Source organism: Melospiza melodia, chromosome 7 (assembly GCF_035770615.1).
Source record: "Melospiza melodia melodia isolate bMelMel2 chromosome 7, bMelMel2.pri, whole genome shotgun sequence".
In the NCBI taxonomy this organism is placed as follows: domain Eukaryota; kingdom Metazoa; phylum Chordata; class Aves; order Passeriformes; family Passerellidae; genus Melospiza; species Melospiza melodia.
In genome coordinates, this window is record NC_086200.1 from 8144287 (window position 1) to 8287989 (window position 143703).

Below are 143703 nucleotides of genomic sequence, written 5' to 3' on the forward strand. Positions count from 1 at the left end.
TGGAATCATACTGGGAAGGACTGGAACCATACTGGGAGTGTCTGGAACTATAGTAGGGCTGAATGGGAACACCTGGGATCATACTGGGAGTGACTGGGATGATACTGGGATCACACTGAGTGTAACTGGAAGTGACTGGGACCATCCTGGGGGTGACTGGGAGCCACAGGGCCCATGCTGGGAGTGACCTGGGGGGAACTGGGGGAACTGGCCCGGCTGGGGCTCAGGGTTGTTCTCCCCCAGGGCTGCCCTGGCTCCTGCTGCCACCCTGGCCCCACAGAGCCGAGGGACAGGGGACAGCTGAGGGACAGGAGACAGGGGCAGGGACGTGGAGAGGTAGAAGGGAGTTCCAGGGGGTCCTTGAGCCCAGGAAAGGGGAGTCCAGGGTTTCCCAAAAAGGGGGGACAAGGGTGGGGACACCAGGGATGTTCGAGAAGGAGGAGTTCAGGGGGTCTCTGGTTTTGCACACAGCTGGGGCTGGGGACAGGGAAAGGCAGGAATGGGGGACCAAGGCATTCCAGGGCATCCCAGGGTCAAGCCAATGGCCAGTCTGGAGGCTGGGAGCCATGGGATGGCCGGGAAAAGGGGAGCAGAGAGCCCTGATGTCCAGGAATGGGGTGTGAAAAATGCATGTATTTTATGATTGGCTTTTCACAAATATTAAAATGAATATTATATGTGTTGTATTAGAAAGCAATGCTGTATTAATTTTCTTAAGTACTGTGTTAAATATAGTTTTAGGTTATAAAAATTGTTAAAATAGAACTATGCTATGTAAGATGCTTTGTTTAAAAGAAAGGACTTGCAGCGAGATAACTTGCAGCCACAGGACACCTAGATCTTTCAGAGAAAAAGAATTTATGGCCTTCTTATCAGAAGAAACAAACTTCTTCCCACCTTGGAGGTGCTATTAGGATTAGAGGGAAGAAGTTGACACTGGTCAGACAGAATCCTGTGTTTGAATGGAATTTATGCATCATGTATGAAGTGTATGAATATGCAACGGGCTGTTGTTTTTAAGGGTTAATCCTTTGTTACCAGGGGTCCTTTTTTGGGCCCGTGATGCCCAGAAAAAGGTACCTGGACGTCCATAACTCTTTGTTTTTATTGTCTCATATTGTCTTAATTCAATTTGTCCAAATTGTTATTACTCTAATTGTGTTACTATATAACCATCTTATTACTATTAAACTTTAAAAATTTTAAAAACAAGTGATTGGCGTTTTTCACAATTTGGTAGCAGAGGATGGTTACTAACTCCTCGCTGCCGGTGCTTTGGGAGAGTCAGAGTGGGGAAGGCGCGCCCTGCCCTCTTTGGCAGCCTCGCTCTGCTTCCCCTGAAGTGACCGACAGACGCAGGTTACGATCTGTGGACAAAAGGAGACAATAAAACAAAGAGAACGGGAAAAGGGTCCCTACAACTGCTGTAATTTGCCCCCTAAGAGTAGTAGTGCGCACGAAGAACCCGGGAAGGAAAAAGGATTGGTAAGTATTTCTCGGGGGGCAGGTACGGGGGGATGAATGTGTGTGAATGAGAGGCGGGCTGGTTGTCCCAGACCTGCCAAGTGAGTGCGGAGTCTCCCACGCTGCGTTTCCGACTTTTCGCTGGAAAAGCGGCCAGTAAAGAGACAAAGCGACTCATAAGAGAGTGAAAGAATCCCCGGGGGTGACTGGGACTGGGTCTCAGGGAGGGGTTGGACCCCTCGGTGGTGGGGAGCAAGGTTTCCTAGCCCAATCCACTAGGAAACAGGACAGGAGGGGCTCCTAAAACCTGCTGGGCTGAGGGATTTATATTCCAAGAGCATCCAAGAGCAGGGTTGAGCAGAATTCTGTCCGAGTGAGGATATGCCCGGGAACACTCAGGGTGTGACAACACAGCTAGATTGGGGGATAAAAAAATGCCCAAGAACATCCAGGGTTGGACAACACAGCAGAACAAATGAAATGACAAAGAGCATCTGTAGTTGTACCACACCGCTGGGTTGAGGGACAGAAAATGCCCAAGAGCATCTGAGGTTGAACAACACAGCTGGATTGAAGGAAAATTACCCGAGAGCATCTGGGGTTGGACAACACGACAGGATTGAGGGAAAAATTGCCCAAGAGCATTTGGGGTTGGATAACGCAGCTGGGTTGAGGGATATCCAATAGCACCGGGACTGGCCAGTAACACCTAAACTTGTAATAGGCGATGTGAAAGTAAAAGGTACCTTATTGTTGTTTTGTGGTGTGTGAGAGTGACACACACACAGAGCCAGCCTCAACTTCCTGGGCAGGTGGGAAGGGGGAGGTGTGGAAAGAGCGAGTGACCTGCACACCAGGCTGCAGCTCCCGGCTGGGTGGGGGCTTCTGGGCCCAAGAGGAGCGAGTGACCTGCGAACCAAGCTAGCGTTCCCTGGGCGTGTGAGGGGCCGTAGCTGAAGAGTGTGAAAGACACGCAGACAGCCTCACAGGTGAACGGGCACCAGAGGCAGCCAGAGTCAGGGCCCTTCTAGGGGGCCTGGTGACACTGAGACCTGGAGGTAAACCCCAAAGCGAAAGAGGGGGCCACAAGGACCTGTGATTTTCTAGCAATAAGGATCCCCTTTGTGTCTTGAGAGTGTGAAGGAATGTGTGAAAGTGAATGAGAAATAAAAGTGAGTGAATGTAGACGAATGAAAGTATAGGTAATGTCGATTGTGCATTTTAAGCCTTACCATATCTCCTTGGAGGGAGTTGGATTGTATTGAAAAGCAGTGTGAGAAAAAGGGGTTTTTTTGGGTGTAAGTAGTTGAAAGAAAAGTGGTATTTAAGTTGTTAGTAAAAAGTGAAAAACAGAAGCAGGGGACGAATAGATAGAAAACTGAAAAATGAGACAGAAATTTAGTAAGGTGGATACAGGAAAAGAAAAGCAGAAAAAAAATACCAACAGAAATACCCCAAGACAGCACTTTGGGAGTTATGTTAACAAACAGAAATACAACTCCTTGCAAAATACAGGGTATGCAGAAGTTGATGAGAAAAAACATGCAAACTTGTGAATTATATACTTAAAAACAGCATTAGAAAATTTAACACAAAAGAGTTATATATTGATTCAAGGTATGCCTTTAGAGTAGCACATACCTTAAGAAAAATTTTAAAAGGGAGATAGCTTAATTAAAGAAGAAAAAGATTAGTACATGAGAAACTTATTTTCGAGGTTTTAGAGGCATTACAATTACCTAAGAGAGATAGCAATAGTACGTATTAAAGGACACCAAAAGGTAAAGACCTAGAAATAAGAAGAAATAAAATAAATAACTGGCAGATCAAGAAGCTAAAGATGCAGCAGAAAATAGAGCTGAAAGAGTTAATATTAACTCCAAATGAAGAAAAAAAAAGGGGGGGGAATTAAAACAAGATTGTGGCGAACAAGATAAATCGGGGAAATAGAAACATCTTGATATGGAAGACAATTAGATAATAAAACGCTTACGAGGGAATAGCAGAGGACGTGTATCAAAAAGCCCGGTGGGATACACAGGCTAGGTGTGATCATTTTTTTAAAAGAACTATGGGTGCATTGAGACTTTTAGAGTAAAAAAACAAGTACCTGAAACATGTATAATTTGCCAAAAGATAAATAAAAGGGTGATGAGAAAAACAATATGAGAAGGTCGTCAGTTAGCTCGTCGACCATTTCAAAGCATCCAAAAAGCAAAACGGGGAAAGTACAGAGCTGAGAACAAATTACCTCATCCATTCCCGTTCGTTCCCCCACTCGTTCGCACCAGCCCTCCCAGCCCCTGTGCCGGCTCCGGCACAGTCCGTCTGTCCCGGTCCGTCTGTCCCGGTCCTTCTGTCCCGGTCCGGCCGCCTGGCCCGCGTTCTTGCCGGGGGTGGGGGTCTGTCCTGCCCTGTTCACCGTGGTTACCGCGCTGATCGCACCGAGGGGGTCCCGTCTGTCCCATCCCCGGCTGCCCTGACTCTGTCGGCTCCCGCCGCTGCAGCCGGGGTCAGTCCCGGCTTTGTCTCTGCCGGATCAGCCACCGTGAGCCGAGTGAGGGCGATCCCCGCTCCAGCTCGGTCTGCACAGGAACAGCCCCTCGGGCGATCCCAGCCACAGACCCCGCCTCTGGAGCCCCCAGACCCTGAGCTGTGCCGATCCCCTCGGGCCATCCCGGCTGCAGACCCCGCCTCTGGAGCCCCCAGACCCTGAGCTGGGCCGATCCCCTCGGGCGATCCCAGCCACAGACCCCGCCTCTGGAGCCCCCAGACCCTGAGCTGTGCCGATCCCCTCGGGCCATCTCAACCACAGACCCCGCCTTTGGAGCCCCCAGACCCTGAGCTGGGCCGATCCCCTCGGGCCATCCCGGCTGCAGACCCCGCCTCTGGAGCCCCCAGACCCTGAGCTGTGCCGATCCCCTCGGGCCATCCCAGCCACAGACCCCGCCTCTGGAGCCCCCAGACCCTGAGCTGTGCCGAGCCTCCCCGTCCTGCCCTGAGCTCCATTCCCTTGGTAACCACAGCTCCGGCTGCTTAAGGAAACTCTCTAAAGGAATCACTTTATTGAAACACTAAAAAATCAGTTAGAAGAAAGCCCTCTCCTGATTCTTCCTAAAAATACGTGAGAAAGGCTGTAGAAGATAAAAATCCAAAAAGAATGGGATAAAGAGATTGGTCTATTTCCATTAAGAGAGGTTCTCAAAGGGGGGTGATGGATCAGAGTTTGTAAATGCTTCTTTGACTTTGTCTGAGGTCTGAAATTTTAAGAAATAAATAAAAGAGATATTTGGAGAATCCCATAGGCATAGCTGAACAATTAGACCAACTTTTAGGTCCAAACATGTATACTTGAGAACAGATGTGGTTGGTAATGAAAATAATATTTTTCTCAGGAAGAAAAGCAATTAATCAGAGCAACTGAAATAAAAGCTTAAGAAAAAGATAATCTGCAGGGACCCCCAGAGAAGACAAAATGCCAACTGTACCTCCTGAATGGGGTTAAAATAATGAGGAGGGGAGTAAACACATGAACAGTTATTGTAATTACATAACCAAGAGAATAAATGAGACAGCATATCAAAGGCGAAATGTGAAAACAAAAGATTTTTGAGAGACAGCTTTTAGAGGGGAAAGAAAAAACTCCAACTAAATAGATAAACAAACTTTAGAGAAAAAGGAAAATGGTCCTAAGTAAGCAGAAGATCTGAAAATCTTTAAAGAAATGGGCCCATTAAAAAAAAAAAAAAGTCATAGGCTTTAATTTTTTTGGGGGGGAACAAATACCATCAGGAGCCTGTGATAACTTTAAAAGTGGGTCCCCAAGAAGAAGAATTGGAATTTGTTATAGACACAGGGGCAGAGAAAACCTGCCTGTTAAACGTTCCAAAAGGTTATAGTGTGAGCAAACATATAGTGAAAGTAACAGGGGCAAAAAGAGGAAGTTTTACATTTCTGGTCATTAAAGATGTGGTAGTTGAGGGAAGAAACTAAAATTTAGATGGGAGATGTGTTATTGGTCCCAGGGGCAGGTAGCAATTTATTGGGAAGAGTCTTACAAGTGCAATTAAGAGTAAGAGTTATATCAGAAAATAAGAAAATGACAGCTAGAGTTTTGAAATTAAGCCAAGAGGATGAAGAAAAAAAAATCAACAAAGAAGTTTGGGCTGGAGAAAGAAATAGGGGAAGAATAAATATCGACCCCATAAGGGTTACAACTGAGAGAGGAGAAAGAGAGAAGTTGAAGTAGAGAAGTAGTTAGGAAACTCTGAGATGTTAGAATGTGAAGTGATGACATCTTGGTGCTAGAAGAGAGCAGAAGTGTGAATGCAAGTTTTTTGCATGAAAGGCAGAGAAGTATCTTAACACATGGTTGTTAAGAGGTTATTCAATGCCACACTGGGGTCCAGAAAAGCCTTAGCAGAACGGGCCCTCCTTGAAGAGAAAAGAGGCTAAGTTGACGAGAGAAAGAGAAAGAATGTCAGGAGCACCTGGGCACGCCAGGTTTGGGGTTGTCAAGGTTGGGAGGTGTCTGAACGCTCCCTGCGATCGGCGGGGTCTCGGGGGCTGCGGCACGGACCGATCCATGGAGGTGCCCCGGGCGGGGCTGGCAGCAGAGGACACAGGTTTGCGGCCAGGAGCGGGCTGGCTCCGGGGCAGAGCTGCCGGGGGGCTCCCAGACTGTCGGGGTGCCGAGCCCAGGATGGCAGCGTCAGCCTGGAAGTAGGCCGAGAGAGAGAAGGGGAGAGAGAGAGAGAGAGAGAGAGAGGGAGAGGGCAAAAGAGACCCAGGGAAGCCCCCAGGGTCCCCATGCCCGGGGCTGCTCTCCCCTGCTCCGGCCCTGCAGCCAAGGGGCAGCACCGGGGGAAGGGCCAAGAACAGCATTGACAGCAGGGCTGTGAAAAGAGGGGCAGGGGGGACTAGCACTAAAGATAAAATCAAAGCAGAGATTGCTGACTCTCCAAACCTCACAAAGCGGTTTGTTTTTCTTAAGTAAGAAGTTTTTTGGTTTTTTTTTCTTTTGTGTGTTTTGTTTGCCGTTAAGGAGAAGGCTTTTTTCCTGAAGAAGAGGCTGCTGTAGAGAGAGCTTTTAGCTAAACCCAGAAAGTTTAGAAGGAAAGCGAATCGTAAAAGTTAATGCAGTATTATCTTTCTTTTATTATCTATGCTATTAAGAAGTCCTTTCCAGGTACTACTGAAGCAACAATCAAAATCACGGAAAGAGAGTGAATTCATGCCAGCAGAATCAAAGGACTTGTGAAGAAACTTGAGGAACGGACTATCATATTTAAACCGGGTGATACTGAACTGACTTTCCAATGGGGACTGAGTGGTAATGGTTTGAGAAAACCCAAATGATCCAAGAAATGTACAAAGAATAACACTGAATTAAGAAATAAGATAATGCTTATATCACTGGATTTGAGCACTGCCTGAATAAAACATCTCCTTGGGGGAGGAATACCTCAGATAGAAAGATCAAGAACGTTTTTGTATTCTGACCTTAGCCCTAGAATTGTACAAGGGAGAAGGGGAATTACTATTTCCATTAGTAAACTTTACTTGATTCATTCCAATACTGGACATGCTAGGTGGGTTATAAGTAAATGCTTAAATTGTAAGAGTAATTAGTGTTGTGATTCGCAAAATTTATGCTCTTATTGCAAAAAGTGTTAAAGTACTGACTTGGTTTTGTGGATGGGAATTATTAGTGCCTGTTAAATGAGAGCTACCTGAGGAACAGTAAGAGACCACAGTTAAAGAGTGTCAAAAACAATTTGCCTAGCAATTAGTTAAGAGAAAGTGACAAGAAAATAGAGGGCAAGACCAGATTGGCCTCTGTATTTCACCACCAAGAAGATCAAATAAACCTGCTGTGGGTTGCAACCTCACAGGCATGGGAGGTGGGAGTATAAGCCATACTGGACCTCTGTTATTCCTGTTTCTGGCACTCACTTGTTGTCTTTTCCCTTTCGGGATACCAGCAGGATTGTGTCACAAATGCTACAGAAAGCATCACATAGAAAGAAACCAAAGTTCCTCCTTTATTACACACACCTATGTCAACAGCCACTGTTATAACCCAGCCAAATTAAGAACTTGTAGGCAAAACAGAGTAAATTATTAGATTACAAGAAACTTAAGAAAAAGTGGCAATAGATTTAGAACTGAATGTCCAAAAGGAGAGAGATGGATTTGTTTTAAATTTAATCTTGAAGATGCGGTTCAAGATTTGGAAAAAAAACCCCAAATAATAAAGGAAAAGGTAAAACCAGCACAGCAATCTAACTCTGTATTGACTCCAAATTATCTGTTGAATTGTATTACAAGACTCCAAGCAGTTATAGAAATGATAGCAAATAAGGCTGCCCAGGCATTAGAGTTAACATTAAGTCAGCTAAGCCAAACAAAAACTGTAGGGTATCAGAAAGGTTCGCTTTAGACTATTTATTGGCCAAAGAAGGGGGTGTTTGTGGAAAGTTCAATATATCAGATCGTTGAAAATTGATGACCACAGAAAAGTCATTCTAGCAAAAGCAAAAGAAATCAAAAAGAAAAATATATACGCATATAACAACCCAGGTACCAGTCCAAAAATTAGAAAACAATGTTAAAATCTAGCTGGTGGGGTAATGTATTAGAAGAAATTAAGATCTTTCATTTGTGTTACAACTGTTTTTATATTTCTTTCTTGTGTAATCCCGTGTTTTATTTTACCAGCATAGTCCAGAAGATATAAGTAGAAAAAAATATTGCTCAAGCCAAATGATTTACAAAGAATAAGAGTGGGGATTGTGAAAAATGCATGTATTTTATGATTGGCTTTTCGCAAATATTAAAATGAATATTATATGTGTTGTGTGAGAAAGCAATGCTGTATTAATTTTCTTAAGCACTGTGTTAAATATAGTTTTAGGTTATAAAAATAGAAACTATGCTATGTAAGATGCTTTGTTTAACAGAAAGGGCTTGCAGCGAGATAGCAGCCACAGGACATCTAAATCTTTCAGAGAAAGGGAATTTCTTGCCTTCTTATCAGAAAAAATGAACTTCTTCTCACCTTGGAGGCACTGTTAGGATTAGAAGGAAAGAAGTTGACAATGACCAGACACAATCCTGTATTTGAATGGAATTTATGCATCATGTATGACGTATATGAATATGCAACAGGCTATTGTTCTTAAGGGTTAATCCTTTGTTAATGGGTGTCCTTTTTCAGGCTCCTGATGCCCAGAAAAAGGTACCCGGACATCCGTAACTCTTTGTTTTTATTGTCTCATATTGTCTTAATTCAATTTATCCAAATTGTTATTACTCTAATTGTGTTACTATTTTTATAACTATTTTATTACTATGAAACTTTTTAACATTTTAAAAACAAGCGATTGGCGTTTTTCACACTGACTGTTCACCGCTGCCAATGCTCACAGTATTCTCCTAACACACTTGAGCTTCCTGTCTTTCAGTGAGAGAAAGATTCAGCTAAAGTCAAGGAAAGAGGGCAGGGGAGATGGAAACCTTCCCTTGAGATGCTTTTAGGAAGGCCTGAAGGGACCCTGCCTTTCCTTGGAACAGAGGTGGTCACCATGCATGGTGTTGCCTGACCTGCCCTAGGTGCTCCTCTATTCCAGAAGGACTTTTGCCCACTTCATCACTTGTCTGTCCCTCCAATTCCAGGGCCTCAAACCTGCTCTGTGAGATACTAAACCTGTAAGTCAGCTGTAAGTTTTCAGAATATGGCACTGACCATGGCTCTAAGTAAGTTTTTTTAATCAGGCTTACAATATATTTTGAGAAGAAGAAGGAACAGAAGGGGTAGATACCACACAAGAATCCAGCAGAGTCTTCCCAGCTTTTTTGTCTGGGTTCTATGAAGCACAATGCCCAGTGCTTGCATTATGCTGTCTTTTCATGTGTTCTGGTGACCAGAACCATCCCATGGCCAGGCCCAGGATAATTTGGGTGCCAAAGTCCCATTGCCTGCAAACATCACACTCTTTTTTACCCAGCTGGTGCTCAGCTCAGCATATTTGCTGAGACAACTTTAGGACTGTTTTCCTTAACTTGGCAGTTCTAGCAGATGTCCTTATGGCCCCTAAATTCTGCATCCTTTGTGTCCACTATCAATGGGCATCCTTCTTCCCAAGCTTTGTCAACCTCCCTCTGGGTCTGAGATCAGTGAAACGGGCCCAGCCCTGAGTCTTAAAGACAATTCTAGCAACAACTACTTTGCTTTTCTAATACCTGGCCATCACTTTGAGCTTGTAGGCTGCTATGTGTGTCACAGGTTAAATGTCTCTTCCTGTTGATCAGGCTTGGAAGTGTGGACAGCCCAGGCATGACAGGATATGTTTTCTTCAGGAAATGGGACGTAGGGCCCAGCTTGCAACAGGTCCAGGCCCGCGCCTTCCAGAGCGCCAGAAGGTTCGCGGCGCCATTGCAGGGCTCAGGGCGCCTCCTTGTGGGCAAGAGTCGCCTCGACAGCGCGGGCGCCGCGCGGCGGGGCCAGAGGGCGGGAAGGGGCAGGCGGGTGTGAGGGGCGGGGCGGTTCGTGCCGAGAGCCGAGCCCGCGCTGGGCCTCGGTGCCTTCCCGGCTCGGTGTTGGGAGCGAGCCGCCGCTGCTCGGGCTCTGGGAGAAGCGTGCGGCCGCTGCGGAGTCCCAGCCCGCAGATCTGGCTGCTGGCCGAGGCTGCAGTGCAGAGCTGCCATGCCAGAGCTGCCGTGCGCCGTGGCACTGCCAGAGCCCCTGGCAGAGCCGGGCTGGAAGTGCCGACAGCTGAGGGAAGCCCTGCCATGGCAGCACCCCAAGCACTTGTTTATCCCACAGAAAGAGAGGATCAGCACCTGGAGGTGACTGCGTCATTCCTGGAAAGGGACTATCTGCTTACAGTTGCGATGTCTGGCAGCAAGCAGGACGGCGCTGGTGCCAGGGAGCCAAGTGAGGGCAAAGCAGCCCTGTGACAGCCTGGCCCAGGGGCTCTTGTGGCAGCAGGCAGCGTGGGGATCAGAACAGAGGCAGGGGGAGGCAGGAGCTGCTTGGCCATGCCAGGGCTGGGAGCCTCCTTCCTGCCCAAGTGGGCCCCAGCTGGGCCAGGGGGCAGCTCCTGGGACAGCCGTGCCCGCAATGGCCCCTGCTCTGCAAGGCCTCCAGTGCTGCCCATCAGCCAGGCAGGGACAGAGCAGCCTTGGGGCCGATGCTGCTGCAGGCTCAGAGCCCCGCACAGCTGCTCATGCCCGGTGCCATTGGCTCTGTCCCCTGCAGCCTGCATGCTGTGTCGCCGTGCAGAGGCTGAGCCCTGTGCCTCCCCTGGCCCTGGCAACTGCTCCTGTGCTGCTCCTGCACTGCCCAGGGCACCCACGGGCCCTGCTTGGGCCGCACGCAGACCAGAACCAGCTGGGGCTGTGACAGCTCTGCTGCTCTGGGCCCAGCCCTTGGGCAAAGCACCCGCCTGTCCCTGGGCTGGGAGCAGTGCCCAGGCTGGGCTTGGCAGAGCCCGTCCGCTCCTGGAGGGCTGGGGGCACTGCTCTGGCCTGGCCTGGCCCGGCCCTGGGGTCCCTTGGCATTCCTGCTTGCCCTTGCATCCACCAGGGATGGGCTGCAGCTCAATGGCCCCGGCCTGGCTGCACACTCAGGCCTGGAGCCTTCCCATGGCTCCCCAGGGCACGAGAGCCTCAGCCCCAGCTCCCAAACACGACCTAACAGGGTTTGCTGATATTGATCCCTGTTAGACCTTTGAAAGCATGTTGAAAGTAACCTTGTTTGGCAACTCCTTCAAGGAACAAACGTGATTCGCTTCTAATCAGTAAAAACTTTATTGGTTTGCTTGCACTTCCTATAGGGTATCCTAATGCTTCCTTTGGCGTTCCAGAAAATAATGAAAATCTAACAAATTCTAAAGAGAAGTTCTTGAATCCACTATGAGGAGAAGTCTCTACATTCACTATCCTTACATACACTTAAGTAGCTGCTCCTGTAACACACAAAGATGTAGTGGTTTACCTGACTGGACCACACAACAGGATGTTATACACACCGCTACACTAAAAAACTTCTCTTCCCTGTTCATCACAAATTTAAAGCTCTTCTCGAGGTCCTGACTTAATTTTACATGCACATTCATACCTGCAATCCCTCCCCATGCTCAGTTTTCACCTAGACTTACCAGGGAACAGATGTTCCATACTCACCTCAAGCAATAATCTACGTCTGTCTTCCTAACCCTCTTTTTCTTCACTGACTTCTACTAATCTACAAAATAACTTGGACCCTCTGCACAAAAGAAACATCCAATTAATAGCCTTAAACACTTGTGAATGTGCTGCTACTTCTAACAATCTTGACCACCACAGCACTAAAATCAGAAATCAATTCTTCACATCCTTCCTGTTCTCCTGCCCCCACCACGCCTTGGCTCCAGCAGAAATGTTCCCTACTGCAGCCTGGTGTGCTAAGAACAATCAAAGGCAGCAGCACTTTTCCTCAACATGCTGCAATCTGAATTGCAGTGAAATTGCAGCTGTTGCATTAGAAGCTCAGCACCAGCACCCCACATCTTCCCCCAGAACTGAGGCCTGCTGAGGCCTGAGCTCTCCATTTCAACACACCCTGTAAAACAGGCTGCCTGGAAGATTGCAGGCTGGTAACTGTGTGAACACAGCAGTGCATTTCAGCAGAGTTATGGAATCAGTCTCATGGAAGGCACATCCTTTAAGCTTAAGACTCTATTCTACAAAATCTAGCCAGCAATTGTTTTGGTGGCCTGTGCAGGTTTTGGGGACTGTGCATGTTTCCTTTGGATGTTGTTTTCTTTGTTTCTAAATACAAAATTCAATGGATTCAGAAGCAAAACCCCAGATTCATTAGAATAAAGAACCACAGGACATATGTGGCTGACAAGAACACTCCTCATTTCTAATAGTAACACCAGAAAGAGAGGAAAAAGATAAAGATGATTTAAATACCCGAAAGGATCCGAAATGTCTACATAAGCTGTCAAGTGACTAAGTTTTTGGTAAACTCTAAAAGTCCAGATTCCTATTCGGTAATTGTCTGAAAGAAAAGAAAGCCAGAAAATCTGGTTGACCTTTATATTGCCAGGACTTTCTCACGGGATTCTACCACAACTTGGATCACAAGTGAGGGTGGCAAATTTTGACTAGAAAACTTTGATAACTAGGCAGCATTTTTTCCTCCTCACTGAATTACAGGAAGGGTTTAAAAGGAAAAAAAAATATAAAAGAGCGTAAAGAAATTCTATCATACCTCTTAGGCGTTCATCATCTTTGGAGAACAAAAAAAAAAAACTCTAGCACTTCCTGTGCATGGTAAAGAAAGAAACCTAGAAAAGGACAAAGGGATTTGAGCATCCTAAATTGTACTATCAAATTTCATGAACACGAGTTAATCCAGTAGTGCTTCAGAGAAATGCCATACATTGAAAAGCTTTATTCCCTAGGAACCAAATAAATCTTTTTATTTTCCAAATCCTCTTTTAAAGAGAAAACTGACTGTGTCTTTGGCTTTTGGCCAAACTCAGTTTGGAGTTGGTCAAACCAAAATGACCCAGTTAATTTCCTGTGCTCTTCTCTTTCTTTCCATATTCCCATTCACATCCAATGGGTTGCTGGGAGTTTTGACTCTGTGCAGCACAAACGGTTTTCTAAGATGACTTTCATTGCTCAGAGGTGTGCAATGTCAGTTTCCCATTCCCTGAGTGCTGCTATTAATATTCCCACAGCATCCAACTACTACAGCCAAGTAGACAACAAAGAGAAATGGAACTTGCATTTCTTGGTCCTGTTCAATTTCTGACATCTCAGGCTCATCGTCACCCTCAGAACTGCTGTCCTGGAAACGTGGATCCTCTTGCCATGTGGCTTTTACTGGCTTTATTGTCCCAAGCGCGTGAGGCTCTGCAATGACAGCACCAATAGAGAAAAAAAGCCAAAACCAGATTATTCCTCTAATCATCAGGAAGAATTCCTCCTTTCACGTGAAATACTTACAGTGGAGAAGAGAGATTTAGGAAGGACAGAATCTGACCCTGCCAGATTTTCTAAGCTACATTTCTGCTCCACTTTGTATTTTCCACTTTGTTCCAGGGATCCCTTATGTATTCTTAAACATTTCTCATTGCATTCAGAAGACACTGAATACCTTTTCAGTTCAGCACAAGTCTGGGGGGCTCGTTGCTTTGTGCTGTTGCGTTGGGTTTTTTAATATTTTGGGTAACTTCACGGGGTTTCTTTTCTCTCCTACATGACTGGGACTTGAGTTAATGTTGTTTCATCTTCATTTCAGACGGCCTCATTTTATCTAAGGTTAGGACACCCCAATGATCATGTGTCATTCCATTTCCTTTTTCTAAAGGTCCAAGAGTAGAATTCAGTAACAAACAGAATGTTCATGGATCTTGGAGCCAGCTCTCGGACTTTGCTCCTCCCTCTACATTAACGCACATTTCCTTAAAAGCCTTGTGAGTTCCTATGAAACTTGATATGACTGGTGTGTCACCTTTTTCCCTGTTTGAGGAATTCAGGGCATGAGAACAAGCTTTTTCACCACTCAGCCAAAACCCCAATGCCTTCTCAAAGCATGCCTTTCAGAATTCCTGAGATGCAAGCATGAGGCACCTCTCAATAATCTACCACAACCCTAGCAAGCAGAAATGAAGATCAAAATGCTTCTGCCTAATTACTGACTTCTGTTGCTGAAAATCCCCTGCATCCTGACCCTTTTTACACCATATTGCCCTACAGTGCCTGCCAGAAGCTCTTCCTTAGCAATGGCACTGTTAGAAGGGTTCTGCTGTTACCTTCTTTGATGTCCAACTCCTCTGTGCCTCCAAAGAAAGAAAACTTGAAGTAACTCGTCTCCTGAGCTGCATCATCCTCAGGCAAAGGTCCCAAATGGTCATCTGGGGCAGAGTCCTGTGCATCCTCTTTGTCCCAGGGTATTTCCTCAGTCTGGTTTGCTCTTTGAAGGTCTTTCAAAGAATAAACCAGAATAGACGGAGGAAATACCGTCTATTCTGGTTTGTTCTTTGAAAGGCCTCTTTCAAATCCGCAGCAATGGTGTAGGAGTTGTCTTCAGACAGTGAGGCAGTGTCTCATCTCTTTCTTCTTTTTTTGGCTTTACTGAAATGAGATTGTTCAAGGATAGCAACACAGCACACGTCCTTTTCGGACACAGCTTCCCTAAGAGCCACCTTGCTCTGAATGTCTCCCTAAGCATATCCAAGCCCATTAAGGAGTGGTTCATTATCAAGGGTAAGCAGTGGGGAAACATCTGAGGTTGAAGTCTAAAGGCCGGAACAAGAGTCCTTTTTAATTAGCCACATCCTTAAGTGACTTTTCACTGAATACACAGTTACACAGAAATCAAGGTATTTAGCCCAGACTTCTTCCTGCCAGTAGAAACATCAAGAGCTAATAGGGTTTGCCCACAGAGCTGCACATCTCAGGGTCCCTGCACTGACCGTTCTCACCTTCACTTCTGGCAAGGAACACACGGCCTAGAAAGAAAAGATGACGGCGCTACGTGCTGCTGTTGGAGGTCCCAGTTGAGGTCCGACGTCGCTGGTGGGAGCGGCTGCTCCTGCGGGATGTCCCCGACCATGTCCCCCTACGCCTGGGCCTCTCAGCACTCGCTGCTGTCCTCCGGCTCCTGTCCTGGCGACTCCTGGACCGCACAGTTTGAGTCGAGGCCCGGCTCTGCTGGCGGGAGCGGCTGCGTGTGGGGAATGGCCCGGACCATGTCTCCCTTCGCCTGGGCCTCTGAGCCCTTGTCCCTGTCCCACTGCTCCTGTCACAGCAGCTCCTGGAGCGGACAGGTGGACTCTGGGCCCAGCCTTGCTGGCGGGAGCGGCTGCGTCTGGGGGATGGCCCGGACCATGTCTCCCTTCGCCTGGGCCTCTCAGCCCTTGTCCCTGTCCCACTGCTCCTGTCACAGCAGCTCCTGGAGCGGACAGGTGGACTCCGGGCCCAGCCTTGCTGGCGGGAGTGGCTGCGTCTGGGGGATGGCCCTGACCATGTCTCCCTTCGCCTGGGCCTCTCAGTCCTTGGCCCTGTCCCTCTGTTCCTGTCATGGCAACTCCTGGAGCGGACAGGTGGACTCTGGGCACGACCTTGCTGGCGGGAGCGCCTGCGTCTGGGGGATGGCCCTGACCATGTCTCCCTTCGCCTGGGCCTCTCAGCCCTTGTCCCTGTCCCTCTGTTCCTGTCATGGCAACTCCTGGAGCGGACAGGTGGACTCTGGGCACGACCTTGCTGGCGGGAGCACCTGCGTCTGGGGGATGTCCGTGATGGTGTCTCCCTTTGCTTGGGCCTCTCAGCCCTTGGCCCTGTCCTACTGTTCCTGTCACGGTGACTCCTGGACCGGACAGGTGGACTCTGGGCGCGACTTTGCCGGCGAGAGGAGCTTCGCCTGCGGCTGGGCCCAGCACGTCTGGAATGGACCCTGTCCTCAGGGTCAGGGGACGTGCTGCGTGTTGCCCTTGATCTGCTGATGCTGCTGGTGTCCAGTGAGGAAGATGGCAGCGCCTGCTGCCATGCTCCGTGTTGGGGCCTGCTGTGGCTGCCCGTCTCTGGAGATGGAGGTGGGGAAACCAGCACCAATGGCACAGGGCTGTGGGAGCTGGGGCTGATGGCCTCAGATTCTGACCAGCCACGAGCAGATTGTAGTCCTGACTGTCTGGCCGGCCTGGGGCCATTGAGCTCTGTCTCATCCCTGGAGGCTGTAAGGGCAAGCAGGAATGTCAAAGATCACCCAGGCCCCGGCCAGGCCAGGCCAGAGCAGTGCCCCCAGCCCTCCAGCAGTGGATGCTGCGCTCTGCCAAGCCCGGCCTGGGCACTGCCCCCAGCCCAGGGACACCGGGGACTTTGACTCATACATGTTCCGAGCCCAGCACAGCTGTCACACTCCCATCTCTGTGTGCTGTTCCTCAGGCCAGAGCAGCGCCTGTGGGTGCCCTCAGCAGCACAGGAGGAGCACAGGAGCAATTGCCAGGGCCTGGGGAGGCAAACAAGCTCATAGCACTGAGAACAAAAAGTGTACCAGCACGTGGTTGTCTAGCCAAGCGCTTCTGCTTCTTCCTGCTTTGAGCCCTTGTCGAGACACAGGTTCCCTGCAGAGCCCCAGGTGCAGCTTCCCAACTTACCCCTGTTCCTCTGCCTCCTCCCTGCCCCCAGGGTAAAGGCAATCCCTGGCATTGCATTGGCCGTGCCTCACTCCTAGATCTGCGAAGGCATCGTTGTCCTCCCACGTTGGCTGTCTGATGGAGAAAGGAAGAGATTATGAATTTCTGCTGTTCTCCCTCACGGAGGTCCAGGGTGTCCCAGCTCTTTCTCCAGCGCTTTTCCAAGTTGGGGGTGAAGCTGAAGCCCAGACTCACAGGACAGGGCAGGGCCAGGGCTCCTGGGGCAGGGCCTGGCACAGCACAGCACTTGCACCCTCCTGGCTGGTGGGCCAGGCAGAAGGACACCAACCTGAAGGGGACTCGGATCCCCAAGATGAACATTTCAACAGGGAATTCCCCACTGTCTCTGCACAGGGGGCACTGGAAATAGAAAGCACCAGCGCGCAAGGCCTGTCCCTGCAGGGCAAACACAGGCAGGGTGAGCGAGGCCCTGCTGCTGCTGCTGCTGCTGCTGCTGCTGAGCACCTGCTGTGCCCCAGGGCTCAGGGGAGGGCTCCTACCTGGATGCAGTCCCTGTGGAACCAGGCCTTTTTGCACGCTGGGCACACCAATGTTGTGAAGGTCTTTCTGTCCTCCACAGGTTCCATGCAGATGGGGCAAACGGTGTCCGGCTCAGGAGTCGCATCCACCTCCTGCTCTGGACGGTGCTCAGGGCAGAAAGAGCTGGGGGCAAAGGGATGGGGAAAGTGAGAAATGCTGGATCATTCCCCAGGGGTGGCCATAAAGAGAGATGAGGTACCTGAACGGAGTAACGTATAGATTGACACAGCCGCCCTCCTTGGTACAGGGCAAGTGGAACCATCTGTCACAGTTCTCCCTGCAGCACATGATGGTTGCCCCGCTCTGGCCGCAGACGCAGCAGCGCTGGAAAGAGCCAAGCAGCTGCATCAGCAGCAGCAGCAGCAGCAGCAGCCTCGAGGCCTCCCCAGGCAGCCCCAGGGCTAAGGGCAGGGCGCAGGACGTGGCCGCTGCCGGCTCCCAGCCCACAGAGCCGCCTGCTGGAGGAGGGAGGCTGCTGTGCCAGGGCCTCTGTGCCAGAGCTGCTGGGAGCCAGACTTTGTCCCGACTGCTGGGCCGGCCTTTCTTTCCTGCTGTCTGGGCTAAGCTCTGGCAAACCTCGCCAGGCACAAATCTCCCTGCTCTTGTCAGGCTCTCACCTTCTGTGCCGCCCGCCGCACTGCAATTAGGAGATCTCGAGGGAGAAAGTCCATGAGTCCCCCGCGGTCCGTCTCTTGCCGAAATAGTAGAGTGGCGAAGAACTGCAGCCAAGGGGAGAAGCTGATGAGGAGGGGGCGGGAGGAGCTGCCCATTGCAAAGGTGGAGGGAGCGCCCGGAGCCACTCACCATGCAGAACACGTGGGCACAGAGCCCACCCTTCTGCAGTTTGTCACCGCACATGTCCGGGTCAGCCTCGGCACGGCGACACAGCATGCAGGCTGCAGGGGACAGAGCCAATGGCACCGGGCATGAGCAGCTGTGCGGGGCTCTGAGCCTGCAGCAGCATCGGCCCCAAGGCTGCTCTGTCCCTGCCTGGCTGATGGGCAGCGCTGGAGGCCTTGCAGAGCAGGGGCCATTGCGGGCACGGCTGTCCCAGGAGCTGCCCCCTGGCCCAGCTGGGCCCCACTTGGGCAGGAAGGAGGCTCCCAGCCCTGGCATGGCCGAGCAGCTCCTGCCTCCCCCTGCCTCTGTTCTGATCCCCACGCTGCCTGCTACCACAAGAGCCCCTGGGCCAAGCTATCAGAGAGCTGCTTTGCCTTCACCTGGCTCCCTGGCACCAGGACCCTCCTGCTTTCTGTCAGACATGGCGGCTGTCTACGCTGAGTCTATCTCCTCGAGGGACGTGGTCACTTCGAGGTGCTGTTCCTCTCTGTCTATGGGAGAAAGAAGGGGGGGGGGGGAGTTTGCAGAACAGGCCCAGAACCACGAGGCTCTACTCCCTGCTCAGCCCTGCGTGAGCCCTGCTCCTGTCTGTTTCTCCTCCCGTCGTCGCCTTGAGTAACACTGCAGTGTCCTCTGGCTGTTCCTCTGCTGATTCTGTGATTTTGGGAAGGGAGAGGCAGGTGAGCCTGCAGCACAGGCCCAGAGCCCCGAGGTGTGGGGCCCCTCTGGTCCCTGGGCAGCCACATCCCCGCCCTACCTTCTCCTCCCGTTGTCAGGTCGCACTGACACTCGGCTTGAGCCCCGCGTTCCCTTTTGTGGCCTTGGTGGCACAGGTCACAATGGCCACTCTGACATCAGCACCGTGTACCCAAAATCGGGGCAGCCATGGCCCCAGGTCCCTGGCAACCACTTGTGGCGGCCCCCTTGGGCACCGAGCTTCTAAAATGGTCTGAGCGTTTGCTCAGGGTGGAAGCAGGGCCAGGACTCCTGCAGCAAGTGCAGGGTCAAATGCCAGGCCCTGGGGCAGCCATCCAGGGTGGCACTGTAGGCAGGGAGGTGCTGTTCAGGCACTGCCACACTAGGGCTCCGGCCCCGGCCAAGGGAAATTTCTGCTCCTGCCCCTGGCAGGCGGTGGCCCAGAGAGCCCGTGCGGAGTCAGCTGCACTACAGGGATTCAAACCCTGCTCTAGGTGAACTGATGTTTTCATCAAGACCTGTCTGCAGAAAACTAAGATGAACCTGATTTGATGCTGCTGCTGATCACCATTGGGTACAGGAGATAAACCTGGACACCACCACAGCTGCCTCCGTTATCCTGCCATCATATGAACTAACAACTTTGACTTTCCATATAAATGGAAAAATTAGTATTAAGCTTCTGAGAAGCGTCATCTTTTATACTGACTCAGCAGAAAGACAGAAAATTCACTGAGAATTTTCTGTGTACATTTGGCAGGAGAGCTTGCAACTGTCCTCAACTCAAGTCAAATACAGGAGGATGCTTTTCCTACATTATAGGAACTTTGCCAGTTTGGTCCATGCTTTCCTACTAGAAAATACATTGGAAAAAATTAGGAAGAGAAGCACAAACAATTCTTGTCAATTTTTCTCTTTCGTGTCTTTGCAAACATGCTCCTGGAAATGCAGATCCATGACTTGTGGAACAATCAGTGGCATCTCTGGGAAGCAGGGCAGGGACTGACAGGCAAGGACACACTGCACCTGCCTGATGCTGGGGCAGCAGGAGTTTGCCCATTTTCCTGTCTCCATGGGAGAGCCACCTTGGCTGGGAAACGATCCCTTCACTGCTCTAGGAGGGAGGCACAGCCAGTGCAATGCCAGGGAGCGCCTTTACCCTGGAGGCAGGGAGGAGGCAGAGGAAGAGGGGGGAAGTTAGGAAGCTGCACCCGGGGCTCTGCAGGGCTCCCGGCTAGGTCTCGAAGCACAAGGAGCCAGAAGAGCTTGGCCGGACAATCCCGAGCTCTGGACACCTTGTCCTCAGCACCGGGAACCCGTTTGCTTCTCCAGGCCCTGGGCACTGCTCCCGTGCTGCTCATGCAATTACACACAGACACAGAGCTACCTGCTCTGTCTCAACCCTCTTCAGCACTGAACAGCACAACACAGTAACATGTTCTCTTCAGTACACGGTCTAATTATTAATAGTCCTGCAAAGACTCACATTCAAAGCACACACAAAAACCCCAAACCCTGGTACAAACCTTGCATCAACACAAAATGCATGTTGCTGTTCAGAAACACAGGGCAGCACTTTTGGCCAATGCTTTTTCCTATAAGATCTTTCAAAGGATTGCAAAAGTGACATTGTTTGGCAACTTCTTCAAGGAACAGACAGGAGAGGCTTCTGAGTTTTTAAAGATTTATTGGTTTGCTTTCGCTTTCCTTTTGGCATCCTTACACTTCACCCAGCATTCCAGAAAATCGTGAAAATCCAAAATAATATCAGGGGAAGTTTCTGAATTCATTCATGTTTCTCCCAAAGACTTTCTTGACATACATACAAGTGACTGGTCCTATGACATACAGAGACGCAGTGGTTTCCCTGACTGGACATTACAAGACAACGTTATAGACTCCACTATACTAAAACACTTCTGTTGCCTGGTAATTACAAAGCCTGAAGCTCTTCTAGAGGCTTTTCCCAGTGCAACTTCATTAGGTTCCTCTCTGCCCAACTCTCGAGCCTCTCCAGGTCTCACTGAAGGGCAGCAGAGCCTTGTGGTGCCTCAGGCCCTGCTCCCAATTCTGTCCCATCAGCAAACACTGAGGGAACACTCTGTCCCTTCTGCCAGGTCACTGGGGAATAAGGCAAACAAGGCTGGGCCCAGCACGGCGCCCTGAGCTCACAGCTACCTGAGTTTGGAGCTCCCCTGTCCACTTCTCTGCCCCACTGTCCCTGAGCTGCCTCAGGGGCCTGTTATGGGAGGCAGGGACAAAGCCTTGCTGAAGTCCCAGCTGGCAACAACCACTGCTCTCCCCTCACAAGCCCAGCCAGTCACTGCAGCACAGGTGGCTATGGGATTGGTCAAGCATGGTTTCCATTCCTGTTATTCCACAGGCTTAGAGATGGCATCCAAGAGGAGCTGTTCTGTCACCTTTCTGGGGATGGAGCTGAGGCTGATGGCCCTGCAGTTTCCTGGCTCTTTCTTGGTGCCCTTTTGCAAGACTGCAGTGATGTTGGCTTTCCTCCACTGCTCATGCCTCTCTCCAGGGCTGTCTCCTTCCCTGACCTGCTGGCAGAGCACCCTGTGCCAGAGGCAGGAGCAGAGATTTCCCTTGGCCCCAAAAGGGAACACTGGGCTCAGGCCGAGTGTCAGTGCGACCTGACAACGGGAGGAGAAGGCATGAAGGAGCAGAGCTCACACAGGGCTGAGCAGGCAGTAGAGCCCTCGTGGCTCTGGGCTTGCTCTGCAAGCTCCTTGGCCTCTACTTTCTCCACAGAGAGAGAGGAACAGCACCTCAAAGCGACCAGGAAACCCGGCCATGGAGCGAGGCTGGGGCTGTGACACCTCAGGGAAACCGGACACGGAGCGGGACTGGGGCTGTCAGCCCTCAGGGAAACTGGCAATGGAGCGGGGCTGGGGCTGAGACACCTCAGGGAAACTGGCCATGGAGTGGGGCTGGGGCTGTGACACCTCAGAGAAAGCGGCCATGGACTGGGACTGGGACTGTGACACCTCAGGAAACCGGCCATGGAGCGAGGCTGGGGCTGAGACACCTCAGGGAAACTGGCCATGGAGCGGGACTGGGGCTGTGACACCTCAGGGAAACTGGCCATGGAGCGGGACTGGGGCTGTGACACCTCAGGGAAAGCGGCCATGGAGTGAGGCTGGGGCTGTGACACCTCAGGGAAACTGGCCATGGAGTGGGACTGGGGCTGTCAGCCCTCAGGGAAACTGGCCATGGAGCGGGACTGGGACTGTGACACCTCAGGGAAACTGGCCATGGAGTGGGACTGGGGCTGTCAGCCCTCAGGGAAACTGGCCATGGAGTGGGACTGGGACTGCCAGCCCTCAGGAAACCCGGCCATGGGGCTGGGGCTGCAGCTGTGACACCTCAGGGAAAGCAGCCATGGGTGTGGCTTGGCCTTTGACACCTCAGGGAACTCACCATGGCAGCCACCTCCAGGGGTTTTGAAGTACTTGTTTCTTGGTTTAATGCCCTTCCAAGATCAATTTTCCTGATCCTTATCCATGTTTTGGACAAGTATTGCCTCCTGAACAGGCCACCTCCTGGATGTGCAATGATTCCATCTGATCCAGCTGTGCCTCTTCCTTTCTCAAGGGATGGACAGAGGGGCTCTATTGAAGGTGGCATTTCCTGCAGGAAGGGAGGCGATGCCAGACACAGCCACAGGAGGTAGTTGCTCTGCTTCTGGGCCTGAGCCCTGCTGAGGCTTGAGCTGCCCTCTCTGCTGCTTGGCACTGCGGGCACAGCCCGGATAAGATGGGCACAGCCCAGAGGAATTGTCCCGAGCAGGCTCAGGGCACTCGGGTACTGAGCTGTCCTGCTGGGCTCCCTCCGTGGGAGACATGTCCCGAAACCTGGGAGCGGCTGCACAGGGTGCCCGTGGTGGGGAAAGGGCAGAGGGGGAGAGCAAGGCTCCAGTGTGTCCTGAGAGGGCCTGGCTATGTGCCCATGTGATGTGGGAGCTGTTCCATGGGCAGGTGGGCAAGCAGGAGGGAGGGACGGAGGTTGGGAGCGACAGCTGTGGCACTGCAGATTTCCCCAAGCATTTAGTGAGGGTTTCCTGTGTGGCAGGGAGAGAGCCCCAGGGCCCTGGGCTGCTCCAGCTGCCCCTCCAGGCATGTTGCACAGGACCTGCAAAGAGCGTATAGAGTGACCAGGAGCCACAGGCTCCCACAGCCTTACCCCACCCCCTTGCAGTCCCCAATTCCCCAAGGGAGAAGGGGATCCCAACACACCATGGAAATGGTTCTGTAGCATCTGTGATCCCTCCTCGACTGGAATCATGACTTGGATTACTTGGAAATGCTGGTGAATGGTGCTTTGAAGACCTTGTCAGATGTTGGAGGCATGTTCTGAATGTACCTTTCCTGACAGAATAATCTGTGTCAGTATGCCAAGAGCTTACCATGAGCCAGTTCCCTTAAATTTCACTGAAGGTAGATCAGTTCTGGAAACCTTACCCTGCTCCCTTCTGGAGCCCTGAGGGATCCCACAGGATCACTGTCAGTGGGAGGAAGGGGCATTTAGCTGTCCATCCTCCTCCCGTGTGCAATGCCACTGTGTCCTTCTGTGTGCTCTGTGCAGCCACAGAGAAGAGCAGAGAGGGAAGGCGCTGGGCCCAGGGCTGTGCCTGGGGGCTGAGCCTTTCTCAGCTCCTTTGCAGCCCCCAGGGAGCCCGAGCGGCTTCTGCTGCCACTGCTAAGTCCTGGCCCTGACTGGGGCTGGGTTTCAAGCTGCTGGCTGCTCCAGGGAGTCCTTTCTGCCCTGACTGCCCCGCAAGGGGCTCCTTCCATCCCAGTGTGGGGCCACTGCAGGCACGAGGTCCCCCTGGCCCTGCTCCTGAGTGGAAGGCAGAGCCAAGGGAGTGCCTTGGAGGGCACCAATCACCCAGATGCCCTCACTGCCACTCGGGCCTGAAGGAGAATCTTCAGCAGTGCCATTGGAGCTGTTGTGTCCTGCCTTTCTTTGCAGCTGAGCCTGTTGCTAAAGGTGATCTGGCTTCCCAGCCCACATTCAGGATTGAGCCTCTGGGAGATGGTGAGGGTATGCCAAGGCCTTTCCCCTGTGAGACCTGCCAGCTCAGAGCCCAAAGCTCGGCCAGGGGGGCATTGCTGCAGGTGCCAGGACAGAGCCATGCATGTGTGTGCCCTCACCCTGCACGATCCACTCACAACTTCTGCTCAGCACTGGCAGGTGTTTGAAGGACGGTGGGCCATGGCCCAGCTGAAAAAGCCCAGATGATTTGTTGATTTTATCCGATTTTGCATAAGCATGACGTTCTGAACATGCCATTAAAGAAATGGAGAATTTCTCCATCTTTTAAGGTGTACTTTTTGTTTCTCAAGTGATGGGCCAAAAGTTAGGACAGAAGGAGGTGTTTCCCCAACAAAGCAGAGGCCGATCGGCAGCCCCTGCTGCAGGAAGGAAGTCCAAGCCAAACACAGGCATGGGCACAGGCACAGAAGGTAATTGCTGTGCCAGGCTCAGCAGGGCTCAGCCATTGGCAGAGCTGTGTGGCTGCAGCTCTTCTTCTTCTACCAGGGCCTCCCTTGCACAGCCCGGCAAAGCTGGAGGTGACTTTGGAGCTCGTTCAGAGCCCTGGGAAAAGGGGACTCGTGCACCAACGTCCCTCCCACTGCAGCTGCTCTGGAGCTGGCCCTGAGTGCCCAGAGGCCCAAGGCACAGGAGCAGCCCCGAGCGGGAGCCCTGCCGCGAGCCCAGGGCCAGACCCAGCCTTGGCTCCCGACTGGGCAGGGGCTGCACTGGGTCCTGACAGGGCCTGACTCTGTGCCCTGGGGCGGGGGGAGCTGTCACGGGGCAGGGAGGGCCAGGGCTGGCAGGGGCTGCTCAGGGATGGCTGTGGCCCGTGTCCCTCCAAGCAGTGACTGCCCAAAAAGCTGCGCTGCCCCCGGGCTCTCCTCTCGGCCTGCTGGGCTTTGTTGGGGGGCACAGCCTGTGCCAAGGGGCAGCAAGGTCCCTGCAGGCCCCAGCTCTGGGGGAAACGGAGAATGTCCTGCCCGCATCCACCGTGCTGCCAGCTCAGCAGTGCAGCACAGCACGGGCTGACGCTCCCCATTGCTCCCACAGGTGCAGCTGGAACCACAGCACATGTTCCTGATTCCCAGAAGGGCCTTGGAAGGGGTTTCTGTCAGGGAACAGGCTTCTGGCTAGGGTTACTGGCAGGCCTGCTTGTCTTGGAGCTGATCTTCATCTTATGCTCTGTCCGAAGTTGGACTTGCTGGAAGAGAAAAGGGTGAGTGTTTAGTTCACCTTTCCCTCAAACAGCTTCTTTTGAAAGTCTACGTCAGACAGAAAACATTCCCAGTGAGGTTGCAGTGTAGGGGTGGCCAGTCCTTGATTGTCCAAAGAACTCTGCTGAGGGTTCTGCTGCTGCCCAGAGCTTTCATTGGCCTCCTAATTGCTGGGCCCTGTCCTGGAGGGGCCCACTGGGGCTGCAGCCAGTGCTGGCTCCCACTGAGGCTGCCTGGCCAAGAGCAGCCCCAGGGGCACTGGGCAGAGGCAAAGCACGGTGGGGAGGAGAAAGAGCAGGGACGAGATTGCCCTTGAAAGGCAGGGGAAGGGAGAATGTTGCTTATCGGAAGAAGCCCCAAAGAGCGGCTGGAAGGGGTGCTGCCTGATCAAGGACCCCCGAGAAGCGGAGGGAGGGCGTATCGGCTGATGGGGTGTCCCGAGGAGCGGCTGGGGAGAGTGGGGGTGTCCCTTAGTGGGTAGGAGCAGCCGGAGCGCTTGCACGGTCCGGTGGTGGGGAGGCCGGCGGGGCAGTCGGAGTAGGCTCAGCCCGGCCGGTGGGCACGGCTAACCCCGCCCGCCCGCAGGACCACGGTGCAGTTCCTGTTCGAGGCGGACCTGCACGGGCTGCTGAAGCTGGACACGCTGATCCCAAACGCGCTGCCCGCGCCATGGCAGCGCAAGGCCAAGGAGAGCGGCCCCGGGCCCAACCCTGTCGGCGTGTCCCCCATAAAGCCGGCATGTCGCTCCCACAGCCCCAGCAAGACGCCATCCAAGACACCCGGTGAGCGCCGGCCACCGGCGGCAGAGGTTGAGTGCGGGACCTCGCCCAGGCTGCTTATCCGTAGCCATGGGGCCCTGGGCTCCCTGCCACGCTGCCCTACCGGCTGCTGCTCAGGCAGGAGGAGGTGGGCTGTGCTCCTGACAGCCACCCACCTCCTTGCCAGCATGAGGGGCAGAGCTCTGAGCACTGGGGCTGGCGAGCTGCTGTTCGCCCAGCTGAGCCTTGCTGGCACAGCTGTATGCTAGGACGAGTGTGGGCAGGACTGTCAGCTGACAGCTTTACATCCTGTGAGCGTTTTTGTATCTTCCCCTTATCTCTGGACTCTGGAATTGTTGCACTAGACCCAAGGAGTTGCACCACACAGTCCCTAACCAACTTGGTGGCAGGGAGGAAAATATAAGTTAGTTGGGACTGGGTGGCATGAGACCTCAGAGTCCTACTTGTCTGGTGGGTGTGATGTGGAAGAGTGTTGGGTTTGCTCCCGTGAAAGCTCTAATACAGGCTGTTAAATAGCTGTAAGACAATATTTTCATATGTGAATGCAGGTAAATCTGGATCCAAAATTCAAAGCACCCCCACAAAGGCTGGGGGGGATCGCTACATTCCCAAACGCAGCACTATGCAGATGGAGATGGCAAATTTCCTCCTAACCAAAGAGAATGACCCTGCTGAGGATTCCCCTACCAAGAAGGTGAGCATGTTGCTAAGTTACAATTACTTCAATAACCGCTACGCCTTCCTGCCCCTTTACAGAGCAGTGAACAATAAGTTCTATCAAGGGGGCAGACGGCACTGACAAGTCCCAGCCATCACTACTTGCAGCTCTGGGCTTCAGGAGCCTAGGATGAGACTGAAGCTGTAGAGACTGCCATGCACTCGAAGCCTATGCTGCTTCTGGTAGCAAAATTTAGCTTTTGACTAACGAGGCTTTAAAATGTAGCAGGCAACAAAAACACAAAGCTGTAAGCCTATGCAAAGTGAAACTGCTGGTGGTAGCTATTCTAGGACAAGGTCTCCACCGGGAACACTTCTGGAATGTTTTACACTGTGTTCTGAAATCTGTTTGTGAAGCATCTGGTCGCTTTGTGGCTGTGGCTTTTCCCACTGGCAATGACACTGAATTTGCCATTGTGTGAAAATGTGAGCAGGACGATGTATGACAGTCTGAGGAAAACTGCTTTGACCTGCCTCTGTGTGACTGACCCTTGCAGCACAGTCAAACATCTTCAGATTCTAAGAGAAGGGTACTTAGGTGTCTGTTTAAATTGCAGTGTGGGAATTGTTTTAAATGCATTGCACTGAGGGTGATTTGTCTCTGTAGGAGCAACAGAAAGCCTGGGCAGTGAATCTGAATGGTTTTGATGTGGAAGAGGCAAAGATCCTCCACCTCAGAGGAAAACCACAGAATGCTCCAGAAGGTATGATACAGGCTCCGTGTGAGCTGAATCAGCAGGAGGGATCAGGTCAGGGGAACAGCAACACAGAGGCTCTGTGTGTGGTCACAGGAGAAATCAACTGGTTTCTGAGAGCTGTACAGGCTGGAGTCTCCTTTCTTAAGGTTCCTGAGGTCGAGGGAGGGCATAACAGTTAAAGTGAATTTATTTAGGAGAGTTGCTATGACTGCCAGTTGGTCACCTGTCACAGGGCTTGCAAGGGTCTTCAGGGTGGAGAGAGAGATGAGAATCTTGACCTCATGTTCAGAAGGCTTGATTTAATATTTTATGATATATATTACATTATTACTATACTAAAAGAAATAGAAGGAAAGTTCTCAGAAGCTAGCTAAGCTAAGAATAGGAAAAGAATGAATAAACAAAGGGCTGTTTCTCAGCAGAGGGTGAGACCCAGCTCCGCTGTGAGTGGTCAGTAAATCCAAACATTCACCCAAGACTGATCACGCATCCACCTGTTGCATTCCCCAGCAGCAGATAACCATTGTTTACCTTTTGTTGCTGAGGCCACAGCTTCTCAGAAGGGGGAAAAATCCTAAAGAAAGGATTTTTATGGAAAGATGTCGGTGACAGTTACCGGTACTGCAGGTTCCAAACGTTCATGAAGTCTGTAAGAGCATCAAAGCCTCTGCTGTGCACTTTCTAGCTTAAACTGCAACTAAATATAATGGGATTCAAAAACCCAAGTGTTTGTTAAATTTGTTTCCATGAATGAGGAAATTGTAGCTCACCCCTGCTCAGCAGTTCATTCTGCCAGTGATTTTAGTGCACTGCAGGCTTGTGAGTGTTTCTCTTAGGACTTTATTTTCACTCCAAGGGATTCCTAGTTGGGTGAGCAGCACTCAGCTGGGAGGAAACTAACTCAGGTTAACAAACCTGTTCCCCTGCACACAGACTATCAGAATAACCTGAAAGTGCTCTACAGTCAGAAAATGGCAGCTGGATTGAGCAGGAAGAATAGCAGATATATTCCCTCAAAGCCAGAACGGGTCTTGGATGCACCAGAGATATTCAACGACTACTGTAAGTAGGCTACAGGTGTGGAGAGGATTATTAATAATTTGTTAGCTGAGAAAGGCCACACTGATATAATGCCACTGGTTAAGCTGAAGGAGAAAAGTCAGCAGTCAGCAAGCTGAAAGGAAGAGTCAGCAGCGACCTTGCTGCAACATGAGGATAGGGAGTAGAGATTAGTCCTGAATATATCCTAAGAATATGTAGAAAGTATCAAAAGTAGAACCATAGGAATGTAGAAGTAGGCATAGGTGCTGATATGTAAGCTGACCAATCCTGAGCTCAACTTTTGCAATATGTATGAAGCTCATTATTAACTGTATTTAACCCGCTGTACTGATCAATAAAATCGAGCCTGTGATGATCAAATTGATGTCCTGGTTCCCTTCCGCCGACAAGCAAGATATTAGGAAGGTTAAAGCTTAAGAATGGAGCTCTTTGTGTTGTGTTTTAAGGCTTACAAGCAGGTATTGTATTCGAAATAAGCAAGCATTGTTTTAAGCAAAGGTACGTGTGCTTATGGTGTGTGAAAAATTGTAAAAGTTTAGTAGTAATAAAATGGTTCTAAAAATAGTAATACAATTAGAGTAATAATAATTTGGACAATTTGAATTAGGACAATACGAGACAACAAATACAAAGAGTTACGGACCTTTGGGTACCTTTTTCTGGGCAGCATGAGCCCGAAAAAGGACCCCCGCTAACAAAGATTAACCCTTAAAAACAATAGCCCATTGCATATTCATGCACTTCATACATGATGCATAAATTCCATTCAAACACAGGATTCTGTCTGGTCAGTGTCAGCTTCTTCCTCTGAATCCTAACAGCACCTTCGAGGCAGGAAGAAGTTTGTTTCTTCTGGTAAGAGAGCAATAAATTATTTTTCTCTGAAAGATTCAGGTGTCCTGTGGCTGCTATCTCGCTGGAAGTCCTTTCTTTAAAAAAGTATCCTACGTGGCATCGTTTCTATTTTAACAATTTTTATAACCTAAAACTATATTTAACATGGTACTTAAGAGAATTAATACAGCATTACTTTCTAACACAACACATATAATATTCATTTAATATTTGCGAAAAACCAATCATAAAATACAGGCATTTTCACATTTACCATATGTATTTTGGTGTATTGATTAGTAGTGCTGTATTAACAGTTTAATAATAAATGTAGTCTTGTAATTAAAAGGTAACTTTTGTAGTTAAAAGAAGAACTATGTCAGTGAGGTTTTTTTAAAGAAAGGAATGAGGCACTCGCATCAGATAGCAGCCACAGGACACCTGAATCTTTCAGAAAAAAGAATTTTTTGCTCTCTTACCAGAAGAAACGAACTTCTTCCCGCCTCAAAGGGGCTGTTAGGATTAGAAGGAAGAAGTTGATGATGGCCAGACAGAATCCTGTGTTTGAATGGAATTTATGCATCATGTATGAGGTGTATGAATATGCAACGGGTTATTGTTTTTAAGGGTTAATCTTTGTTAACCGGTGCCCTTTTTCCGGCTCGTGCTGCCCAGAAAAAGGTACCCGGACATCCATAATTCTTTGTATTTGTTGTCTCGTATTGTCCTAATTCAAATTGTCCAAATTATTATTACTCTCATTGTATTACTGTTTTTAGAACCATTTTATTACTATTAAACTTTTAAAATTTTAAAAACAAGTGATTGGCGTTTTTCACAGGAGTTGAGTCCCAAATATATTTTGGTGTCGCTGAGAGAGGTATTTTTAATTTATTTGATGAAGGGGGTACTTTTGGATCTCTCAGGAGTGCAAAGGGGAGCAGGGGAAGCGCTGAGTGCCTAGAGTGGGGGGATGCTGGAGAAAGGGGACCCTGGAACACCTGATGTAAAATTTCAATAGCGAATGTGAATTTTACTTCTATACCTTTTATTTAAAAGCAGGCACGCAGCGCTGGGTGGTTGGGGAGTCACTGCTCCACTCATAGCACACACAGTTCAGCAAATTATATATACCGTTTTTAAGCCTACAAAGCATTTTCCAATATGCTTGGTTAGTCCAAATTAGCAAATATCAATAAGCTGGGAGCAGTAATTTCACAATATTTCTAGGTGGTCATTGATTGCTATCCTTCTTGTGATTGTCTGGAGGGAGGCCTTGCACTGGTGTCTGCTACATGATTTGTCAAGTGCATCAAGATTTTTATTATACATAAGCTTTTAATTGCTTTGTTACAATATCTCTTAGCTTTACCCCAACTTCCTCTATTTTATTCTAAGCATCAGTCGTCTTGCTGCCTCATCTCTTTTGCTCTACTATACTTCTTTGATTTTGATGCTTTATTTGTCTATTTGGTCAGAAAGTTTCAAAACCTTTCTTTGTGTCTTGTTTTGGACACAGCAGATAGAAGCATTTGCTGATTCCATTCCCAATTGGCACGTGTCACAAAAACAATTTCCACAGAATCAGGGGAGGGTGAGCCCTGGGACCCCCAAAACCCCCTCAGCATGCCTGAGCAGGACCCGGGAGAGGGGGAATGCCCAGGACCCACAGGCCCCCCATCAGCTGTGAGAAGAGGGACCCCCATAAGCCCAAAATAAGGACACTGGAAACAAGGCACTCCTGGGAGAGGTTTTTGGAATTCCTGATTTTTGGAGGTATTTCTGGCCACCAGACACTCAGTGACTTCTAGAGATGGACTTGGCCAGTGGGACCTTCAAAGCCAATGTCCTGGTTTAGGGCAATTTTGGGAGGAAAAACTCTAAAGGTGTTTCCTGTAGAAGAGCAAAGTCAAGTGGCCCCTCCTCCAGCTGGTTCTGGAAAAGTATTTTCTTTGAGAGAAGTGGAAAAAACTGTTTATTGAACAGGCAAAGCACTCACCAGCCCCAAAAATGAACAGTATTAAACAATAAAATCTCTTGCTGCTCCAAAAGAGATGACAAACTCACAAAGTCCCTCCGTGAGCTGTAGCATGGCTTGCTCAGTCTCTTATCAGTCTCTTATCAGTCTCTCTGGGGCTGGAAATGCCGTGGCCCAGCCCCGGTGGGGCACAGGTGTGAGCACCTGGTGCTCTTCTGGGTGTTCAATCCAGAGCAGGTTTAGACAGGTCCAAAGAAAAGGATAAACCAAAAACCACAGTCCAGGGAGCTTCTCTTCCTCTGCTAGCTCAAACTGACTAACAGCAAAGGAGGGCTCTGTCCCGCTGTCTGTCCATCTGCAGACAAGAGAGGAGCAGGAATGTGGAGGAGTGAGAGAGGTTCTGAAAACAAACTCCGTGCTTCTTCTTCCTCCCTCTCTGCTCTCAGAACCAGTGTTAAAGGTGCAAAGCTTATTTCAGACAAATGGGGATACGAGCATCATAATTTCACCCCTGGGACCCCCAAAAGACCCTCAGCCTGTGTAAGCAGGACCCGGGAGAGGGGGAATGCTCAGGCCCCACAGCCCCCCCAGCAGCTCTGAGAAGAGGGACCCCCATAAGCCCAAAGTGAGGACACTGGAAACAGGGAACTCCTGGGAGAGGTTTTTGGACTCCTTGATTTTTGGAGGTATTTCTGGCCACCAGACGTCCGGTGACTTCTAGAGATGGACTTGGCCAGTGGGACCTCCGAAGGCAATGCACTCACATCTTGTTTTTCCCCCAAATCAGGATTTCCCATTCCCAAACCTCATCTGGATGGAGAAGGCTGTGAGGAAGAGGAAGATGCCCCAGGGCACTGAGGCAGGTGAGAAGGAAGTCAGTGCCCCTTTTCCCCTCTGTCCTGCTCCGTCTCCCAGCCCAGCACGGCCCCAGCTGCAGCACAGCCCCACTGCTGATGCTGTCCAGCCAGGGATGCACTGGGGGGATCTCCTTCCCCTTCCCTGTGGCACGGAGGCAAATCCCAGCCTCTCCTTGTCCTTCCTCCCCCAGGGAAGGAGCTGAGGATGGAGACCAGGGAGGACAAATCCTCACAGCAGAACCTGGTGGAAGAGGCCATTTTGAGCGGCTCCAGGGCACAGGAATCCACCGGGGAGGAAAAGCCCCGGAGATCCCTCAAGAGGAGGGGCTGCAAACCCAGCCCAGGGTGCTCCGAGGAGGAGAGACTCAGCCTGTGCCTGGAAGGCAGCCAGAGATCTGGCCAGAGCACTGAAGTGGTGGTCCATCAGCAGCTTGATGATGGCAAGAAGCCCCACCAGTGCTTGGAATGTGGGAAGAGTTTCGGCGCTCATCCACCAGAGGACCCACACCGGGGAACGGCCCTATGAGTGTAGGGAATGTGGGAAGAGCTTCAGGATCAGCTCCCACCTGATTGTCCACCAGAGGATCCACACCAATGAACGGCCCCACAAGTGTGGGGAATGTGGGAAGAGCTTCCGGATCAACTCCAACCTGATCGCCCACCAGAGGATCCACACCAATGAACGGCCCTATAAATGTGGAGAATGTGGGAAGGGCTTCAGGAGGAGCTCCAGCTTGAAACTCCACCAGATGATCCACACTGGGATACGACCCTTTGTGTGTGGGGAGTGTGGGAAGGGCTTCCGTGACAGCTCCCGCCTGATCATCCACCAGACAATGCACACTGGGGAGTGCCCCTACACGTGCTCAGAGTGTGGGAAGAGCTTCATTGAGAACTCCAGCCTGATTCTGCACCAGAGGATCCACACTGGGGAGAGGCCCTACAAGTGCAGGGAATGTGGGAAAAGCTTTAGGCAGAGCTGCCATCTGAATGCCCACCAGAGGATCCACACTGGGGAGAGGCCCTATAAGTGCAGGGAATGTGGGAAAAGCTTCATCGACCCCTCCGGCCTGAGTGTCCACCAGAGGATCCACACTGCGGAGAGGCCTTACAGGTGTGGGGAATGTGGGAAAAGCTTCAGTCAGAGCACTAGGCTGATTCTGCACCAGACGATCCACACCAGGGAGAGGCCTTACAGGTGTGGGGAATGTGGGAAATGCTTCAGGCAGAACTCTAGGCTGATTGCCCACCAGAGAATCCACACTGGGGAGAGATCCTATGAGTGTTCTGAGTGTGGGGAGAGGTTTCAGAGCCGATACCGTCTCCTCAAGCATCAGCAGATTCACACAGAATAGAGGCCCTTCTGCTGCCCTGACTGCAGGAAGGGCTTTTAGAAAAACTGCACTCTCGTCACCCACCAGCGGATCCACACTGGGGAGAGGCCCTGACAGTGTCCCAAGTGTGGGAAGAACTTCTCCCAGAACTCTGCTGTGACCCAACACCAAGGGAGGCAGCAGTAAGGGATGCCCAACAAGTGCCCTGTGTGCAGGAAGAGTGTTGCCTTGATTTTTAAAGATTTTCTGAGCCTTCTAATGTTTACATTCTTGTAGCAAACTTTCTCAAACACTTTCTGTAAATAACTTCTTGTTTGGCATTCTTTTATAGAAGAAGAAAAATATGATGGACTGTTAGTTTGTCCAGTGTCATTGGAGAGGTGGCACTTTCACCCTCCAATCCATGGTTGCTTTTAGAAAACTGTAAATGTTGGAGTCAGGAAATAAACTTCCCTTTTCTTCCCCTTGAGAGCAGCAGTGTGTGTGCTCGTGTTGTTTTGTGTCCTACAGTGACAGGAAGAGCTTTGAGTGCTGCTTCAACTCCATCCCCCATTGGGGACCCGCACTGGATGGTCCACAGTGACCCTCGCTGGGCGGAGACTTGGTCATCCATGATCCTGGTGATCCATGTTGGGAAGACGCCTGGCTGGTGGTCCCCATATCTTCCTGGCTCTCCTTGGGCACTTGGACACGGCCAGAGAAAAATCCATTGGGATGCAAACAGACATCAGAATTTCATAGTGGACAGCACAGTTTTTTACTTTCGACCCAAAACAGTCTCACCTTTTGCATCCAGTCATTGCTTCGAGTGGCATCCAGAATTCCAAATGGTGTTGGAGGTCTTTTCCAACCTGAATCATTCCACGAGTCTAATTCTCTCTGGCCCACCAGCATCTTCCACAGCCAAATGGTGATTGACTGGGGCAAAACCCAGGATTTTGGAGACAATGGAGTGGAAATCTTTCTAGAAAAGGTCCTTTCTACCCGCCCAGGCACACGGATACTCAGCCAGCATGGACACATAAATGCTTTTATTTTGGCCTTTATTTTCTTTCATTTTTCATTATCCTTCACCCAACATTGGGGTAAATATAAAGACATTCAACTAAGACATGGATGGTGACATTGTGGGACTTGGATGGGGACATGGTAGGGATGGGGACAAGGACGTGGGTGGGGATATGGTGGGGATGGGGACAAGGACCTGGGTGGGGATGTGGTGGGGATGTGGACAAGGACCTGGGTGGGGATGTGGTGGGGATGGGGACAAGGACATGGCTGTGGATGGCGATATTGGGCATGGGGGGTGTCACAGATAGAGATGGTGACATGGGGCTCTATGGCCATGGATGAGGAAATGGGGGACATGGCCATGGATGGTGACACAAGTGGCCTAGAGACAAGTCCATGGGTTGACATGTCCATGCCATGGGGTGTCCCATGGCCAAGGACAACACATCCCCACCACCACCATGATACTGTCCCTTTCATGCTGCCATTTATTCCCTGCTCCTCCCCATTGTCACCCCACTGTGAACCCAGCCAGCGACAGGGGTGACATTTGGGGACACTCCTGTCCCCACTCCAGCACATACCTGGGGCCAGCAGAGAAGGGGATGAAGGACGACGGGGACCGTTCCTTGCTGTTTTCCAGACTGAACCTCAGAGGACTGAACACCTGGGGTGACACCAACACAGTCACACCGAGGGCACACAGCTGTCACCACCATGGTGACAGGGACACCTCATAGGGTGGCCCTACCTCACGCTTGGGCCAGAGGTCTGGGTTGTGGTGGGTCCCATAGATGCTCATCAGGCAGATGACCCCTGGTGGGATGGGAATGGCCACTTTAGGGACAGCAGATGAGGGTGGGTGGTGACACTGGGGACACCCTGGCCATGCCATACCCTTGGGGATGACACAGCCATCACACAGGGGGATGTCCTCGGTTGCAGCGCCAGGACACAGCAGTGACAGGAGGGTGCAGCTGCAGGCTCTCCTTGATGCACATGGTGGTGAAGGGCAGCTGGGACAGGTCGTCCCTGGGGACAAGCGGGGGTGGCATCGTGTCCCCAAGCCACATGACCGGGGTGGCCCTGGGGACATCTCACCACTCAATGTCTGCAGTGTCCCGGCCAGCCAGGAGCTCCTGTACCTGCTGGCGGCATCGCTCCTGGTGCTCAGGATGGCCGGCCAGGTTGTAGAAGAGCCATGCCAGGCCACTGGCCGTGGTGTCATGGCCTGTGGGGACACTGGGTGAGTGAGGGGACACTGGAGTGGCTCCTCCCCAGTGGCACCTGGGAGCTCGTGCTCACCCTCAAACATGAAGGTGTCAGCCTCAGCCGCGATGTCCTCGTCCGACAGGGTGCGGCCATTCTCGTCCTGCAGAGGCAAGATGAGCCACGGGCCACTGGGGCCACCAGTCTGTGGGCCACCTGGGGCCAAATCCCATCCATGGCCACCACCCTATGGCACCACCATCCCACTGGCCACCAGCTCTATGGTCAATGCTGCCCATGGCCACCACTGTTCCCCTGTAGCCACCAGTCTATGTCCAAGCCTCCCATGGCCACCAGCATCCTACTGGCCTCTATGGTCAATCCTTCCATGGCCACCACCACTCTCTTGACCACTTTCATGCCCCATGGCCACCACCCCAGCCCCACCTTGGTGAGCAGCAGGATGTACTCGCTGGGCTGCCTGTACCAGGGATGATGTGGGGACACTGTGGCCACCAGCATGGATGATAGCAGGACCATTGGGGCCACCAGAATGGCCAGCAGGGACAGTGATTGGACAGGATGGCCAGTGGGGACCATGGCAGAGCCAGCACAGCCACCAGGATGGCCAGCAGGGACAATGGTAGGGCCACCAGGATGGTGTCATGATCCGCTCGTACAAGCGAGGGTCATGATGGTTTGTTAACTGATCTGAGTGCAAAAGCAACACGGAAGGGGATTTTGGTATTAATCAAAACAAATGCACCTCTTGTTGAGTGCCCACAGCAGATGTGATGGAAGGATTAGAAAGGAGAATAAAGGAGAGAGAGAGAGAGAGAGAGAGAAAGAGGGGAGGAATAGCTGCCAGTGGAGAGATGAAACCCTCGTGGTCCAGCCAATAGATCCATCTTGTCACGTCAGGGAGAATCTCAAAGTCTTGGTTCTGTTATAGTCCTCCACCAAGGGGGGAGCAGGTAAGTCTATTGAAAGCACCGAGAGGGAACAGGTGAGTTTACAGACAGTCCATGTTCTCAGCAGTGAGTGAGACCAATTGTTTTCTTGGTCCAGGGAACACACCTGCAGGCAACACTTGGCAAACATCTGGCTTCAGTTCGGCCAGCCCCTGTGTTAGAGTTATAGGGGTCTCAGTCTCAGCCCTTGGGAGGGGGCTTCAGTCTCCATCACAGTGGTCGTGAGGCAGCTGAGGGAAACCTCAGAGTGTCTCTTACAGATGATCAGTGGGGACAGGTGTCAATCACTCCTGGCCGTGGGTCTCATAGCTGAAGATGCACTTCTGGAGAGTGTCCAGGGTGAGGAGGCTCAGGGGCTGCAGCACCTCCAACTCCACCGGCCCCCACCAGCTGCCACTGCTGCTGCCGCCCACTTGGCCTGCGGGGAAGGGCTGGGTTGGGGAGCGAACAGGGAGGGGATCAGGGACATGGGATAAATTTGGGGGTGGGACAAGGGTGGGAGAGGGGGAGGAGTTGAAGAGAAGGTGTGGAACAGGAATGTGGTGATAAATGAGGGGTGGGGTTGGGGTTTGGGGGCAGCTTTGAGTTTGGGGTATGGGACAGTACAGAATTTGGGTACAGGACGGGGCTCGGGGTGCAGGACAGGACTCAGGATGCAGCAGTGGGTGCAGGACAGAATTTTGGGTGCAGGACTGTCCTATGGTGACATTATGATGCCTGTATCCCCATCCATGTGTTCTGTTTATGCTGGATATTATGTTCTGTGCCTTCAAGACTGGCTCTGAAGAGCGAAGTTTTGTTTTGGTTTTGTTATCAGCCGCTCCCCCACGGCTGGCGGGACACAGAGACAGGGCAGTACATGGTGCTGCTTTTGCTTCTTGCTTGGCTTTTTGCTTTGCTCTTGCTTTTGTTTCTGCTCATTAATTAGTTTAGCTAAGCACTCCGAATTTTTCCCTGGACTGTTTTTCCTTTCTCTTTTTTGGAACCACTCAAACCTGCTCCGGACTGGGACCTGGGAAACACTGAGAGTTTGCACCTTGTGGCTGCAGCAGCTGCCCCAGCACCGGAGGGACTGATAACAGAGCGACCACTCCCAAGAGAGACTTTCTGAATTTGTCATCTTTTTCAGAGTGGTGAAAGAGTGTTGTCACCTGGTATTGTTCATTTTGTGTGCTGGGGGTGTTTTGCCTGTTAAATAAACAGGTTCTTTCCACTTCTCTCCAGGGAATCCTTCCTGACCCAGTTGTGGGGAGGGGCAATGTGCGTTTGCTTTCTGGAGGAGCCCCTTTGGAGGTTTTCTCCCAAATTTGCCCTAAACCAGGACAAAATTTGGTGCCCAACGTGTGGGGCTTGAGAGAGAGTGGAAAAAACCCTGTTCTGACTGCATTTTGGTTGCCATTACTCTGTGTTGGTATAAAGCAGTTAATGGCCATGTTTTTTGAATTCATAATGTCTCTTGGGGTGGAGGCTTGCATGCATTTCTGGTCCCTAGGTGCAGAGGATCATTAATGGGACATCACACCATGATTAATATGATAAGGGAAACCAATTTATTACAAAAAGCAAGCCATATTTATACTGTTCTCTATTGTTCACACCTCAAGCTGATACATGATTGGTTAAATCCTTTTTACGCACGCATTTTGATATTTCAGTTAATTTTAGTTAGTCTTTCTTCTTCATGCATCTCGCTGTGGTTTTCTTGTCTGCCTTTGCATCCTGAACCGTCTGCTGCTGAGCGTGTTCTCCTTCTTTTGTGTCCTTCAAGGGCATGGTGACCTCACTCAGGTTCTATGAAGGCTGGATTGTGAACATGTTACATATGTCCATTGTCCTGCAAAAAACCCTCAGCACTCCTCCCGGTGCTTTCTGGTCATTCAAGTGCCCTTCAGCTGACTGGTTTCATGCTTTGAGCTTCAGGGAATTGCCCAATCTTTCTGAAGCTGAAATAAATATCATATTAGTCAACATCTTAATTGTGTTTATATCTCACAGAATTGCCTTTTCTTTTGCCTTTGTCTAAAACTGTTCCTGTGCGGAAATCTCTGGGGGATGGTGGACATGTCAGATGCTGCTGGGACATCCCAGAGCACTTGGACCTTGGCTCTGCACAGGAGAGCTCTTCATCCCCTTTCTCTCTTTTCCTCCCTCTGGCCATGGAGGGAGCTCCTGACTTCAGTGTGTGACTCGTGTGTGCAAAGAGCAAATCTGGGCAGAATTGGGGCAGGGAGGGTTTGGGGGGACCTTGGGATCTGTGCTGGGCACAGAAGGTGCTTTCCATTTCTCTGAGGCTGTCTGCTGTGGAAAGTGGATTTAATATCCAGCAGAGGAATGACTTTTGCATTTGATGGAACTGTGCCTTCCCTTGGCTTTGTTGGCTGAAAAGATACAGAGGAGCACACACAGAGTTACCAACTCCTGGATTCCAGCAGTGTTCAGATAGAAATTACAACAGGAGGTAGGGTCAAGATGTGTGCTTGCCTTGTGGTCAGCCTTCAATACCCCTTGGTCTCTCTGGGCCCTTCCCCCAGGTGGGGCTTGGGCTCATTTGGTCCCTCAGGAGCTGGGCTGGGGCTGCAGAGGTGGCTGTGGAGCATTGCCTGTGCTGTGCCAGGGACTGGCAGACACTGCTGGGCTGGGATAGAGGCTCTGGGGGGATTGGGGCTCCAGGGCAGGGCAAGGCTGGACCTGCCCCTTCCTCCCTCCCACACAAAATGTTTAGAGCCAACAATCTCCTCCAGTCTGTCACAACAGGGAATGCTGGAAGTGAAATCCCAGTTGTGGCCATGGGCACCTGGCTGAGAAGGACAGTTTTGTTCCATAGGAAGGAAAGCACAGAGCCTCAGTGTTTGGAAGGCAGGTGAGAGTCTCACTAGGCCAAGGCCAGCCAGACTTGTCAGGAATGGCAGATTTTTTTTTGGGAGCAGTCTTTGGATTTAGGGAATTCTGGAGGTGGAAGACCAATCTCAGCCATGCATGCCTGGAGAAGTAGGACAGTTCTTTCTCATAGGGAGGAAAGCACGGAGCCTTCTCCAGTGTTTTGGGGACAGATGGGAGGTGACTCTCCTGAAACCATTGCCTGCCACACTTGTCCTGGCAATATTCCTATGGGAAAAATTTGGAGTTGAAATCCCAGTTCTGGCCATGAGTAATTAGAAGAGATTGACAGTTGTTTTCACAGCAAGGAAAGCACAGAGCCGCAGTGCTCCAGGAGCTGATGAAAGGCAGCCTTTGACATTCCAACATCAGCCAGAGCTGTCCGGTGGCCCCTGGGAGGCCAAGCCAGCCAGGCCTGTTCCATGTTCCCTCAGTTCCATGAGACCCAATGGTCCCTTGCTTCCATGTGTCCCTGAGGTGCCATAATGCCCCCTTGGTGACACGAGGCCCTGAAGGGTCCCAATGGTCTCCATGGTTCCATCAGGCCCCACAGAACCATAATGGTCTCTGGGTTCCATGAAGCCCCGCTGTGTCACCAAGGCCCCTTGGTTCCATGGGCTCCAGGGGTGCCACAATGATCCCCTTGGTTCCATGAGGTTCCATAGTGCCACCATGGTGTCCTTGGACCTGCTGGGACTCTCAGTGTGTTCCCAGACACCCCCAGCATGGTTACAGACACTCCCAGTATATCCCAGTTGCCTTCAGCACACTCACAGTCATTCCCAGTCACATCCACTTGGCCCAGTAAGATTCCACTTTCCACCAGTATGATCCCAGTCACTCCCAGTGAAGGGAACGGACCGGGATGGACTGGGACAGGCTGGGATGGACTGGGACACCGGGATACACCAGGCAGGACACACTGGGATACACCTGGACATACCAAGACACACCAGGATACTCCAGGATACACCAGGACACCCTGGGATTCACCGTGCCCAGCACTGGGACCCACTGGGAGCAGGATCAGAGCACACTGGGACTCAGCAGGGCCAGAACTGGGGCAAAAGGGATCATAGTGGGACCCACTGGGATATACTGGGAGTGACTGCAACCATACTGGGGATGACTGGGAACACACTGAGAGTGACTGGAGTCACTGAGTCTACATTGGGGGCAACTGGGAAGACTGGGATCACAGTGGATTCCTACCGGGGTCATACTGGGAGTGACTGGGTCTGTGCTAGGGTGTCGTGGTTTTGGTTTGCTAATATAAGATCTCTTTAATTTTGAGATTTTTTTTTGGCTAATGCACTAAAGAATGTGGTGGGTTTGATGTTGGTTAATTACTAATACACTTATTTTTGGTTGTGAGATAGGATTAGGAGAAAGGTAAAGCAGGCTCAAAACTTTAAAAGGGTAGAAAGAAAAATTTTAATAATAGTAAGTAAAAAGAAAAAAAAAGGTAGTAAGAATCAAAGCAAACTTTTTAGAATACTTCTCCCCACAACTTTTTCTTTCTCACTGACAATGTAAAGAAACTAAACTTAAGATTTCTAGTCAGTTTACTACCTCTCAAAGAGTCTTTTTTTAGTTCACTTAGGGAGAGAAGTCCCTCTTGATAAAGTTATGGAGACTTTTCTACAAAAGGAAAAAACCAGTTTTCTCGTGGTTCTCAATTTTGTCATGAATAACAACTGCCAGGGGAACCTTGCTATCGTAAAATCTTTCTTATTTCTACAAACCTTCCCACAGCTTGGAGATGGGCTATGTTGATTGATGGGGTATTGTTTTAAAGATGAACTGTTCAAAGGCAAAAGTTCTCATTATCTATCTCTAAAATCATCTTCATCTCTGGGAGCACAGATCTTCATTTTTAGAAGCACAAGACTGTGCTCTTTCTTTGTGCAAACTTCTCATGAGATTACAGCTATTTCAACATCTGCTTACTTTAACATAGAAGCCTTTACCTAATATCAATTCAAACACTTTCATTTCCTTATAGTTTTATGTGTTATAAGGGAAAAGAGTCTTTTCTTTATAGCTTACAAGAGGATTTCAGCTCTAAAAACAAAGCATCTTCTCCCCCTCCCATCTGGGCCTTACTTACCTTCTTCTTTATTACCTTTAATATCTTCATCTTGTTTTTAATATACGTGCATGTTGTTCTTTTCTCTCACTCAGAAGAAGACTGAAGCACTGAAAAAGTTAACATCACGCCTGAAGCCTACCTATCCCACCAATAACTACTAACAGAAAGCTGTGGCTCAGTTGTGTTCAGATCAGCTTTGTAGTTAGTGTTTCGTTTTCTACACCAGCCACAGAAGTCTCTGGTCTCAGCCAGGCTAAGAAGAAGAAGAAGCAGCAGCCTGACAGCGAGATCTTCGCAGCCACAGCCAGCCCTGCTCTGGCTAAAGCTCCGCAGCCTCCCCTGTCTCCTTGCCCGGCAGCTGCTGAAGCCCAGCCCGGCCAAACCAGAGCCCATGGAGAGAGAAGCCAGCAAGCAGCCCAGGAAATAGAAAAGAAGCCCAGCCTGCAGCAAGACGGCCCAGCCCAGCCCAGACACAGAGCTGAAGCCCAAACCGAAACCCAGCAGCTCCCGGCCGACCAACAAAGAAAAGAAAAGTTTCTGAATTTTTTGGTCTTTACCATGTGTGTTTCACAAAAGCGTGTCTAGCTTTTCAGCAGCTCAACAGACTGTCAGATACACAAAAAACTTTGCATCACTTCCCTACATTTCCTCCCATTCCCAAACATAACACAGGGGCCACTGGGAACAACTGGGATCAGACTGGGAGCAACTGGGAGCAGCTAGGACCAAGCTGGGAGCAACTGGGATCATCATGGCATCAGAGTAGGATCATACTGGGAGGGACTGGGTCTGTGCTAGAGGCAACTGGGATCACACTGGGAGGAAATGGGGACATGCTGGGGACCAATGGGATCATACTGGGAGCAACTGGCACCACACTGAGGGTGACTGGGATCCTTCTGGAATCATACTGGAAGTGACTAGGGGCAGGCTGAGGGCAATTGGGACCATGTTGGGGCAACTGGGATATACAGGAAATGACAGGAATCATGCTGGAGGTGACTGGGAGTGGCTGTGAGCAAATGGAATCATACCGGAAGCTACTGGGAGCAACTGGGAGTGAGTGGAAACACATTAGGGAAAACTGGGATGTACTGGGAGAGACCAGGAGTGACTGGAATCACAAAAGAACCATAAAGGAAGTCACTGGAATAATACTGGGAGTATCTGGGATTGACTGGAATCCTACTGGGCGTGGCTGGAATCCTACTGGGTGACTTGGAGTGACTGGGACCATACTGGGGGCAAATGGCACTGTACTGAGAGTGACTGGGTTCATCCTGGAATCATACTGGGAAGGACTGGAACCATACTGGGAGTGTCTGGAACTATAGTAGGGCTGAATGGGAACACCTGGGATCATACTGGGAGTGACTGGGATGATACTGGGATCACACTGAGTGTAACTGGAAGTGACTGGGACCATCCTGGGGGTGACTGGGAGCCACAGGGCCCATGCTGGGAGTGACCTGGGGGGAACTGGGGGAACTGGCCCGGCTGGGGCTCAGGGTTGTTCTCCCCCAGGGCTGCCCTGGCTCCTGCTGCCACCCTGGGCCCCACAGAGCCGAGGGACAGGGGACAGCTGAGGGACAGGAGACAGGGGCAGGGACGTGGAGAGGTAGAAGGGAGTTCCAGGGGGTCCTTGAGCCCAGGAAAGGGGAGTCCAGGGTTTCCCAAAAAGGGGGGACAAGCGTGGGGACAGCAGGGATGTTTGAGAACGAGGAGTTCAGGGGGTCTCTGGTTTTGCACACAGCTGGGGCTGGGGACTGGGAAAGGCAGGAATGGGGGACCAAGGCATTCCAGGGCATCCCAGGGTCAAGCCAATGGCCAGTCTGGAGGCTGGGAGCCATGGGATGGCTGGGAAAAGGGGAGCAGAGAGCCCTGATGTCCAGGAATGGGGTGTGAAAAATGCATGTATTTTATGATTGGCTTTTCACAAATATTAAAATGAATATTATATGTGTTGTATTAGAAAGCAATGCTGTATTAATTTTCTTAAGTACTGTGTTAAATATAGTTTTAGGTTATAAAAATTGTTAAAATAGAACTATGCTATGTAAGATGCTTTGTTTAAAAGAAAGGACTTGCAGCGAGATAACTTGCAGCCACAGGACACCTAGATTTTTCAGAGAAATAGAATTTATGGCCTTCTTATCAGAAGAAACAAACTTCTTCCCACCTTGGAGGTGCTATTAGGATTAGAGGGAAGAAGTTGACACTGGTCAGACAGAATCCTGTGTTTGAATGGAATTTATGCATCATGTATGAAGTGTATGAATATGCAACGGGCTGTTGTTTTTAAGGGTTAATCCTTTGTTACCAGGGGTCCTTTTTTGGGCCCGTGATGCCCAGAAAAAGGTACCTGGACGTCCATAACTCTTTGTTTTTATTGTCTCATATTGTCTTAATTCAATTTGTCCAAATTGTTATTACTCTAATTGTGTTACTATATAACCATCTTATTACTATTAAACTTTAAAAATTTTAAAAACAAGTGATTGGCGTTTTTCACAATTTGGTAGCAGAGGATGGTTACTAACTCCTCGCTGCCGGTGCTTTGGGAGACTCAGAGTGGGGAAGGCGCGCCCTGCCCTCTTTGGCAGCCTCGCTCTGCTTCCCCTGAAGTGACCGACAGACGCAGGTTACGATCTGTGGACAAAGGGAGACAATAAAACAAAGAGAACCGGAAAAGGGTCCCTACAACTGCTGTAATTTGCCCCCTAAGAGTAGTAGTGCGCACGAAGAACCCGGGAAGGAAAAAGGATTGGTAAGTATTTCTCGGGGGGCAGGTACGGGGGGATGAATGTGTGTGAATGAGAGGCGGGCTGGTTGTCCCAGACCTGCCAAGTGAGTGCGGAGTCTCCCACGCTGCGTTTCCGACTTTGCGCTGGAAAAGCGGCCAGTAAAGAGACAAAGCGACTCATAAGAGAGTGAAAGAATCCCCGGGGGTGACTGGGACTGGGTCTCAGGGAGGGGTTGGACCCCTCGGTGGTGGGGAGCAAGGTTTCCTAGCCCAATCCACTAGGAAACAGGACAGGAGGGGCTCCTAAAACCTGCTGGGTTGAGGGATTTATATTCCAAGAGCATCCAAGAGCAGGGTTGAGCAGAATTCTGTCCGAGTGAGGATATGCCCGAGAACACTCAGGGTGGGACAACACAGCTAGATTGGGGGATAAAAAAATGCCCAAGAACATCCAGGGTTGGACAACACAGCAGAACAAATGAAATGCCAAAGAGCATCTGTAGTTGTACCACACCGCTGGGTTGAGGGACAGAAAATGCCCAAGAGCATCTGAGGTTGAACAACACAGCTGGATTGAAGGAAAATTACCCGAGAGCATCTGGGGTTGGACAACACGACAGGATTGAGGGAAAAATTGCCCAAGAGCATTTGGGGTTGGATAACACAGCTGGGTTGAGGGATATCCAATAGCACCGGGACTGGCCAGTAACACCTAAACTTGTAATAGGCGATGTGAAAGTAAAAGGTACCTTATTGTTGTTTTGTGGTGTGTGAGAGTGACACACACACAGAGCCAGCCTCAACTTCCCAGGCAGGTGGGAAGGGGGAGGTGTGGAAAGAGCGAGTGACCTGCACACCAGGCTGCAGCTCCCGGCTGGGTGGGGGCTTCTGGGCCCAAGAGGAGTGAGTGACCTGCGAACCAAGCTAGCGTTCCCTGGGCGTGTGAGGGGCCGTAGCTGAAGAGTGTGAAAGACACGCAGACAGCCTCACAGGGGAACGGACACCAGAGGCAGCCAGAGTCAGGGCCCTTCTAGGGGGCCTGGTGACACTGAGACCTGGAGTTTGTAAACCCCAAAGCGAAAGAGGGGGCCACAAGGACCTGTGATTTCCTAGCAATAAGGATCCCCTTTGTGTCTTGAGAGTGTGAAGGAATGTGTGAAAGTGAATGAGAAATAAAAGTGAGTGAATGTAGATGAATGAAAGTATAGGTAATGTCGATTGTGCATTTTAAGCCTTACCATATCTCCTTGGAGGGAGTTGGATTGTATTGAAAAGCAGTGTGAGAAAAAGGGGTTTTTTTGGGTGTAAGTAGTTGAAAGAAAAGTGGTATTTAAGTTGTTAGTAAAAAGTGAAAAACAGAAGCAGGGGACGAATAGATAGAAAACTGAAAAATGAGACAGAAATTCAGTAAGGTGGATACAGGAAAAGAAAAGCAGAAAAAAAATACCAACAGAAATACCCCAAGACAGCACTTTGGGAGTTATGTTAACAAACAGAAATACAACTCCTTGCAAAATACAGGGTATGCAGAAGTTGATGAGAAAAAACATGCAAACTTGTGAATTATATACTTAAAAACAGCATTAGAAAATTTAACACAAAAGAGTTATATATTGATTCAAGGTATGCCTTTAGAGTAGCACATACCTTAAGAAAAATTTTAAAAGGGAGATTGCTTAATTAAAGAAGAAAAAGATTAGTACATGAGAAACTTATTTTCGAGGTTTTAGAGGCATTACAATTACCTAAGAGAGATAGCAATAGTACATATTAAAGGACACCAAAAGGTAAAGACCTAGAAATAAGAAGAAATAAAATAAATAACTGGCAGATCAAGAAGCTAAAGATGCAGCAGAAAATAGAGCTGAAAGAGTTAATATTAACTCCAAATGAAGAAAAAAAAAGGGGGGGGGAATTAAAACAAGATTGTGGCGAACAAGATAAATCGGGGAAATAGAAACATCTTGATATGGAAGACAATTAGATAATAAAACGCTTAAGAGGGAATAGCAGAGGACGTGTATCAAAAAGCCCGGTGGGATACACAGGCTAGGTGTGATCATTTTTTTAAAAGAACTATGGGTGCATTGAGACTTTTAGAGTAAAAAAACAAGTACCTGAAACATGTATAATTTGCCAAAAGATAAATAAAAGGGTGATGAGAAAAACAATATGAGAAGGTCGTCAGTTAGCTCGTCGACCATTTCAAAGCATCCAAAAAGCAAAACGGGGAAAGTATAGAGCTGAGAACAAATTACCTCATCCATTCCCGTTCGTTCCCCCACTCGTTCGCACCAGCCCTCCCAGCCCCTGTGCCGGCTCCGGCACAGTCCGTCTGTCCCGGTCCGTCTGTCCCGGTCCGTCTGTCCCGGTCCGGCCGCCTGGCCCGCGTTCTTGCCGGGGGTGGGGGTCTGTCCTGCCGTGTGCACCGTGGTTACCGCGCTGATCGCACCGAGGGGAGTCCCGTCTGTCCCATCCCCGGCTGCCCTGACTCTGTCGGCTCCCGCCGCTGCAGCCGGGGTCAGTCCCGGCTTTGTCTCTGCCGGATCAGCCACCGTGAGCCGAGTGAGGGCGATCCCCGCTCCAGCTCGGTCTGCACAGGAACAGCCCCTCGGGCGATCCCAGCCACAGACCCCGCCTTTGGAGCCCCCAGACCCTGAGCTGTGCCGATCCCCTCGGGCCATCCCGGCTGCAGACCCCGCCTCTGGAGCCCCCAGACCCTGAGCTGTGCCGATCCCCTCGGGCCATCCCGGCTGCAGACCCCGCCTCTGGAGCCCCCAGACCCTGAGCTGTGCCGATCCCCTCGGGCGATCCCAGCCACAGACCCCGCCTCTGGAGCCCCCAGACCCTGAGCTGTGCCGATCCCCTCGGGCCATCCCAACCACAGACCCCGCCTCTGGAGCCCCCAGACCCTGAGCTGTGCCGAGCCTCCCCGTCCTGCCCTGAGCTCCATTCCCTTGGTAACCACAGCTCCGGCTGCTTAAGCAAACTCTCTAAAGGAATCACTTTATTGAAACACTATAAAATCAGTTAGAACAAAGCCCTCTCCTGATTCTTCCTAAAAATACGTGAGAAAGGCTGTAGAAGATAAAAATCCAAAAAGAATGGGATAAAGAGATTGGTCTATTTCCATTAAGAGAGGTTCTCAAAGGGGGGTGATGGATCAGAGTTTGTAAATGCTTCTTTGACTTTGTCTGAGGTCTGAAATTTTAAGAAATAAATAAAAGAGATATTTGGAGAATCCCATAGGCATAGCTGAACAATTAGACCAACTTTTAGGTCCAAACATGTATACTTGAGAACAGATGTGGTTGGTAATGAAAATAATATTTTTCTCAGGAAGAAAAGCAATTAATCAGAGCAACTGAAATAAAAGCTTAAGAAAAAGATAATCTGCAGGGACCCCCAGAGAAGACAAAATGCCAACTGTACCTCCTGAATGGGGTTAAAATAATGAGGAGGGGAGTAAACACATGAACAGTTATTGTAATTACATAACCAAGAGAATAAATGAGACAGCATATCAAAGGCGAAATGTGAAAACAAAAGATTTTTGAGAGACAGCTTTTAGAGGGGAAAGAAAAAACTCCAACTAAATAGATAAACAAACTTTAGAGAAAAAGGAAAATGGTCCTAAGTAAGCAGAAGATCTGAAAATCTTTAAAGAAATGGGCCCATTAAAAAAAAAAAAAAAGTCATAGGCTTTAATTTTTTTGGGGGGGAACAAATACCATCAGGAGCCTGTGATAACTTTAAAAGTGGGTCCCCAAGAAGAAGAATTGGAATTTGTTATAGACACAGGGGCAGAGAAAACCTGCCTGTTAAACGTTCCAAAAGGTTATAGTGTGAGCAAACATATAGTGAAAGTAACAGGGGCAAAAAGAGGAAGTTTTACATTTCTGGTCATTAAAGATGTGGTAATTGAGGGAAGAAACTAAAATTTAGATGGGAGATGTGTTATTGGTCCCAGGGGCAGGTAGCAATTTATTGGGAAGAGTCTTACAAGTGCAATTAAGAGTAAGAGTTATATCAGAAAATAAGAAAATGACAGCTAGAGTTTTGAAATTAAGCCAAGAGGATGAAGAAAAAAAAATCAACAAAGAAGTTTGGGCTGGAGAAAGATATAGGGGAAGAATAAATATCGACCCCATAAGGGTTACAACTGAGAGAGGAGAAAGAGAGAAGTTGAAGTAGAGAAGTAGTTAGGAAACTCTGAGATGTTAGAATGTGAAGTGATGACATCTTGGTGCTAGAAGAGAGCAGAAGTGTGAATGCAAGTTTTTTGCATGAAAGGCAGAGAAGTATCTTAACACATGGTTGTTAAGAGGTTATTCAATGCCACACTGGGGTCCAGAAAAGCCTTAGCAGAACGGGCCCTCCTTGAAGAGAAAAGAGGATAAGTTGACGAGAGAAAGAGAAAGAATGTCAGGAGCACCTGGGCACGCCAGGTTTGGGGTTGTCAAGGTTGGGAGGTGTCTGAGCGCTCCCTGCGATCGGCGGGGTCTCGGGGGCTGCGGCAGGGACCGATCCATGGAGGTGCCCCGGGCGGGGCTGGCAGCAGAGGACACAGGTTTGCGGCCAGGAGCGGGCTGGCTCCGGGGCAGAGCTGCCGGGGGGCTCCCAGACTGTCGGGGTGCCGAGCCCAGGATGGCAGCGTCAGCCTGGAAGTAGGCCGAGAGAGAGAAGGGGGGAGAGAGAGAGAGAGAGAGAGAGAGAGGGAGAGGGCAAAAGAGACCCAGGGCAGCCCCCAGGGTCCCCATGCCCGGGGCTGCTCTCCCCTGCCCCGGCCCTGCAGCCAAGGGGCCGCGCCGGGGGAAGGGCCAAGAACAGCACTGACAGCAGGGCTGTGAAAAGAGGGGCAGGGGGGACTAGCACTAAAAGATAAAATCAAAGCAGAGATTGCTGACTCTCCAAACCTCACAAAGCGGTTTGTTTTTCTTAAGTAAGAAGTTTATTGGTTTTTTTTTCTTTTGTGTGTTTTGTTTGCCGTTAACGAGAAGGCTTTTTTCCTGAAGAAGAGGCTGCTGTAGAGAGAGCTTTTAGCTAAACCCAGAAAGTTTAGAAGGAAAGCGAATCGTAAAAGTTAATGCAGTATTATCTTTCTTTTATTATCTATGCTATTAAGAAGTCCTTTCCAGGTACTACTGAAGCAACAATCAAAATCACGGAAAGAGAGTGAATTCATGCCAGCAGAATCAAAGGACTTGTGAAGAAACTTGAGGAACGGACTATCATATTTAAACCGGGTGATACTGAACTGACTTTCCAATGGGGACTGAGTGGTAATGGTTTGAGAAAACCCAAATGATCCAAGAAATGTACAAAGAATAACACTGAATTAAGAAATAAGATAATGCTTATATCACTGGATTTGAGCACTGCCTGAATAAAACATCTCCTTGGGGGAGGAATACCTCAGATAGAAAGATCAAGAACGTTTTTGTATTCTGACCTTAGCGCTAGAATTGTACAAGGGAGAAGGGGAATTACTATTTCCATTAGTAAACTTTACTTGATTCATTCCAATACTGGACATGCTAGGTGGGTTATAAGTAAATGCTTAAATTGTAAGAGTAATTAGTGTTGTGATTCGCAAAATTTATGCTCTTATTGCAAAAAGTGTTAAAGTACTGACTTGGTTTTGTGGATGGGAATTATTAGTGCCTGTTAAATGAGAGCTACCTGAGGAACAGTAAGAGACCACAGTTAAAGAGTGTCAAAAACAATTTGCCTAGCAATTAGTTAAGAGAAAGTGACAAGAAAATAGAGGGCAAGACCAGATTGGCCTCTTTATTTCACCACCAAGAAGATCAAATAAACCTGCTGTGGGTTGCAACCTCACAGGCATGGGAGGTGGGAGTATAAGCCATACTGGACCTCTGTTATTCCTGTTTCTGGCACTCACTTGTTGTTTTTCCCTTTCGGGATACCAGCAGGATTGTGTCACAAATGCTACAGAAAGCATCACATAGAAAGAAACCAAAGTTCCTCCTTTATTACACACACCTATGTCAACAGCCACTGTTATAACCCATCCAAATTAAGAACTTGTAGGCAAAACAGAGTAAATTATTAGATTACAAGAAACTTAAGAAAAAGTGGCAATAGATTTAGAACTGAATGTCCAAAAGGAGAGAGAGGGATTTGTTTTAAATTTAATCTTGAAGATGCGGTTCAAGATTTGGAAAAAAAACCCCAAATAATAAAGGAAAAGGTAAAACCAGCACAGCAATCTAACTCTGTATTGACTCCAAATTATCTGTTGAATTGTATTACAAGACTCCAAGCAGTTATAGAAATGATAGCAAATAAGGCTGCCCAGGCATTAGAGTTAACATTAAGTCAGCTAAGCCAAACAAAAACTGTAGGGTATCAGAAAGGTTCGCTTTAGACTATTTATTGGCCAAAGAAGGGGGTGTTTGTGGAAAGTTCAATATATCAGATCGTTGAAAATTGATGACCACAGAAAAGTCATTCTAGCAAAAGCAAAAGAAATCAAAAAGAAAAATATATACGCATATAACAACCCAGGTACCAGTCCAAAAATTAGAAAACAATGTTAAAATCTAGCTGGTGGGGTAATGTATTAGAAGAAATTAAGATCTTTCATTTGTGTTACAACTGTTTTTATATTTCTTTCTTGTGTAATCCCCTGTTTTATTTTACCAGCATAGTCCAGAAGATATAAGTAGAAAAAAAATATTGCTCAAGCCAAATGATTTACAAAGAATAAGAGTGGGGATTGTGAAAAATGCATGTATTTTATGATTGGCTTTTCGCAAATATTAAAATGAATATTATATGTGTTGTGTTAGAAAGCAATGCTGTATTAATTTTCTTAAGCACTGTGTTAAATATAGTTTTAGGTTATAAAAATAGAAACTATGCTATGTAAGATGCTTTGTTTAACAGAAAGGGCTTGCAGCGAGATAGCAGCCACAGGACATCTAAATCTTTCAGAGAAAGGGAATTTCTTGCCTTCTTATCAGAAAAAATGAACTTCTTCTCACCTTGGAGGCACTGTTAGGATTAGAAGGAAAGAAGTTGACAATGACCAGACACAATCCTGTATTTGAATGGAATTTATGCATCATGTATGAAGTATATGAATATGCAACAGGCTATTGTTCTTAAGGGTTAATCCTTTGTTAATGGGTGTCCTTTTTCAGGCTCCTGATGCCCAGAAAAAGGTACCCGGACATCCGTAACTCTTTGTTTTTATTGTCTCATATTGTCTTAACTCAATTTATCCAAATTGTTATTACTCTAATTGTGTTACTATTTTTATAACTATTTTATTACTATGAAACTTTTTAAAATTTTAAAAACAAGTGATTGGCGTTTTTCACACTGACTGTTCACCGCTGCCAATGCTCACAGTATTCTCCTAACACACTTGAGCTTCCTATCTTTCAGTGAGAGAAAGATTCAGCTAAAGTCAAGGAAAGAGGGCAGGGGAGATGGAAACCTTCCCTTGGGATGCTTTTAGGAAGGCCTGAAGGGACCCTGCCTTTCCTTGGAACAGAGGTGGTCACCATGCATGGTGTTGCCTGACCTGCCCTAGGTGCTCCTCTGTTCCAGAAGGACTTTTGCCCACTTCATCACTTGTCTGTCCCTCCAATTCCAGGGCCTCAAACCTGCTCTGTGAGATACTAAACCTGTAAGTCAGCTGTAAGTTTTCAGAATATGGCACTGACCGTGGCTCTAAGTAAGTTTTTTTAATCAGGCTTACAATATATTTTGAGAAGAAGAAGGAACAGAAGGGGTAGATACCACACAAGAATCCAGCAGAGTCTTCCCAGCTTTTTTGTCTGGGTTCTATGAAGCACAATGCCCAGTGCTTGCATTATGCTGTCTTTTCATGTGTTCTGGTGACCAGAACCATCCCATGGCCAGGCCCAGGATAATTTGGGTGCCAAAGTCCCATTGCCTGCAAACATCACACTCTTTTTTACCCATCTGGTGCTCAGCTCAGCATATTTGCTGAGACAACTTTAGGACTGTTTTCCTTAACTTGGCAGTTCTAGCAGATGTCCTTATGGCCCCTAAATTCTGCATCCTTTGTGTCCACTATCAATGGGCATCCTTCTTCCCAAGCTTTGTCAACCTCCCTCTGGGTCTGAGATCAGTGAAACGGGCCCAGCCCTGAGTCTTAAAGACAATTCTAGCAACAACTACTTTGCTTTTCTAATACCTGGCCATCACTTCGAGCTTGTAGGCTGCTATGTGTGTCACAGGTTAAATGTCTCTTCCTGTTGATCAGGCTTGGAAGTGCGGACAGCCCAGGCATGACAGGATATGTTTTCTTCAGGAAATGGGACGTAGGGCCCAGCTTGCAACAGGTCCAGGCCCGCGCCTTCCAGAGCGCCAGAAGGTTCGCGGCGCCATTGCAGGGCTCAGGGCGCCTCCTTGTGGGCAAGAGTCGCCTCGACAGCGCGGGCGCCGCGCGGCGGGGCCAGAGGGCGGGAAAGGGCGGGCGGGTGTGAGGGGCGGGGCGGTTCGTGCCTAGAGCCGAGCCCGCGCTGGGCCTCGGCGCCTTCCCGGCTCGGTGTTGGGAGCGAGCTGCCGCTGCTCGGGCTCTGGGAGAAGCGTGCGGCCGCTGCGGAGTCCCAGCCCGCAGATTTGGCTGCTGGCCGAGGCTGCAGTGCAGAGCTGCCATGCCAGAGCTGCCGTGCGCCGTGGCACTGCCAGAGCCCCTGGCAGAGCCGGGCTGGAAGTGCCGACAGCTGAGGGAAGCCCTGCCATGGCAGCGCCCCAAGCTCTTGTTTATCCCACAGAAAGAGAGGATCAGCACCTGGAGGTGACTGCGTCATTCCTGGAAAGGGACTATCTGCTTACAGTTGCGATGTCTGGCAGCAAGCAGGACGGCGCTGGTGCCAGGGAGCCAAGTGAGGGCAAAGCAGCCCTGTGACAGCCTGGCCCAGGGGCTCTTGTGGCAGCAGGCAGCGTGGGGATCAGAACAGAGGCAGGGGGAGGCAGGAGCTGCTCGGCCATGCCAGGGCTGGGAGCCTCCTTCCTGCCCAAGTGGGGCCCAGCTGGGCCAGGGGGCAGCTCCTGGGACAGCCGTGCCCGCAATGGCCCCTGCTCTGCAAGGCCTCCAGCGCTGCCCATCAGCCAGGCAGGGACAGAGCAGCCTTGGGGCCGATGCTGCTGCAGGCTCAGAGCCCCGCACAGCTGCTCATGCCCGGTGCCATTGGCTCTGTCCCCTGCAGCCTGCATGCTGTGTCACCGTGCAGAGGCTGAGCCCTGTGCCTCCCCTGGCCCTGGCAACTGTTCCTGTGCTGCTCCTGCACTGCCCAGGGCACCCACGGGCCCTGCTTGGGCCGTACGCAGACCAGAACCAGCTGGGGCTGTGACAGCTCTGCTGCTCTGGGCCCAGCCCTTGGGCAAAGCACCCACCTGTCCCTGGGCTGGGGGCAGTGCCCAGGCTGGGCTTGGCAGAGCCCGTCCGCTCCTGGAGGGCTGGGGGCACTGCTCTGGCCTGGCCTGGCCCGGCCCTGGGGTCCCTTGGCATTCCTGCTTGCACTTGCATCCACCAGGGATGGGCTGCAGCTCAATGGCCCCGGCCTGGCCGCACACTCAGGCCTGGAGCCTTCCCATGGCTCCCCAGGGCACGAGAGCCTCAGCCCCAGCTCCCAAACACGACCTAACAGGGTTTGCTGATATTGATCCCTGTTAGACCTTTGAAAGCATGTTGAAAGTAACCTTGTTTGGCAACTCCTTCAAGGAACAAACGTGATTCGCTTCTAATCAGTAAAAACTTTATTGGTTTGCTTGCACTTCCTATAGGGTATCCTAATGCTTCCTTTGGCGTTCCAGAAAATAATGAAAATCTAACAAATTCTAAAGAGAAGTTCTTGAATCCACTATGAGGAGAAGTCTCTACATTCACTATCCTTACATACACTTAAGTAGCTGCTCCTGTAACACACAAAGATGTAGTGGTTTACCTGACTGGACCACACAACAGGATGTTATACACACCGCTACACTAAAAAACTCCTCTTCCCTGTTCATCACAAATTTAAAGCTCTTCTCGAGGTCCTGACTTAATTTTACATGCACATTCATACCTGCAATCCCTCCCCATGCTCAGTTTTCACCTAGACTTACCAGGGAACAGATGTTCCATACTTACCTCAAGCAATAATCTACGTCTGTCTTCCTAACCCTCTTTTTCTTCACTGACTTCTACTAATCTACAAAATAACTTGGACCCTCTGCACAAAAGAAACATCCAATTAATAGCCTTAAACACTTGTGATTGTGCTGCTACTTCTAACAATCTTGACCACCACAGCACTAAAATCAGAAATCAATTCTTCACATCCTTCCTGTTCTCCTGCCCCCACCACGCCTTGGCTCCAGCAGAAATGTTCCCTACTGCAGCCTGGTGTGCTAAGAACAATCAAAGGCAGCAGCACTTTTCCTCAACATGCTGCAATCTGAATTGCAGTGAAATTGCAGCTGTTGCATTAGAAGCTCAGCACCAGCACCCCACATCTTCCCCCAGAACTGAGGCCTGCTGAGGCCTGAGCTCTCCATTTCAACACACCCTGTAAATCAGGCTGCCTGGAAGATTGCAGGCTGGTAACTGTGTGAACACAGCAGTGCATTTCAGCAGAGTTATGGAATCAGTCTCATGGAAGGCACATCCTTTAAGCTTAAGACTCTATTCTACAAAATCTAGCCAGCAATTGTTTTGGTGGCCTGTGCAGGTTTTGGGGACTGTGCATGTTTCCTTTGGATGTTGTTTTCTTTGTTTCTAAATACAAAATTCACTGGATTCAGAAGCAAAACCCCAGCTTCATTAGAACAAAGAACCACAGGGACATATGTGGCTGACAAGAACACTCCTCATTTCTAATAGTAACACCAGAAAGAGAGGAAAAAGATAAAGATGATTTAAATACCCGAAAGGATCCGAAATGTCTACATAAGCTGTCAAGTGACTAAGTTTTTGGTAAACTCTAAAAGTCCAGATTCCTATTCGGTAATTGTCTGAAAGAAAAGAAAGCCAGAAAATCTGGTTGACCTTTATTTTGCCAGGACTTTCTCACGGGATTCTACCACAACTTGGATCACAAGTGAGGGTGGCAAATTTTGACTAGAAAACTTTGATAACTAGGCAGCATTTTTTCCTCCTCACTGAATTACAGGAAGGGTTTAAAAGGAAAAAAAAATATAAAAGAGCGTAAAGAAATTCTATCATACCTCTTAGGCGTTCATCATCTTTGGAGAACAAAAAAAAAAACTCTAGCACTTCCTGTGCATGGTAAAGAAAGAAACCTAGAAAAGGACAAAGGGATTTGAGCATCCTAAATTGTACTATCAAATTTCATGAACACAAGTTAATCCTGTAGTGCTTCAGAGAAATGCCATACATTGAAAAGCTTTATTCCCTAGAAACCAAATAAATCTTTTTATTTTCCAAATCCTCTTTTAAAGAGAAAACTGACTGTGTCTTTGGCTTTTGGCCAAACTCAGTTTGGAGTTGGTCAAACCAAAATGACCCAGTTAATTTCCTGTGCTCTGCTCTTTCTTTCCATATTCACATTCACATCCAATGGGTTGCTGGGAGTTTTGACTCTGTGCAGCACAAACGGTTTTCTAAGATGACTTTCATTGCTCAGAGGTGTGCAATGTCAGTTTCCCATTCCCTGAGTGCTGCTATTAATATTCCCACAGCATCCAACTACTACAGCCAAGTAGACAACAAAGAGAAATGGAACTTGCATTTCTTGGTCCTGTTCAATTTCTGACATCTCAGGCTCATCGTCACCCTCAGAACTGCTGTCCTGGAAACGTGGATCCTCTTGCCATGTGGCTTTTACTGGCTTTATTGTCCCAAGCGCGTGAGGCTCTGCAATGACAGCACCAATAGAGAAAAAAAGCCAAAACCAGATTATTCCTCTAATCATCAGGAAAAATTCATCCTTTCACGTGAAACACTTACAGTGGAGAAGAGAGATTTAGGAAGGACAGAATCTGACCCTGCCAGATTTTCTAAGCTACATTTCTGCTCCACTTTGTATTTTCCACTTTGTTCCAGGGATCCCTTATGTATTCTTAAACATTTCTCATTGCATTCAGAAGACACTGAATACCTTTTCAGTTCAGCACAAGTCTGGGGGGCTCGTTGCTTTGTGCTGTTGCGTTGGGTTTTTTAATATTTTGGGTAACTTCACGGGGTTTCTTTTCTCTCCTACATGACTGGGACTTGAGTTAATGTTGTTTCATCTTCATTTCAGACGGCCTCATTTTATCTAAGGTTAGGACACCCCAATGATCATGTGTCATTCCATTTCCTTTTTCTAAAGGTCCAAGAGTAGAATTCAGTAACAAACAGAATGTTCATGGATCTTGGGGCCAGCTCTCGGACTTTGCTCCTCCCTCTACATTAACGCACATTTCCTTAAAAGCCTTGTGAGTTCCTATGAAACTTGATATGACTGGTGTGTCACCTTTTTCCCTGTTTGAGGAATTCAGGGCATGAGAACAAGCTTTTTCACCACTCAGCAAAAACCCCCAATGCCTTCTCAAAGCATGCCTTTCAGAATTCCTGAGATGCAAGCATGAGGCACCTCTCAATAATCTACCACAACCCTAGCAAGCAGAAATGAAGATCAAAATGCTTCTGCCTAATTACTGACTTCTGTTGCTGAAAATCCCCTGCATCCTGACCTTTTTTACACCATATTGCCCTACAGTGCCTGCCAGAAGCTCTTCCTTAGCAATGGCACTGTTAGAAGGGTTCTGCTGTTACCTTCTTTGATGTCCAACTCCTCTGTGCCTCCAAAGAAAGAAAACTTGAAGTAACTCGTCTCCTGAGCTGCATCATCCTCAGGCAAAGGTCCCAAATGGTCATCTGGGGCAGAGTCCTGTGCATCCTCTTTGTCCCAGGGTATTTCCTCAGTCTGGTTTGCTCTTTGAAGGTCTTTCAAAGAATAAACCAGAATAGACGGAGGAAATACCGTCTATTCTGGTTTGTTCTTTGAAAGGCCTCTTTCAAATCCGCAGCAATGGTGTAGGAGTTGTCTTCAGACAGTGAGGAAGTGTCTCATCTCTTTCTTCTTTTTTTGGCTTTACTGAAATGAGATTGTTCAAGGATAGCAACACAGCACACGTCCTTTTCGGACACAGCTTCCCTAAGAGCCACCTTGCTCTGAATGTCTCCCTAAGCATATCCAAGCCCACTAAGGAGTGCTTCATTATCAAGGGTAAGCAGTGGGGAAACATCTGAGGTTGAAGTCTAAAGGCAGGAACAAGAGTCCTTTTTAATTAGCCACATCCTTAAGTGACTTTTCACTGAATACACAGTTACACAGAAATCAAGGTATTTAGCCCAGACTTCTTCCTGCCAGTAGAAACATCAAGAGCTAATAGGGTTTGCCCACAGAGCTGCACATCTCAGGGTCCCTGCACTGACCGTTCTCACCTTCACTTCTGGCAAGGAACACACGGCCTAGAAAGAAAAGATGACGGCGCTACGTGCTGCTGTTGGAGGTCCCAGTTGAGGTCCGACGTCGCTGGTGGGAGCGGCTGCTCCTGCGGGATGTCCCCGACCATGTCCCCCTACGCCTGGGCCTCTCAGCACTCGCTGCTCTCGTCCTGCTCCTGTCCTGGCGACTCCTGGACCGCACAGTTTGAGTCGAGGCCCGGCGCTGCTGGCGGGAGCGGCTGCGTCTGGGGAATGGCCCTGACCATGTCTCCCTTCGCCTGGGCCTCTCAGCCCTTGTCCTTGTTCCACTGCTGCTGCCGCGGCGACTCCTGGAGCGGACAGGTGGACTCTGGGCCCAGCCTTGCTGGCGGGAGCGCCTGCGTCTGGGGGATGGCCCTGACCATGTCTCCCTTCGCCTGGGCCTCTCAGCCCTTGTCCCTGTCCCACTGCTCCTGTCACAGCAGCTCCTGGAGCGGACAGGTGGACTCCGGGCCCAGCCTTGCTGGCGGGAGCGCCTGCGTCTGGGGGATGGCCCTGACCATGTCTCCCTTCGCCTGGGCCTCTCAGCCCTTGTCCCTGTCCCACTGCTCCTGTCACAGCAGCTCCTGGAGCGGACAGGTGGACTCCGGGCCCAGCCTTGCTGGCGGGAGCGCCTGCGTCTGGGGGATGGCCCTGACCATGTCTCCCTTCGCCTGGGCCTCTCAGTCCTTGGCCCTGTCCCTCTGTTCCTGTCATGGCAACTCCTGGAGCGGACAGGTGGACTCTGGGCACGACCTTGCTGGCGGGAGCGCCTGCGTCTGGGGGATGTCCGTGATGGTGTCTCCCTTTTCTTGGGCCTCTCAGCCCTTGGCCCTGTCCTACTGTTCCTGTCACGGTGACTCCTGGACCGGACAGGTGGACTCTGGGCGCGACTTTGCCGGCGAGAGGAGCTTCGCCTGCGGCTGGGCCCAGCACGTCTGGAATGGACCCTGTCCTCAGGGTCAGGGGACGTGCTGCGTGTTGCCCTTGATCTGCTGATGCTGCTGGTGTCCAGTGAGGAAGATGGCAGCGCCTGCTGCCATGCTCCGTGTTGGGGCCTGCTGTGGCTGCCCGTCTCTGGAGATGGAGGTGGGGAAACCAGCACCAATGGCACAGGGCTGTGGGAGCTGGGGCTGATGGCCTCAGATTCTGACCAGCCACGAGCAGATTGTAGTCCTGACTGTCTGGCCGGCCTGGGGCCATTGAGCTCTGTCTCATCCCTGGAGGCTGTAAGGGCAAGCAGGAATGTCAAAGATCACCCAGGCCCCGGCCAGGCCAGGCCAGAGCAGTGCCTCCAGCCCTCCAGCAGTGGATGCTGCGCTCTGCCAAGCCCGGCCTGGGCACTGCCCTAGCCCAGGGACACCGGGGACTTTGACTCATACATGTTCCGAGCCCAGCACAGCTGTCACACTCCCATCTCTGTGTGCTGTTCCTCAGGCCAGAGCAGCGCCTGTGGGTGCCCTCAGCAGCACAGGAGGAGCACAGGAGCAATTGCCAGGGCCTGGGGAGGCAAACAAGCTCATAGCACTGAGAACAAAAAGTGTACCAGCACGTGGTTGTCTAGCCAAGCGCTTCTGCTTCTTCCTGCTTTGAGCCCTTGTCGAGACACAGGTTCCCTGCAGAGCCCCAGGTGCAGCTTCCCAACTTACCCCTGTTCCTCTGCCTCCTCCCTGCCCCCAGGGTAAAGGCAATCCCTGGCATTGCATTGGCCGTGCCTCACTCCTAGATCTGCGAAGGCATCGTTGTCCTCCCACGTTGGCTGTCTGATGGAGAAAGGAAGAGATGATGAATTTCTGCTGCTCTCCCTCACGGAGGTCCAGGGTGTCCCAGCTCTTTCTCCAGCACTTTTCCAAGTTGGGGGTGAAGCTGAAGCCCAGACTCACAGGACAGGGCAGGGCCAGGGCTCCTGGGGCAGGGCCTGGCACAGCACAGCACTTGCACCCTCCTGGCTGGTGGGCCAGGCAGAAGGACACCAACCTGAAGGGGACTCGGATCCCCAAGATGAACATTTCAACAGGGAATTCCCCACTGTCTCTGCACAGGGGGCACTGGAAATAGAAAGCACCAGCGCGCAAGGCCTGTCCCTGCAGGGCAAACACAGGCAGGGTGAGCGAGGCCCTGCTGCTGCTGCTGCTGAGCACCTGCTGTGCCCCAGGGCTCAGGGGAGGGCTCCTACCTGGATGCAGTCCCTGTGGAACCAGGCCTTTTTGCACGCTGGGCACACCAATGTTGTGAAGGTCTTTCTGTCCTCCACAGGTTCCATGCAGATGGGGCAAACGGTGTCCGGCTCAGGAGTCGCATCCACCTCCTGCTCTGGACGGTGCTCAGGGCAGAAAGAGCTGGGGGCAAAGGGATGGGGAAAGTGAGAAATGCTGGATCATTCCCCAGGGGTGGCCATAAAGAGAGATGAGGTACCTGAACGGAGTAACGTATAGATTGACACAGCCGCCCTCCTTGGTACAGGGCAAGTGGAACCATCTGTCACAGTTCTCCCTGCAGCACATGATGGTTGCCCCGCTCTGGCCGCAGACGCAGCAGCGCTGGAAAGAGCCAAGCAGCTGCATCAGCAGCAGCAGCAGCAGCAGCAGCAGCCTCGAGGCCTCCCCAGGCAGCCCCAGGGCTAAGGGCAGGGCGCAGGACGTGGCCGCTGCCGGCTCCCAGCCCACAGAGCCGCCAGCTGGAGGAGGGAGGCTGCTGTGCCAGGGCCTCTGTGCCACAGCTGCTGGGAGCCAGACTTTGTCCCGACTGTTGGGCCGGCCTTTCTTTCCTGCAGTCTGGGCTAAGCTCTGGCAAACCTCGCCAGGCACAAAGCTCCCTGCTCTTGTCAGGCTCTCACCTTCTGTGCCGCCCGCCGCACTGCAATTAGGAGATCTCGAGGGAGAAAGTCCATGAGTCCCCCGCGGTCCGTCTCTTGCCGAAATAGTAGAGTGGCGAAGAACTGCAGCCAAAGGGAGAAGCTGATGAGGAGGGGGCGGGAGGAGCTGCCCATTGCAAAGGTGGAGGGAGCGCCCGGAGCCACTCACCATGCAGAACACATGGGCACAGAGCCCACCCTTCTGCAGTTTGTCACCGCATATGTCCGGGTCAGCCTCGGCACGGCGACACAGCATGCAGGCTGCAGGGGACAGAGCCAATGGCACCGGGCATGAGCAGCTGTGCGGGGCTCTGAGCCTGCAGCAGCATCGGCCCCAAGGCTGCTCTGTCCCTGCCTGGCTGATGGGCAGCGCTGGAGGCCTTGCAGAGCAGGGGCCATTGTGGGCACGGCTGTCCCAGGAGCTGCACCCTGGCCCAGCTGGGCCCCACTTGGGCAGGAAGGAGGCTCCCAGCCCTGGCATGGCCGAGCAGCTCCTGCCTCCCCCTGCCTCTGTTCTGATCCCCACGCTGCCTGCTACCACAAGAGCCCCTGGGCCAAGCTATCAGAGAGCTGCTTTGCCTTCACCTGGCTCCCTGGCACCAGGACCCTCCTGCTTTCTGTCAGACATGGCGGCTGTCTACGCTGAGTCTATCTCCTCGAGGGACGTGGTCACTTCGAGGTGCTGTTCCTCTCTGTCTATGGGAGAAAGAAGGGGGGGGGGGAGTTTGCAGAACAGGCCCAGAACCACGAGGCTCTACTCCCTGCTCAGCCCTGCGTGAGCCCTGCTCCTGTCTGTTTCTCCTCCCGTCGTCGCCTTGAGTAACACTGCAGTGTCCTCTGGCTGTTCCTCTGCTGATTCTGTGATTTTGGGAAGGGAGAGGCAGGTGAGCCTGCAGCACAGGCCCAGAGCCCCGAGGTGTGGGGCCCCTCTGGTCCCTGGGCAGCCACATCCCCGCCCTACCTTCTCCTCCCGTTGTCAGGTCGCACTGACACTCGGCTTGAGCCCCGCGTTCCCTTTTGTGGCCTTGGTGGCACAGGTCACAATGGCCACTCTGACATCAGCACCGTGTACCCAAAATCGGGGCAGCCATGGCCCCAGGTTCCTGGCAACCACTTGTGGCGGCCCCCTTGGGCACCGAGCTTCTAAAATGGTCCGAGCGTTTGCTCAGGGTGGAAGCAGGGCCAGGACTCCTGCAGCAAGTGCAGGGTCAAATGCCAGGCCCTGGGGCAGCCATCCAGGGTGGTACTGTAGGCACGGAGGTGCTGTTCAGGCACTGCCACACTAGGGCTCCGGCCCCGGCCAAGGGAAATTTCTGCCCCTGGCAGGCGGTGGCCCAGAGAGCCCGTGCGGAGTCAGCTGCACTACAGGGATTCAAACCCTGCTCTAGGTGAACTGATGTTTTCATCAAGACCTGTCTGCAGAAAACTAAGATGAACCTGATTTGATGCTGCTGCTGATCACCATTGGGTACAGGAGATAAACCTGGACACCACCACAGCTGCCTCCGTTATCCTGCCATCATATGAACTAACAACTTTGACTTTCCATATAAATGGAAAAATTAGTATTAAGCTTCTGAGAAGCGTCATCTTTTATACTGACTCAGCAGAAAGACAGAAAATTCACTGAGAATTTTCTGTGTACATTTGACAGGAGAGCTTGCAACTGTCCTCCACTCAAGTCAAATACAGGAGGATGCTTTTCCTACATTATAGGAACTTTGCCAGTTTGGTCCATGCTTTCCTACTAGAAAATACATTGGAAAAAATTAGGAAGAGAAGCACAAACAATTCTTGTCAATTTTTCTCTTTCGTGTCTTTGCAAACATGCTCCTGGAAATGCAGATCCATGACTTCTGGAACAATCAGTGGCATCTCTGGGAAGCAGGGCAGGGACTGACAGGCAAGGACACACTGCACCTGCCTGATGCTGGGGCAGCAGGAGTTTGCCCATTTTCCTGTCTCCATGGGAGAGCCACCTTGGCTGGGAAACGATCCCTTCACTGCTCTAGGAGGGAGGCACAGCCAGTGCAATGCCAGGGAGCGCCTTTACCCTGGAGGCAGGGAGGAGGCAGAGGAAGAGGGGGGAAGTTAGGAAGCTGCACCCGGGGCTCTGCAGGGCTCCCGGCTAGGTCTCGAAGCACAAGGAGCCAGAAGAGCTTGGCCGGACAATCCCGAGCTCTGGACACCTTGTCCTCAGCACCGGGAACCCGTTTGCTTCTCCAGGCCCTGGGCACTGCTCCCGTGCTGCTCATGCAATTACACACAGACACAGAGCTACCTGCTCTGTCTCAACCCTCTTCAGCACTGAACAGCACAACACAGTAACATGTTCTCTTCAGTACATGGTCTAATTATTAATAGTCCTGCAAAGACTCACATTCAAAGCACACACAAAAACCCCAAACCCTGGTACAAACCTTGCATCAACACAAAATGCATGTTGCTGTTCAGAAACACAGGGCAGCACTTTTGGCCAATGCTTTTTCCTATAAGATCTTTCAAAGGATTGCAAAAGTGACATTGTTTGGCAACTTCTTCAAGGAACAGACAGGAGAGGCTTCTGAGTTTTTAAAGATTTATTGGTTTGCTTTCACTTTCCTTTTGGCATCCTTACACTTCACCCAGCATTCCAGAAAATCGTGAAAATCCAAAATAATATCAGGGGAAGTTTCTGAATTCATTCATGTTTCTCCCAAAGACTTTCTTGACATACATACAAGTGACTGGTCCTATGACATACAGAGACGCAGTGGTTTCCCTGACTGGACATTACAAGACAACGTTATAGACTCCACTATACTAAAACACTTCTGTTGCCTGGTAATTACAAAGCCTGAAGCTCTTCTAGAGGCTTTTCCCAGTGCAACTTCATTAGGTTCCTCTCTGCCCAACTCTCGAGCCTCTCCAGGTCTCACTGAAGGGCAGCAGAGCCTTGTGGTGCCTCAGGCCCTGCTCCCAATTCTGTCCCATCAGCAAACACTGAGGGAACACTCTGTCCCTTCTGCCAGGTCACTGGGGAATAAGGCAAACAAGGCTGGGCCCAGCACGGCGCCCTGAGCTCACAGCTACCTGAGTTTGGAGCTCCCCTGTCCACTTCTCTGCCCCACTGTCCCTGAGCTGCCTCAGGGGCCTGTTATGGGAGGCAGGGACAAAGCCTTGCTGAAGTCCCAGCTGGCAACAACCACTGCTCTCCCCTCACAAGCCCAGCCAGTCACTGCAGCACAGGTGGCTATGGGATTGGTCAAGCATGGTTTCCATTCCTGTTATTTCACAGGCTTAGAGATGGCATCCAAGAGGAGCTGTTCTGTCACCTTTCTGGGGATGGAGCTGAGGCTGATGGCCCTGCAGTTTCCTGGCTCTTTCTTGGTGCCCTTTTGCAAGACTGCAGTGATGTTGGCTTTCCTCCACTGCTCATGCCTCTCTCCAGGGCTGTCTCCTTCCCTGACCTGCTGGCAGAGCACCCTGTGCCAGAGGCAGGAGCAGAGATTTCCCTTGGCCCCAAAAGGGAACACTGGGCTCAGGCCGAGTGTCAGTGTGACCTGACAACGGGAGGAGAAGGCATGAAGGAGCAGAGCTCACTCAGGGCTGAGCAGGCAGTAGAGCCCTCGTGGCTCTGGGCTTGCTCTGCAAGCTCCTTGGCCTCTACTTTCTCCACAGAGAGAGAGGAACAGCACCTCAAAGCGACCAGGAAACCCGGCCATGGAGCGAGGCTGGGGCTCTGACACCTCAGGGAAACCGGACACGGAGCGGGACTGGGGCTGTCAGCCCTCAGGGAAACTGGCAATGGAGCGGGGCTGGGGCTGAGACACCTCAGGGAAACTGGCAATGGAGCGGGGCTGGGGCTGTGACACCTCAGGGAAAGCGGCCATTGAGTGGGGCTGGGGCTGTGACACCACAGGGAAAGCGGCCATGGAGCGGGGCTGGGGCTGTGACACCTCAGGAAACCGGCCATGGAGCGGGACTGGGGCTGTGACACCTCAGGGAAACTGGCCATGGAGCGGGACTGGGACTGTGACACCTCAGGGAAACTGGCCATGGAGTGGGACTGGGGCTGTGACACCTCAGGAAACCGGCCATGGAGCGGGACTGGGACTGTGACACCTCAGGGAAACTGGCCATGGAGTGGGGCTGGGGCTGTCAGCCCTCAGGGAAACCAGCCATGGAGTGGGACTGGGGCTGTGACACCTCAGGAAACCGGCCATGGAGCGAGACTGGGACTGCCAGCCCTCAGGAAACCCGGCCATGGGGCTGGGGCTGCAGCTGTGACACCTCAGGGAAAGCAGCCATGGGTGTGGCTTGGCCTTTGACACCTCAGGGAACTCACCATGGCAGCCACCTCCAGGGGTTTTGAAGTACTTGTTTCTTGGTTTAATGCCCTTCCAAGATCAATTTTCCTGATCCTTATCCATGTTTTGGACAAGTATTGCCTCCTGAACAGGCCACCTCCTGGATGTGCAATGATTCCATCTGATCCAGCTGTGCCTCTTCCTTTCTCAAGGGATGGACAGAGGGGCTCTATTGAAGGTGGCATTTCCTGCAGGAAGGGAGGCGATGCCAGACACAGCCACAGGAGGTAGTTGCTCTGCTTCTGGGCCTGAGCCCTGCTGAGGCTTGAGCTGCCCTCTCTGCTGCTTGGCACTGCGGGCACAGCCCGGATAAGATGGGCACAGCCCAGAGGAATTGTCCCGAGCAGGCTCAGGGCACTCGGGTACTGAGCTGTCCTGCTGGGCTCCCTCCGTGGGAGACATGTCCCGAAACCTGGGAGCGGCTGCACAGGGTGCCCGTGGTGGGGAAAGGGCAGAGGGGGAGAGCAAGGCTCCAGTGTGTCCTGAGAGGGCCTGGCTATGTGCCCGTGGGCTGTGGGAGCTGTTCCATGGGCAGGTGGGCAAGCAGGAGGGAGGGACGGAGGTTGGGAGCGACAGCTGTGGCACTGCAGATTTCCCCAAGCATTTAGTGAGGGTTTCCTGTGTGGCAGGGAGAGAGCCCCAGGGCCCTGGGCTGCTCCAGCTGCCCCTCCAGGCATGTTGGACAGCACCTGCAAAGAGCGTACAGAGTGACCAGGAGCCACACGCTTCCACAGCCTTACCCCACCCCCTTGCAGTCCCCAATTCCCCAAGGGAGAAGGAGATCCCAACACACCATGGAAATGGTTCTGTAGCATCTGTGATCCCTCCTCGACTGGGATCATGACTTGGATTACTTGGAAATGCTGGTGAATGGTGCTTTGAAGACCTTGTCAGATGTTGGAGGCATGTTCTGAATGTACCTTTCCTGACAGAATAATCTGTGTCAGTATGCCAAGAGCTTACCATGAGCCAGTTCCCTTAAATTTCACTGAAGGTAGATCAGTTCTGGAAACCTTACCCTGCTCCCTTCTGGAGCCCTGAGGGATCCCACAGGATCACTGTCAGTGGGAGGAAGGGGCATTTAGCTGTCCATCCTCCTCCCGTGTGCAATGCCACTGTGTCCTTCTGTGTGCTCTGTGCAGCCACAGAGAAGAGCAGAGAGGGAAGGCGCTGGGCCCAGGGCTGTGCCTGGGGGCTGAGCCTTTCTCATCTCCTTTGCAGCCCCCAGGGAGCCCGAGCTGCTTCTGCTGCCACTGCTAAGCCCTGGCCCTGCCTGGGGCTGGGTTTCAAGCTGCTGGCTGCTCCAGGGAGTCCTTTCTGCCCCGACTGCCCCACAAGGGGCTCCTTCCATCCCAGTGTGGGGCCACTGCAGGCACGAGGTCCCCCTGGCCCTGCTCCTGAGTGGAAGGCAGAGCCAAGGGAGTGCCTTGGAGGGCACCAATCACCCAGATGCCCTCACTGCCACTCGGGCCTGAAGGAGAATCTTCAGCAGTGCCATTGGAGCTGTTGTGTCCTGCCTTTCTTTGCAGCTGAGCCTGTTGCTAAAGGTGATCTGGCTTCCCAGCCCATGTTCAGGATTGAGCCTCTGGGAGAGGGTGAGGGTACGCCAAGGCCTTTCCCCTGTGAGACCTGCCAGCTCAGAGCCCAAAGCTCGGCCAGGGGGGCATCGCTGCAGGTGCCAGGACAGAGCCATGCATGTGTGTGCCCTCACCCTGCACGATCCACTCACAACTTCTGCTCAGCACTGGCAGGTGTTTGAAGGACGGTGGGCCATGGCCCAGCTGAAAAAGCCCAGATGATTTGTTGATTTTATCCGATTTTGCATAAGCATGACGTTCTGAACATGCCATTAAAGAAATGGAGAATTTCTCCATCTTTTAAGGTGTACTTTTTGTTTCTCAAGTGATGGGCCAAAAGTTAGGACAGAAGGAGGTGTTTCCCCAACAAAGCAGAGGCCGATTGGCAGCCTCTGCTGCAGGAAGGAAGTCCGAGCCAAACACAGGCATGGGCACAGGCACAGAAGGTAATTGCTGTGCCAGGCTCAGCAGGGCTCAGCCATTGGCAGAGCTGTGTGGCTGCAGCTCTTCTTCTTCTACCAGGGCCTCCCTTGCACAGCCCGGCAAAGCTGGAGGTGCCTTTGGAGCTCGTTCACAGCCCTGGGGAAAGGGGACTCCTGCACCAACGTCCCTCCCTCTGCAGCTGCTCTGGAGCTGGCCCTGAGTGCCCAGAGGCCCAAGGCACAGGAGCAGCCCCGAGCGGGAGCCCTGCCGCGAGCCGAGGGCCAGAGCCAGCCTTGGCTCCTGACTGGACAGGGGCTGCACTGGGTCCTGACAGGGCCTGACTCTGTGCCCTGGGGCGGGGGGAGCTGTCACGGGGCAGGGAGGGCCAGGGCTGGCAGGGGCTGCTCAGGGATGGGTGTGGCCCGTGTCCCTCCAAGCAGCGACTGCCCAAAAAGCTGCGCTGCCCCCGGGCTCTCCTCCCGGCCTGCTGGGCTTTGTTGGGTGGCACAGCCTGTGCCAAGGGGCAGCAAGGTCCCTGCAGGCCCCAGCTCTGGGGGAAACGGAGAATGTCCTGCCCGCATCCACCGTGCTGCCAGCTCAGCAGTGCAGCACAGCAGGGGCTGACGATCCCCATCACTCCCACAGGTGCAGCTGGAACCACAGCACATGTTCCTGATTCCCAGAAGGGCCTTGGAAGGGGTTTCTGTCAGGGAACAGGCTTCTGGCTAGGGTTACTGGCAGGCCTGCTTGTCTTGGAGCTGATCTTCATCTTATGCTCTGTCCGAAGTTGGACTTGCTGGAAGAGAAAAGAGTGAGTGTTTAGTTCACCTTTCCCTCAAACAGCTTCTTTTGAAAGTCTACGTCAGACAGAAAACATTCCCAGTGAGGTTGCAGTGTAGGGGTGGCCAGTCCTTGATTGTCCAAAGAACTCTGCTGAGGGTTCTGCTGCTGCCCAGAGCTTTCATTGGCCTCCTAATTGCTGGGCCCTGTCCTGGGGGGGCCCGCTGGGGCTGCAGCCAGTGCTGGCTCCCACTGAGGCTGCCTGGCCAAGAGCAGCCCCAGGGGCACAGGGCAGAGGCAAAGCACGGTGGGGAGGAGAAAGAGCAGGGACGAGATTGCCCTTGAAAGGCAGAGGCGCTCTGGGGCCCGCTCCTGGCCAGGGAGCCTGCCCAGAGCCGTGCCCTGCAGGCCGGGGCCTTGAGGGACAGCTGTGCAGCTGGGCCAAGCTGTGCCAGCAGCTCCAGCCGTGCTGGGGAGCCTTGCCAGCTCTGGGCCCGGCTGTGCAGGAGGCTCCCTGTGTGCCACTGGCAGCTGGGGCCCCAGCCACCTCTTCTTTCCACAGTTCCACCTCTGGACAGGAGTTTTAAGATGGTGGCTGCATGTCACACCCAAACAGCAGGAGCACCTCCTCCAGCAGTTAGAAGGGCCTGGGCAGCCCTGTCATGAGTTCTGAGAAGAAGACTGCAGAACAGCCATCGACAAGGAAATCTCCTATTCTCCTGGATATCCCACTGCCACCTCCTCTCCCCATGTATATCCCCAAGCTACTTCCATCTCTTTTTTAATCCTCCTCTGTCCTGTCCCGACTTCTTCTATAGACCCCAGGAGCAGCCCAGCACCCTCCTGCCCCTCCTGAGTCCAACATGTCCCTTCCTCTGCCCCTGAGACCCCTGGGCCTGCCCTCTTAACAACACTGAAGTTATCCCCGCTCTCTGCCAGGCTAGGTGATGGCCCTTTCTTTAGTTGCACTAAAGGGAAGGTGCCGTCACCCCAGTGTTTGGGTGGCAGCAGCAGCAAAGCCCGGCCGGCAGCACCACTGGCTGAGCTCCATGGCCAGGAGCAGCTGTGGATGCCCACGATGTCAGCAGGCAGGAGCCAGGCAGGGGCTGCTGTGACCAGCGGCGGGGTCCCGAGGGCTGGGGGAGCCCAGTGGGCAGGCAGCAGCATGGGGCTCCCGAGAAAAAGCAACCCCATTTTCTTAATTTTTCACTTTTAGATATTAGAAATTTGTAGAAATATTTCAAAATATTTTTTCTGTAGACAGACACCCCCAAATATTTCTTCCCAATTCCTATAGTACTTAAAGATTTTTTAAAGTAGTTTTAGAATCCAAAAAAATGACCTCATTTTGTCTTCAGTTTTCATTTTTAAAAATATTTAGATATATCTCTTGTGTAGAGAAATCCTCATATGTTTCATTCCTTTTTCCACAACACATCTGTATTTTTGAAACTGGTTTTAGAGGTCTGGAAAATATTTTCCCCTTATACAATAAAAAATAAAATTGCATTTCACTGGTAATCTTTATTCTAGGAAGAAGTAAGACCCCTTCAGCCAGCCAGCCTGCTGCAGAGGCTCTTTTCCCACAGGAGCTTTGTACCTAGTCACAACCAACATACATAAAACCTTTTCCCAGATATTTCCTGGGATTTATGACAAGCTCACGTCTTAATTTTCTCAGACAAATTTTGAGCACAGTGGGAATGTCTTCAAATTACCATCTTTGTTTGCTTCTGGTGGAACTCCCTCCGTTCTAGAGCAGGGCCTTCTCTCAGCTTCCTGCTGCGCCCGGGCTCTCCTCCCGGCCTGCTGGGCTTTGTTGGGTGGCACAGCCTGTGCCAAGGGGCAGCAAGGTCCCTGCAGGCCCCAGCTCTGGGGAAATGGAGAACGTCCTGCCCGCATCCACCGTGCTGCCAGCTCAGCAGTGCAGCACAGCACGGGCTGACGATCCCCATCGCTCCCACAGGTGCAGCTGGAACCACAGCACATGTTCCTGATTCCCAGAAGGGCCTTGGAAGGGGTTTCTGTCAGGGAACAGGCTTCTGGCTAGGGTTACTGGCAGGCCTGCTTGTTTTGCAGCTTATCTTCATCTTATACTCTGTCCGAAGTTGGACTTGCTGGAAGAGAAAAGCGTGAGTGTTTAGTTCACCTTTCCCTCAAACAGCTTCTTTTGAAAGTCTACGTCAGACAGAAAACATTCCCAGTGAGGTTGCAGTGTAGGGGTGGCCAGTCCTTGATTGTCCAAAGAACTCTGCTGAGGGTTCTGCTGCTGCCCAGAGCTTTCATTGGCCTCCTAAATGCTGGGCCCTGTCCTGGGGGGGCCCGCTGGGGCTGCAGCCAGTGCTGGCTCCCACTGAGGCTGCCTGGCCAAGAGCAGCCCCAGGGGCACTGGGCAGAGGCAAAGCACGGTGGGGAGGAGAAAGAGCAGGGACGAGATTGCCCTTGAAAGGCAGGGGAAGGGAGAATGTTGCTTATCGGAAGAAGCCCCAAAGAGCGGCTGGAAGGGGTGCTGCCTGATCAAGGACCCCCGAGAAGCGGAGGGAGGGCGTATCGGCTGATGGGGTGTCTTGAGGAGCGGCTGGGGAGAGTGGGGGTGTCCCTTAGTGGGGAGGAGCAGCCGGAGCGCTTGCACGGTCCGGTGGTGGGGAGGCCGGCGGGGCAGTCGGAGTAGGCTCAGCCCGGCCGGTGGGCACGGCTCACCCCGCCCGCCCGCAGGACCACGGCGCAGTTCCTGTTGGAGGCGGACCTGCACGGGCTGCTGAAGCTGGACACGCTGATCCCGAATGCGCCGCCAGCGCCATGGCAGCGCAAGGCCAAGGAGAGCGGCCTCGGGCCCAGCCCTGTTGGCGTGTCCCCCATAAAGCCGGCATGTCGCTCCCACAGCCCCAGGAAGACGCCATCCAAGACACCCGGTGAGCGCCGGCCACCGGCGGCAGAGGTTGAGTGCGGGAGCCTGGCCCAGGCTGCTTGTCCGTAGCCATGGGGCTCTGGGCTCCCTGCCACGCTGCCCTACCGGCTGCTGCTCAGGCAGGAGGAGGTGGGCTGTGCTCCTGACAGCCACCCACCTCCTTGCCAGCATGAGGGGCAGAGCTCTGAGCACTGGGGCTGGCGAGCTGCTGTTCGCCCAGCTGAGCCTTGCTGGCACAGCTGTATGCTAGGACGAGTGTGGGCAGGACTGTCAGCTGACAGCTTTACATCCTGTGACCGTTTTTGTATCTTCCCCTTATCTCTGGACTCTGGAATTGTTGCACTAGACCCAAGGAGTTGCACCACACAGTCCCTAACCAACTTGGTGGCAGGGAGGAAAATATAAGTTAGTTGGGACTGGGTGGCATGAGACCTCAGAGTCCTACTTGTCTGGTGGGTGTGATGTGGAAGAGTGTTGGGTTTGCTCCCGTGAAAGCTCTAATACAGGCTGTTAAATAGCTGTAAGACAATATTTTCATATGTGAATGCAGGTAAATCTGGATCCAAAATTCAAAGCACCCCCACAAAGGCTGGGGGGGATCGCTACATTCCCAAACGCAGCACTATGCAGATGGAGATGGCAAATTTCCTCCTAACCAAAAAGAATGACCCTGCTGAGGATTCCCCTACCAAGAAGGTGAGCATGTTGCTAAGTTACAATTACTTCAATAACTGCTACGCCTTCCTGCCCCTTTACAGAGCAGTGAACAATAGGTTCTATCAAGGGGGCACACGGCACTGACAAGTCCCAGCCATCACTACTTGCAGCTCTGGGCTTCAGGAGCCTAGGATGAGACTGAAGCTGTAGAGACTGCCATGCACTCGAAGCCTATGCTGCTTCTGGTAGCAAAATTTAGCTTTTGACTAACAAGGCTTTAAAATGTAGCAGGCAACAAAAACACAAAGCTGTAAGCCTATGCAAAGTGAAACTGCTGGTGGTAGCTATTCTAGGACAAGGTCTCCACAGGGAACACTTCTGGAATGTTTTACACTGTGTTCTGAAATCTGTTTATGAAGCATTTGGTCGCTTTGTGGCTGTGGCTTTTCCCTCTGGCAATGACACTGAATTTGCCATTGTTTGAAAATGTGAGCAGGACAATGTATGAAAGTCTGAGGAAAACTGCTTTGACCTGCCTCTGTGTGACTGACCCTTGCAGCACAGTCAAACATCTTCAGATTCTAAGAGAAGGGGACTTAGGTGTCTGTTTAAATTGTAGTGTGGGAATTGTTTTAAATGCATTGCACTGAGGGTGATTTGTCTCTGTAGGAGCAACAGAAAGCCTGGGCAGTGAATCTGAATGGTTTTGATGTGGAAGAGGCAAAGATCCTCCACCTCAGAGGAAAACCACAGAATGCTCCAGAAGGTATGATACAGGCTCCGTGTGAGCTGAATCAGCAGGAGGGATCAGGTCAGGGGAACAGCAACACAGAGGCTCTGTGTGTGGTCACAGGAGAAATCAACTGGTTTCTGAGAGCTGTACAGGCTGGAGTCTCCTTTCTTAAGGTTCCTGAGGTCGAGGGAGGGCATAACAGTTAAAGTGAATTTATTTAGGAGAGTTGCTATGACTGCCAGTTGGTCACCTGTTACAGGGCTTGCAAGGGTCTTCAGGGTGGAGAGAGAGATGAGAATCTTGACCTCATGTTCAGAAGGCTTGATTTAATATTTTATGATTTATATTACATTATTACTATACTAAAAGAAATAGAAGGAAAGTTCTCAGAAGCTAGCTAAGCTAAGAATAGGAAAAGAATGAATAAACAAAGGGCTGTGTCTCAGCAGAGGGTGAGACCCAGCTCCGCTGTGAGTGGTCAGTAAATCCAAACATTCACCCAAGACTGATCATGCATCCACCTGTTGCATTCCCCAGCAGCAGATAACCATTGTTTACCTTTTGTTGCTGAGGCCACAGCTTCTCAGAAGGGGGAAAAATCCTAAAGAAAGGATTTTTATGGAAAGATGTCGGTGACAGCTACCGGTACTGCAGGTTCCAAACGTTCATGAAGTCTGTAAGAGCATCAAAGCCTCTGCTGTGCACTTTCTAGCTTAAACTGCAACTAAATATAATGGGATTCAAAAACCCAAGTGTTTGTTAAATTTGTTTCCATGAATGAGGAAATTGTAGCTCACCCCTGCTCAGCAGTTCATTCTGCCAGTGATTTTAGTGCACTGCAGGCTTGTGAGTGTTTCTCTTAGGACTTTATTTTCACTCCAAGGGATTCCTAGTTGGGTGAGCAGCACTCAGCTGGGAGGAAACTAACTCAGGTTAACAAACCTGTTCCCCTGCACACAGACTATCAGAATAACCTGAAAGTGCTCTACAGTCAGAAAATGGCACCTGGATTGAGCAGGAAGAAGAGCAGATATATTCCCTCAAAGCCAGAACGGGTCTTGGATGCACCAGAGATATTCAACGACTACTGTAAGTAGGCTACAGGTGTGGAGAGTATTATTAATAATTGGTTAGCTGAGAAAGGCCACACTGATATAATGCCACTGGTTAAGCTGAAGGAGAAAAGTCAGCAGTCAGCAAGCTGAAGGGAAGAGTCAGCAGCGACCTTGCTGCAACATGAGGATAGGGAGTTGAGATTAGTCCTGAATATATCCTAAGAATATGTAGAAAGTATCAAAAGTAGAACCATAGGAATGTAGAAGTAGGCGTAGGTGCTGATATGTAAGCTGACCAATCCTGAGCTCAACTTTTGCAATATGTATGAAGCTCATTATGAACTGTATTTAACCCGCCGTACTGATCAATAAAATTGAGCCTGTGATGATCAAACTGATGTCCTGGTTCCCTTCCGCCGACAAATGGTGGAGAATGCGGGCATAACCGAATCTCTGCCCTTTTTCTCGGATTAAAAGAAAAAGGGATTACGCCACGGTCGAGGAAGTTGGATTTGGGTCCTTGCAGCTGGGACGGTGCCGGAATTTGAAGCACCCTTAAGGTTCACAACTGTGACTTAAGCCAATACGTGTCCGCCGGAGCCTGGAGAGCTGCAACAGCGCGCGCTGATTAATAGGTATGGATAGGCAAGCGGCATATGATTTATTTACTGCCTATTTAGAGAGGCGTGGGATAAAAGGGATAGATTTAAAAAAGGAGTTACCAGAGTTATTAGCTTATGGCCATGGTAAGGGTATCTTTTCTAATCCTCATACAGTTCATGAGCTAGCAGAGTGGAAGATGTTTGGGGAAATATTGTGGGATACAATACTAGACGATGATAAGTCAGCAAAGAAATTCGGGAAGTTATGGCGGGTGGTGTATAACACGTTACTTCAGCAGGTCTCTGAGAGAAAGGCAGCAGAAACGGCAACAGAAGCTCATAAGAGGAATATAGGGTATGGTCATGAAGATGATCCCCTGGCACCTTCTGTAACTAAGGTACTTATGCCTAAGAGTCCCCAGCAAAGTGGTGTGGAGGATTTCTCTATAGGCGCAGTGGAACCGTCTGCACCTTTCCTGTCAGAGGGGGAGGGCGAGTCGGATGGTGGAGGTAGGAGCAAGCCAGCTTTGCCTCCGCCACCAGCTTCAGGCGGGTCAGATGGTGGGGGTGGGAGCAAGCCAGCTTCGCCTCCGCGGCCAGCCTTGCCTCCGCTGCTTCCCCCGAGTGAGCCGGCTCCAGCGGGGGGGCTGATTGCACCCGCAGGCCGGCTCCGCTTGAGTCGGCTCTGGTTCCACTGTCAGCTCCAGCGGGGAAGCCGCTTCCCCCGCGCGAGCCAGCCCCTGCTTCACTGCCTTCCCCGTGCGAAACCTCGGTGTCTGCACCGAAGCGCCAGCAGCATAGCACCCTTAAAGAGCCAGATCCCATCCCAGGGGCGCACCGTGATCCATGGGGGGAGATGGCTAAACAGAGGAGGGAAGCTTGGGCTGCTTTGGCGAAAGAAGTAATGCAAATGGGGGATGGTGAGGCGGTGGAAATAGCTTCTAGTCTTGCATGTCCAGTCACATACACACCACAGTATGATGCACAGAGAAACCTTACGCATAATATAGCAGAATATACTCCCTTAGATTGGAAGCTGTTAACTCAGCTACGTTCTACGGTTAGTCAGTTTGGAGTAAAAAGTGAACCTGTTAGGCAAATGTTAGATTATCTTTTTAATACTCAGGTTTTATGTCCTAATGATTTAAGAGGAATAGTTCGGTTGATATTCACTCAGCATCAGCAGTTATTGTTTAACGCCCATTGGCAAGCGTTGGTAAATGAATCGGTTGCTGTACAACGAGCCCAGGGAGACCCATTACATGGAGTAACAGTAGAGGAGCTGATGGGCTTAGGGGCATATTTGCGTACAGAGGCACAGATGATATCGGGAGCAGATAAACTTAGAGAGTCTATGTGGTTAGTGCGTGCTGCAATAGATATGGTTAAAGAGCCAGGAGGGTTACCGGCTTATATGGGCATTAAACAAGGTAGAGAAGAATTATTTGGAAATTTTATCGATAGAACAACTTCACAGGCATTTATAGCAGAAGCCTTAAAGGAATTAGGATTAGGGTTACAAAAGCAACCAGAGTCCACTCAAAATCAGGTGTTAGCTGCTCTTGCTTCTCTCCGAAATGGCTCACTGGCATTCACGCAAGGAGGCTCGAGACCATTCATCACACAAGTTGCCGCCGTGACATCGGAGACACCAGCAGCTGCCGTGACATTGCTGCTACCTTCTGTCTGCAACCCGCAACAACCAGGAGCCTCGGCTTGGACTTACCAGCAGCAGTAGACGTCGCACTAAGGACGAACCGGCCTGAGAGGATACCCACTGGAGTAAAGGGTCCTCTTATATTAAATGGACGAACATGTGGAGCATTATTGCTGGGACGTTCCTCTATAACTATGTTGGGATTATTTGTTTTGCCTGGTGTTATCGATGCGGACTTTACAGGGGAAATACAAATTATGGCTTACACCCTTTATCCTCCGATTAAAATTACAAAAGGACAACGCATTGCTCAATTGGTACCACTGTCACAAATGACATCAGGAATGCAATCATTTACTGGGCAAGCACGGGATGAAAAATGTTTTGGCTCTACTGGTGTTACACTTTTAACTGTGGATTTACAAAATAGACCAAAACAAAAGGTTGAAATTACCTATGGGCATCAAAGCATAACCCTTTATGGATTATTGGATACAGGAGCAGATACTAGCATCATTTCTCCAGAAGCATGGCCACAACATTGGCCTCTATTTCCTTCATCAAACATGCTCACAGGAGTGGGAGGATTTACATTGGCAAGCAGGTCGCCATCTTTGTCTGTGTGCATTGAGAATCAACAAATATCTGCTGTGTTTTCAATTGTTCAACTGCCTCCTACAGTTTCCTGCTTAATTGGAAGGGACATTTTAACACAATTGGGAGTGGTGTTAACTAATCAGCACCCTTTGGGGTAATTGCCATTGCTTGGACTTTCCCCATTCCACTCACCTGGAAAACGGATACACCGGTGATGGTTAAGCAATGGCCATTAAAAGGGGAGAGTCTTATGCATGCCCATGAATTGGTACAGGAACAATATACAAAGGGACACCTACGACTGTCCACAAGCCCTTGGAATACACCTATTTTTGTAATCAAAAAGAAATCAGGGAAATATCGTTTGATACATGATTTGAGGGCTGTAAATGACCAAATGGAACCAATGGGGGCCTTACAGCCTGGTCTTCCAAATCCAGCTATGATTCCAGAACACTGGCCACTTTTAATTATTGACCTAAAGGATTGTTTTTTCACTATTGGCCTGCATCCTGATGACATGAAGAGATTTGCTTTTACTTTACCAGCAATAAATCGTGGGGAACCAGATAAAAGATTTGAATGGACATCTCTTCCGCAGGGCATGCGCAACTCTCCCACTTTATGTCAGCTTTATGTTGATGCTGCATTACAGCCACTACGTCGTAAATGGCCAGCAACTATAATATATCATTGCATGGACGATATTTTGTTTGCACAGCAACAGCCATTCTCCTCTTTACAGATTAACACCATTAAAAATACTCTTGCTGCATATTCACTTGTTATTGCTGCAGAGAAAATTCAGACTACAAAGCCCTGGAAATATTTGGGATGGACTTTGATGGATCAAATAGTGATACCACAAAAATTGGAATTACAATTGGACATTAAAACTCTACATGATGCACAGAAGTTGCTGGGAGACTTACAGTGGCTGAAGCCTATTGTGGGAATACCAAATCACTTATTAGAAGCCCTACGGCCTTTGTTAAAAGGTGTGGACCCTACTACTCCTGTACACCTGACAAAGGAGCATCGTCTTGCCTTGCAGCAAATTAGTAACTGTGTACAGCAAGGGTATGTGTCTCGTCGACAACTCGACCACCCCATTGACCTTACTATCTGGAATAGCCCTTGCCACTTGCTTGGTGCTCTCTCTGAGTTGCAAAAGAAAACGGGGGAGATACGGGTATTGGAATGGTTATCACCACCACTACAGCATAAGAAAACAATATCTTCAAAAATTGAACAATTGGCTGCATTAATCAAAAAGGGGCGTCTCAGAATTTTTGAAGTGGATGGTAGAGGACCTGCTACTATTAGATTACCTATGGAAAAAGAAACCTTGGACTGGTACTTGATTGATTCAAAGAATTTACAAGAAGCATTATTGATGTCACCTTCTAAAGTGGAGACTAGTAAATTAGTGCCTAGAGTTTTGCAATGGATGACAGAATGGAACTGGATCACTCGACCTTTGAGAGAAGAAAACCCCATAGAAGGAGCTATTACAGCTTTTACAGATGCAGGAAAGAAATCAAGGCGTGCTGCTGTTACCTGGCAAGAAAAAGGACAATGGAAGCATCAACTCCTCACAGCAGACCCTGCAGATAGCTTACAAACTTTGGAATTGTTAGCAGTAGTATGGGCGGTGTCCAACTTACAGGAGCCTTTAAATGTGGTCACAGACTCTATGTATGTTGCAGGAGTAGTCAAACGAATAGAGGAAGCAGCAATTAAGGAAGTGAATAATAAAGGATTGTATGAGTTACTGATACAGTTAAGGAAGGCTTTACGGGTAAGAGCAAACGGTACCCTTAAGCAGTATATTGACAAACATCAAGATTTGACAGATCCACAAGCATGTTTGGCTAAGGTTTTTTATGTGATTAATCATTTATGCATTTTTGGGGAAGATGATACCCCCCCTGCAATGAAACATCATCCGAGGTCAGGTCAGGAAAATACTAAGGAAACAGAGGTCTTGGTTAAGTATAAGAACCCGAGTACAGGATTATGGGAAAAACCTGCAAAAGTATTATATTGGGGTCGGGGGTATCTTTGTGTTTCCTCACCTACAGGGCCTTTGTGGGTGCCTGCTAAGTGGACTAAACCTGTTTTTGATGCAGCCTCTGGTGGATCGCCTTACGGAGGAGGACAGGGAGCGACTGGGGAAGAAACTGCTTCTAGTCCTACAACCACTACTGTTACAATTGAAGGGGTACTCGGAAGCGGTGGACAGAGCACTGACACGTCACTACCAGACAGCCCAGGAGTTGATTGGTTTCATTGACTCATTATCAACTTTTCACTTAACAGATCCAGCGAAACTACATTGCCTTGACTGTCACAATCCACATTGTGCTGCCTGGATAGCTCTACGTTGTGGGGGTTGTAAAAGAACTTTTTGGATAGAACAATCATTATTACGAGATTTGTGGTGTCATACTTGTGAACACGAGCATACGTGGGGAAAAAGCTGGCAAGATGAATTAAGGAGACAAACGGGGCAAAACGCATATATAGCTTTAAATCTTTATGAGTCTCCTGAACAGAAGGTTCTTGCTTATTATCGATGGGAAATACAATGTATTGTAAATAGAATTAAGGTTCAAAGTAAATCACGTATAGTTTCTATAAGGTGTAGGAAATTAGTGCCTTTAACACAGCATTCAGTTGTAGGACCCTTCCAAGGGGATCCTGATAGAGCATTAGATTGCTGCATTGACAAGTTGCAAAAATTAAGTTTGAAAGTGGCAGGACCAGTGAAATTAGGAGCAGCAAGATTGAAGACAGATAAGAAAAAGAAGGCAAAAAAGGGAACGGTCTCATTTGAATAGGGGTATCAGTGATTGCTAATTAATTTTCTATGTTTAGAACACTTTTACTGTTGTGGGACCCTCAGGAAGATATAGTTGTTGAGGAGGATAACGAACAAAAACTACGATTACGAAATAAGATACGCCTTGTGTTAAAGAAAGACCTTGAGCTGTTAGCCTCATATAGTAAAAAAGCTGAAGAGGCTTTGAGACCACCACCATTGAATTGGTTGCTTTGGATTGAAGAACCACAATTTTATACTGTTCCTTTCTTATACTCACTTCCTTGTTATGTTTGCAAAAGGGATAATGATAAATGCAATGCATGGGTAGCTTTGCATTGTGCAGATTGTAATCAGGTTTATTGGTATCCACAGAGGTCATTGGGATATTTATGGTGTACATCTTGTTTTGGAAAGTGGATTCGAAATCATATCTGGGTTAGAGCTCTTGAACAAAGTACTGGCCTGCCAGGACGGACAGGATTACAGCTCTTTGAGAGGGCAGAACAAGTGGTTATAGCATATCTTAGGTGGAAGTTACAGGAAAACCTTAGAATATTTGAAATTACTAAAGCCTCACGCATCATAGCAGCTCGCTGCAAAGCTGATTTGCCTTCAAACTTACCTCATGCTATACCTGTGAGCAAGGATGCTGATTTAGAATTAGATCAGTATATTCAAGAATTGACTCAGCCTTACAATAGACAATCTAGCAAACCAGGGAAAAGACAGCGAAGAAAGAAAAAACAACGTAAGCAGAAGGAAGAAAAGGAGAAGCAAAGCAAGCAGAAAGAAAAATGATGTTTGTTTTTGTAATACTGCTCAATGCTGTAGCAAGTGAAGCAGTAGGAGTAACACACTTTAGTCAACCAAGGGAAAATTTACGGGTAACACTTGCTAATCAAACTAACCAATCATCACTTTGTCTTAGTCTTGGAGGAGTCACTAACCCATTTCGAACATGCCTGGTGGGACTTCCGGTGTGGTCTCCGGGAGAATTTTGCAGTTTGATAAACAATCAAACCTTATGTATGTCTAACATGTCAAACATCACATTGCCGGTGCAACAAGGGTATACTGCAGGTCAGAGTGATGGCTATCGTCAATGCTTACTAATCCAATCACTTAACACCTCTTTGCATTCTCCTCCTGAGGAATTGGATCTTTTTGGAAGTACAAATGCCAGCATATCTAACACTACAGCTGGTGGATGGTTTAGCTTCAAACTTTTGGGTGCTCAGAATTTAAACCAACCTAAAGAAACATGGGCCACCCTAGATTCATCCCTGAATGTGAGTGAATTCTCTCCACAGCATTACAGTCAATGTAACGGCACAAATATCACAGCACCAATGAAATTAGCCACAGGAATATTTTTGATTTGTGGAGACAGGGCATGGAATGGTATACCAGCTAAACCACAGGGTGGACCCTGTTTTTTGGGAAAATTGTCACTGTTTCATCCTAATGTGTCCTTGCTAATGCAGCTGAGTCAAAATTCAAACAGGAAAAAACGTAGCATACATGACTTAGACTGCAGCAAGATAGGAGATCCACGGTTTTGGGGCACATTCAAACAGGTGGTTGTTTCAACTATCTTACCAGGAGGATCTGCCAATAAAGCCATGAATTTAGCAAAACAATTAGGATGCTGGGCAAGGGATGAGCTGAACAAGACATCACAAATTCTAGACATGTTAACTGCAGATGTGCAAAGTGTTAACCATGCTGTTTTGCAAAATAGAGCTGCTGTAGATTTTTTGCTCTTAACACAAGGACATGGATGTGAAGAGTTCGAGGGAATGTGTTGCATGAATCTGTCTGATCATTCAGTGTCCATTCACACTAAGATAAAAGAATTACAACAGGGACTTCACAAACCTAAGGAAGAAGATGGCTTAGGAATTGACGAATGGCTTAAAGGCCTGGGACTCGGACCGTGGCTGAGGAACCTTGTGATCTATGCTATAGGACTGCTGAGTGTAATTTTACTGTTTTTGCTTATTTTGCCTTGTATCTTTAACTGTATTCAAAACATGGTCAGCCGTACAATAGCAAAAACATGGCAAACTAATCTCCTTGCTCAAGAAGAAAACGGGGGAAATGTGGAGAGTATTATTAATAATTGGTTAGCTGAGAAAGGCCATACTGACATAATGCCGCTGGTTAAGCTGAAGGAGAAAAGTCAGCAGTCAGCAAGCTGAAAGGAAGAGTCAGCAGTGACCTTGCTGCAACATGAGGATAGGGAGTTGAGATTAGTCCTGAATATATCCTAAGAATATGTAGAAAGTATCAAAAGTAGAACCATAGGAATGTAGAAGTAGGCGTAGGTGCTGATATGCAAGTTGACCAATCCTGAGCTCAACTTTTGCAATATGTATGAAGCTCATTATTAACTGTATTTAACCCGCCGTACTGATCAATAAAATCGAGCCTGTGATGATCAAATTGATGTCCTGGTTCCCTTCCGCCAACAAGCAAGATATTAGGAAGGTTAAAGCTTAAGAATGGAGCTCTGTGTGTTGTGTTTTAAGGCTTACAAGCAGGTATTGTATTCGAAATAAGCAAGCATTGTTTTAAGCAAAGGTACGTGTGTGCTTATGGTGTGTGAAAAATTGTAAAAGTTTAGTAGTAATAAAATGGTTCTAAAAATAGTAATACAATTAGAGTAATAATAATTTGGACAATTTGAATTAGGACAATACGAGACAACAAATACAAAGAGTTACGGACCTCTGGGTACCTTTTTCTGGGCAGCATGAGCCCGAAAAAGGACCCCCGCTAACAAAGATTAACCCTTAAAAACAATAGCCCATTGCATATTCATGCACTTCATACATGATGCATAAATTCCATTCAAACACAGGATTCTGTCTGGTCAGTGTCAGCTTCTTCCTCTGAATCCTAACAGCACCTTCGAGGCAGGAAGAAGTTCGTTTCTTCTGGTAAGAGAGCAATAAATTATTTTTCTCTGAAAGATTCAGGTGTCCTGTGGCTGCTATCTCGCTGGAAGTCCTTTCTTTAAAAAAGTATCCTACGTGGCATCGTTTCTATTTTAACAATTTTTATAACCTAAAACTATATTTAACATGGTACTTAAGAGAATTAATACAGCATTACTTTCTAACACAACACATATAATATTCATTTAATATTTGCGAGAAGCCAATCATAAAATACAGGCATTTTCACATTTACCATATGTATTTTGGTGTATTGATTAGTAGTGCTGTATTAACAGTTTAATAATAAATGTAGTCTTGTAATTAAAAGGTAACTTTTGTAGTTAAAAGAAGAACTATGTCAGTGAGGTTTTTTTAAAGAAAGGAATGAGGCACTCGCATCAGATAGCAGCCACAGGACACCTGAATCTTTCAGAAAAAAGAATTTTTTGCTCTCTTACCAGAAGAAACGAACTTCTTCCCGCCTCAAAGGGGCTGTTAGGATTAGAAGGAAGAAGTTGATGATGGCCAGACAGAATCCTGTGTTTGAATGGAATTTATGCATCATGTATGAGGTGTATGAATATGCAACGGGTTATTGTTTTTAAGGGTTAATCTTTGTTAACCGGTGCCCTTTTTCCGGCTCGTGCTGCCCAGAAAAAGGTACCCGGACATCCATAATTCTTTGTATTTGTTGTCTCGTATTGTCCTAATTCAAATTGTCCAAATTATTATTACTCTAATTGTATTACTGTTTTTAGAACCATTTTATTACTATTAAACTTTTAAAATTTTAAAAACAAGTGATTGGCGTTTTTCACAGAAGTTGAGTCCCAAATATATTTTGGTGTCGCTGAGAGAGGTATTTTTAATTTATTTGATGAAGGGGGTACTTTTGGATCTCTCAGGAGTGCAAAGGGGAGCAGGGGAAGCGCTGAGTGCCTAGAGTGGGGGGATGCTGGAGAAAGGGGACCCTGGAACACCTGATGTAAAATTTCAATAGCGAATGTGAATTTTACTTCTATACCTTTTATTTTAAAGCAAGCACGCAGCGCTGGGTGGCTGGGGAGTCACTGCTCCACTCATAGCACACACAGTTCAGTAAATTATATATACCGTTTTTAAGCCTACAAAGCATTTTCCAATATGCTTGGTTAGTCCAAATTAGCAAATATCAATAAGCTGGGAGCAGTAATTTCACAATATTTCTAGGTGGTCATTGATTGCTATCCTTCTTGTGATTGTCTGGAGGGAGGCCTTGCACTGGTGTCTGCTACATGATTTGTCAAGTGCATCAAGCTTTTTATTATACATAAGCTTTTAATTGCTTTGTTACAATATCTCTTAGCTTTACCCCAACTTCCTCTATTTTATTCTAAGCATCAGTCGTCTTGCTGCCTCATCTCTTTTGCTCTACTATACTTCTTTGATTTTGATGCTTTATTTGTCTATTTGGTCAGAAAGTTTCAAAACCTTTCTTTGTGTCTTGTTTTGGACACAGCAGATAGAAGCATTTGCTGATTCCATTCCCAATTGGCACGTGTCACAAAAACAATTTCCACAGAATCAGGGGAGGGTGAGCCCTGGGACCCCCAAAACCCCCTCAGCATGCCTGAGCAGGACCCGGGAGAGGGGGAATGCCCAGGACCCACAGGCCCCCCATCAGCTGTGAGAAGAGGGACCCCCATAAGCCCAAAATAAGGACACTGGAAACGAGGCACTCCTGGGAGAGGTTTTTGGAATTCTTGATTTTTGGAGGTATTTCTGGCCACCAGACACTCAGTGACTTCTAGAGATGGACTTGGCCAGTGGGACCTTCAAAGCCAATGTCCTGGCTTAGGGCAATTTTGGGAGGAAAAACTCTAAAGGTGTTTCCTGTAGAAGAGCAAAGTCAAGTGGCCCCTCCTCCAGCTGGTTCTGGAAAAGTATTTTCTTTGAGAGAAGTGGAAAAAAACTGTTTATTGAACAGGCAAAGCACTCACCAGCCCCAAAAATGAACAGTATTAAACAATAAAATCTCTTGCTGCTCCAAAAGAGATGACAAACTCACAAAGTCCCTCCGTGAGCTGTAGCATGGCTTGCTCAGTCTCTTATCAGTCTCTTATCAGTCTCTCTGGGGCTGGAAATGCCGTGGCCCAGCCCCGGTGGGGCACAGGTGTGAGCACCTGGTGCTCTTCTGGGTGTTCAATCCAGAGCAGGTTTAGACAGGTCCAAAGAAAAGGATAAACCAAAAACCACAGTCCAGGGAGCTTCTCTTCCTCTGCTAGCTCAAACTGACTAACAGCAAAGGAGGGCTCTGTCCCCGCTGTCTGTCCATCTGCAGACAAGAGAGGAGCAGGAATGTGGAGGAGTGAGAGAGGTTCTGAAAACAAACTCCGTGCTTCTTCTTCCTCCCTCTCTGCTCTCAGAACCAGTGTTAAAGGTGCAAAGCTTATTTCAGACAAATGGGGATACGAGCATCATAATTTCACCCCTGGGACCCCCAAAAGACCCTCAGCCTCTGTAAGCAGGACCCGGGAGAGGGGGAATGCCCAGGCCCCACAGCCCCCCCAGCAGCTCTGAGAAGAGGGACCCCCATAAGCCCAAAGTGAGGACACTGGAAACAGGGAACTCCTGGGAGAGGTTTTTGGACTCCTTGATTTTTGGAGGTATTTCTGGCCACCAGACGTCCGGTGACTTCTAGAGATGGACTTGGCCAGTGGGACCTCCGAAGGCAATGCACTCACATCTTGTTTTTCCCCCAAATCAGGATTTCCCATTCCCAAACCTCATCTGGATGGAGAAGGCTGTGAGGAAGAGGAAGATGCCCCAGGGCACTGAGGCAGGTGAGAAGGAAGTCAGTGCCCCTTTTCCCCTCTGTCCTGCTCCGTCTCCCAGCCCAGCACGGCCCCAGCTGCAGCACAGCCCCACTGCTGATGCTGTCCAGCCAGGGATGCTCTGGGGGATCTCCTTCCCCTTCCCTGTGGCACGGAGGCAAATCCCAGCCTCTCCTTGTCCTTCCTCCCCCAGGGAAGGAGCTGAGGATGGAGACCAGGGAGGACAAATCCTCACAGCAGAACCTGGTGGAAGAGGCCATTTTGAGCAGCTCCAGGGCACAGGAATCCACTGGGGAGGAAAAGCCCCGGAGATCCTTCAAGAGGAGGGGCTGCAAACCCAGCCCAGGGTGCTCCGAGGAGGAGAGACTCAGCCTGTGCCTGGAAGGCAGCCAGAGATCTGGCCAGAGCGCTGAAGTGGTGGTCCATGAGCAGCTTGATGATGGCAAGAAGCCCCACCAGTGCTTGGAATGTGGGAAGAGTTTCGGCAGGAGCGACCACCTGCTCATCCACCAGAGGACCCACACCGGGGAACGGCCCTATGAGTGTAGGGAATGTGGGAAGAGCTTCAGGATCAGCTCCCACCTGATTGTCCACCAGAGGACCCACACCAATGAACGGCCCCACAAGTGTGGGGAATGTGGGAAGAGCTTCCGGATCAACTCCAACCTGATCGCCCACCAGAGGATCCACACCAATGAACGGCCCTATAAATGTGGAGAATGTGGGAAGGGCTTCAGGAGGAGCTCCAGCTTGAAACTCCACCAGATGATCCACACTGGGATACGACCCTTTGTGTGTGGGGAGTGTGGGAAGGGCTTCCGTGACAGCTCCCGCCTGATCATCCACCAGACAATGCACACTGGGGAGTGCCCCTACATGTGCTCAGAGTGTGGGAAGAGCTTCATTGAGAACTCCAGCCTGATTCTGCACCAGAGGATCCACACTGGGGAGAGGCCCTACAAGTGCAGGGAATGTGGGAAAAGCTTTAGGCAGAGCTGCCATCTGAATGCCCACCAGAGGATCCACACTGGGGAGAGGCCCTATAAGTGCAGGGAATGTGGGAAAAGCTTCATCGACCCCTCCGGCCTGAGTGTCCACCAGAGGATCCACACTGGGGAGAGGCCTTACAGGTGTGGGGAATGTGGGAAAAGCTTCAGTCAGAGCACTAGGCTGATTCTGCACCAGACGATCCACACCAGGGAGAGGCCTTACAGGTGTGGGGAATGTGGGAAATGCTTCAGGCAGAACTCTAGGCTGATTGCCCACCAGAGAATCCACACTGGGGAGAGATCCTATGAGTGTTCTGAGTGTGGGGAGAGGTTTCAGAGCCGATACCGTCTCCTCAAGCATCAGCAGATTCACACAGAATAGAGGCCCTTCTGCTGCCCTGACTGCAGGAAGGGCTTTTAGAAAAACTGCACTCTCGTCACCCACCAGTGGATCCACACTGGGGAGAGGCCCTGACAGTGTCCCAAGTGTGGGAAGAACTTCTCCCAGAACTCTGCCGTGACCCAACACCAAGGGAGGCAGCAGTAAGGGATGCCCAACAAGTGCCCTGTGTGCAGGAAGAGTGTTGCCTTGATTTTTAAAGATTTTCTGAGCCTTCTAATGTTTACATTCTTGTAGCAAACTTTCTCAAACACTTTCTGTAAATAACTTCTTGTTTGGCATTCTTTTATAGAAGAAGAAAAATATGATGGACTGTTAGTTTGTCCAGTGTCATTGGAGAGGTGGCACTTTCACCCTCCAATCCATGGTCGCTTTTAGAAAACTGTAAATGTTGGAGTCAGGAAATAAACTTCCCTTTTCTTCCCCTTGAGAGCAGCAGTGTGTGTGCTCGTGTTGTTTTGTGTCCTACAGTGACAGGAAGAGCTTTGAGTGCTGCTTCAACTCCATCGCCCATTGGGGACCCCCACTGGATGGTCCACAGTGACCCTCGCTGGGCGGAGACTTGGTCATCCATGATCCTGGTGATCCATGTTGGGAAGACACCTGGCTGGTGGTCCCCACATCTTCCTGGCTCTCCTTGGGCACTTGGACACGGCCAGAGAAAAATCCATTGGGATGCAAACAGACATCAGAATTTCATAGTGGACAGCACAGTTTTTTACTTTCGACCCCAAAACAGTCTCACCTTTTGCATCCAGTCATTGCTTCGAGTGGCATCCAGAATTCCAAATGGTGTTGGAGGTCTTTTCCAACCTGAATCATTCCACGAGTCTAATTCTCTCTGGCCCACCAGCATCTTCCACAGCCAAATGGTGATTGACTGGGGCAAAACCCAGGATTTTGGAGACAATGGAGTGGAAATCTTTCTAGAAAAGGTCCTTTCTACCCGCCCAGGCACACGGATACTCAGCCAGCATGGACACATAAATGCTTTTATTTTGGCCTTTATTTTCTTTCATTTTTCATTATCCTTCACCCAACATTGGGGTAAATATAAAGACATTCAACTAAGACATGGATGGTGACATTGTGGGACTTGGGTGGGGACATGGTAGGGATGGGGACAAGGACGTGGGTGGGGATATGGTGGGGATGGGGACAAGGACCTGGGTGGGGATGTGGTGGGGATGTGGACAAGGACCTGGGTGGGGATGTGGTGGGGATGGGGACAAGGACCTGGGTGGGGATGGCGATATTGGGCATGGGGGGTGTCACAGATAGAGATGGTGACATGGGGCTCTATGGCCATGGATGAGGAAATGGGGGACATGGCCATGGATGGTGACACAAGTGGCCTAGAGACAAGTCCATGGGTTGACATGTCCATGCCATGGGGTGTCCCATGGCCAAGGACAACACATCCCCACCACCACCATGATACTGTCCCTTTCATGCTGCCATTTATTCCCTGCTCCTCCCCATTGTCACCCCACTGTGAACCCAGCCAGCGACAGGGGTGACATTTGGGGACACTCCTGTCCCCACTCCAGCACATACCTGGGGCCAGCAGAGAAGGGGATGAAGGACGACGGGGACCGTTCCTTGCTGTTTTCCAGACTGAACCTCAGAGGACTGAACACCTGGGGTGACACCAACACAGTCACACCGAGGGCACACAGCTGTCACCACCATGGTGACAGGGACACCTCATAGGGTGGCCCTACCTCACGCTTGGGCCAGAGGTCTGGGTTGTGGTGGGTCCCATAGATGCTCATCAGGCAGATGACCCCTGCTGGGATGGGAATGGCCACTTTAGGGACAGCAGATGAGGATGGGTGGTGACACTGGGGACACCCTGGCCATGCCATACCCTTGGGGATGACACGGCCATCGCGCAGGGGGATGTCCTCGGTGCAGCGCCAGGACACAGCAGTGACAGGAGGGTGCAGCCGCAGGCTCTCCTTGATGCACATGGTGGTGAAGGGCAGCTGGGACAGGTCGTCCCTGGAGACAAGCGGGGGTGGCATCGTGTCCCCAAGCCACATGACCGGGGTGGCCCTGGGGACATCTCACCATTCAATGTCTGCAGTGTCCCGGCCAGCCAGGAGCTCCTGTACCTGCTGGCGGCATCGCTCCTGGTGCTCAGGATGGCCGGCCAGGTTGTAGAAGAGCCATGCCAGGCCACTGGCCGTGGTGTCATGGCCTGTGGGGACACTGGGTGAGTGAGGGGACACTGGAGTGGCTCCTCCCCAGTGGCACCTGGGAGCTCGTGCTCGCCCTCAAACATGAAGGTGTCAGCCTCAGCCGCGATGTCCTCGTCCGACGGGGTGCGGCCATTCTCGTCCTGCAGAGGCAAGATGAGCCGCGGGCCACTGGGGCCACCAGTCTGTGGGCCACCTGGGGCCAAATCCCATCCATGGCCACCACCCTATGGCACCACCATCCCACTGGCCACCAGCTCTATGGTCAATGCTGCCCATGGCCACCACTGTTCCCCTGTGGCCACCAGTCTATGTCCAAGCCTCCCATGGCCACCAGCATCCTACTGGCCTCTATGGTCAATCCTTCCATGGCCACCACCACTCTCTTGACCACTTTCATGCCCCATGGCCACCACCCCAGCCCCACCTTGGTGAGCAGCAGGATGTACTCGCTGGGCTGCCTGTACCAGGGACGATGTGGGGACACTGTGGCCACCAGCATGGATGATAGCAGGACCATTGGGGCCACCAGAATGGCCAACAGGGACAGTGATTGGACAGGATGGCCAGTGGGGACCATGGCAGAGCCAGCACAGCCACCAGGATGGCCAGCAGGGACAATGGTAGGGCCACCAGGATGGTGTCATGATCCGCTCGTACAAGCGAGGGTCATGATGGTTTGTTAACTGATCTGAGTGCAAAAGCAACACGGAAGGGGATTTTGGTATTAATCAAAACAAATGCACCTCTTGTTGAGTGCCCACAGCAGATGTGATGGAAGGATTAGAAAGGAGAATAAAGGAGAGAGAGAGAGAGAGAGAGAAAGAGGGGAGGAATAGCTGCCAGTGGAGAGATGAAACCCTCGTGGTCCAGCCAATAGATCCGTCTTGTCACGTCAGGGAGAATCTCAAAGTCTTGGTTCTGTTATAGTCCTCCACCAAGGGGGGGAGCAGGTAAGTCTATTGAAAGCACCGAGAGGGAACAGGTGAGTTTACAGACAGTCCATGTTCTCAGCAGTGAGTGAGACCAATTGTTTTCTTGGTCCAGGGAACACACCTGCAGGCAACACTTGGCAAACATCTGCCTTCAGTTCGGCCAGCCCCCTGTGTTAGAGTTATAGGGGTCTCAGTCTCAGCCCTTGGGAGGGGGCTTCAGTCTCCGTCACAGCGGTCGTGAGGCAGCTGAGGGAAACCTCAGAGTGTCTCTTACAGATGATCAGTGGGGACAGGTGTCAATCACTCCTGGCCGTGGGTCTCATAGCTGAAGATGCACTTCTGGAGCGTGTCCAGGGTGAGGAGGCTCAGGGGCTGCAGCTCCTCCAACTCCACCGGCCCCCACCAGCTGCCACTACTGCTGCCGCCCACTTGGCCTGCGGGCAAGGGCTGGGTTGGGGAGGGAACAGGGAGGGGATCAGGGACATGGGATAAATTTGGGGGTGGGACAGGGGTGGGAGAGGGGGAGGAGTTGAAGAGAAGGTGTGGAACAGGAATGTGGTGATAAATGAGGGGTGGGGTTGGGGTTTGGGGGCAGCTTTGAGTTTGGGGTATGGGACAGTACAGAATTTGGGTACAGGACGGGGCTCGGGGTGCAGGACAGGACTCAGGATGCAGCAGTGGGTGCAGGACAGAATTTTGGGTGCAGGACTGTCCTATGGTGACGTTATGATGCCTGTATCCCCATCCATGTGTTCTGTTTATGCTGGATATTATGTTCTGTGCCTTCAAGACTGGCTCTGAAGAGCGAAGTTTTGTTTTGGTTTTGTTATCAGCCGCTCCCCCACGGCTGGCGGGACACAGAGACAGGGCAGTGCATGGTGCTGCTTTTGCTTTTTGCTTGGCTTTTTGCTTTGCTCTTGCTTTTGTTTCTGCTCATTACTTAGTTTAGCTAAGCACTCCGAATTTTTCCCTGGACTGTTTTTCCTTTCTCTTTTTTGGAACCACTCAAACCTGCTCCGGACTGGGACCTGGGAAACACTGAGAGTTTGCACCTTGTGGCTGCAGCAGCTGCCCCAGCACCGGAGGGACTGATAACAGAGCGACCACTCCCAAGAGAGACTTTCTGAATTTGTCATCTTTTTCAGAGTGGTGAAAGAGTGTTGTCACCTGGTATTGTTCATTTTGTGTGCTGGGGGTGCTTTGCCTGTTAAATAAACAGGTTCTTTCCACTTCTCTCCAGGGAATCCTTCCTGACCCAGTTGTGGGGAGGGGCAATGTGCGTTTGCTTTCTGGAGGAGCCCCTTTGGAGGTTTTCTCCCAAATTTGCCCTAAACCAGGACAAAATTTGGTGCCCAACGTGTGGGGCTTGAGAGAGAGTGGAAAAAACCCTGTTCTGACTGCATTTTGGTTGCCATTACTCTGTGTTGGTATAAAGCAGTTAATGGCCATGTTTTTTGAATTCATAATGTCTCTTGGGGTGGAGGCTTGCATGCATTTCTGGTCCCTAGGTGCAGAGGATCATTAATGGGACATCACACCATGATTAATATGATAAGGGAAACCAATTTATTACAAAAAGCAAGCCATATTTATATTGTTCTCTATTGTTCACCCCTCAAGCTGATACATGATTAGTTAAATCCTTTTTACGCACGCATTTTGATATTTCAGTTAATTTTAGTTAGTCTTTCTTCTTCATGCATCTCGCTGTGGTTTTCTTGTCTGCCTTTGCATCCTGAACCGTCTGCTGCTGAGCGTGTTCTCCTTTTGTGTCCTTCAAGGGCATGGTGACCTCACTCAGGTTCTATGAAGGCTGGATTGTGAACATGTTGCATATGTCCATTGTCCTCCAAAAAATCCTCAGCAATCCTCCCGGTGCTTTCTGGTCATTCAAGTGCCCTTCAGCTGACTGGTTTCATGCTTTGAGCTTCAGGGAATTGCCCAATCTTTCTGAAGCTGAAATAAATATCATATTAGTCAACATCTTAATTGTGTTTATATCTCACAGAATTGCCTTTTCTTTTGCCTTTGTCTAAAACTGTTCCTGTGCGGAAATCTCTGGGGGATGGTGGACATGTCAGATGCTGCTGGGACATCCCAGAGCACTTGGACCTTGGCTCTGCACAGGAGAGCTCTTCATCCCCTTTCTCTCTTTTCCTCCCTCTGGGCATGGAGGGAGCTTCTGACTTCAGTGTGTGACTCGTGTGTGCAAAGAGCAAATCTGGGCAGAATTGGGGCAGGGAGGGTTTGGGGGGACCTTGGGATCTGTGCTGGGCACAGAAGGTGCTTTCCATTTCTCTGAGGCTGTCTGCTGTGGAAAGTGGATTTAATATCCAGCAGAGGAATGACTTTTGCATTTGATGGAACTGTGCCTTCCCTTGGCTTTGTTGGCTGAAAAGATACAGAGGAGCACACACAGAGTTACCAACTGCTGGATTCCAGCAGTGTTCAGATAGAAATTACAACAGGAGCTAGGGTCAAGATGTGTGCTTGCCTTGTGGTCAGTCTTCAATACCCCTTGGTCTCTCTGGGCCCTTCCCCCAGGTGGGGCTTGGGCTCATTTGGTCCCTCAGGAGCTGGGCTGGGGCTGCAGAGGTGGCTGTGGAGCATTGCCTGTGCTGTGCCAGGGACTGGCAGCCACTGCTGGGCTGGGATAGAGGCTCTGGGGGGATTGGGGCTCCAGGGCAGGGCAAGGCTGGACCTGCCCCTTCCTCCCTCACACATTAAATGTTTAGAGCCAACAATCTCCTCCAGTCTGTCACAACAGGGAATGCTGGAAGTGAAATCCCAGTTGTGGCCATGGGCACCTGGCTGAGAAGGACAGTTTTGTTCCATAGGAAGGAAAGCACAGAGCCTCAGTGTTTGGAAGGCAGGTGAGAGTCTCACTAGGCCAAGGCCAGCCAGACTTGTCAGGAATGGCAGATTTTTTTTGGGAGCAGTCTTTGGATTTAGGGAATTCTGGAGGTGGAAGACCAATCTCAGCCATGCATGCCTGGAGAAGTAGGACAGTTCTTTCTCATAGGGAGGAAAGCACGGAGCCTTCCCCAGTGTTTTGGGGACAGATGGGAGGTGACTCTCCTGAAAACATTGCCTGCCACACTTGTCCTGGCAATATTCCTATGGGAAAAATTTGGAGTTGAAATCCCAGTTCTGGCCATGAGTAATTAGAAGAGATTGACAGTTCCTTTCCTAGCAAGGAAAGCACAGAGCCGCAGTGCTCCAGGAGCTGATGAAAGGCAGCCTTTGACATTCCAACATCAGCCAGAGCTGTCCAGTGGCCCCTGGGAGGCCAAGCCAGCCAGGCCTGTTCCATGTTCCCTCAGTTCCATGAGACCCAATGGTCCCTTGCTTCCATGTGTCCCTGAGGTGCCATAATGCCCCCTTGGTGACACGAGGCCCTGAAGGGTCCCAATGGTCTCCATGGTTCCATCAGGCCCCACAGAACCATAATGGTCTCTGAGTCCATGAAGCCCCGCTGTGTCACCAAGGCCCCTTGGTTCCATGGGCTCCAGGGGTGCCACAATGATCCCCTTGGTTCCATGAGGTTCCATAGTGCCACCACGGTGTCCTTGGACCTGCTGGGACTCTCAGTGTGTTCCCAGACACCCCCAGCATGGTTACAGACACTCCCAGTATATCCCAGTTGCCTTCAGCATACTCACAGTCATTCCCAGTCACATCCACTTGGCCCAGTAAGATTCCACTTTCCACCAGTATGATCCCAGTAACTCCCAGTGAAGGGAACGGACCGGGATGGACTGGGACAGGCTGGGATGGACTGGGACACCGGGATACACCAGGCAGGATACACTGGGACACACTGGGATACACTGGGACACACTGGGATATACTGGGATACACCGGGACATACCAAGACACTCCAGGATACTCCAGGATACACCAGGACACCCTGGGATTCACCGTGCCCAGCACTGGGATCCACTGGGAGCAGGATCAGAGCACACTGGGACTCAGCAGGGCCAGAACTGGGGCAAAAGGGATCACAGTGGGACCCACTGGGATATACTGGGAGTGACTGCAACCATACTGGGGATGACTGGGAACACACTGAGAGTGACTGGAGTCACTGAGTCTACATTGGGGGCAACTGGGAAGACTGGGATCACAGTGGATTCCTACCGGGGTCATACTGGGAGTGACTGGGTCTGTGCTAGGGTGTCGTGGTTTTGGTTTGCTAATATAAGATCTCTTTAATTTTGAGATTTTTTTTGGCTAATGCACTAAAGAATGTGGTGGGTTTGGTGTTGGTTAATTACTAATACACTTATTTTTGGTTGTGAGATAGGATTAGGAGAAAGGTAAAGCAGGCTCAAAACTTTAAAAGGGTAGAAAGAAAAATTTTAATAATAGTAAGTAAAAAGAAAAAAAAAGGTAGTAAGAATCAAAGCAAACTTTTTAGAATACTTCTCCCCACAACTTTTTCTTTCTCACTGACAATGTAAAGAAACTAAACTTAAGATTTCTAGTCAGTTTACTACCTCTCAAAGAGTCTTTTTTTAATTCACTTAGGGAGAGAAGTCCCTCTTGATAAAGTTATGGAGACTTTTCTACAAAAGGAAAAAACCAGTTTTCTCGTGGTTCTCAATTTTGTCATGAATAACAACTGCCAGGGGAACCTTGCTATCGTAAAATCTTTCTTATTTCTACAAACCTTCCCACAGCTTGGAGATGGGCTATGTTGATTGATGGGGTATTGTTTTAAAGATGAACTGTTCAAAGGCAAAAGTTCTCATTATCTATCTCTAAAATCATCTTCATCTCTGGGAGCACAGATCTTCATTTTTAGAAGCACAAGACTGTGCTCTTTCTTTGTGCAAACTTCTCATGAGATTACAGCTATTTCAACATCTGCTTACTTTAACATAGAAGCCTTTACCTAATATCAATTCAAACACTTTCATTTCCTTATAGTTTTATGTGTTATAAGGGAAAAGAGTCTTTTCTTTATAGCTTACAAGAGGATTTCAGCTCTAAAAACAAAGCATCTTCTCCCCCTCCCATCTGGGCCTTACTTACCTTCTTCTTTATTACCTTTAATATCTTCATCTTGTTTTTAATATATGTGCATGTTGTTCTTTTCTCTCACTTAGAAGAAGACTGAAGCACTGAAAAAGTTAACATCACGCCTGAAGCCTACCTAACCCACCAATAACTACTAACAGAAAGCTGTGGCTCAGTTGTGTTCAGATCAGCTTTGTAGTTAGTGTTTAGTTTTCTACACCAGCCACAGAAGTCTCTGGTCTCAGCCAGGCTAAGAAGAAGAAGAAGCAGCAGCCTGACAGCGAGATCTTCGCAGCCACAGCCAGCCCTGCTCTGGCTAAAGCTCCGCAGCCTCCCCTGTCTCCTTGCCCGGCAGCTGCTGAAGCCCAGCCCGGCCAAACCAGAGCCCATGGAGAGAGAAGCCAGCAAGCAGCCCAGGAAATAGAGAAGAAGCCCAGCCTGCAGCAAGACGGCCCAGCCCAGCCCAGACACAGAGCTGAAGCCCAAACCGAAACCCAGCAGCTCCCTGCCGACCAACAAAGAAAAGAAAAGTTTCTGAATTTTTTGGTCTTTACCATGTGTGTTTCACAAAAGCGTGTCTAGCTTTTCAGCAGCTCAACAGACTGTCAGATACACAAAAAACTTTGCATCACTTCCCTACATTTCCTCCCATTCCCAAACGTAACACAGGGGCCACTGGGAACAACTGGGATCAGACTGGGAGCAACTGGGAGCAGCTAGGACCAAGCTGGGAGCAACTGGGATCATCATGGCATCAGAGTAGGATCATACTGGGAGGGACTGGGTCTGTGCTAGAGGCAACTGGGATCACACTGGGAGGAAATGGGGACATGCTGGGGACCAATGGGATCATACTGGGAGCAACTGGCACCACACTGAGGGTGACTGGGATCCTTCTGGAATCATACTGGAAGTGACTAGGGGCAGGCTGAGGGCAATTGGGACCATGTTGGGGCAACTGGGATATACAGGAAATGACAGGAATCATGCTGGAGGTGACTGGGAGTGGCTGTGAGCAAATGGAATCATACCGGAAGCTACTGGGAGCAACTGGGAGTGAGTGGAAACACATTAGGGACAACTGGGATGTACTGGGAGAGACCAGGAGTGACTGGAATCACAAAAGAACCATAAAGGAAGTCACTGGAATAATACTGGGAGTATCTGGGATTGACTGGAATCCTACTGAGCGTGACTGGAATCCTACTGGGTGACTTGGAGTGACTGGGACCATACTGGGGGCAAATGGCACTGTACTGAGAGTGACTGGGTTCATCCTGGAATCATACTGGGAAGGACTGGAACCATACTGGGAGTGTCTGGAACTGTAGTAGGGCTGAATGGGAACACCTGGGATCATACTGGGAGTGACTGGGATGATACTGGGATCACACTGAGTGTAACTGGAAGTGACTGGGACCATCCTGGGGGTGACTGGGAGCCACAGGGCCCATGCTGGGAGTGACCTGGGGGGAACTGGGGGAACTGGCCCGGCTGGGGCTCAGGGTTGTTCTCCCCCAGGGCTGCCCTGGCTCCTGCTGCCACCCTGGGCCCCACAGAGCCGAGGGACAGGGGACAGCTGAGGGACAGGAGACAGGGGCAGGGACGTGGAGAGGTAGAAGGGAGTTCCAGGGGGTCCTTGAGCCCAGGAAAGGGGAGTCCAGGGTTTCCCAAAAAGGGGGGACAAGAGTGGGGACAGCAGGGATGTTCGAGAACGAGGAGTTCAGGGGGTCTCTGGTTTTGCACACAGCTGGGGCTGGGGACTGGGAAAGGCAGGAATGGGGGACCAAGGCATTCCAGGGCATCCCAGGGTCAAGCCAATGGCCAGTCTGGAGGCTGGGAGCCATGGGATGGCCGGGAAAAGGGGAGCAGAGAGCCCTGATGTCCAGGAATGGGGTGTGAAAAATGCATGTATTTTATGATTGGCTTTTCACAAATATTAAAATGAATATTATATGTGTTGTATTAGAAAGCAATGCTGTATTAATTTTCTTAAGTACTGTGTTAAATATAGTTTTAGGTTATAAAAATTGTTAAAATAGAACTATGCTATGTAAGATGCTTTGTTTAAAAGAAAGGACTTGCAGCGAGATAACTTGCAGCCACAGGACACCTAGATCTTTCAGAGAAAAGAATTTATGGCCTTCTTATCGGAAGAAACAAACTTCTTCCCACCTTGGAGGTGCTATTAGGATTAGAGGGAAGAAGTTGACACTGGTCAGACAGAATCCTGTGTTTGAATGGAATTTATGCATCATGTATGAAGTGTATGAATATGCAACGGGCTGTTGTTTTTAAGGGTTAATCCTTTGTTACCAGGGGTCCTTTTTTGGGCCGTGATGCCCAGAAAAAGGTACCTGGACGTCCATAACTCTTTGTTTTTATTGTCTCATATTGTCTTAATTCAATTTGTCCAAATTGTTATTACTCTAATTGTGTTACTATATAACCATCTTATTACTATTAAACTTTAAAAATTTTAAAAACAAGTGATTGGCGTTTTTCACAATTTGGTAGCAGAGGATGGTTACTAACTCCTCGCTGCCGGTGCTTTGGGAGACTCAGAGTGGGGAAGGCGCGCCCTGCCCTCTTTGGCAGCCTCGCTCTGCTTCCCCTGAAGTGACCGACAGACGCAGGTTACGATCTGTGGACAAAAGGAGACAACAAAACAAAGAGAACGGGAAAAGGGTCCCTACAACTGCTGTAATTTGCCCCCTAAGAGTAGTAGTGCGCACGAAGAACCCGGGAAGGAAAAAGGATTGGTAAGTATTTCTCGGGGGGCAGGTACGGGGGGATGAATGTGTGTGAATGAGAGGCGGGCTGGTTGTCCCAGACCTGCCAAGTGAGTGCGGAGTCTCCCACGCTGCGTTTCCGACTTTTCGCTGGAAAAGCGGCCAGTAAAGAGACAAAGCGACTCATAAGAGAGTGAAAGAATCCCCGGGGGTGACTGGGACTGGGTCTCAGGGAGGGGTTGGACCCCTCGGTGGTGGGGAGCAAGGTTTCCTAGCCCAATCCACTAGGAAACAGGACAGGAGGGGCTCCTAAAACCTGCTGGGTTGAGGGATTTATATTCCAAGAGCATCCAAGAGCAGGGTTGAGCAGAATTCTGTCCGAGTGAGGATATGCCCGGGAACACTCAGGGTGGGACAACACAGCTAGATTGGGGGATAAAAAAATGCCCAAGAACATCCAGGGTTGGACAACACAGCAGAACAAATTAAATGCCAAAGAGCATCTGTAGTTGTACCACACCGCTGGGTTGAGGGACAGAAAATGCCCAAGAGCATCTGAGGTTGAACAACACAGCTGGATTGAAGGAAAATTACCCGAGAGCATCTGGGGTTGGACAACACGACAGGATTGAGGGAAAAATTGCCCAAGAGCATTTGGGGTTGGATAACACAGCTGGGTTGAGGGATATCCAATGGCACCGGGACTGGCCAGTAACACCTAAACTTGTAATAGGCGATGTGAAAGTAAAAGGTACCTTATTGTTGTTTTGTGGTGTGTGAGAGTGACACACACACAGAGCCAGCCTCAACTTCCTGGGCAGGTGGGAAGGGGGAGGTGTGGAAAGAGCGAGTGACCTGCACACCAGGCTGCAGCTCCCGGCTGGGTGGGGGCTTCTGGGCCCAAGAGGAGCGAGTGACCTGCGAACCAAGCTAGCGTTCCCTGGGCGTGTGAGGGGCCGTAGCTGAAGAGTGTGAAAGACACGCAGACAGCCTCACAGGGGAACGGGCACCAGAGGCAGCCAGAGTCAGGGCCCTTCTAGGGGGCCTGGTGACACTGAGACCTGGAGGTAAACCCCAAAGCGAAAGAGGGGGCCACAAGGACCTGTGATTTTCTAGCAATAAGGATCCACTCTGTGTCTTGAGAGTGTGAAGGAATGTGTGAAAGTGAATGAGAAATAAAAGTGAGTGAATGTAGACGAATGAAAGTATAGGTAATGTCGATTGTGCATTTTAAGCCTTACCGTATCTCCTTGGAGGGAGTTGGATTGTATTGAAAAGCAGTGTGAGAAAAAGGGGTTTTTTTGGGTGTAAGTAGTTGAAAGAAAAGTGGTATTTAAGTTGTTAGTAAAAAGTGAAAAACAGAAGCAGGGGACGAATAGATAGAAAACTGAAAAATGAGACAGAAATTCAGTAAGGTGGATACAGGAAAAGAAAAGCAGAAAAAAAATACCAACAGAAATACCCCAAGACAGCACTTTGGGAGTTATGTTAACAAACAGAAATACAACTCCTTGCAAAATACAGGGTATGCAGAAGTTGATGAGAAAAAACATGCAAACTTGTGAATTATATACTTAAAAACAGCATTAGAAAATTTAACACAAAAGAGTTATATATTGATTCAAGGTATGCCTTTAGAGTAGCACATACCTTAAGAAAAATTTTAAAAGGGAGATTGCTTAATTAAAGAAGAAAAAGATTAGTACATGAGAAACTTATTTTCGAGGTTTTAGAGGCATTACAATTACCTAAGAGAGATAGCAATAGTACATATTAAAGGACACCAAAAGGTAAAGACCTAGAAATAAGAAGAAATAAAATAAATAACTGGCAGATCAAGAAGCTAAAGATGCAGCAGAAAATAGAGCTGAAAGAGTTAATATTAACTCCAAATGAAGAAAAAAAAAGGGGGGGGGAATTAAAACAAGATTGTGGCGAACAAGATAAATCGGGGAAATAGAAACATCTTGATATGGAAGACAATTAGATAATAAAACGCTTACGAGGGAATAGCAGAGGACGTGTATCAAAAAGCCCGGTGGGATACACAGGCTAGGTGTGATCATTTTTTTAAAAGAACTATGGGTGCATTGAGACTTTTAGAGTAAAAAAACAAGTACCTGAAACATGTATAATTTGCCAAAAGATAAATAAAAGGGTGATGAGAAAAACAATATGAGAAGGTCGTCAGTTAGCTCGTCGACCATTTCAAAGCATCCAAAAAGCAAAACGGGGAAAGTACAGAGCTGAGAACAAATTACCTCATCCATTCCCGTTCGTTCCCCCACTCGTTCGCACCAGCCCTCCCAGCCCCTGTGCCGGCTCCGGCACAGTCCGTCTGTCCCGGTCCGTCTGTCCCGGTCCGTCTGTCCCGGTCCGGCCGCCTGGCCCGCGTTCTTGCCGGGGGTGGGGGTCTGTCCTGCCGTGTGCACCGTGGTTACCGCGCTGATCGCACCGAGGGGAGTCCCGTCTGTCCCATCCCCGGCTGCCCTGACTCTGTCGGCTCCCGCCGCTGCAGCCGGGGTCAGTCCCGGCTTTGTCTCTGCCGGATCAGCCACCGTGAGCCGAGTGAGGGCGATCCCCGCTCCAGCTCGGTCTGCACAGGAACAGCCCCTCGGGCGATCCCAGCCACAGACCCCGCCTCTGGAGCCCCCAGACCCTGAGCTGTGCCGATCCCCTCGGGCCATCCCGGCCACAGACCCCGCCTTTGGAGCCCCCAGACCCTGAGCTGGGCCGAGCCCCTCGGGCCATCCCGGCCACAGACCCCGACTTTGGAGCCCCCAGACCCTGAGCTGTGCCGATCCCCTCGGGCGATCCCAGCCACAGACCCCGCCTCTGGAGCCCCCAGACCCTGAGCTGTGCCGATCCCCTCGGGCCATCCCGGCTGCAGACCCCGCCTCTGGAGCCCCCAGACCCTGAGCTGGGCCGATCCCCTCGGGCGATCCCAGCCACAGACCCCGCCTCTGGAGCACCCAGACCCTGAGCTGTGCCGATCCCCTCGGGCCATCCCGGCTGCAGACCCCGTCTCTGGAGCCCCCAGACCCTGAGCTGTGCCGAGCCTCCCCGTCCTGCCCTGAGCTCCATTCCCTTGGTAACCACAGCTCCGGCTGCTTAAGGAAACTCTCTAAAGGAATCACTTTATTGAAACACTAAAAAATCAGTTAGAAGAAAGCCCTCTCCTGATTCTTCCTAAAAATACGTGAGAAAGGCTGTAGAAGATAAAAATCCAAAAAGAATGGGATAAAGAGATTGGTCTATTTCCATTAAGAGAGGTTCTCAAAGGGGGGTGATGGATCAGAGTTTGTAAATGCTTCTTTGACTTTGTCTGAGGTCTGAAATTTTAAGAAATAAATAAAAGAGATATTTGGAGAATCCCATAGGCATAGCTGAACAATTAGACCAACTTTTAGGTCCAAACATGTATACTTGAGAACAGATGTGGTTGGTAATGAAAATAATATTTTTCTCAGGAAGAAAAGCAATTAATCAGAGCAACTGAAATAAAAGCTTAAGAAAAAGATAATCTGCAGGGACCCCCAGAGAAGACAAAATGCCAACTGTACCTCCTGAATGGGGTTAAAATAATGAGGAGGGGAGTAAACACATGAACAGTTATTGTAATTACATAACCAAGAGAATAAATGAGACAGCATATCAAAGGCGAAATGTGAAAACAAAAGATTTTTGAGAGACAGCTTTTAGAGGGGAAAGAAAAAACTCCAACTAAATAGATAAACAAACTTTAGAGAAAAAGGAAAATGGTCCTAAGTAAGCAGAAGATCTGAAAATCTTTAAAGAAATGGGCCCATAAAAAAAAAAAAAAAAGTCATAGGCTTTAATTTTTTGGGGGGGAACAAATACCATCAGGAGCCTGTGATAACTTTAAAAGTAGGTCCCCAAGAAGAAGAATTGGAATTTGTTATAGACACAGGGGCAGAGAAAACCTGCCTGTTAAACGTTCCAAAAGGTTATAGTGTGAGCAAACATATAGTGAAAGTAACAGGGGCAAAAAGAGGAAGTTTTACATTTCTGGTCATTAAAGATGTGGTAATTGAGGGAAGAAACTAAAATTTAGATGGGAGATGTGTTATTGGTCCCAGGGGCAGGTAGCAATTTATTGGGAAGAGTCTTACAAGTGCAATTAAGAGTAAGAGTTATATCAGAAAATAAGAAAATGACAGCTAGAGTTTTGAAATTAAGCCAAGAGGATGAAGAAAAAAAAATCAACAAAGAAGTTTGGGCTGGAGAAAGAAATAGGGGAAGAATAAATATCGACCCCATAAGGGTTACAACTGAGAGAGGAGAAAGAGAGAAGTTGAAGTAGAGAAGTAGTTAGGAAACTCTGAGATGTTAGAATGTGAAGTGATGACATCTTGGTGCTAGAAGAGAGCAGAAGTGTGAATGCAAGTTTTTTGCATGAAAGGCAGAGAAGTATCTTAACACATGGTTGTTAAGAGGTTATTCAATGCCACACTGGGGTCCGGAAAAGCCTTAGCAGAACGGGCCCTCCTTGAAGAGAAAAGAGGATAAGTTGACGAGAGAAAGAATGTCAGGAGCACCTGGGCACGCCAGGTTTGGGGTTGTCAAGGTTGGGAGGTGTCTGAGCGCTCCCTGCGATCGGCGGGGTCTCGGGGGCTGCGGCACGGACCGATCCATGGAGGTGCCCCGGGCGGGGCTGGCAGCAGAGGACACAGGTTTGCGGCCAGGAGCGGGCTGGCTCCGGGGCAGAGCTGCCGGGGGGCTCCCAGACTGTCGGGGTGCCGAGCCCAGGATGGCAGCGTCAGCCTGGAAGTAGGCCGAGAGAGAGAAGGGGAGAGAGAGAGAGAGAGAGAGAGAGAGGGAGAGGGCAAAAGAGACCCAGGGCAGCCCCCAGGGTCCCCATGCCCGGGGCTGCTCTCCCCTGCCCCGGCCCTGCAGCCAAGGGGCCGCACCGGGGGAAGGGCCAAGAACAGCACTGACAGCAGGGCTGTGAAAAGAGGGGCAGGGGGGACTAGCACTAAAAGATAAAATCAAAGCAGAGATTGCTGACTCTCCAAACCTCACAAAGCGGTTTGTTTTTCTTAAGTAAGAAGTTTATTGGTTTTTTTTTCTTTTGTGTGTTTTGTTTGCCGTTAACGAGAAGGCTTTTTTCCTGAAGAAGAGGCTGCTGTAGAGAGAGCTTTTAGCTAAACCCAGAAAGTTTAGAAGGAAAGCGAATCGTAAAAGTTAATGCAGTATTATCTTTCTTTTATTATCTATGCTATTAAGAAGTCCTTTCCAGGTACTACTGAAGCAACAATCAAAATCACGGAAAGAGTGAATTCATGCCAGCAGAATCAAAGGACTTGTGAAGAAACTTGAGGAACGGACTATCATATTTAAACCGGGTGATACTGAACTGACTTTCCAATGGGGACTGAGTGGTAATGGTTTGAGAAAACCCAAATGATCCAAGAAATGTACAAAGAATAACACTGAATTAAGAAATAAGATAATGCTTATATCACTGGATTTGAGCACTGCCTGAATAAAACATCTCCTTGGGGGAGGAATACCTCAGATAGAAAGATCAAGAACGTTTTTGTATTCTGACCTTAGCGCTAGAATTGTACAAGGGAGAAGGGGAATTACTATTTCCATTAGTAAACTTTACTTGATTCATTCCAATACTGGACATGCTAGGTGGGTTATAAGTAAATGCTTAAATTGTAAGAGTAATTAGTGTTGTGATTCGCAAAATTTATGCTCTTATTGCAAAAAGTGTTAAAGTACTGACTTGGTTTTGTGGATGGGAATTATTAGTGCCTGTTAAATGAGAGCTACCTGAGGAACAGTAAGAGACCACAGTTAAAGAGTGTCAAAAACAATTTGCCTAGCAATTAGTTAAGAGAAAGTGACAAGAAAATAGAGGGCAAGACCAGATTGGCCTCTTTATTTCACCACCAAGAAGATCAAATAAACCTGCTGTGGGTTGCAACCTCACAGGCATGGGAGGTGGGAGTATAAGCCATACTGGACCTCTGTTATTCCTGTTTCTGGCACTCACTTGTTGTTTTTCCCTTTCGGGATACCAGCAGGATTGTGTCACAAATGCTACAGAAAGCATCACATAGAAAGAAACCAAAGTTCCTCCTTTATTACACACACCTATGTCAACAGCCACTGTTATAACCCATCCAAATTAAGAACTTGTAGGCAAAACAGAGTAAATTATTAGATTACAAGAAACTTAAGAAAAAGTGGCAATAGATTTAGAACTGAATGTCCAAAAGGAGAGAGAGGGATTTGTTTTAAATTTAATCTTGAAGATGCGGTTCAAGATTTGGAAAAAAAACCCCAAATAATAAAGGAAAAGGTAAAACCAGCACAGCAATCTAACTCTGTATTGACTCCAAATTATCTGTTGAATTGTATTACAAGACTCCAAGCAGTTATAGAAATGATAGCAAATAAGGCTGCCCAGGCATTAGAGTTAACATTAAGTCAGCTAAGCCAAACAAAAACTGTAGGGTATCAGAAAGGTTCGCTTTAGACTATTTATTGGCCAAAGAAGGGGGTGTTTGTGGAAAGTTCAATATATCAGATCGTTGAAAATTGATGACCACAGAAAAGTCATTCTAGCAAAAGCAAAAGAAATCAAAAAGAAAAATATATACGCATATAACAACCCAGGTACCAGTCCAAAAATTAGAAAACAATGTTAAAATCTAGCTGGTGGGGTAATGTGTTAGAAGAAATTAAGATCTTTCATTTGTGTTACAACTGTTTTTATATTTCTTTCTTGTGTAATCCCGTGTTTTATTTTACCAGCATAGTCCAGAAGATATAAGTAGAAAAAAAATATTGCTCAAGCCAAATGATTTACAAAGAATAAGAGTGGGGATTGTGAAAAATGCATGTATTTTATGATTGGCTTTTCGCAAATATTAAAATGAATATTATATGTGTTGTGTTAGAAAGCAATGCTGTATTAATTTTCTTAAGCACTGTGTTAAATATAGTTTTAGGTTATAAAAATAGAAACTATGCTATGTAAGATGCTTTGTTTAACAGAAAGGGCTTGCAGCGAGATAGCAGCCACAGGACATCTAAATCTTTCAGAGAAAGGGAATTTCTTGCCTTCTTATCAGAAAAAATGAACTTCTTCTCACCTTGGAGGCACTGTTAGGATTAGAAGGAAAGAAGTTGACAATGACCAGACACAATCCTGTATTTGAATGGAATTTATGCATCATGTATGAAGTATATGAATATGCAACAGGCTATTGTTCTTAAGGGTTAATCCTTTGTTAATGGGTGTCCTTTTTCAGGCTCCTGATGCCCAGAAAAAGGTACCCGGACATCCGTAACTCTTTGTTTTTATTGTCTCATATTGTCTTAACTCAATTTATCCAAATTGTTATTACTCTAATTGTGTTACTATTTTTATAACTATTTTATTACTATGAAACTTTTTAAAATTTTAAAAACAAGTGATTGGCGTTTTTCACACTGACTGTTCACCGCTGCCAATGCTCACAGTATTCTCCTAACACACTTGAGCTTCCTATCTTTCAGTGAGAGAAAGATTCAGCTAAAGTCAAGGAAAGAGGGCAGGGGAGATGGAAACCTTCCCTTGGGATGCTTTTAGGAAGGCCTGAAGGGACCCTGCCTTTCCTTGGAACAGAGGTGGTCACCATGCATGGTGTTGCCTGACCTGCCCTAGGTGCTCCTCTGTTCCAGAAGGACTTTTGCCCACTTCATCACTTGTCTGTCCCTCCAATTCCAGGGCCTCAAACCTGCTCTGTGAGATACTAAACCTGTAAGTCAGCTGTAAGTTTTCAGAATATGGCACTGACCGTGGCTCTAAGTAAGTTTTTTTAATCAGGCTTACAATATATTTTGAGAAGAAGAAGGAACAGAAGGGGTAGATACCACACAAGAATCCAGCAGAGTCTTCCCAGCTTTTTTGTCTGGGTTCTATGAAGCACAATGCCCAGTGCTTGCATTATGCTGTCTTTTCATGTGTTCTGGTGACCAGAACCATCCCATGGCCAGGCCCAGGATAATTTGGGTGCCAAAGTCCCATTGCCTGCAAACATCACACTCTTTTTTACCCATCTGGTGCTCAGCTCAGCATATTTGCTGAGACAACTTTAGGACTGTTTTCCTTAACTTGGCAGTTCTAGCAGATGTCCTTATGGCCCCTAAATTCTGCACCCTTTGTGTCCACTATCAATGGGCATCCTTCTTCCCAAGCTTTGTCAACCTCCCTCTGGGTCTGAGATCAGTGAAACGGGCCCAGCCCTGAGTCTTAAAGACAATTCTAGCAACAACTACTTTGCTTTTCTAATACCTGGCCATCACTTCGAGCTTGTAGGCTGCTATGTGTGTCACAGGTTAAATGTCTCTTCCTGTTGATCAGGCTTGGAAGTGCGGACAGCCCAGGCATGACAGGATATGTTTTCTTCAGGAAATGGGACGTAGGGCCCAGCTTGCAACAGGTCCAGGCCCGCGCCTTCCAGAGCGCCAGAAGGTTCGCGGCGCCATTGCAGGGCTCAGGGCGCCTCCTTGTGGGCAAGAGTCGCCTCGACAGCGCGGGCGCCGCGCGGCGGGGCCAGAGGGCGGGAAAGGGCGGGCGGGTGTGAGGGGCGGGGCGGTTCGTGCCTAGAGCCGAGCCCGCGCTGGGCCTCGGCGCCTTCCCGGCTTGGTGTTGGGAGCGAGCCGCCGCTGCTCGGGCTCTGGGAGAAGCGTGCGGCCGCTGCAGAGTCCCAGCCCGCAGATTTGGCTGCTGGCCGAGGCTGCAGTGCAGAGCTGCCATGCCAGAGCTGCCGTGCGCCGTGGCACTGCCAGAGCCCCTGGCAGAGCCGGGCTGGAAGTGCCGACAGCTGAGGGAAGCCCTGCCATGGCAGCGCCCCAAGCTCTTGTTTATCCCACAGAAAGAGAGGATCAGCACCTGGAGGTGACTGCGTCATTCCTGGAAAGGGACTATCTGCTTACAGTTGCGATGTCTGGCAGCAAGCAGGACGGCGCTGGTGCCAGGGAGCCAAGTGAGGGCAAAGCAGCCCTGTGACAGCCTGGCCCAGGGGCTCTTGTGGCAGCAGGCAGCGTGGGGATCAGAACAGAGGCAGGGGGAGGCAGGAGCTGCTCGGCCATGCCAGGGCTGGGAGCCTCCTTCCTGCCCAAGTGGGGCCCAGCTGGGCCAGGGGGCAGCTCCTGGGACAGCCGTGCCCGCAATGGCCCCTGCTCTGCAAGGCCTCCAGCGCTGCCCATCAGCCAGGCAGGGACAGAGCAGCCTTGGGGCCGATGCTGCTGCAGGCTCAGAGCCCCGCACAGCTGCTCATGCCCGGTGCCATTGGCTCTGTCCCCTGCAGCGTGCATGCTGTGTCACCGTGCAGAGGCTGAGCCCTGTGCCTCCCCTGGCCCTGGCAACTGTTCCTGTGCTGCTCCTGCACTGCCCAGGGCACCCACGGGCCCTGCTTGGGCCGCACGCAGACCAGAACCAGCTGGGGCTGTGACAGCTCTGCTGCTCTGGGCCCAGCCCTTGGGCAAAGCACCCACCTGTCCCTGGGCTGGGGGCAGTGCCCAGGCTGGGCTTGGCAGAGCCCGTCCGCTCCTGGAGGGCTGGGGGCACTGCTCTGGCCTGGCCTGGCCCGGCCCTGGGGTCCCTTGGCATTCCTGCTTGCCCTTGCATCCACCAGGGATGGGCTGCAGCTCAATGGCCCCGGCCTGGCTGCACACTCAGGCCTGGAGCCTTCCCATGGCTCCCCAGGGCACGAGAGCCTCAGCCCCAGCTCCCAAACACGACCTAACAGGGTTTGCTGATATTGATCCCTGTTAGACCTTTGAAAGCATGTTGAAAGTAACCTTGTTTGGCAACTCCTTCAAGGAACAAACGTGATTCGCTTCTAATCAGTAAAAACTTTATTGGTTTGCTTGCACTTCCTATAGGGTATCCTAATGCTTCCTTTGGCGTTCCAGAAAATAATGAAAATCTAACAAATTCTAAAGAGAAGTTCTTGAATCCACTATGAGGAGAAGTCTCTACATTCACTATCCTTACATACACTTAAGTAGCTGCTCCTGTAACACACAAAGATGTAGTGGTTTACCTGACTGGACCACACAACAGGATGTTATACACACCGCTACACTAAAAAACTTCTCTTCCCTGTTCATCACAAATTTAAAGCTCTTCTCGAGGTCCTGACTTAATTTTACATGCACATTCATACCTGCAATCCCTCCCCATGCTCAGTTTTCACCTAGACTTACCAGGGAACAGATGTTCCATACTCACCTCAAGCAATAATCTACGTCTGTCTTCCTAACCCTCTTTTTCTTCACTGACTTCTACTAATCTACAAAATAACTTGGACCCTCTGCACAAAAGAAACATCCAATTAATAGCCTTAAACACTTGTGATTGTGCTGCTACTTCTAACAATCTTGACCACCACAGCACTAAAATCAGAAATCAATTCTTCACATCCTTCCTGTTCTCCTGCCCCCACCACGCCTTGGCTCCAGCAGAAATGTTCCCTACTGCAGCCTGGTGTGCTAAGAACAATCAAAGGCAGCAGCACTTTTCCTCAACATGCTGCAATCTGAATTGCAGTGAAATTGCAGCTGTTGCATTAGAAGCTCAGCACCAGCACCCCACATCTTCCCCCAGAACTGAGGCCTGCTGAGGCCTGAGCTCTCCATTTCAACACACCCTGTAAATCAGGCTGCCTGGAAGATTGCAGGCTGGTAACTGTGTGAACACAGCAGTGCATTTCAGCAGAGTTATGGAATCAGTCTCATGGAAGGCACATCCTTTAAGCTTAAGACTCTATTCTACAAAATCTAGCCAGCAATTGTTTTGGTGGCCTGTGCAGGTTTTGGGGACTGTGCATGTTTCCTTTGGATGTTGTTTTCTTTGTTTCTAAATACAAAATTCACTGGATTCAGAAGCAAAACCCCAGCTTCATTAGAACAAAGAACCACAGGGACATATGTGGCTGACAAGAACACTCCTCATTTCTAATAGTAACACCAGAAAGAGAGGAAAAAGATAAAGATGATTTAAATACCCGAAAGGATCCGAAATGTCTACATAAGCTGTCAAGTGACTAAGTTTTTGGTAAACTCTAAAAGTCCAGATTCCTATTCGGTAATTGTCTGAAAGAAAAGAAAGCCAGAAAATCTGGTTGACCTTTATTTTGCCAGGACTTTCTCACGGGATTCTACCACAACTTGGATCACAAGTGAGGGTGGCAAATTTTGACTAGAAAACTTTGATAACTAGGCAGCATTTTTTCCTCCTCACTGAATTACAGGAAGGGTTTAAAAGGAAAAAAAAATATAAAAGAGCGTAAAGAAATTCTATCATACCTCTTAGGCGTTCATCATCTTTGGAGAACAAAAAAAAAAACTCTAGCACTTCCTGTGCATGGTAAAGAAAGAAACCTAGAAAAGGACAAAGGGATTTGAGCATCCTAAATTGTACTATCAAATTTCATGAACACAAGTTAATCCTGTAGTGCTTCAGAGAAATGCCATACATTGAAAAGCTTTATTCCCTAGGAACCAAATAAATCTTTTTATTTTCCAAATCCTCTTTTAAAGAGAAAACTGACTGTGTCTTTGGCTTTTGGCCAAACTCAGTTTGGAGTTGGTCAAACCAAAATGACCCAGTTAATTTCCTGTGCTCTGCTCTTTCTTTCCATATTCCCATTCCCATCCAATGGGTTGCTGGGAGTTTTGACTCTGTGCAGCACAAACGGTTTTCTAAGATGACTTTCATTGCTCAGAGGTGTGCAATGTCAGTTTCCCATTCCCTGAGTGCTGCTATTAATATTCCCACAGCATCCAACTACTACAGCCAAGTAGACAACAAAGAGAAATGGAACTTGCATTTCTTGGTCCTGTTCAATTTCTGACATCTCAGGCTCATCGTCACCCTCAGAACTGCTGTCCTGGAAACGTGGATCCTCTTGCCATGTGGCTTTTACTGGCTTTATTGTCCCAAGCGCGTGAGGCTCTGCAATGACAGCACCAATAGAGAAAAAAAGCCAAAACCAGATTATTCCTCTAATCATCAGGAAAAATTCATCCTTTCACGTGAAACACTTACAGTGGAGAAGAGAGATTTAGGAAGGACAGAATCTGACCCTGCCAGATTTTCTAAGCTACATTTCTGCTCCACTTTGTATTTTCCACTTTGTTCCAGGGATCCCTTATGTATTCTTAAACATTTCTCATTGCATTCAGAAGACACTGAATACCTTTTCAGTTCAGCACAAGTCTGGGGGGCTCGTTGCTTTGTGCTGTTGCGTTGGGTTTTTTAATATTTTGGGTAACTTCACGGGGTTTCTTTTCTCTCCTACATGACTGGGACTTGAGTTAATGTTGTTTCATCTTCATTTCAGACGGCCTCATTTTATCTAAGGTTAGGACACCCCAATGATCATGTGTCATTCCATTTCCTTTTTCTAAAGGTCCAAGAGTAGAATTCAGTAACAAACAGAATGTTCATGGATCTTGGGGCCAGCTCTCGGACTTTGCTCCTCCCTCTACATTAACGCACATTTCCTTAAAAGCCTTGTGAGTTCCTATGAAACTTGATATGACTGGTGTGTCACCTTTTTCCCTGTTTGAGGAATTCAGGGCATGAGAACAAGCTTTTTCACCACTCAGCAAAAACCCCCAATGCCTTCTCAAAGCATGCCTTTCAGAATTCCTGAGATGCAAGCATGAGGCACCTCTCAATAATCTACCACAACCCTAGCAAGCAGAAATGAAGATCAAAATGCTTCTGCCTAATTACTGACTTCTGTTGCTGAAAATCCCCTGCATCCTGACCTTTTTTACACCATATTGCCCTACAGTGCCTGCCAGAAGCTCTTCCTTAGCAATGGCACTGTTAGAAGGGTTCTGCTGTTACCTTCTTTGATGTCCAACTCCTCTGTGCCTCCAAAGAAAGAAAACTTGAAGTAACTCGTCTCCTGAGCTGCATCATCCTCAGGCAAAGGTCCCAAATGGTCATCTGGGGCAGAGTCCTGTGCATCCTCTTTGTCCCAGGGTATTTCCTCAGTCTGGTTTGCTCTTTGAAGGTCTTTCAAAGAATAAACCAGAATAGACGGAGGAAATACCGTCTATTCTGGTTTGTTCTTTGAAAGGCCTCTTTCAAATCCGCAGCAATGGTGTAGGAGTTGTCTTCAGACAGTGAGGAAGTGTCTCATCTCTTTCTTCTTTTTTTGGCTTTACTGAAATGAGATTGTTCAAGGATAGCAACACAGCACACGTCCTTTTCGGACACAGCTTCCCTAAGAGCCACCTTGCTCTGAATGTCTCCCTAAGCATATCCAAGCCCACTAAGGAGTGCTTCATTATCAAGGGTAAGCAGTGGGGAAACATCTGAGGTTGAAGTCTAAAGGCAGGAACAAGAGTCCTTTTTAATTAGCCACATCCTTAAGTGACTTTTCACTGAATACACAGTTACACAGAAATCAAGGTATTTAGCCCAGACTTCTTCCTGCCAGTAGAAACATCAAGAGCTAATAGGGTTTGCCCACAGAGCTGCACATCTCAGGGTCCCTGCACTGACCGTTCTCACCTTCACTTCTGGCAAGGAACACACGGCCTAGAAAGAAAAGATGACGGCGCTACGTGCTGCTGTTGGAGGTCCCAGTTGAGGTCCGACGTCGCTGGTGGGAGCGGCTGCTCCTGCGGGATGTCCCCGACCATGTCCCCCTACGCCTGGGCCTCTCAGCACTCGCTGCTCTCGTCCTGCTCCTGTCCTGGCGACTCCTGGACCGCACAGTTTGAGTCGAGGCCCGGCGCTGCTGGCGGGAGCGGCTGCGTCTGGGGAATGGCCCTGACCATGTCTCCCTTCGCCTGGGCCTCTCAGCCCTTGTCCTTGTCCCACTGCTGCTGCCGCGGCGACTCCTGGAGCGGACAGGTGGACTCTGGGCCCAGCCTTGCTGGCGGGAGCGCCTGCGTCTGGGGGATGGCCCTGACCATGTCTCCCTTCGCCTGGGCCTCTCAGCCCTTGTCCCTGTCCCACTGCTCCTGTCACAGCAGCTCCTGGAGCGGACAGGTGGACTCCGGGCCCAGCCTTGCTGGCGGGAGCGCCTGCGTCTGGGGGATGGCCCTGACCATGTCTCCCTTCGCCTGGGCCTCTCAGCCCTTGTCCCTGTCCCACTGCTCCTGTCACAGCAGCTCCTGGAGCGGACAGGTGGACTCTGGGCACGACCTTGCTGGCGGGAGCGCCTGCGTCTGGGGGATGTCCGTGATGGTGTCTCCCTTTTCTTGGGCCTCTCAGCCCTTGGCCCTGTCCTACTGTTCCTGTCACGGTGACTCCTGGACCGGACAGGTGGACTCTGGGCGCGACTTTGCCGGCGAGAGGAGCTTCGCCTGCGGCTGGGCCCAGCACGTCTGGAATGGACCCTGTCCTCAGGGTCAGGGGACGTGCTGCGTGTTGCCCTTGATCTGCTGATGCTGCTGGTGTCCAGTGAGGAAGATGGCAGCGCCTGCTGCCATGCTCCGTGTTGGGGCCTGCTGTGGCTGCCCGTCTCTGGAGATGGAGGTGGGGAAACCAGCACCAATGGCACAGGGCTGTGGGAGCTGGGGCTGATGGCCTCAGATTCTGACCAGCCACGAGCAGATTGTAGTCCTGACTGTCTGGCCGGCCTGGGGCCATTGAGCTCTGTCTCATCCCTGGAGGCTGTAAGGGCAAGCAGGAATGTCAAAGATCACCCAGGCCCCGGCCAGGCCAGGCCAGAGCAGTGCCCCCAGCCCTCCAGCAGTGGATGCTGCGCTCTGCCAAGCCCGGCCTGGGCACTGCCCCCAGCCCAGGGACACCGGGGACTTTGACTCATACATGTTCCGAGCCCAGCACAGCTGTCACACTCCCATCTCTGTGTGCTGTTCCTCAGGCCAGAGCAGCGCCTGTGGGTGCCCTCAGCAGCACAGGAGGAGCACAGGAGCAATTGCCAGGGCCTGGGGAGGCAAACAAGCTCATAGCACTGAGAACAAAAAGTGTACCAGCACGTGGTTGTCTAGCCAAGCGCTTCTGCTTCTTCCTGCTTTGAGCCCTTGTCGAGACACAGGTTCCCTGCAGAGCCCCAGGTGCAGCTTCCCAACTTACCCCTGTTCCTCTGCCTCCTCCCTGCCCCCAGGGTAAAGGCAATCCCTGGCATTGCATTGGCCGTGCCTCACTCCTAGATCTGCGAAGGCATCGTTGTCCTCCCACGTTGGCTGTCTGATGGAGAAAGGAAGAGATGATGAATTTCTGCTGCTCTCCCTCACGGAGGTCCAGGGTGTCCCAGCTCTTTCTCCAGCACTTTTCCAAGTTGGGGGTGAAGCTGAAGCCCAGACTCACAGGACAGGGCAGGGCCAGGGCTCCTGGGGCAGGGCCTGGCACAGCACAGCACTTGCACCCTCCTGGCTGGTGGGCCAGGCAGAAGGACACCAACCTGAAGGGGACTCGGATCCCCAAGATGAACATTTCAACAGGGAATTCCCCACTGTCTCTGCACAGGGGGCACTGGAAATAGAAAGCACCAGCGCGCAAGGCCTGTCCCTGCAGGGCAAACACAGGCAGGGTGAGCGAGGCCCTGCTGCTGCTGCTGCTGAGCACCTGCTGTGCCCCAGGGCTCAGGGGAGGGCTCCTACCTGGATGCAGTCCCTGTGGAACCAGGCCTTTTTGCACGCTGGGCACACCAATGTTGTGAAGGTCTTTCTGTCCTCCACAGGTTCCATGCAGATGGGGCAAACGGTGTCCGGCTCAGGAGTCGCATCCACCTCCTGCTCTGGACGGTGCTCAGGGCAGAAAGAGCTGGGGGCAAAGGGATGGGGAAAGTGAGAAATGCTGGATCATTCCCCAGGGGTGGCCATAAAGAGAGATGAGGTACCTGAACGGAGTAACGTATAGATTGACACAGCCGCCCTCCTTGGTACAGGGCAAGTGGAACCATCTGTCACAGTTCTCCCTGCAGCACATGATGGTTGCCCCGCTCTGGCCGCAGACGCAGCAGCGCTGGAAAGAGCCAAGCAGCTGCATCAGCAGCAGCAGCAGCAGCAGCAGCAGCCTCGAGGCCTCCCCAGGCAGCCCCAGGGCTAAGGGCAGGGCGCAGGACGTGGCCGCTGCCGGCTCCCAGCCCACAGAGCCGCCAGCTGGAGGAGGGAGGCTGCTGTGCCAGGGCCTCTGTGCCACAGCTGCTGGGAGCCAGACTTTGTCCCGACTGTTGGGCCGGCCTTTCTTTCCTGCAGTCTGGGCTAAGCTCTGGCAAACCTCGCCAGGCACAAAGCTCCCTGCTCTTGTCAGGCTCTCACCTTCTGTGCCGCCCGCCGCACTGCAATTAGGAGATCTCGAGGGAGAAAGTCCATGAGTCCCCCGCGGTCCGTCTCTTGCCGAAATAGTAGAGTGGCGAAGAACTGCAGCCAAAGGGAGAAGCTGATGAGGAGGGGGCGGGAGGAGCTGCCCATTGCAAAGGTGGAGGGAGCGCCCGGAGCCACTCACCATGCAGAACACATGGGCACAGAGCCCACCCTTCTGCAGTTTGTCACCGCATATGTCCGGGTCAGCCTCGGCACGGCGACACAGCATGCAGGCTGCAGGGGACAGAGCCAATGGCACCGGGCATGAGCAGCTGTGCGGGGCTCTGAGCCTGCAGCAGCATCGGCCCCAAGGCTGCTCTGTCCCTGCCTGGCTGATGGGCAGCGCTGGAGGCCTTGCAGAGCAGGGGCCATTGCGGGCACGGCTGTCCCAGGAGCTGCACCCTGGCCCAGCTGGGCCCCACTTGGGCAGGAAGGAGGCTCCCAGCCCTGGCATGGCCGAGCAGCTCCTGCCTCCCCCTGCCTCTGTTCTGATCCCCACGCTGCCTGCTACCACAAGAGCCCCTGGGCCAAGCTATCAGAGAGCTGCTTTGCCTTCACCTGGCTCCCTGGCACCAGGACCCTCCTGCTTTCTGTCAGACATGGCGGCTGTCTACGCTGAGTCTATCTCCTCGAGGGACGTGGTCACTTCGAGGTGCTGTTCCTCTCTGTCTATGGGAGAAAGAAGGGGGGGGGGGGAGTTTGCAGAACAGGCCCAGAACCACGAGGCTCTACTCCCTGCTCAGCCCTGCGTGAGCCCTGCTCCTGTCTGTTTCTCCTCCCGTCGTCGCCTTGAGTAACACTGCAGTGTCCTCTGGCTGTTCCTCTGCTGATTCTGTGATTTTGGGAAGGGAGAGGCAGGTGAGCCTGCAGCACAGGCCCAGAGCCCCGAGGTGTGGGGCCCCTCTGGTCCCTGGGCAGCCACATCCCCGCCCTACCTTCTCCTCCCGTTGTCAGGTCGCACTGACACTCGGCTTGAGCCCCGCGTTCCCTTTTGTGGCCTTGGTGGCACAGGTCACAATGGCCACTCTGACATCAGCACCGTGTACCCAAAATCGGGGCAGCCATGGCCCCAGGTCCCTGGCAACCACTTGTGGCGGCCCCCTTGGGCACCGAGCTTCTAAAATGGTCCGAGCGTTTGCTCAGGGTGGAAGCAGGGCCAGGACTCCTGCAGCAAGTGCAGGGTCAAATGCCAGGCCCTGGGGCAGCCATCCAGGGTGGTACTGTAGGCACGGAGGTGCTGTTCAGGCACTGCCACACTAGGGCTCCGGCCCCGGCCAAGGGAAATTTCTGCTCCTGCCCCTGGCAGGCGGTGGCCCAGAGAGCCCGTGCGGAGTCAGCTGCACTACAGGGATTCAAACCCTGCTCTAGGTGAACTGATGTTTTCATCAAGACCTGTCTGCAGAAAACTAAGATGAACCTGATTTGATGCTGCTGCTGATCACCATTGGGTACAGGAGATAAACCTGGACACCACCACAGCTGCCTCCGTTATCCTGCCATCATATGAACTAACAACTTTGACTTTCCATATAAATGGAAAAATTAGTATTAAGCTTCTGAGAAGCGTCATCTTTTATACTGACTCAGCAGAAAGACAGAAAATTCACTGAGAATTTTCTGTGTACATTTGGCAGGAGAGCTTGCAACTGTCCTCAACTCAAGTCAAATACAGGAGGATGCTTTTCCTACATTATAGGAACTTTGCCAGTTTGGTCCATGCTTTCCTACTAGAAAATACATTGGAAAAAATTAGGAAGAGAAGCACAAACAATTCTTGTCAATTTTTCTCTTTCGTGTCTTTGCAAACATGCTCCTGGAAATGCAGATCCATGACTTGTGGAACAATCAGTGGCATCTCTGGGAAGCAGGGCAGGGACTGACAGGCAAGGACACACTGCACCTGCCTGATGCTGGGGCAGCAGGAGTTTGCCCATTTTCCTGTCTCCATGGGAGAGCCACCTTGGCTGGGAAACGATCCCTTCACTGCTCTAGGAGGGAGGCACAGCCAGTGCAATGCCAGGGAGCGCCTTTACCCTGGAGGCAGGGAGGAGGCAGAGGAAGAGGGGGGAAGTTAGGAAGCTGCACCCGGGGCTCTGCAGGGCTCCCGGCTAGGTCTCGAAGCACAAGGAGCCAGAAGAGCTTGGCCGGACAATCCCGAGCTCTGGACACCTTGTCCTCAGCACCGGGAACCCGTTTGCTTCTCCAGGCCCTGGGCACTGCTCCCGTGCTGCTCATGCAATTACACACAGACACAGAGCTACCTGCTCTGTCTCAACCCTCTTCAGCACTGAACAGCACAACACAGTAACATGTTCTCTTCAGTACATGGTCTAATTATTAATAGTCCTGCAAAGACTCACATTCAAAGCACACACAAAAACCCCAAACCCTGGTACAAACCTTGCATCAACACAAAATGCATGTTGCTGTTCAGAAACACAGGGCAGCACTTTTGGCCAATGCTTTTTCCTATAAGATCTTTCAAAGGATTGCAAAAGTGACATTGTTTGGCAACTTCTTCAAGGAACAGACAGGAGAGGCTTCTGAGTTTTTAAAGATTTATTGGTTTGCTTTCACTTTCCTTTTGGCATCCTTACACTTCACCCAGCATTCCAGAAAATCGTGAAAATCCAAAATAATATCAGGGGAAGTTTCTGAATTCATTCATGTTTCTCCCAAAGACTTTCTTGACATACATACAAGTGACTGGTCCTATGACATACAGAGACGCAGTGGTTTCCCTGACTGGACATTACAAGACAACGTTATAGACTCCACTATACTAAAACACTTCTGTTGCCTGGTAATTACAAAGCCTGAAGCTCTTCTAGAGGCTTTTCCCAGTGCAACTTCATTAGGTTCCTCTCTGCCCAACTCTCGAGCCTCTCCAGGTCTCACTGAAGGGCAGCAGAGCCTTGTGGTGCCTCAGGCCCTGCTCCCAATTCTGTCCCATCAGCAAACACTGAGGGAACACTCTGTCCCTTCTGCCAGGTCACTGGGGAATAAGGCAAACAAGGCTGGGCCCAGCACGGCGCCCTGAGCTCACAGCTACCTGAGTTTGGAGCTCCCCTGTCCACTTCTCTGCCCCACTGTCCCTGAGCTGCCTCAGGGGCCTGTTATGGGAGGCAGGGACAAAGCCTTGCTGAAGTCCCAGCTGGCAACAACCACTGCTCTCCCCTCACAAGCCCAGCCAGTCACTGCAGCACAGGTGGCTGTGGGATTGGTCAAGCATGGTTTCCATTCCTGTTATTCCACAGGCTTAGAGATGGCATCCAAGAGGAGCTGTTCTGTCACCTTTCTGGGGATGGAGCTGAGGCTGATGGCCCTGCAGTTTCCTGGCTCTTTCTTGGTGCCCTTTTGCAAGACTGCAGTGATGTTGGCTTTCCTCCACTGCTCATGCCTCTCTCCAGGGCTGTCTCCTTCCCTGACCTGCTGGCAGAGCACCCTGTGCCAGAGGCAGGAGCAGAGATTTCCCTTGGCCCCAAAAGGGAACACTGGGCTCAGGCCGAGTGTCAGTGTGACCTGACAACGGGAGGAGAAGGCATGAAGGAGCAGAGCTCACTCAGGGCTGAGCAGGCAGTAGAGCCCTCGTGGCTCTGGGCTTGCTCTGCAAGCTCCTTGGCCTCTACTTTCTCCACAGAGAGAGAGGAACAGCACCTCAAAGCGACCAGGAAACCCGGCCATGGAGCGAGGCTGGGGCTCTGACACCTCAGGGAAACCGGACACGGAGCGGGACTGGGGCTGTCAGCCCTCAGGGAAACTGGCCATGGAGTGGGGCTGGGGCTGTCAGCCCTCAGGGAATCTGGCAATGGAGCGGGGCTGGGGCTGAGACACCTCAGGGAAACTGGCCATGGAGTGGGGCTGGGGCTGTGACACCTCAGGGAAAGCGGCCATTGAGTGGGGCTGGGGCTGTGACACCACAGGGAAAGCGGCCATGGAGCGGGGCTGGGGCTGTGACACCTCAGGAAACCGGCCATGGAGCGGGACTGGGACTGTGACACCTCAGGGAAACTGGCCATGGAGTGGGACTGGGGCTGTGACACCTCAGGAAACCGGCCATGGAGCGAGACTGGGACTGCCAGCCCTCAGGAAACCCGGCCATGGGGCTGGGGCTGCAGCTGTGACACCTCAGGGAAAGCAGCCATGGGTGTGCCTTGGCCTTTGACACCTCAGGGAACTCACCATGGCAGCCACCTCCAGGGGTTTTGAAGTACTTGTTTCTTGGTTTAATGCCCTTCCAAGATCAATTTTCCTGATCCTTATCCATGTTTTGGACAAGTATTGCCTCCTGAACAGGCCACCTCCTGGATGTGCAATGATTCCATCTGATCCAGCTGTGCCTCTTCCTTTCTCAAGGGATGGACAGAGGGGCTCTATTGAAGGTGGCATTTCCTGCAGGAAGGGAGGCGATGCCAGACACAGCCACAGGAGGTAGTTGCTCTGCTTCTGGGCCTGAGCCCTGCTGAGGCTTGAGCTGCCCTCTCTGCTGCTTGGCACTGCGGGCACAGCCCAGATAAGATGGGCACAGCCCAGAGGAATTGTCCCGAGCAGGCTCAGGGCACTCGGGTACTGAGCTGTCCTGCTGGGCTCCCTCCGTGGGAGACATGTCCCGAAACCTGGGAGCAGCTGCACAGGGTGCCCGTGGTGGGGAAAGGGCAGAGGGGGAGAGCAAGGCTCCAGTGTGTCCTGAGAGGGCCTGGCTATGTGCCCGTGGGCTGTGGGAGCTGTTCCATGGGCAGGTGGGCAAGCAGGAGGGAGGGACGGAGGTTGGGAGCGACAGCTGTGGCACTGCAGATTTCCCCAAGCATTTAGTGAGGGTTTCCTGTGTGGCAGGGAGAGAGCCCCAGGGCCCTGGGCTGCTCCAGCTGCCCCTCCAGGCATGTTGGACAGCACCTGCAAAGAGCGTACAGAGTGACCAGGAGCCACAGGCTTCCACAGCCTTACCCCACCCCCTTGCAGTCCCCAATTCCCCAAGGGAGAAGGAGATCCCAACACACCATGGAAATGGTTCTGTAGCATCTGTGATCCCTCCTCGACTGGGATCATGACTTGGATTACTTGGAAATGCTGGTGAATGGTGCTTTGAAGACCTTGTCAGATGTTGGAGGCATGTTCTGAATGTACCTTTCCTGACAGAATAATCTGTGTCAGTATGCCAAGAGCTTACCATGAGCCAGTTCCCTTAAATTTCACTGAAGGTAGATCAGTTCTGGAAACCTTACCCTGCTCCCTTCTGGAGCCCTGAGGGATCCCACAGGATCACTGTCAGTGGGAGGAAGGGGCATTTAGCTGTCCATCCTCCTCCTGTGTGCAATGCCACTGTGTCCTTCTGTGTGCTCTGTGCAGCCACAGAGAAGAGCAGAGAGGGAAGGCGCTGGGCCCAGGGCTGTGCCTGGGGGCTGAGCCTTTCTCATCTCCTTTGCAGCCCCCAGGGAGCCCGAGCTGCTTCTGCTGCCACTGCTAAGCCCTGGCCCTGCCTGGGGCTGGGTTTCAAGCTGCTGGCTGCTCCAGGGAGTCCTTTCTGCCCCGACTGCCCCACAAGGGGCTCCTTCCATCCCAGTGTGGGGCCACTGCAGGCACGAGGTCCCCCTGGCCCTGCTCCTGAGTGGAAGGCAGAGCCAAGGGAGTGCCTTGGAGGGCACCAATCACCCAGATGCCCTCACTGCCACTCGGGCCTGAAGGAGAATCTTCAGCAGTGCCATTGGAGCTGTTGTGTCCTGCCTTTCTTTGCAGCTGAGCCTGTTGCTAAAGGTGATCTGGCTTCCCAGCCCATGTTCAGGATTGAGCCTCTGGGAGAGGGTGAGGGTACGCCAAGGCCTTTCCCCTGTGAGACCTGCCAGCTCAGAGCCCAAAGCTCGGCCAGGGGGGCATCGCTGCAGGTGCCAGGACAGAGCCATGCATGTGTGTGCCCTCACCCTGCACGATCCACTCACAACTTCTGCTCAGCACTGGCAGGTGTTTGAAGGACGGTGGGCCATGGCCCAGCTGAAAAAGCCCAGATGATTTGTTGATTTTATCCGATTTTGCATAAGCATGACGTTCTGAACATGCCATTAAAGAAATGGAGAATTTCTCCATCTTTTAAGGTGTACTTTTTGTTTCTCAAGTGATGGGCCAAAAGTTAGGACAGAAGGAGGTGTTTCCCCAACAAAGCAGAGGCCGATTGGCAGCCTCTGCTGCAGGAAGGAAGTCCGAGCCAAACACAGGCATGGGCACAGGCACAGAAGGTAATTGCTGTGCCAGGCTCAGCAGGGCTCAGCCATTGGCAGAGCTGTGTGGCTGCAGCTCTTCTTCTTCTACCAGGGCCTCCCTTGCACAGCCCGGCAAAGCTGGAGGTGCCTTTGGAGCTCGTTCACAGCCCTGGGGAAAGGGGACTCCTGCACCAACGTCCCTCCCTCTGCAGCTGCTCTGGAGCTGGCCCTGAGTGCCCAGAGGCCCAAGGCACAGGAGCAGCCCCGAGCGGGAGCCCTGCCGCGAGCCGAGGGCCAGAGCCAGCCTTGGCTCCTGACTGGACAGGGGCTGCACTGGGTCCTGACAGGGCCTGACTCTGTGCCCTGGGGCGGGGGGAGCTGTCACGGGGCAGGGAGGGCCAGGGCTGGCAGGGGCTGCTCAGGGATGGGTGTGGCCCGTGTCCCTCCAAGCAGCGACTGCCCAAAAAGCTGCGCTGCCCCCGGGCTCTCCTCCCGGCCTGCTGGGCTTTGTTGGGTGGCACAGCCTGTGCCAAGGGGCAGCAAGGCCCCTGCAGGCCCCAGCTATGGGGGAAACGGAGAATGTCCTGCCCGCATCCACCGTGCTGCCAGCTCAGCAGTGCAGCACAGCAGGGGCTGACGATCCCCATCGCTCCCACAGGTGCAGCTGGAACCACAGCACATGTTCCTGATTCCCAGAAGGGCCTTGGAAGGGGTTTCTGTCAGGGAACAGGCTTCTGGCTAGGGTTACTGGCAGGCCTGCTTGTCTTGGAGCTTATCTTCATCTTATGCTCTGTCCGAAGTTGGACTTGCTGGAAGAGAAAAGAGTGAGTGTTTAGTTCACCTTTCCCTCAAACAGCTTCTTTTGAAAGTCTACGTCAGACAGCAAACATTCCCAGTGAGGTTGCAGTGTAGGGGAGGCCAGTCCTTGATTGTCCAAAGAACTCTGCTGAGGGTTCTGCTGCTGCCCAGAGCTTTCATTGGCCTCCTAATTGCTGGGCCCTGTCCTGGGGGGGCCCGCTGGGGCTGCAGCCAGTGCTGGCTCCCACTGAGGCTGCCTGGCCAAGAGCAGCCCCAGGGGCACTGGGCAGAGGCAAAGCACGGTGGGGAGGAGAAAGAGCAGGGACGAGATTGCCCTTGAAAGGCAGAGGCGCTCTGGGGCCCGCTCCTGGCCAGGGAGCCTGCCCAGAGCCGTGCCCTGCGGGCCGGGGCCTTGAGGGACAGCTGTGCAGCTGGGCCAAGCTGTGCCAGCAGCTCCAGCCGTGCTGGGGAGCCTTGCCAGCTCTGGGCCCGGCTGTGCAGGAGGCTCCCTGTGTGCCACTGGCAGCTGGGGCCCCAGCCACCTCTTCTTTCCACAGTTCCACCTCTGGACAGGAGTTTTAAGATGGTGGCTGCATGTCACACCCAAACAGCAGGAGCACCTCCTCCAGCAGTTAGAAGGGCCTGGGCAGCCCTGTCATGAGTTCTGAGAAGAAGACTGCAGAACAGCCATCGACAAGGAAATCTCCTATTCTCCTGGATATCCCACTGCCACCTCCTCTCCCCATGTATATCCCCAAGCTACTTCCATCTCTTTTTTAATCCTCCTCTGTCCTGTCCCGACTTCTTCTATAGACCCCAGGAGCAGCCCAGCACCCTCCTGCCCCTCCTGAGTCCAACATGTCCCTTCCTCTGCCCCTGAGACCCCTGGGCCTGCCCTCTTAACAACACTGAAGTTATCCCCGCTCTCTGCCAGGCTAGGTGATGGCCCTTTCTTTAGTTGCACTAAAGGGAAGGTGCCGTCACCCCAGTGTTTGGGTGGCAGCAGCAGCAAAGCCCGGCCGGCAGCACCACTGGCTGAGCTCCATGGCCAGGAGCAGCTGTGGATGCCCACGATGTCAGCAGGCAGGAGCCAGGCAGGGGCTGCTGTGACCAGCGGCGGGGTCCCGAGGGCTGGGGGAGCCCAGTGGGCAGGCAGCAGCATGGGGCTCCCGAGAAAAAGCAACCCCATTTTCTTAATTTTTCACTTTTAGATATTAGAAATTTGTAGAAATATTTCAAAATATTTTTTCTGTAGACAGACACCCCCAAATATTTCTTCCCAATTCCTATAGTACTTAAAGATTTTTTAAAGTAGTTTTAGAATCCAAAAAAATGACCTCATTTTGTCTTCAGTTTTCATTTTTAAAAATATTTAGAAATATCTCTTGTGTAGAGAAATCCTCATATGTTTCATTCCTTTTTCCACAACACATCTGTATTTTTGAAACTGGTTTTAGAGGTCTGGAAAATATTTTCCCCTTATACAATAAAAAATAAAATTGCATTTCACTGGTAATCTTTATTCTAGGAAGAAGTAAGACCCCTTCAGCCAGCCAGCCTGCTGCAGAGGCTCTTTTCCCACAGGAGCTTTGTACCTAGTCACAACCAACATACATAAAACCTTTTCCCAGATATTTCCTGGGATTTATGACAAGCTCACGTCTTAATTTTCTCAGACAAATTTTGAGCACAGTGGGAATGTCTTCAAATTACCATCTTTGTTTGCTTCTGGTGGAACTCCCTCCGTTCTAGAGCAGGGCCTTCTCTCAGCTTCCTGCTGCGCCCGGGCTCTCCTCCCGGCCTGCTGGGCTTTGTTGGGTGGCACAGCCTGTGCCAAGGGGCAGCAAGGTCCCTGCAGGCCCCAGCTCTGGGGAAATGGAGAACGTCCTGCCCGCATCCACCGTGCTGCCAGCTCAGCAGTGCAGCACAGCACGGGCTGACGATCCCCATCGCCCCCACAGGTGCAGCTGGAACCACAGCACATGTTCCTGATTCCCAGAAGGGCCTTGGAAGGGGTTTCTGTCAGGGAACAGGCTTCTGGCTAGGGTTACTGGCAGGCCTGCTTGTTTTGCAGCTTATCTTCATCTTATGCTCTGTCCGAAGTTGGACTTGCTGGAAGAGAAAAGAGTGAGTGTTTAGTTCACCTTTCCCTCAAACAGCTTCTTTTGAAAGTCTACGTCAGACAGCAAACATTCCCAGTGAGGTTGCAGTGTAGGGGAGGCCAGTCCTTGATTGTCCAAAGAACTCTGCTGAGGGTTCTGCTGCTGCCCAGAGCTTTCATTGGCCTCCTAAATGCTGGGCCCTGTCCTGGGGGGGCCCGCTGGGGCTGCAGCCAGTGCTGGCTCCCACTGAGGCTGCCTGGCCAAGAGCAGCCCCAGGGGCACAGGGCAGAGGCAAAGCACGGTGGGGAGGAGAAAGAGCAGGGATGAGATTGCCCTTGAAAGGCAGGGGAAGGGAGAATGTTGCTTATCGGAAGAAGCCCCAAAGAGCGGCTGGAAGGGGTGCTGCCTGATCAAGGACCCCCGAGAAGCGGAGGGAGGGCGTATCGGCTGATGGGGTGTCTTGAGGAGCGGCTGGGGAGAGTGGGGGTGTCCCTTAGTGGGGAGGAGCAGCCGGAGCGCTTGCACGGTCCGGTGGTGGGGAGGCCGGCGGGGCAGTCGGAGTAGGCTCAGCCCGGCCGGTGGGCACGGCTCACCCCGCCCGCCCGCAGGACCACGGCGCAGTTCCTGTTGGAGGCGGACCTGCACGGGCTGCTGAAGCTGGACACGCTGATCCCGAACGCGCCGCCTGCGCCATGGCAGCGCAAGGCCAAGGAGAGCGGCCCCGGGCCCAGCCCCGTTGGCGTGTCCCCCATAAAGCCGGCATGTCGCTCCCACAGCCCCAGCAAGACGCCATCCAAGACACCCGGTGAGCGCCGGCCACCGGCGGCAGAGGTTGAGTGCGGGACCTCGCCCAGGCTGCTTGTCCGTAGCCACGGGGCTCTGGGCTCCCTGCCACGCTGCCCTACCGGCTGCTGCTCAGGCAGGAGGAGGTGGGCTGTGCTCCTGACAGCCACCCACCTCCTTGCCAGCATGAGGGGCAGAGCTCTGAGCACTGGGGCTGGCGAGCTGCTGTTCGCCCAGCTGAGCCTTGCTGGCACAGCTGGATGCTAGGACAAGTGTGGGCAGGACTGTCAGCTGACAGCTTTACATTCTGTGAGCGTTTTTGTATCTTCCCCTTATCTCTGGACTCTGGAATTGTTGCACTAGACCCAAGGAGTTGCACCACACAGTCCCTAACCAACTTGGTGGCAGGGAGGAAAATATAAGTTAGTTGGGACTGGGTGGCATGAGACCTCAGAGTCCTACTTGTCTGGTGGGTGTGATGTGGAAAAGTGTTGGGTTTGCTCCCGTGAAAGCTCTAATACAGGCTGTTAAATAGCTGTAAGACAATATTTTCATATGTGAATGCAGGTAAATCTGGATCCAAAATTCAAAGCACCCCCACAAAGGCTGGGGGGGATCGCTACATTCCCAAACGCAGCACTATGCAGATGGAGATGGCAAATTTCCTCCTAACCAAAGAGAATGACCCTGCTGAGGATTCCCCTACCAAGAAGGTGAGCATGTTGCTAAGTTACAATTACTTCAATAACTGCTACGCCTTCCTGCCCCTTTACAGAGCAGTGAACAATAGGTTCTATCAAGGGGGCACACGGCACTGACAAGTCCCAGCCATCACTACTTGCAGCTCTGGGCTTCAGGAGTCTAGGATGAGACTGAAGCTGTAGAGACTGCCATGCACTCGAAGCCTATGCTGCTTCTGGTAGCAAAATTTAGCTTTTGACTAACGAGGCTTTAAAATGTAGCAGGCAACAAAAACACAAAGCTGTAAGCCTATGCAAAGTGAAACTGCTGGTGGTAGCTATTCTAGGACAAGGTCTCCACAGGGAACACTTCTGGAATGTTTTACACTGTGTTCTGAAATCTGTTTGTGAAGCATTTGGTCGCTTTGTGGCTGTGGCTTTTCCCTCTGGCAATGACACTGAATTTGCCATTGTTTGAAAATGTGAGCAGGACAATGTATGAAAGTCTGAGGAAAACTGCTTTGACCTGCCTCTGTGTGACTGACCCTTGCAGCACAGTCAAACATCTTCAGATTCTAAGAGAAGAGGACTTAGGTGTCTGTTTAAATTGTAGTGTGGGAATTGTTTTAAATGCATTGCACTGAGGGTGATTTGTCTCTGTAGGAGCAACAGAAAGCCTGGGCAGTGAATCTGAATGGTTTTGATGTGGAAGAGGCAAAGATCCTCCACCTCAGAGGAAAACCACAGAATGCTCCAGAAGGTATGATACAGGCTCCGTGTGAGCTGAATCAGCAGGAGGGATCAGGTCAGGGGAACAGCAACACAGAGGCTCTGTGTGTGGTCACAGGAGAAATCAACTGGTTTCTGAGAGCTGTACAGGCTGGAGTCTCCTTTCTTAAGGTTCCTGAGGTCGAGGGAGGGCATAACAGTTAAAGTGAATTTATTTAGGAGAGTTGCTATGACTGCCAGTTGGTCACCTGTTACAGGGCTTGCAGGGGTCTTCAGGGTGGAGAGAGAGATGAGAATCTTGACCTCATGTTCAGAAGGCTTGATTTAATATTTTATGATATATATTACATTATTACTATACTAAAAGAAATAGAAGGAAAGTTCTCAGAAGCTAGCTAAGCTAAGAATAGGAAAAGAATGAATAAACAAAGGGCTGTTTCTCAGCAGAGGGTGAGACCCAGCTCCGCTGTGAGTGGTCAGTAAATCCAAACATTCACCCAAGACTGATCATGCATCCACCTGTTGCATTCCCCAGCAGCAGATAACCATTGTTTACCTTTTGTTGCTGAGGCCACAGCTTCTCAGAAGGGGGAAAAATCCTAAAGAAAGGACTTTTATGGAAAGATGTCGGTGACAGTTACCGGTACTGCAGGTTCCAAACGTTCATGAAGTCTGTAAGAGCATCAAAGCCTCTGCTGTGCACTTTCTAGCTTAAACTGCAACTAAATATAATGGGATTAAAAAACCCAAGTGTTTGTTAAATTTGTTTCCATGAATGAGGAAATTGTAGCTCACCCCTGCTCAGCAGTTCATTCTGCCAGTGATTTTAGTGCACTGCAGGCTTGTGAGTGTTTCTCTTAGGACTTTATTTTCACTCCAAGGGATTCCTAGTTGGGTGAGCAGCACTCAGCTGGGAGGAAACTAACTCAGGTTAACAAACCTGTTCCCCTGCACACAGACTATCAGAATAACCTGAAAGTGCTCTACAGTCAGAAAATGGCACCTGGATTGAGCAGGAAGAAGAGCAGATATATTCCCTCAAAGCCAGAACGGGTCTTGGATGCACCAGAGATATTCAACGACTACTGTAAGTAGGCTACAGGTGTGGAGAGTATTATTAATAATTGGTTAGCTGAGAAAGGCCACACTGATATAATGCCACTGGTTAAGCTGAAGGAGAAAAGTCAGCAGTCAGCAAGCTGAAAGGAAGAGTCAGCAGCGACCTTGCTGCAACATGAGGATAGGGAGTAGAGATTAGTCCTGAATATATCCTAAGAATATGTAGAAAGTATCAAAAGTAGAACCATAGGAATGTAGAAGTAGGCATAGGTGCTGATATGTAAGCTGACCAATCCTGAGCTCAACTTTTGCAATATGTATGAAGCTCATTATGAACTGTATTTAACCCGCCGTACTGATCAATAAAATCGAGCCTGTGATGATCAAATTGATGTCCTGGTTCCCTTCCGCCGACAAGCAAGATATTAGGAAGGTTAAAGCTTAAGAATGGAGCTCTGTGTGTTGTGTTTTAAGGCTTACAAGCAGGTATTGTATTCGAAATAAGCAAGCATTGTTTTAAGCAAAGGTACGTGTGCTTATGGTGTGTGAAAAATTGTAAAAGTTTAGTAGTAATAAAATGGTTCTAAAAATAGTAATACAATTAGAGTAATAATAATTTGGACAATTTGAATTAGGACAATACGAGACAACAAATACAAAGAGTTACGGACCTCTGGGTACCTTTTTCTGGGCAGCATGAGCCCGAAAAAGGACCCCCGCTAACAAAGATTAACCCTTAAAAACAATAGCCCATTGCATATTCATGCACTTCATACATGATGCATAAATTCCATTCAAACACAGGATTCTGTCTGGTCAGTGTCAGCTTCTTCCTCTGAATCCTAACAGCACCTTCGAGGCAGGAAGAAGTTCGTTTCTTCTGGTAAGAGAGCAATAAATTATTTTTCTCTGAAAGATTCAGGTGTCCTGTGGCTGCTATCTCGCTGGAAGTCCTTTCTTTAAAAAAGTATCCTACGTGGCATCGTTTCTATTTTAACAATTTTTATAACCTAAAACTATATTTAACATGGTACTTAAGAGAATTAATACAGCATTACTTTCTAACACAACACATATAATATTCATTTAATATTTGCGAGAAGCCAATCATAAAATACAGGCATTTTCACATTTACCATATGTATTTTGGTGTATTGATTAGTAGTGCTGTATTAACAGTTTAATAATAAATGTAGTCTTGTAATTAAAAGGTAACTTTTGTAGTTAAAAGAAGAACTATGTCAGTGAGGTTTTTTTAAAGAAAGGAATGAGGCACTCGCATCAGATAGCAGCCACAGGACACCTGAATCTTTCAGAAAAAAGAATTTTTTGCTCTCTTACCAGAAGAAACGAACTTCTTCCCGCCTCAAAGGGGCTGTTAGGATTAGAAGGAAGAAGTTGATGATGGCCAGACAGAATCCTGTGTTTGAATGGAATTTATGCATCATGTATGAGGTGTATGAATATGCAACGGGTTATTGTTTTTAAGGGTTAATCTTTGTTAACCGGTGCCCTTTTTCCGGCTCGTGCTGCCCAGAAAAAGGTACCCGGACATCCATAATTCTTTGTATTTGTTGTCTCGTATTGTCCTAATTCAAATTGTCCAAATTATTATTACTCTAATTGTATTACTGTTTTTAGAACCATTTTATTACTATTAAACTTTTAAAATTTTAAAAACAAGTGATTGGCGTTTTTCACAGGAGTTGAGTCCCAAATATATTTTGGTGTCGCTGAGAGAGGTATTTTTAATTTATTTGATGAAGGGGGTACTTTTGGATCTCTCAGGAGTGCAAAGGGGAGCAGGGGAAGCGCTGAGTGCCTAGAGTGGGGGGATGCTGGAGAAAGGGGACCCTGGAACACCTGATGTAAAATTTCAATAGCGAATGTGAATTTTACTTCTATACCTTTTATTTTAAAGCAAGCACGCAGCGCTGGGTGGCTGGGGAGTCACTGCTCCACTCATAGCACACACAGTTCAGTAAATTATATATACTGTTTTTAAGCCTACAAAGCATTTTCCAATATGCTTGGTTAGTCCAAATTAGCAAATATCAATAAGCTGGGAGCAGTAATTTCACAATATTTCTAGGTGGTCATTGATTGCTATCCTTCTTGTGATTGTCTGGAGGGAGGCCTTGCACTGGTGTCTGCTACATGATTTGTCAAGTGCATCAAGCTTTTTATTATACATAAGCTTTTAATTGCTTTGTTACAATATCTCTTAGCTTTACCCCAACTTCCTCTATTTTATTCTAAGCATCAGTCGTCTTGCTGCCTCATCTCTTTTGCTCTACTATACTTCTTTGATTTTGATGCTTTATTTGTCTATTTGGTCAGAAAGTTTCAAAACCTTTCTTTGTGTCTTGTTTTGGACACAGCAGATAGAAGCATTTGCTGATTCCATTCCCAATTGGCACGTGTCACAAAAACAATTTCCACAGAACCAGGGGAGGGTGAGCCCTGGGACCCCCAAAACCCCCTCAGCATGCCTGAGCAGGACCCGGGAGAGGGGGAATGCCCAGGACCCACAGGCCCCCCATCAGCTGTGAGAAGAGGGACCCCCATAAGCCCAAAATAAGGACACTGGAAACGAGGCACTCCTGGGAGAGGTTTTTGGAATTCTTGATTTTTGGAGGTATTTCTGGCCACCAGACACTCAGTGACTTCTAGAGATGGACTTGGCCAGTGGGACCTTCAAAGCCAATGTCCTGGCTTAGGGCAATTTTGGGAGGAAAAACTCTAAAGGTGTTTCCTGTAGAAGAGCAAAGTCAAGTGGCCCCTCCTCCAGCTGGTTCTGGAAAAGTATTTTCTTTGAGAGAAGTGGAAAAAACTGTTTATTGAACAGGCAAAGCACTCACCAGCCCCCAAAATGAACAGTATTAAACAATAAAATCTCTTGCTGCTCCAAAAGAGATGACAAACTCACAAAGTCCCTCCGTGAGCTGTAGCATGGCTTGCTCAGTCTCTTATCAGTCTCTTATCAGTCTCTCTGGGGCTGGAAATGCCGTGGCCCAGCCCCGGTGGGGCACAGGTGTGAGCACCTGGTGCTCTTCTGGGTGTTCAATCCAGAGCAGGTTTAGACAGGTCCAAAGAAAAGGATAAACCAAAAACCACAGTCCAGGGAGCTTCTCTTCCTCTGCTAGCTCAAACTGACTAACAGCAAAGGAGGGCTCTGTCCCCGCTGTCTGTCCATCTGCAGACAAGAGAGGAGCAGGAATGTGGAGGAGTGAGAGAGGTTCTGAAAACAAACTCCATGCTTCTTCTTCCTCCCTCTCTGCTCTCAGAACCAGTATTAAAGGTGCAAAGCTTATTTCAGACAAATGGGGATACGAGCATCATAATTTCACCCCTGGGACCCCCAAAAGACCCTCAGCCTCTGTAAGCAGGACCCGGGAGAGGGGGAATGCCCAGGCCCCACAGCCCCCCCAGCAGCTCTGAGAAGAGGGACCCCCATAAGCCCAAAGTGAGGACACTGGAAACAGGGAACTCCTGGGAGAGGTTTTTGGACTCCTTGATTTTTGGAGGTATTTCTGGCCACCAGACGTCCGGTGACTTCTAGAGATGGACTTGGCCAGTGGGACCTCCGAAGGCAATGCACTCACATCTTGTTTTTCCCCCAAATCAGGATTTCCCATTCCCAAACCTCATCTGGATGGAGAAGGCTGTGAGGAAGAGGAAGATGCCCCAGGGCACTGAGGCAGGTGAGAAGGAAGTCAGTGCCCCTTTTCCCCTCTGTCCTGCTCTGTCTCCCAGCCCAGCACGGCCCCAGGTGCAGCACAGCCCCACTGCTGATGCTGTCCAGCCAGGGATGCACTGGGGGGATCTCCTTCCCCTTCCCTGTGGCACGGAGGCAAATCCCAGCCTCTCCTTGTCCTTCCTCCCCAGGGAAGGAGCTGAGGATGGAGACCAGGGAGGACAAATCCTCACAGCAGAACCTGGTGGAAGAGGCCATTTTGAGCGGCTCCAGGGCACAGGAATCCACTGGGGAGGAAAAGCCCCGGAGATCCCTCAAGAGGAGGGGCTGCAAACCCAGCCCAGGGTGCTCCGAGGAGGAGAGACTCAGCCTGTGCCTGGAAGGCAGCCAGAGATCTGGCCAGAGCGCTGAAGTGGTGGTCCATCAGCAGCTTGATGATGGCAAGAAGCCCCACCAGTGCTTGGAATGTGGGAAGAGTTTCGGCAGGAGCGACCACCTGCTCATCCACCAGAGGACCCACACCGGGGAACGGCCCTATGAGTGTAGGGAATGTGGGAAGAGCTTCAGGATCAGCTCCCACCTGATTGTCCACCAGAGGATCCACACCAATGAACGGCCCCACAAGTGTGGGGAATGTGGGAAGAGCTTCAGGATCAACTCCAACCTGATTGCCCACCAGAGGATCCACACCAATGAACGGCCCTATAAATGTGGAGAATGTGGGAAGGGCTTCAGGAGGAGCTCCAGCTTGAAACTCCACCAGATGATCCACACTGGGATACGACCCTTTGTGTGTGGGGAGTGTGGGAAGGGCTTCCGTGACAGCTCCCGCCTGATCATCCACCAGACAATGCACACTGGGGAGTGCCCCTACACGTGCTCAGAGTGTGGGAAGAGCTTCATTGAGAACTCCAGCCTGATTCTGCACCAGAGGATCCACACTGGGGAGAGGCCCTACAAGTGCAGGGAATGTGGGAAAAGCTTTAGGCAGAGCTGCCATCTGAATGCCCACCAGAGGATCCACACTGGGGAGAGGCCCTATAAGTGCAGGGAATGTGGGAAAAGCTTCATCGACCCCTCCGGCCTGAGTGTCCACCAGAGGATCCACACTGGGGAGAGGCCTTACAGGTGTGGGGAATGTGGGAAAAGCTTCAGTCAGAGCACTAGGCTGATTCTGCACCAGACGATCCACACCAGGGAGAGGCCTTACAGGTGTGGGGAATGTGGGAAATGCTTCAGGCAGAACTCTAGGCTGATTGCCCACCAGAGAATCCACACTGGGGAGAGATCCTATGAGTGTTCTGAGTGTGGGGAGAGGTTTCAGAGCCGATACCGTCTCCTCAAGCATCAGCAGATTCACACAGAATAGAGGCCCTTCTGCTGCCCTGACTGCAGGAAGGGCTTTTAGAAAAACTGCACTCTCGTCACCCACCAGTGGATCCACACTGGGGAGAGGCTCTGACAGTGTCCCAAGTGTGGGAAGAACTTCTCCCAGAACTCTGCCGTGACCCAACACCAAGGGAGGCAGCAGTAAGGGATGCCCAACAAGTGCCCTGTGTGCAGGAAGAGTGTTGCCTTGATTTTTAAAGATTTTCTGAGCCTTCTAATGTTTACATTCTTGTAGCAAACTTTCTCAAACACTTTCTGTAAATAACTTCTTGTTTGGCATTCTTTTATAGAAGAAGAAAAATATGATGGACTGTTAGTTTGTCCAGTGTCATTGGAGAGGTGGCACTTTCACCCTCCAATCCATGGTCGCTTTTAGAAAACTGTAAATGTTGGAGTCAGGAAATAAACTTCCCTTTTCTTCCCCTTGAGAGCAGCAGTGTGTGCGCTCGTGTTGTTTTGTGTCCTACAGTGACAGGAAGAGCTTTGAGTGCTGCTTCAACTCCATCGCCCATTGGGGACCCGCACTGGATGGTCCACAGTGACCCTCGCTGGGCGGAGACTTGGTCATCCATGATCCTGGTGATCCATGTTGGGAAGACACCTGGCTGGTTGTCCCCACATCTTCCTGGCTCTCCTTGGGCACTTGGACACGGCCAGAGAAAAATCCATTGGGATGCAAACAGACATCAGAATTTCATAGTGGACAGCACAGTTTTTTACTTTCGACCCCAAAACAGTCTCACCTTTTGCATCCAGTCATTGCTTCGAGTGGCATCCAGAATTCCAAATGGTGTTGGAGGTCTTTTCCAACCTGAATCATTCCATGAGTCTAATTCTCTCTGGCCCACCAGCATCTTCCACAGCCAAATGGTGATTGACTGGGGCAAAACCCAGGATTTTGGAGACAATGGAGTGGAAATCTTTCTAGAAAAGGTCCTTTCTACCCGCCCAGGCACACGGATACTCAGCCAGCATGGACACATAAATGCTTTTATTTTGGCCTTTATTTTCTTTCATTTTTCATTATGCTTCACCCAACATTGGGGTAAATATAAAGACATTCAACTAAGACATGGATGGTGACATTGTGGGACTTGGGTGGGGACATGGTAGGGATGGGGACAAGGACGTGGGTGGGGATATGGTGGGGATGGGGACAAGGACCTGGGTGGGGATGTGGTGGGGATGGGGACAAGGACCTGGGTGGGGATATGGTGGGGATGGGGACAAGGACATGGCTGTGGATGGCGATATTGGGCATGGGGGGTGTCACAGATAGAGATGGTGACATGGGGCTCTATGGCCATGGATGAGGAAATGGGGGACATGGCCATGGATGGTGACACAAGTGGCCTAGAGACAAGTCCATGGGTTGACATGTCCATGCCATGGGGTGTCCCATGGCCAAGGACAACACATCCCCACCACCACCATGATACTGTCCCTTTCATGCTGCCATTTATTCCCTGCTCCTCCCCATTGTCACCCCACTGTGAACCCAGCCAGGGACAGGGGTGACATTTGGGGACACTCCTGTCCCCACTCCAGCACATACCTGGGGCCAGCAGAGAAGGGGATGAAGGACGACGGGGACCGTTCCTTGCTGTTTTCCAGACTGAACCTCAGAGGACTGAACACCTGGGGTGACACCAACACAGTCACACCGAGGGCACACAGCTGTCACCACCATGGTGACAGGGACACCTCATAGGGTGGCCCTACCTCACGCTTGGGCCAGAGGTCTGGGTTGTGGTGGGTCCCATAGATGCTCATCAGGCAGATGACCCCTGCTGGGATGGGAATGGCCACTTTAGGGACAGCAGATGAGGATGGGTGGTGACACTGGGGACACCCTGGCCATGCCATACCCTTGGGGATGACACAGCCATCACACAGGGGGATGTCCTCGGTGCAGCGCCAGGACACAGCAGTGACAGGAGGGTGCAGCCGCAGGCTCTCCTTGATGCACATGATGGTGAAGGGCAGCTGGGACAGGTCGTCCCTGGGGACAAGCGGGGGTGGCATCGTGTCCCCAAGCCACATGACCGGGGTGGCCCTGGGGACATCTCACCATTCAATGTCTGCAGTGTCCCGGCCAGCCAGGAGCTCCTGTACCTGCTGGCGGCATCGCTCCTGGTGCTCAGGATGGCCGGCCAGGTTGTAGAAGAGCCATGCCAGGCCACTGGCCGTGGTGTCATGGCCTGTGGGGACACTGGGTGAGTGAGGAGACACTGGAGTGGCTCCTCCCCAGTGGCACCTGGGAGCTCGTGCTCGCCCTCAAACATGAAGGTGTCAGCCTCAGCCGCGATGTCCTCGTCCGACAGGGTGCGGCCATTCTCGTCCTGCAGAGGCAAGATGAGCCACGGGCCACTGGGGCCACCAGTCTGTGGGCCACCTGGGGCCAAATCCCATCCATGGCCACCACCCTATGGCACCACCATCCCACTGGCCACCAGCTCTATGGTCAATGCTGCCCATGGCCACCACTGTTCCCCTGTAGCCACCAGTCTATGTCCAAGCCTCCCATGGCCACCAGCATCCTACTGGCCTCTATGGTCAATCCTTCCATGGCCACCACCACTCTCTTGACCACTTTCATGCCCCATGGCCACCACCCCAGCTCCACCTTGGTGAGCAGCAGGATGTACTCGCTGGGCTGCCTGTACCAGGGACGATGTGGGGACACTGTGGCCACCAGCATGGATGATAGCAGGACCATTGGGGCCACCAGAATGGCCAACAGGGACAGTGATTGGACAGGATGGCCAGTGGGGACCATGGCAGAGCCAGCACAGCCACCAGGATGGCCAGCAGGGACAATGGTAGGGCCACCAGGATGGTGTCATGATCCGCTCGTACAAGCGAGGGTCATGATGGTTTGTTAACTGATCTGAGTGCAAAAGCAACACGGAAGGGGATTTTGGTATTAATCAAAACAAATGCACCTCTTGTTGAGTGCCCACAGCAGATGTGATGGAAGGATTAGAAAGGAGAATAAAGGAGAGAGAGAGAGAGAGAGAGAGAAAGAGGGGAGGAATAGCTGCCAGTGGAGAGATGAAACCCTCGTGGTCCAGCCAATAGATCCGTCTTGTCACGTCAGGGAGAATCTCAAAGTCTTGGTTCTGTTATAGTCCTCCACCAAGGGGGGGAGCAGGTAAGTCTATTGAAAGCACCGAGAGGGAACAGGTGAGTTTACAGACAGTCCATGTTCTCAGCAGTGAGTGAGACCAATTGTTTTCTTGGTCCAGGGAACACACCTGCAGGCAACACTTGGCAAACATCTGCCTTCAGTTCGGCCAGCCCCCTGTGTTAGAGTTATAGGGGTCTCAGTCTCAGCCCTTGGGAGGGGGCTTCAGTCTCCGTCACAGCGGTCGTGAGGCAGCTGAGGGAAACCTCAGAGTGTCTCTTACAGATGATCAGTGGGGACAGGTGTCAATCACTCCTGGCCGTGGGTCTCATAGCTGAAGATGCACTTCTGGAGCGTGTCCAGGGTGAGGAGGCTCAGGGGCTGCAGCTCCTCCAACTCCACCGGCCCCCACCAGCTGCCACTACTGCTGCCGCCCACTTGGCCTGCGGGCAAGGGCTGGGTTGGGGAGGGAACAGGGAGGGGATCAGGGACATGGGATAAATTTGGGGGTGGGACAGGGGTGGGAGAGGGGGAGGAGTTGAAGAGAAGGTGTGGAACAGGAATGTGGTGATAAATGAGGGGTGGGGTTGGGGTTTGGGGGCAGCTTTGAGTTTGGGGTATGGGACAGTACAGATTTTGGGTACAGGACGGGGCTCGGGGTGCAGGACAGGACTCAGGATGCAGCAGTGGGTGCAGGACAGAATTTTGGGTGCAGGACTGTCCTATGGTGACGTTATGATGCCTGTATCCCCATCCATGTGTTCTGTTTATGCTGGATATTATGTTCTGTGCCTTCAAGACTGGCTCTGAAGAGCGAAGTTTTGTTTTGGTTTTGTTATCAGCCGCTCCCCCACGGCTGGCGGGACACAGAGACAGGGCAGTGCATGGTGCTGCTTTTGCTTTTTGCTTGGCTTTTTGCTTTGCTCTTGCTTTTGTTTCTGCTCATTACTTAGTTTAGCTAAGCACTCCGAATTTTTCCCTGGACTGTTTTTCCTTTCTCTTTTTTGGAACCACTCAAACCTGCTCCGGACTGGGACCTGGGAAACACTGAGAGTTTGCACCTTGTGGCTGCAGCAGCTGCCCCAGCACCGGAGGGACTGATAACAGAGTGACCACTCCCAAGGGAGACTTTCTGAATTTGTCATCTTTTTCAGAGTGGTGAAAGAGTGTTGTCACCTGGTATTGTTCATTTTGTGTGCTGGGGGTGCTTTGCCTGTTAAATAAACAGGTTCTTTCCACTTCTCTCCAGGGAATCCTTCCTGACCCAGTTGTGGGGAGGGGCAATGTGCGTTTGCTTTCTGGAGGAGCCCCTTTGGAGGTTTTCTCCCAAATTTGCCCTAAACCAGGACAAAATTTGGTGCCCAATGTGTGGGGCTTGAGAGAGAGTGGAAAAAACCCTGTTCTGACTGCATTTTGGTTGCCATTACTCTGTGTTGGTATGAAGCAGTTAATGGCCATGTTTTTTGAATTCATAATGTCTCTTGGGGTGGAGGCTTGCATGCATTTCTGGTCCCTAGGTGCAGAGGATCATTAATGGGACATCACACCATGATTAATATGATAAGGGAAACCAATTTATTACAAAAAGCAAGCCATATTTATACTGTTCTCTATTGTTCACCCCTCAAGCTGATACATGATTGGTTAAATCCTTTTTACGCACGCATTTTGATATTTCAGTTAATTTTAGTTAGTCTTTCTTCTTCATGCATCTCGCTGTGGTTTTCTTGTCTGCCTTTGCATCCTGAACCGTCTGCTGCTGAGCGTGTTCTCCTTCTTTTGTGTCCTTCAAGGGCATGGTGACCTCACTCAGGTTCTATGAAGGCTGGATTGTGAACATGTTGCATATGTCCATTGTCCTCCAAAAAATCCTCAGCAATCCTCCCGGTGCTTTCTGGTCATTCAAGTGCCCTTCAGCTGACTGGTTTCATGCTTTGAGCTTCAGGGAATTGCCCAATCTTTCTGAAGCTGAAATAAATATCATATTAGTCAACATCTTAATTGTGTTTATATCTCACAGAATTGCCTTTTCTTTTGCCTTTGTCTAAAACTGTTCCTGTGCGGAAATCTCTGGGGGATGGTGGACATGTCAGATGCTGCTGGGACATCCCAGAGCACTTGGACCTTGGCTCTGCACAGGAGAGCTCTTCATCCCCTTTCTCTCTTTTCCTCCCTCTGGGCATGGAGGGAGCTCCTGACTTCAGTGTGTGACTCGTGTGTGCAAAGAGCAAATCTGGGCAGAATTGGGGCAGGGAGGGTTTGGGGGGACCTTGGGATCTGTGCTGGGCACAGAAGGTGCTTTCCATTTCTCTGAGGCTGTCTGCTGTGGAAAGTGGATTTAATATCCAGCAGAGGAATGACTTTTGCATTTGATGGAACTGTGCCTTCCCTTGGCTTTGTTGGCTGAAAAGATACAGAGGAGCACACACAGAGTTACCAACTGCTGGATTCCAGCAGTGTTCAGATAGAAATTACAAAAGGAGGCAGGGTCAAGATGTGTGCTTGCCTTGTGGTCAGTCTTCAATACCCCTTGGTCTCTCTGGGCCCTTCCCCCAGGTGGGGCTTGGGCTCATTTGGTCCCTCAGGAGCTGGGCTGGGGCTGCAGAGGTGGCTGTGGAGCATTGCCTGTGCTGTGCCAGGGACTGGCAGACACTGCTGGGCTGGGATAGAGGCTCTGGGGGGATTGGGGCTCCAGGGCAGGGCAAGGCTGGACCTGCCCCTTCCTCCCTCCCACACAAAATGTTTAGAGCCAACAATCTCCTCCAGTCTGTCACAACAGGGAATGCTGGAAGTGAAATCCCAGTTGTGGCCGTGGGCACCTGGCTGAGAAGGACAGTTTTGTTCCATAGGAAGGAAAGCACAGAGCCTCAGTGTTTGGAAGGCAGGTGAGAGTCTCACTAGGCCAAGGCCAGCCAGACTTGTCAGGAATGGCAGATTTTTTTTGGGAGCAGTCTTTGGATTTAGGGAATTCTGGAGGTGGAAGACCAATCTCAGCCATGCATGCCTGGAGAAGTAGGACAGTTCTTTCTCATAGGGAGGAAAGCACGGAGCCTTCCCCAGTGTTTTGGGGACAGATGGGAGGTGACTCTCCTGAAAACATTGCCTGCCACACTTGTCCTGGCAATATTCCTATGGGAAAAATTTGGAGTTGAAATCCCAGTTCTGGCCATGAGTAATTAGAAGAGATTGACAGTTCCTTTCCTAGCAAGGAAAGCACAGAGCCGCAGTGCTCCAGGAGCTGATGAAAGGCAGCCTTTGACATTCCAACATCAGCCAGAGCTGTCCAGTGGCCCCTGGGAGGCCAAGCCAGCCAGGCCTGTTCCATGTTCCCTCAGTTCCATGAGACCCAATGGTCCCTTGCTTCCATGTGTCCCTGAGGTGCCATAATGCCCCCTTGGTGACACCAGGCCCTGAAGGGTCCCAATGGTCTCCATGGTTCCATCAGGCCCCACAGAACCATAATGGTCTCTGAGTCCATGAAGCCCCGCTGTGTCACCAAGGCCCCTTGGTTCCATGGGCTCCAGGGGTGCCACAATGATCCCCTTGGTTCCATGAGGTTCCATAGTGCCACCACGGTGTCCTTGGACCTGCTGGGACTCTCGGTGTGTTCCCAGACACCCCCAGCATGGTTACAGACAATCCCAGTATATCCCAGTTGCCTTCAGCATACTCACAGTCATTCCCAGTCACATCCACTTGGCCCAGTAAGATTCCACTTTCCACCAGTATGATCCCAGTCACTCCCAGTGAAGGGAACGGACCGGGATGGACTGGGACAGGCTGGGATGGACTGGGACACCGGGATACACCAGGCAGGATACACTGGGACACACTGGGATACACTGGGACACACTGGGATATACTGGGATACACCGGGACATACCAAGACACACCAGGATACTCCAGGATACACCAGGACACCCTGGGATTCACTGTGCCCAGCACTGGGATCCACTGGGAGCAGGATCAGAGCACACTGGGACTCAGCAGGGCCAGAACTGGGGCAAAAGGGATCACAGTGGGACCCACTGGGATATACTGGGAGTGACTGCAACCATACTGGGGATGACTGGGAACACACTGAGAGTGACTGGAGTCACTGAGTCTACATTGGGGGCAACTGGGAAGACTGGGATCACAGTGGATTCCTACCGGGGTCATACTGGGAGTGACTGGGTCTGTGCTAGGGTGTCGTGGTTTTGGTTTGCTAATATAAGATCTCTTTAATTTTGAGATTTTTTTTGGCTAATGCACTAAAGAATGTGGTGGGTTTGGTGTTGGTTAATTACTAATACACTTATTTTTGGTTGTGAGATAGGATTAGGAGAAAGGTAAAGCAGGCTCAAAACTTTAAAAGGGTAGAAAGAAAAATTTTAATAATAGTAAGTAAAAAGAAAAAAAAAAGGTAGTAAGAATCAAAGCAAACTTTTTAGAATACTTCTCCCCACAACTTTTTCTTTCTCACTGACAATGTAAAGAAACTAAACTTAAGATTTCTAGTCAGTTTACTACCTCTCAAAGAGTCTTTTTTTAATTCACTTAGGGAGAGAAGTCCCTCTTGATAAAGTTATGGAGACTTTTCTACAAAAGGAAAAAAACAGTTTTCTCGTGGTTCTCAATTTTGTCATGAATAACAACTGCCAGGGGAACCTTGCTATCGTAAAATCTTTCTTATTTCTACAAACCTTCCCACAGCTTGGAGACGGGCTATGTTGATTGATGGGGTATTGTTTTAAAGATGAACTGTTCAAAGGCAAAAGTTCTCATTATCTATCTCTAAAATCATCTTCATCTCTGGGAGCACAGATCTTCATTTTTAGAAGCACAAGACTGTGCTCTTTCTTTGTGCAAACTTCTCATGAGATTACAGCTATTTCAACATCTGCTTACTTTAACATAGAAGCCTTTACCTAATATCAATTCAAACACTTTCATTTCCTTATAGTTTTATGTGTTATAAGGGAAAAGAGTCTTTTCTTTATAGCTTACAAGAGGATTTCAGCTCTAAAAACAAAGCATCTTCTCCCCCTCCCATCTGGGCCTTACTTACCTTCTTCTTTATTACCTTTAATATCTTCATCTTGTTTTTAATATACGTGCATGTTGTTCTTTTCTCTCACTCAGAAGAAGACTGAAGCACTGAAAAAGTTAACATCACGCCTGAAGCCTACCTAACCCACCAATAACTACTAACAGAAAGCTGTGGCTCAGTTGTGTTCAGATCAGCTTTGTAGTTAGTGTTTAGTTTTCTACACCAGCCACAGAAGTCTCTGGTCTCAGCCAGGCTAAGAAGAAGAAGAAGCAGCAGCCTGACAGCGAGATCTTCGCAGCCACAGCCAGCCCTGCTCTGGCTAAAGCTCCGCAGCCTCCCCTGTCTCCTTGCCCGGCAGCTGCTGAAGCCCAGCCCGGCCAAACCAGAGCCCATGGAGAGAGAAGCCAGCAAGCAGCCCAGGAAATAGAGAAGAAGCCCAGCCTGCAGCAAGACGGCCCAGCCCAGCCCAGACACAGAGCTGAAGCCCAAACCGAAACCCAGCACCTCCCTGCCGACCAACAAAGAAAAGAAAAGTTTCTGAATTTTTTGGTCTTTACCATGTGTGTTTCACAAAGGCGTGTCTAGCTTTTCAGCAGCTCAACAGACTGTCAGATACACAAAAAACTTTGCATCACTTCCCTACATTTCCTCCCATTCCCAAACGTAACACAGGGGCCACTGGGAACAACTGGGATCAGACTGGGAGCAACTGGGAGCAGCTAGGACCAAGCTGGGAGCAACTGGGATCATCATGGCATCAGAGTAGGATCATACTGGGAGGGACTGGGTCTGTGCTAGAGGCAACTGGGATCACACTGGGAGGAAATGGGGACATGCTGGGGACCAATGGGATCATACTGGGAGCAACTGGCACCACACTGAGGGTGACTGGGATCCTTCTGGAATCATACTGGAAGTGACTAGGGGCAGGCTGAGGGCAATTGGGACCATGTTGGGGCAACTGGGATATACAGGAAATGACAGGAATCATGCTGGAGGTGACTGGGAGTGGCTGTGAGCAAATGGAATCATACCGGAAGCTACTGGGAGCAACTGGGAGTGAGTGGAAACACATTAGGGACAACTGGGATGTACTGGGAGAGACCAGGAGTGACTGGAATCACAAAAGAACCATAAAGGAAGTCACTGGAATAATACTGGGAGTATCTGGGCGTGACTGGAATCCTACTGGGTGACTTGGAGTGACTGGGACCATACTGGGGGCAAATGGCACTGTACTGAGAGTGACTGGGTTCATCCTGGAATCATACTGGGAAGGACTGGAACCATACTGGGAGTGTCTGGAACTGTAGTAGGGCTGAATGGGAACACCTGGGATCATACTGGGAGTGACTGGGATGATACTGGGATCACACTGAGTGTAACTGGAAGTGACTGGGACCATCCTGGGGGTGACTGGGAGCCACAGGGCCCATGCTGGGAGTGACCTGGGGGGAACTGGGGGAACTGGCCCAGCTGGGGCTCAGGGTTGTTCTCCCCCAGGGCTGCCCTGGCTCCTGCTGCCACCCTGGGCCCCACAGAGCCGAGGGACAGGGGACAGCTGAGGGACAGGAGACAGGGGCAGGGACGTGGAGAGGTAGAAGGGAGTTCCAGGGGGTCCTTGAGCCCAGGAAAGGGGAGTCCAGGGTTTCCCAAAAAGGGGGGACAAGAGTGGGGACAGCAGGGATGTTCGAGAACGAGGAGTTCAGGGGGTCTCTGGTTTTGCACACAGCTGGGGCTGGGGACTGGGAAAGGCAGGAATGGGGGACCAAGGCATTCCAGGGCATCCCAGGGTCAAGCCAATGGCCAGTCTGGAGGCTGGGAGCCATGGAATGGCCAGGAAAAGGGGAGCAGAGAGCCCTGATGTCCAGGAATGGGGTGTGAAAAATGCATGTATTTTATGATTGGCTTTTCACAAATATTAAAATGAATATTATATGTGTTGTATTAGAAAGCAATGCTGTATTAATTTTCTTAAGTACTGTGTTAAATATAGTTTTAGGTTATAAAAATTGTTAAAATAGAACTATGCTATGTAAGATGCTTTGTTTAAAAGAAAGGACTTGCAGCGAGATAACTTGCAGCCACAGGACACCTAGATCTTTCAGAGAAAAAGAATTTATGGCCTTCTTATCGGAAGAAACAAACTTCTTCCCACCTTGGAGGTGCTATTAGGATTAGAGGGAAGAAGTTGACACTGGTCAGACAGAATCCTGTGTTTGAATGGAATTTATGCATCATGTATGAAGTGTATGAATATGCAACGGGCTGTTGTTTTTAAGGGTTAATCCTTTGTTACCAGGGGTCCGTTTTTGGGCCGTGATGCCCAGAAAAAGGTACCTGGACGTCCATAACTCTTTGTTTTTATTGTCTCATATTGTCTTAATTCAATTTGTCCAAATTGTTATTACTCTAATTGTGTTACTATATAACCATCTTATTACTATTAAACTTTAAAAATTTTAAAAACAAGTGATTGGCGTTTTTCACAATTTGGTAGCAGAGGATGGTTACTAACTCCTCGCTGCCGGTGCTTTGGGAGACTCAGAGTGGGGAAGGCGCGCCCTGCCCTCTTTGGCAGCCTCGCTCTGCTTCCCCTGAAGTGACCGACAGACGCAGGTTACGATCTGTGGACAAAAGGAGACAACAAAACAAAGAGAACGGGAAAAGGGTCCCTACAACTGCTGTAATTTGCCCCCTAAGAGTAGTAGTGCGCACGAAGAACCCGGGAAGGAAAAAGGATTGGTAAGTATTTCTCGGGGGGCAGGTACGGGGGGATGAATGTGTGTGAATGAGAGGTGGGCTGGTTGTCCCAGACCTGCCAAGTGAGTGCGGAGTCTCCCACGCTGCGTTTCCGACTTTTCGCTGGAAAAGCGGCCAGTAAAGAGACAAAGCGACTCATAAGAGAGTGAAAGAATCCCCGGGGGTGACTGGGACTGGGTCTCAGGGAGGGGTTGGACCCCTCGGTGGTGGGGAGCAAGGTTTCCTAGCCCAATCCACTAAGAAACAGGACAGGAGGGGCTCCTAAAACCTGCTGGGTTGAGGGATTTATATTCCAAGAGCATCCAAGAGCAGGGTTGAGCAGAATTCTGTCCGAGTGAGGATATGCCCGAGAACACTCAGGGTGGGACAACACAGCTAGATTGGGGGATAAAAAAATGCCCAAGAACATCCAGGGTTGGACAACACAGCAGAACAAATTAAATGCCAAAGAGCATCTGTAGTTGTACCACACCGCTGGGTTGAGGGACAGAAAATGCCCAAGAGCATCTGAGGTTGAACAACACAGCTGGATTGAAGGAAAATTACCCGAGAGCATCTGGGGTTGGACAACACGACAGGATTGAGGGAAAAATTGCCCAAGAGCATTTGGGGTTGGATAACACAGCTGGGTTGAGGGATATCCAATGGCACCGGGACTGGCCAGTAACACCTAAACTTGTAATAGGCGATGTGAAAGTAAAAGGTACCTTATTGTTGTTTTGTGGTGTGTGAGAGTGACACACACACAGAGCCAGCCTCAACTTCCTGGGCAGGTGGGAAGCGGGAGGTGTGGAAAGAGCGAGTGACCTGCACACCAGGCTGCAGCTCCCGGCTGGGTGGGGGCTTCTGGGCCCAAGAGGAGCGAGTGACCTGCGAACCAAGCTAGCGTTCCCTGGGCGTGTGAGGGGCCGTAGCTGAAGAGTGTGAAAGACACGCAGACAGCCTCACAGGGGAACGGGCACCAGAGGCAGCCAGAGTCAGGGCCCTTCTAGGGGGCCTGGTGACACTGAGACCTGGAGGTAAACCCCAAAGCGAAAGAGGGGGCCACAAGGACCTGTGATTTTCTAGCAATAAGGATCCACTCTGTGTCTTGAGAGTGTGAAGGAATGTGTGAAAGTGAATGAGAAATAAAAGTGAGTGAATGTAGACGAATGAAAGTATAGGTAATGTCGATTGTGCATTTTAAGCCTTACCGTATCTCCTTGGAGGGAGTTGGATTGTATTGAAAAGCAGTGTGAGAAAAAGGGGTTTTTTTGGGTGTAAGTAGTTGAAAGAAAAGTGGTATTTAAGTTGTTAGTAAAAAGTGAAAAACAGAAGCAGGGGACGAATAGATAGAAAACTGAAAAATGAGACAGAAATTCAGTAAGGTGGATACAGGAAAAGAAAAGCAGAAAAAAAATACCAACAGAAATACCCCAAGACAGCACTTTGGGAGTTATGTTAACAAACAGAAATACAACTCCTTGCAAAATACAGGGTATGCAGAAGTTGATGAGAAAAAACATGCAAACTTGTGAATTATATACTTAAAAACAGCATTAGAAAATTTAACACAAAAGAGTTATATATTGATTCAAGGTATGCCTTTAGAGTAGCACATACCTTAAGAAAAATTTTAAAAGGGAGATTGCTTAATTAAAGAAGAAAAAGATTAGTACATGAGAAACTTATTTTCGAGGTTTTAGAGGCATTACAATTACCTAAGAGAGATAGCAATAGTACATATTAAAGGACACCAAAAGGTAAAGACCTAGAAATAAGAAGAAATAAAATAAATAACTGGCAGATCAAGAAGCTAAAGATGCAGCAGAAAATAGAGCTGAAAGAGTTAATATTAACTCCAAATGAAGAAAAAAAAAGGGGGGGGGAATTAAAACAAGATTGTGGCGAACAAGATAAATCGGGGAAATAGAAACATCTTGATATGGAAGACAATTAGATAATAAAACGCTTACGAGGGAATAGCAGAGGACGTGTATCAAAAAGCCCGGTGGGATACACAGGCTAGGTGTGATCATTTTTTTAAAAGAACTATGGGTGCATTGAGACTTTTAGAGTAAAAAAACAAGTACCTGAAACATGTATAATTTGCCAAAAGATAAATAAAAGGGTGATGAGAAAAACAATATGAGAAGGTCGTCAGTTAGCTCGTCGACCATTTCAAAGCATCCAAAAAGCAAAACGGGGAAAGTATAGAGCTGAGAACAAATTACCTCATCCATTCCCGTTCGTTCCCCCACTCGTTCGCACCAGCCCTCCCAGCCCCTGTGCCGGCTCCGGCACAGTCCGTCTGTCCCGGTCCGTCTGTCCCGGTCCGTCTGTCCCGGTCCGGCCGCCTGGCCCGCGTTCTTGC